At 37.7% G+C, this 144,179-nt stretch overlaps 3 protein-coding genes and 1 non-coding gene across 8 annotated transcripts in view; 2 read left to right on the top strand and 2 right to left on the bottom strand.

The window, feature by feature from the left end:
• Positions 1-39,674, bottom strand: part of CCDC171 (coiled-coil domain containing 171) — a 322,272-nt gene extending 282,598 nt beyond the window's left edge. The window contains 6 exon segments of the mRNA XM_043486967.1: positions 12,946-13,077; positions 15,449-15,639; positions 20,492-20,666; positions 24,608-24,743; positions 32,581-32,738; positions 39,592-39,674. Coding sequence (XP_043342902.1) covers positions 12,946-13,077; positions 15,449-15,639; positions 20,492-20,666; positions 24,608-24,743; positions 32,581-32,624 — 678 coding nt within the window. The 5' untranslated portion in view covers positions 32,625-32,738; positions 39,592-39,674.
• A 24,002-nt stretch (positions 39,675-63,676) lies between these two features.
• Positions 63,677-103,223, top strand: LOC122452816 (PC4 and SFRS1-interacting protein). 4 transcript variants are annotated; one of them, XM_043486484.1, is made up of 15 exons: positions 63,683-63,890; positions 67,083-67,159; positions 80,055-80,193; positions 82,363-82,467; positions 83,371-83,433; positions 89,126-89,222; positions 90,254-90,329; positions 94,056-94,284; positions 95,155-95,273; positions 97,968-98,023; positions 98,602-98,672; positions 98,881-98,982; positions 99,096-99,309; positions 100,729-100,840; positions 101,622-103,223. In XM_043486484.1, the coding sequence occupies exons 1-15, from the start codon at positions 63,819-63,821 to the stop codon at positions 101,680-101,682; spliced, it is 1,593 nt and encodes a 530-aa protein (XP_043342419.1). In that variant the 5' UTR covers positions 63,683-63,818; the 3' UTR covers positions 101,683-103,223. The 4 variants fall into 4 exon arrangements, with proteins under 4 accessions (XP_043342421.1, XP_043342419.1, XP_043342420.1 ...); XM_043486486.1 differs by lacking the exons at positions 97,968-98,023; positions 98,602-98,672; positions 98,881-98,982; ... (1 more) ...; positions 100,729-100,840; positions 101,622-103,223 and adding an exon at positions 96,663-97,256 and having other exon boundaries at positions 63,677-63,890; XM_043486485.1 differs by lacking the exons at positions 97,968-98,023; positions 98,602-98,672; positions 98,881-98,982; ... (1 more) ...; positions 100,729-100,840; positions 101,622-103,223 and adding an exon at positions 96,718-97,256.
• LOC122453438 lies at positions 87,752-87,858 on the top strand. Its single transcript, XR_006273061.1, has one exon. It is a non-coding gene; the product is annotated as a U6 spliceosomal RNA (small nuclear RNA).
• Positions 103,224-106,395: 3,172 nt separating the features above from the next.
• On the bottom strand, positions 106,396-143,280 carry SNAPC3 (small nuclear RNA activating complex polypeptide 3). 2 transcript variants are annotated; one of them, XM_043486489.1, is made up of 9 exons: positions 142,926-143,280; positions 142,200-142,277; positions 133,347-133,431; positions 127,525-127,596; positions 124,087-124,236; positions 112,912-112,994; positions 111,150-111,314; positions 107,820-107,927; positions 106,396-106,737 (listed from the first exon to the last, which is right to left on the bottom strand). In XM_043486489.1, the coding sequence occupies exons 1-9, from the start codon at positions 143,240-143,242 to the stop codon at positions 106,590-106,592; spliced, it is 1,206 nt and encodes a 401-aa protein (XP_043342424.1). In that variant the 5' UTR covers positions 143,243-143,280; the 3' UTR covers positions 106,396-106,589. The 2 variants fall into 2 exon arrangements, with proteins under 2 accessions (XP_043342424.1, XP_043342423.1); XM_043486488.1 differs by having other exon boundaries at positions 127,492-127,596; positions 142,926-143,277.
• Between the last annotated feature and the right edge of the window lie 899 nt (positions 143,281-144,179).

The following is a 144,179-nucleotide window of genomic DNA, read 5'->3' as shown; positions in this document are numbered from 1 at the left end:
GAAGACCTAGAAGACCTCCTAGAACTAACACTTAAAAAAGATGTTATAATCATCACTGGGGATTGGAATGCAAAAGTAGGAAGTCAAGAGATACCTGGAGTAACAGGCCAGTTTGGCCTTGGTGTAAAAAATGAAGCAGGGCAAAGGTTAACTGAATTCTGCCAAGAGAATGTACTGTTCATAGCAAACACCCTTTTTCAACAACACAAGAGATGACTTTATACACAGACATTGACCAAATGGTCAATACTGAAATCAAACTGATTGAATTCTTTGTAGCCAAAGATGGAACAGCTGTACACAGTCAACAAAAACAAGACCTGGAGCTAACTGTAGCTCAGATAATCAGTTTCTCATAGCAAAATTCAGGCTTAAACTAAAGAAAGTGGGAAAACCACTAAGCTAGCCAGGTACGACTTAAATCAAATCCCCTATGAATATGCAGTGGAGGTGATGAACAGATTCAAGGGATGAGAGCTAGTAAACAGTGTGCCTGAGAAATATGGACAGAGGTTGGTAATATTGTACAGGAGGCAGTGAACAAACCATCCAAAGAAAAAGAAAAGCAAGAAGGAAAAGTGGTTATCCAAGGAGGCTTTACAAATAGTTGAAGAATGAAGACAAGAGAAAAGCAAGGGGGAAAGGGAAACATACACCCAACTAAACACAGAGTTCCAGAGAATAGCAAGGGGAGAAAAGAAGGCCCTCTTCAATGAACAGTGCATAAAAATAGAGGAAAACAACAGAAGGGGAAAGACTAGAGATCTCTTCAGGAAAAACGGAAATCTCAAGGGAACATTCCATCCAAAGATCGGTACAATAAAAGATAGAAACAGTAGAGACATAGAAGTAGAAGAGATCAAGAAGAGATGGAAAAAATACACAGAAGAACTATACAAAAAAGATCTTAATGATCGAGATAACCACGATGGTGTGGTCAGTCACCCAGAGCCAGACATTCTGGAGTGTGAAGTCAAGCGGGCCTTAGGAAGCACTGCTGTCAATAAAGCTAGTGGATGCGATGGAATTCCAGCAGAGCTATTCAAAACCCTGAAGAATGATGAATCAAAGTGTTACACTCAATATGTCAGAAAATCTGGAAGACCCAGCAGGGGCCACAGGGAAAGGTCAATCTTCATCTCAATTCCCAAGAAGGGTAGTACTAAAGAATGTTCTAACAATCAGACAGTTGCACTCATCGCCCATGCTAGTAAGGTCAAGCTGAAAATCTTGCATTCTAGGCTTCAGCATTAACGTAAACCAAGAACTTCCAGATGTTGAAGCTGGGTTTAGAAAAGGCAGAGGAACCAGAGATCAAATTGCCAACATTTGGTGGATCATAGAGAAAGCAAGGGAATTCCAGAAAAACATATAGTTTCATCAACTACACCAAAATTTTTGACCGTGTGGATCATAACAAAATGTGAAAGCTCTTAAAGAGATGGGAATACCAGACCACCTTACCTGTTTCCTGGGAAATCTGTGTGTGGATCAAGAAGCAACAGTTAGAACCCTATATGGAACAACTGAGTGGCTCATGATTGAGAAAGGAGTATGACAGGACTGTCTGTTGTCACCCCGTTTATTTAATCTATATGCTGAGCACATCATGAGAAATTCCAGGTTGGATGAGTTACAAGCTGGAATCAAGATTGGCAGGAGAAACATCAACTTCAGATATGCAAATGATACCACTCTAGTGGCAGAAAGCAAAGAGGAACTAAAAAACCTCCTGCTGAGAGTTAAGGAAGAAACTGAAAAAGTCTGCTTAAAACTAAATATTAAAAAAACTACAATCATGGCATCAGGCCCCATTACATCATGGCAAATAGAAGGGGAAAAGATGGAAGTAGTGAAAGATCGCCTCTTCTTGGGAAAAATCAGTGCAGATGGTGACTGCAGCCATGAAATCAGAAGACAACTGCTTCTTAGCAGGAAAGCTATGACAAACCTAGACAGTGTGTTTGAAAGCAGAGACATTCTGCCAACAAAGGTCCGTATAGTCAAGGCTATGGTCTTTCCATGGTCATGTACGGTTGTGAGAGCTGGACCATAAAGAAGGCAGAACGCCAAGAATTGATACCTTTGAACTGTGATGCTGGAGAAGACTCCGGAGAGTCCCTTGGACAGCAAAGAGATCAAACCAGTCAATCTTAAAAGAAATCAACCCTGAATACTCATTAAAAGGACTAATGCTGAAGCTGAAGCTCCAATATTTTGATCACCTGATGTGAACAGCTGACTCATTAGAAAAGTCCCTGATGCTGGACAGATAGAGGGGAGAAGGAAAAGAGGGAATCAGAGGATTAGATGGTTGGATGTCATGACCAACGCAATGGACATGAACTTGGGCAAACTCCGGGAGATGATGACAGACAGAGAGGGCTGGCAGGCTGCAATCCATGGGGTGGCAAAGAGTCAGACACGACTGGGTGACTGAACAACACCACACACGGTACTCTATAAAAAGGGTGGTTAGTGCTATGGAAGAGAGTCCTGATAGAGACAACATCATAAAAGCCTGGAAGGATTACAGCATCGAAAAATGCCATTGTTATAGAAAAAGATGTGCAAGCCATCAAATCTGAAATAATAAATCCCTGCTAGAAAAAACTATGTCCAGATGTTATCCATGACTTCACAGAATTTATGACCAAGTCAATCAAGGAAATCATGAAAGAGATTACAGATACAGAAAAAGAAAGACTGGGGGGAGTGAAGGATTTCAAGATATAAATCTTGGAGAAATTCAAGATAAACAGCACACTAGAGAAATTAACAGAAGATGACTTGATGGAGATGAGTATTTCCAAACCAGTGTCAGATGATGAGGAAGAAGACACACTGACGTTAGACAATGGGATAAAAGGGTGCTGGTTCTAAGACTGCTTTTGACTTCTGTGAGGGACAGGGAGGCCTGGCGGGCTGCAGTCCATGGGGTGGCAAAGAGTTGAACACGAATTAGTGACTGAACAACAACAAAAGACTTCTTTCACAACATGGAACCTTCTATGACATGGGTACTGAAACTAAACCAAACAATGAAAGATAGTTTGGTATCATATAGAAACATTTTCAGAAAAATGAAAAAGCAAAAATGGCAGTCAGAAATGACAATGTATTTCTGTAAAGTTACACCAAGTACGCCTGCCTCTCTTGCCTCCCCTTTCATGTTCTCCATCTCCCCCACCTCTGCCACCTCTGAGACAGCAACACCAACCTCTCCTCCTCAGCCTACTCAACATGAAGATGACAAGGATGAAGACCATTATGATGACTCACTTCCACCTAATCATCATCATCATCATGCATACAGTAAATAATCAACATGCACACAGTTAATAAACTTATCTATTGTGTATATGTGTTTTCATGTGACAATCTAATATCTGTAGAGCTAGAACTGTATGAGATGCTTTTGGGTTATCATCAACCAAGTATCCATGTTAAACATCACGTGCAAGATCTGTACCAAAGTAGATAGCCTATCCTGAAATAGATAAGAGGTGAGCGATAAGTCACTCAGTCATATCCGACTCTTTGCAACCACATGGACTAAACAGTCCATGGAATTCTCCAGGTCAGAACACTGGAGTAGGCAGCTGATCCCTTCTCCAAAGGAATCTTTCCAACCCAGGGATCGAACCCAGGTCTCCCACATTTGCAGGTGGATTCTTTACCAGCTGAGCCACCAGGGAAGCCCAAGGTGAGTGATGTTTAATATAAAATTAATAATGAGCTAGTTTTCTCACTGTTTTGTGACTCTGCTTTCAAAGAATTACATTACGGTACCATATGTCTCTGTCTTATAAATGGAGAAAATGAGTATCAGTCCATCATCACAAGCTAACTGCTTTTTTTTAATTCAATAATGTTTCCAATACAGAATAATGGAAATACTGTAATACTGTATGCCATAAAAAATTTATAAAAATTTTATAAACTGAATATTAAGATATGATGTATGCATGATGAATACAGTTAACAATACCATATTGTATTGGGCTTCCCAGATGGTGCAGTGGTCAAGAATCTGTCTGCCAATTAAGGAGATACAGGAAACATGGGTTCAATCCCTGGGTCTAGAAGATCCCCTGGAGTAGCAAATGGCTACCCACTCCAGTATTCTTGCCTGGAAAATTTCATGGACAGAGGAGCCTAGCAGGCTACAGCCCATGGTGTCATAAAGAATAGGACAGGACTGAGCACGCATGTAGGAGGAGGAGGAGAATCAATTATGTTTCAATAAAACTGGAGAGAAAAAAGGAACTATAGCTATGAAACCCAACACGCTGGCTGCTTTTCATACCAGAAACATTCTGTAAAACCAGAACTCAAATATGAAATGAAAAGTGAAATTATAAGGTCTCAAAAAATCATAAGTAGAAAGAGGATATCACCAGTTAAGTTGACTGGATCAAACCTATCCAATCATCTCTGCTTGCTCCTGAAACCCCACTTAAATGAAGACAGAATAAAAATGAGTGACAGAGGAGATGACAGCCAACAAGAGATGTCAAAAGCGAATTTGGAAGATGGAAAATAAGTGGACAAGTGATTAAGTGATAGGTTTCAGTTTTCTCAACTTTGCTAAATACTCAAAAAAGGCAGGGCCTAATAGCAAGTTGAATTCACATCTGTAAAAAAAAAAAATCAGAAACTGGAAGCAGCAATTACCCCTGAAGCCAAGCCATGGAGTGGCAGTGAGCACAGAACACTGCCCTGTGGAACAGTGGAAGCCTCCGTAAGCAGCAGTTAGCACTGTTCTCAGATCTCCTCTGCCACCTCCCTCCCGGACAAAGGGCCCTCTCCATTCTGGAAAAGAGAGAGTTTATTTGCAAACCAATAAGGCTGATCCAAAAAGGTTCTGAGGTCATGAAAACCAGACCCAACTGAAGGACAGGATAAGACACTTGATTAAAAATTAGAGGAGACTGGGAAATTGTGGGGGGTGAGACCTCACAGTTCTGTTTCTCTCTTCAGCTCCTGGAACACTGACTCCTACACTTAAGGTACTATAAGGACAAGCAAGAGACTAGAAGGCTCCTTCGTGGGGAAATAACCAGGCCAAGGGGAAAAAGCTACAGATTCTGGCCTTTTAAAGGCTCTCCAATTAAATGGAAGGGCTCCACACACACAAGAGTTTCCTCCCAGCTTTTTAGTGCCTCTTTCTTAAACATGAACACACAGACCAAGGATCACCAGACATTTGAGGAAAGCTTTTCATGTGAAATTCAGACAAATGGGATCAAATACTCAGAGGAAACAAAGACAATCTAGGGAGGAAGGGGGGAGGGGAACCACCTTCAGAACAAGTATGACTTTCATCCACAGAGAGTTAAAATAAGGTATTACAAACATGAAACAAGAAGAGTCTACTATATAAAAGTATAGTCAAAGAACAAGAAGCAACTCTTGGAAATTAAAAAATTTAAAAGCAGAAAGGGAATTCAATAGAAAAGTTGCAATATAAAACTGAAGAAACCTCTTCAAAAACAGAAAAATAAAAAAGAGTGGAAAGCAGAAGAAATTAAGGATGTCAATTTATGGCAAACTGACCTATAAATCCAATTCAATTCCAATAAAATTACAACAAGGTTTCTTGGTGGAATATAAACAACATGTCAATTCTCAAACTCACATGGAAGATTAAAAGGCTAAGAATAACTATCCTCCCCACTCCCTAAGAAAATGTATTAAGAATATGGAGAAGGGAGTTTGCTCTATCTGATATCAAGATTTACTCTAAAGCCATGGCAAATAAAACAATTTAGTATTGATTTAGAAACAGATCAACATGTAAGTGAAACAGAACACAGCACCAGGAACCAAACTGTAGATTTTATAAAGGAACTTGATATATGACAGAGATGACATTTTAAATCAATAAGTGGTAACAGCATAGACAGGTAAATAGCTAGTACAGAGACATTTGGTTATCCATTTGGAAAAAAATAAAATTAAACCTCCCTTCATACTCTATACAGAAAAATATTTTTTCTTTATGACTTTAGGTTATATGAGACATTAAAAAGTACTATCAATAAAAGAAAATACTGATACATTCAACTACATTAAAATTTAAAACTGCACACAATGTAAATTGTTTCCATGCCTCCACAAAGAGGAAAAGATGTTTGCCATGGGATTTAAGCAACCAAGTTATCAAATGTATTTGAAACCCCTATAAATCAAAAAGAATACACAAACAAAAAGGATAAAGGGAAAAAAATAAAATTGCAGTTCACAAAAGAAGACACATCAATGACCAATAAACATAACATGAGCAATGTCAGGGAAACAGAAATTAAAGCAAGAGAAATTTCACACACATTCTAACACAAAAGAAATCAAATCTGAAAAATACCAAGCGTTCAAGAGACTTCAAGAAAAGAGAAAGTCTTCTCTTAAATTGATACAACCAATTGGGAGAATAACTTAGCATATATTTTATCTAATAATTGCATATACACTAAATACATCCCAAATAAAAATATTTGATGTTTATGGAAGCATTGCCTGAAATAACTGAAACTTAGAAAGAGATTAAGTCTCTATCAACCCAGTAATGGATAAATTATGATTATGCATATGATAAAACACTATAAAACACTTCAGACTCTACTACAAAGCCACAGTCATCAAGACAGTATGGTACTGGCACAAAGACAGAAATACAGATCAATGGAACAAAATAGAAAGCCCAGAGATAAATCCACGAACCTATGGACATCTTATCTTCGACAAAGGAGGCAAGGATATACAATGGAAAAAAGACAACCTCTTTAACAAATGGTGCTGGGAAAACTGGTCAACCACTTGTAAAAGAATGAAACTAGAACACTTTCTAACACCATACACAAAAATAAACTCAAAATGGATTAAAGATCTAAATGTAAGACCAGAAACTATAAAACTCCTAGAGGAGAACATAGGCAAAACCCTCTCCGACATAAACCACAGCAGGATCCTCTATGACCCACCTCCCAGAATATTGGAAATAAAAGCAAAAATAAACAAATGGGACCTAATGAAACTTAAAAGCTTTTGCACAACAAAAGAAAAGACAGCCCTCAGATTGAGAGAAAATAATAGCAAATGAAGCAACAGACAAAGGATTAATCTCAAAAATATACAAGCAACTCCTGAAGCTCAATTCCAGAAAAATAAATGACCCAATCAAAAAATGGGCCAAAGAACTAAACAGACATTTCTCCAAGAAGACATACAGATGGCTAACAAACACATGAAAAGATGCTCAACATCACTCATTATTAGAGAAATGCAAATCAAAACCACAATGAGGTACCATTACACGCCAGTCAGGATGGCTGCTATCCAAAAGTCTACAAGCAATAAATGCTGGAGAGGGTGTGGAGGAAAGGGAACCCTCTTACACTGTTGGTGGGAATGCAAACTAGTACAGCCGCTATGGAGAACAGTGTGGAGATTTCTTAAAAAACTGGAAATAGAACTGCCATATGACCCAGCAATCCCACTTCTGGGCATACACACTGAGGAAACCAGATCTGAAAGAGACACGTGCACCCCAATGTTCATCGCAGCACTGTTTATAATAGCCAGGACATGGAAGCAACCTAGATGCCCATCAGCAGATGAATGGATAAGGAAGCTGTGGTACATATACACCATGGAATATTACTCAGCTGTTAAAAAGAATTCATTTGAATCAGTTCTAATGAGATGGATGAAACTGGAGCCCATTATACAGAGTGAAGTAAGCCAGAAAGATAAAGAACATTACAGCATACTAACACATATATATGGAATTTAGAAAGATGGTAACGATAACCCTATATGCAAAACAGAAAAAGAGACACAGAAGTACAGAACAGACTTTTGAACTCTGTGGGAGAAGCAAGGGTGGGATGTTTCGAAGAACAGCATGTATATTATCTATGGTGAAACAGATCACCAGCCCAGGTGGGATGCATGAGACAAGTGCTCAGGCCTGGTGCACTGGGAAGACCCAGAGGAATCGGGTGGAGAGGGAGGTGGGAGGGGGGATCGGGATGGGGAATACGTGTAACTCTATGGCTGATTCATATTAATGTATGACAAAACCCACTGAAATGTTGTGAAGTAATTAGCCTCCAACTAATAAAAAAATATATATATATATATATACAAAAAAAAATTTTGTATGTTCAGATACTTGTTATAGGTGTATGGTTTAGTCAATATAATCAATGTCTTGGGTGATTTATAATATATAAGAAAATTACAAAAGAACTATAAAATACCTCATGCAGTTATACATCCAAATTAACTTGCCTCCTCCCAAATAAATTTTTTAATTTTTTTGTCACAGAATTTATTTTCTAATCAAACCAAAGCTACCTGGATCCCTATAGTAAGTGAGTGTGCGTCTGTGTGTGTAAAAAATTAAATCACATTAGTTTAGTTCAGTCGCTCAGTCGTGTCCGACTCTTTCAGAACTCATGGACTGCAATACCCCAGGCTTCCCTGTCTATCACCAACTCCCACAGCTTGCTCAAACTCATGTCCTTCGAGTTGGTGATCCCAACCTAATTAAATCACATGAAGGGTAGAACTGTGGTGTTGGAGAAGACTCTTGAGAGTCCCTTGGACTGCAAGGAAATCGAACTAGTCAATCCTAAAGGAAATCAGTCCTGAATATTCATTGGAAGGACTGATGCTGAAGCTGAAACTCCAATACTTTGGCCACCTGATGTGAAGAATTGACTCATTGGAAAAGACCCTGATGCTGGGAAAGACTGAAGGTGGGAGGAGAAGGGGACGACATGGGATGAGATGGTTGGATGGCATCACTGACGCGATGGACATGATTTTGAGTAGGCTCCGGAAGTTGGTGATGGACCGGGAAGCCTGGGTTGCTGCAGTCCATGGGGTGGCAAAGAATAGGACAGAACTGAGCAACTGAACTGACTGACTGAAAGGGTAGGGGAAATTGAGTGAGTTTCTTTTTTCCCACTAGAGGGAGGTGTTGAACTTAAAATATTTTAAAATGGAGTTTGTTTTTGAACTGACTTTTAACATCAAAGTAAACCACACTGTGCTGTTAGAAAATAAACTTCCTTTCTTTCCACATCTTCTAGAAACACAGCCCCAAAAGTATAATTCTTTATATGCACTTATATAAACAACATTTCTTGAACTCCAAAATAAGGTCTCAAGTCTGAAGGATTAAAATAGTTAGAAACATGTCAGAGTTAAAGTACTCCTCCTTCCTAACCTATGAAATAAAACAACATAGATATAGTTACATCCTTAGTCCAGTACATGGTTATCTCTCTAAATCCCCAGTCAGCACAGTTCTACAATCAAAAATAGTGTTCACTGGTAACTTTATGTAATACCTATCACAGTTATAAAACTTGAAGATTCAGCAATTATACCTCTAGGCATTTACAGAGCTGAATCACTTTTATGACAGCCCAAAGACACAGACAAGGATGTTGGTGAATCATTTTAAAGTAAAGCAAAAAATTTTGAAGGAAATAAAATGTAGATCAATAAGGGATTTGTTAAACGTATTAGGAATTCCCACATAACAGAAAAGCTCACAAGCACTACAAGAATAATGCAAGAATTAAAAGATGGACACCAAATATTACTGAGGCATATTTATGTAATTATATATGATTATATATCCTTAGATGAGGGGTAGGACTGGAGTGGGCAGAGTAACAGGGCAGACCTCTACTTTCTGTTTTTAAAGTTCCCTATATTAGGGGCATTTTTACAATAAGAACAATATATTTTAATTCTATAAATTGACTATTAAGATATTTCCTGTTTGGAAATAACAGGCAGTACCAGTGCCAGACTCACTTTCTGCATCATTTGCTTACACAGGGCACCAGTGGACAGTTTCCCAGGAAACTACAAAGAAAAGCTCCTTGCTACCCGAGATCATTTAAGACAAAATTCTGAAATACTTCCTTTCCATGCAACAAACTCCAAGTTGTCCCTGGATCACAGCTGAGCTTACCTGGTCGATCACTGACACGCTGATACCCCATCCCTAACTGCTATCTTAGCACATATCCCACTGATGCCGAATCTGATCCCACACCGAGTCTGACATCTTCCGTTACCACCACCCCCAACTCTTCCTCTTCCTCCTTCAGTCTGTGGTATTCTTTTCTTTTTTTTGGAATTTTTTTTTTCATTTATTTTTATTAGTTGGAGGCTAATTACTTTACAATATTGTAGTGGTTTTTGTCATACATTGACGTGAATCAGCCACGTGGTATTATTTTCAATGCACATTTCCCACGCTCCTTTGCCATCACAAGCTCTCACCTCACTTGATCACTAGATATATAAATCAAATCTAGTCAGTGAATGAGCAAAGGGTCACTTTATTCCCTGGCTTAGTTACAGAATTTTGGAAGTAAAACAAACATGAAAACATACATGCATCTTCTAAATGCTTTCAATCCTACTGATGAGTTATACATTGAAATGAACTATAACAATGACAAAGGACAGAACTTGGCGATTTACCACTGCAAGTCCCACGCTGCCTACAGTAGTAAAGCTCATGGCTAATAAGCATCCTCAAAGTTTCCACTGCTAGTGCAGAAACAAACAAATAAATAATTTAAGTAAATAGAACCAAAACCTATTTTCCCAAGATCAACAATATATATGTCATTCTAAAATTACTATGACTTTGCTTTGTTTTGAAATTTCAAAGAATGCCAAGAGAAGCATGGAATTTTTATGTTTATCAAAGAGGACATGCATTTTAAAAAAATGAAAAACACTTTTTTTAAATGCGATAACTCCACTAAGAATCCCCATTAATATTCCAGAGAAGTACACCTCTATTTATCACTTCAATTACTGGGAAAGAAAGGAGACATGGCATAAAATTAAGATTTTCCTTTTATACAAGCCTGAATTCTAAAGCCCAGATGAGAGAAATACTATACCAGCTTTGTCTGTTTAAGATGGGGCTTCACTGAGGTTTTTTTTAAATTTATTTTAAAAACAGAATTCCCTTAGAGAGTTACACAAAAGAACACTATGTGATACTAACACCTAAATACAGGATGGAAACCTAAACCCATCAACAGCCAATAGAGAGAGGAGAGAATTTTCATCTACCCCTCAAGACTTTTTTAAAATCGAAAAGGTTTCTAAGCTTGCTTTATAAAAGGAAAAGCAGTTTTCTTTTGTTAAAAAGGACAAGGAATTAAGAGACAGTTCTGAACATTTCAGTTATGGAATACAATAAAATCTATTTCACAGAAGGTGGCAGTAACTAAGGAATATATTCCTATTCTTCCCACGCATAACAATTAAAGATTGACAAAGAATTCCAAATTCCGTTAATACTTCATAATATAAAGTCTGATTTAACCACATACGTTTCATGTGAGGTTTAGAGGATTGATCAGGAAACTGTATTAAAATCGTATCATCTACACATTTAACTATAGATCTCTGCAATATATTTTATAAATTTGGGGCTTCTGATTGGTAGTAGTGGAAATTTCTGAGTATTCAAAAATAAAGAGGTTATTTTCATTTACTTATGTATACTTGCTTGTTTTAGGTAACCGTGAAGACAATTATCGATAACAGCTCAAATGCCCTCTGCCCCAAACTCCCAGGCAATTCATTTCTCTTTTATGACCCCATAGCATTTTCTTTAAAATTGTATTATTATATTACAATATTTTCTCCTCTCTTTACATGCCTCTCCATGTTGAAAGATCTTTTAGGATAGAAATCATATCTTAATCAATTTTATATCCTCAGGACCCACAGCAGGAACTCAGCAAGTACTTAGGGAATGAAAAAAGGAACAAGTGACTGAATGAGTGAGAGGACTAACTAACTAAAAAATTACAAGCAGACTCTAAAAATACCAAGAGGTCTAAAGAGTAACTTATCTTTACAGATTTCACAGAGGGAGTGACTAGGAAGAAAAGCATTGCCCAAGGAACAAAGGTTTGGGAAATCTGTGATATTGCTGGTATTCTGAACACTTACATATGCAATAAATTCAGTACTTCCACTGTTTACTGCCAGATTTCACTCTTAAAGAAATAGGTGCCTCCTATTCTCTGCAGGTTTGGGGCCACCTTCATCTTACAAAACTGTTCCTAACACAAAAAGCAACTGTAAAATTTATTTTAGGTGAACCTTTTTCATTCTGTAAAGAACACATACCTTTGACATCTATATAAAGACTACATTTCAATGTCATTTTGTGTAGAAAAACTGTCTTATCACAAATTAACAGAAGAAATGATGGAAATTTATTTGAAATTTTAAGTTAGTTGATTAGTGAATGAACAGTTTTAATTTCTCCTAACTCTCCTTCAAAGTAATTTATAGAATGTCCTAAAGAAATGCAATATACACAGAAGTAAGAATCTGGAGCCTCATAATCTTTTCCCACACTAATTGCTCAGTCTATGATATGACTAAATCACAAACTGCAGTCTGCTCATCTATAACAGAAATTATTAGATGAAATCAGTGGTTTTCAAACTGCACTGTGTGTTGGCAGTGAAAGGGTTAAAAAACATGATTAAGAATTTGCACTTCTTAAAAAGAGTTCAAAAGAAAGTATTACTATACTATATGATTTGTAAGCATCTTTTAATATCCAAAATCTAATTATTCTATTTATGTTATTAAAGACTGCTAATAGTCTCCCATTTTAAACTGGAACACTAAATGCCAAGTGTATATGTGTCCTTTAAAAATCAAATAATTTATGCAATGGAAGTCACCTGACTCTAATAGTATCTTTTGGAAACAGTTGCCCATATTTTCATGTAACTACAAATGAAACATGGCCTTCTACGAATTATTTTCTCCTTGAGTAGGTGAGTCAATTATCTCACTAATGTAAATTTTAATATCATAAGCATTAAAAAGACATATTGAAGGATCTGAATTATTATTTTTAAATACCTGTACTATAAATTGTAACTCTCTTCTCTCTGCTTCCCATTGTTCTGCTTGTAATCTAAGTTCCTCCAATGTTGTCTCTCTGATATGAGACTCCATCTCATTCTTCTCCTCCTGATGTTTTTCCAACGCTTCCTTTACACGAATAAAATCTTGCTTTACTATTAGATCAATAAAAGTTATCTTTCTTCCTTCATCCCCAATTTAAATATACAAAGGGCTTTCCTTACCCATAGGCTGTTAAAACTCACTATAATTTATGTTAAAAGAATTAATAGAATGATTATATTTTGGCAATCAGAATAATATCTGAATAAGAAGCTATGGTTACCCATTTAATTCAAGCAACATTTCATATATGTAATCCATATAATGATAGATACAGGTAGATATAGATACAGATATTGATAGATACAGGTAGATATAGATACAGTATAGACAGATACAGGTAGATATTAAATATAGATATTTAAACCAATCTTTCCAAAAAACTTAACTGCAGGGGACTGAACAAAATGCATCCTGATAAAAAGACAAAAACAAAGTAGACTGTTGGGCATATATGTAATCTCTATGTAAATCTGTATGTAAAGGAGATAATATGGAAAGCTCTAATTACCTATAAACAAACTAACTGGATTGTCCCTGATAACTCATATATAAACCTGACAAAGAACATGGTATTTACAAAAGGGGAGAAGAAGTTTCGTGCAACAAATCAATATTAAGAAAACTCTAAAATGTTAAAAATTTGAAAAATGAAATAAAACATTTCAATGAAATAGGTCTGGAGTATTAACTAATTTCTTGTTCTACAGATACGCAGTATTTGCAAGATGCTTTTCTTCAGGGATTTTCTTAGTTGCACTACATTTACATTTACTAATTTGGTTCAACCTTAGAAGTATAAAATGCAGGTTTCCTCAGAAGCCCAATTTTCTAAACTGTAGGGTTTAAAACTCAATCTGCATTAACACAAGGGGAAAGATTCTGCGGTTTATATGAGAGAGAGGGAAAACCTCCCCTGTCCTTTGTAGCATGGATCTGCAAAGTAAAGACTGTCCTCCTCCCAACACTACTGGAAAGCCAACAGGGAGAGCCTTGAGGCTTTTTCCCCTCAGGAGAAAACAGTGACTCCTCTTTACTCCCAAACGTCTCCATGCAGATTAGTTCAAAGCCAATCATGTAAAATCAAAGTTCTCCTACCAAACAGATGACCAAGATCACATCAAGATCTGTAAGAGATCTGAGATGCAGGCTGACCGGCTCCAAGGAAAGCTGCACCACTCCTCTCCTTTCCCCGTAACCCTAAGACATTTTACGTGGGGCAGTTTACATAGAGCAGCCCAGGGACTTGTCGCTCCAGTTGTCACTAAACTCCCCCCACTCAAATACTAATGGAGCCCTTGTACATGTCTGGCACTGTTTCAGGGTCTAAGAACATTACAGTAAATAGAAGAGACAACTGTGACTGTTAGCAAGCAGGAAATCAAAAGTAGACATGCTGACAATGTAAGGGAACCATTGTGCTAAAACTTTTACATTTGGCAAATGCATTTGTAAAATTATTTTTAGTGAAGATTTATTTCCAGTATTCTGAAAAGTCATTTACACCCTTGGTAAAGGGAAAGCACTTTTACCACATATTTTTTTAATTTAAATTGGTACTTGGAAAAAAATGGCAAACTCAAACAATTCAAAATCTATCTTTTACATGAGTGGCAACTTCAACTTTAAACCACACTTTTACTTTAGAAACTAAAAAAGAACAAAAAAATGGGAGGATAAATAGCTCACAATAATTTCAGTAAGAGGTCATCATATATTTCACCTACCATGCCAATATACAATGTACTCTACATATATAATGAAGTTTATATCAGATATATAAAAATTTTTCTATATTTATTGTATATTCAGGTCAAAATCTAGGGCCCACATTTCTAACATTTCTAAAATTCCAACTTTTCATGCTGCTAGACCAAAAGGATTGTGGGTTATCTTCTTACAATATTCCCATATAAGTGGGTTTTTTTTTTTACTTTGATCAGAGAACTCAAACTGTTTTTCACAAAAGAAATAGTATATATACTCACATATTGCTAAAGTGTATTACAAAACAGACCTGCAAATATGACCCCCCAAAAAAAAGAAGAAAGGGAGAGAGGAAAGGAGTTGGGAGGAGTGAGGAGGAAATCAGATTTGCTTGCTTTCTGGCATTTTCCTTTCCAAAGAGAACTTCAAATAATGTATAATACATATAAGTTGTGTTCGACTCTTGCAACCCCATGGACTGTAGCCTGCCAGGCTCTTCTGTCAATGGGATTCTCCAAGAAAGAATACTGGAGTAGGTTGCCATTTCCTTCTCCAGGGGATCTTCCTGACCCAGGAATCAAACCCGGGTCTCCTGCATTGCAGACAGATTCTTTACTGAGTTACAAGGGAAGCCCATAATACATATCAATGAACATTAAATACAGAAAAATTTCTTCATGAAATATTTTACCTGTAGAGTTTTCTCTAGTCTGCTTTTTTCTTTCGTAAGTAAATCATATTCCTGATGGCAATTTTGAATTATATTGTCTCTTTCTTCCAAATCATGTTCAAATCTTCTGCACTCTTCTTTCCATTTCTGCTGGGAAATCTGGAATGCTTTCTCGATCTCATTTGCCTTTCCCTGAAGTTCTACATTCTGAGCTATTAAAAATATAAAAGAATAACAGGTATATTTACAACTACAAATTAAAACATAGGAGCTCAAAAACCTAGGCACTAGAGTTGATTTACAATGTAATCTTAAAACAAAACATTTAACCACTTCATATCAGTCAACATTGACAAGTTCCTGTCCCAGAACCTATCTATTTTATGATTTCTCAATCTCATCTTCCCCTCCAGATAGGTGATTTTACCATGAATTGGTTATGACATATTCCTAGAGCACATCCAAGTTTAGGTGCACCAGCTGCAACTCAAATGCTTTTTCTCCTATTCAAGAAAATAAATGTTTAAAAAAAAAAGAGAGAGAGTTTAAAAAAAAAACTGGATAGTCCTTTTTAAAAGACTTGATAGGTTACAAATTTTGATTTTTGACTTGGCAAACAATATTTGTGGCACATCTCATACTTAAGACCATCACAAAATTGAGGTTGTGAACCTTAAAACTAGAACTCTTTGCTCCCTTAAAGTTAGGCTCAACTAACCTACCATCCTAGTATTAACTCAACAATAACTATCACTTCCCAACTCACTATGGCTGCTGTTCTGTTTCAGCACCTAGAAAAGAAGTAATGAAAGGCTTCCAGGTCTGTCTTCACCACCTACCACCTGATTAAACCTCTCTGACTCTCTAACACTCAGTGGGAATAAAGTGCCTCCTAGTTAAGTTGCTGTAAAGATAACATGGGAGTACTGGTGATGGACAGGGAAGCCTGGCGTGCTGCGGTCCATGGGGTTGCAAAGAGTGGGACACAAATGAGTGACTGAACTGACTATAATCGTTAAACAAACCAAAAAAAAAAATAAACCACACTATTTGTAGTATTATTTCTAATTATATTTGTGTTTTAAATGGATCATGTATTCAAAGGGTTCAAAATACAAAAGTTATTTAAAAGATTCAAGAAGTCTTCCTCCCATTCAGTTACAAGATAATATTGTATCATTTAGCATCCTGTATTGCAAGTAAATTTAAGGCCATTTTGATTCCTGTTCCTCTGCAAATGGCTTTTTCTTTTTTTCTTTCCTTTCTTTTTCTTTTCTCTCTGAAACCTTTAGGATCTTTACTTTGTCTCTATTTTCTGGAATTTCATAATGCTATGTCTTCACGTGGGCTATTTTCTTCCGCTGTGGTAAATATTCAGTGGGCCCTTTCAATCTGGCAACTCATATCTTTCAGTTCTGAGGTGTTTTCTTTTTAAGTAATTTCATTGATCATTTATCCCTTTCTGCTTTCTCTCTCATCTCTTTCAAGATCATCCACTATTCAGACTGGTCCTCAAAGTTTCTTGCCTTTTCTCTTTTATCTTTCGACCTTTGTCTCCTCCATCTTCATCTTCATCTTCCAGTGCTTTTGTTGCCATTTTTCATTTCTGACTTCATATTTTTAATTTCTAAGAGGCTTTTATTTTCTTTGTATCCCCCAGTTCTTATACCATGGATGGAACATATTCTTTTTCAGCTGTGAGGATATTAATAATGCTCATTTGTTAAATCTTCTCCTTGCAGAGTTTTTGATTCTTCCAGATTAATTCTTTTCACTCCATTTTAGAGGATTTCCCCAAGTATCTGCTAATTCTTGGTTGAAAGTGAAAGTGAAGTTGCTCAGTCATGTCCGACTCTGTGCGACCCCATGGACTGCAGCCTACCAGGCTCCTCTGTCCATGGGATTTTCCAGGCAAAAGTACTGGAGTGGGTTGCCATTTCCTTCTCCAGGGGATCTTCCGGACCCAGGGATCGAACCCAGGTCTCCCACATTGTAGGCAGACACTTTACCATCTGAGCCACCAGGGAGATCCTAATTCTTGGTTATCTGCTTCCAATTAAGATTAACTATAAGGGTGGCACATCTTTTATACACCCACATAACTACTACCCAGATTCTGAGCTTGAGGACAGAAGTTGATAACTGTGGTCTGATAAATGTGGGCCATTTATAAGGAAACTCGCTACATCACTATCATTAGGTTTTTCTCCTGGCTTGGTCAGATGACCCATGGAAGAGTCTTCCAAGTTCCCACACGGAGTGTAGTAATCTCAAGGCTCACTTTTGGGAAAGTCAATAGAAAAAGGAATCTAGAACCAATAGATCCTCAGTATTCAGTAGTAGTGTGTTATCTTCCTGGTTTTGCCAGTCTGGAAACCCTGTATTTTATCATCTCCAGATATTAAGCCCCTGATTTACACTAGGAAGTGGGAGCAATCCCAGAACAGCAGGCTCTTAGAAAGGGAATCTAAGAACATATGTGCTTCTAGAGCAAACAGCTTTTAACTAACCTCCTTTATTTTACTGCAGCTATTCCAATTCCTAATTCAAAGGAATTCCAAGCTTCAAGTTCATAAGCCTTTGACCATCTAACAAGTTGTCTGCCAGCTTTTCCTATTTCTTGGCTTTGGATTCTGACATCTTAAGTCTGCTAAGTCAGTTATCCCTCATCCATTTGTTTTCCAACTTCCAATATTTTCTGTCTTGTCTCCTCTCTCAATCATTATGAGATTATCTCTTTTAATATCCCATAAATCCACTGGGTTTTTTTCTACTCCACTCTCAATATTTTATCACAAAAATTTTTTTAAATAAAGTTTAGGGTAATAGAGTATTGTACAATGAACACCTATAAACTTCAGACTAGATTCTATATGGTTATTAACATTTTGCCATATGTATATTCTTTTTTTTTTTTTTTAATTTTTTTAGATATGTATATTCTTTACACATTCATCCATACATCTATCCATGCATGCATTCATCTTCTCCATCCATCAGACCATCATAGTTTTTATACATTTCAAAACAAGGTGCAAATAAAAGTACATTTCACTCCTGAATAACTGAGCATTCATATCAATAATTAGAATTAAAATATATACTTCAATTATTTTGCAGGTAAAATTTACATATAGTGAAATTGATAAATCTTAAGTGTACCATTCAAAGAGATTTGATAAGTGCATACACTAATGTAACTCTTTCCCTTATCAAAATAAAGAACACTTCCTTCAATCTGAAAATTTCCCCCTCCTTTTCGAATCAGTCCCCCCCTCCAACCCATCCTAGAGGTAAACATTGTTCTGATTTTTTTCACCAACAAATAGTTTTTTCTGTCCTATGATTTCATATAAGGGAACCATATAGGAAGTCGTCTTCTATGTAAAATTTCACTCAGCATAATATTCTTGAGATTCATTCATGTTATTGAATGTATCAGGAGTTAGTTCATTTTTATTGCTGAGTAGTATTTTGTCCAATGAATATACAAAAATGTTTTCTTCTTTTGTCAATGGACATTTAAGGTTTTTCTCCAATTTGGGGCTGTCATAAATAGAGCTGCTATGAAATTCTTATACAAGTCTTTTGTGGACAAATGTTTCTCAGAGAAAATACCAAAGAGTGAAATTTCTGGGTCATTGGAGAAAATAATATGCTTATTTTAAAAGAAATTGCAAAGTTTTTTTCTAAAGTAGTTGTACCATTTTACTTTCTCACTAACAAAATACAAGAAAGACTCCCAGTTGCTCTATATTTGAACATATTTGGTACTGACAGTCATTTCAATTGAAGTCATCTGATGTCTATGCAGTGACAGTATGATTTTAATGTGCATTTCCCTGATGACAAGTGAAGGGAAGCATTTTTCATGTGATTACTGGAATTCTATCTTCCTCTGCAAAATGTCTGTTGAAATCATCTGACTTTGGGCAAGTAACATTCCATCTTTCCTGGACTTCAATTTCTTCATAATTAAATATAAGTCATTAACTTGTACATCTGGTGCCTTTCAAGCCTTATAATCCTAAGTTTCAGACAGTAGTGTAGTAATTAAATATCAAAGGTAATCAAAACCATTTTTGACCAATGGCCAGACTAAGCTTTATAATATTATAACTTTGACAATTGTTGAGTCCATGCAATTAACAAAGCATTTTTGTTTTCTCATTTCATTTTTAAAACAATTTAGTCTCAAGTATCAGTATGTGGCAGAATCAGGACCTAAATCTAAACCTTCTGAATTCATGTTCAGTGTTCTCTTCATTAAAATCAACTGAGTACAAGAATGTTCAGGGAAACACTATTCTTAATAACCAAAAACTAAACACTACCCACTACCACTGTCAACAGAAATGGATGAATATAAGTGTGGTATGTTCACACTATATAGTATTAAACATCAACATTAAGTTCATATGACAATAGGGATGAACTCATGAACACAGTGTCAAGGGAAAGCAGCCAGACACAAAAGAGTACATACTATGTGATTCTTTTCATTTAAAGTACAAAAAGGAGGCAAAAATTAATTAATATCCTGCTATTAAAAATCGGGATAGCAGTCATCTATGTGGAAGACTTTGATAATCTTCCATTCCACGACCCAGGTGCTAGTTATAAGTCATACACATAGCTAGGCACAATTCTTTATATATATTAAACTCTGTGGTTCCCAAACCTGGCTAATCAACAAATCAGCTGTAATGCTTCTTGAACATATAGATTCTCTGAGGCTAGAGATTCTGTTTCAGATTACCTGGGACAGGAAGCCCATAATTCTTTTTTAAATCTCTATTTGATTCTACTGATTATTCACGGAACAAGTGCTCTACAAAGTGATTAACAGAATTTTTAACCTCTTTCTATACATATACAAAAAGCATTAATGTCAAGTAAATGAGTGTTCACATAATTGCCAGAAAGCATACACACAGCAGCAAAGTCTGTCTATCCAGAGCCGGTCATACCTCTGCTCTTACATGGAATCCATACACAACAGGGAGCAATGAGAGACAACGACGTCACAACCCTAAAGATGGAAAGAAACAGAAACAGTCTTACCACAGAGCTTTTCTTGGATCCTGTGAGCCTCAGCTAGCCTTTCTTCAGCAGCCCGTCTTCCGAGTCCAGCTTCCTTTCTAGCAACAGCCAGGTCATACTCCAGACTTTGTCGCAATGCCTCTCCTTTCTCAACCTCGGATCGTAGCTTGGCAATCTGGCTCTCATAGCTTGCCAGCTAAAAGCAGATTTCTGATATCATGATCCAATATTAAAACATGTCTCCAAGATTACGAGACCATGTACTCAAACACTTAAATTAACACAGAAATTTGTTTCTGTAATATTTGTAAGACAAGAATTTACACATTGATACTCCCTAAAAGACTGGAAAAGAAGCAGTAACCTTACTACCAAATAACACTGATTAATTTTCTTATTCTAGAGAATCCACTAGAGTACAAAAATTAAAATGAAAAAAATTCTTACATGAAATTCTTATCCAAAATAAAGAGAAATCAACAGGTTTTAATCAGAAAGTCATATGTAAAAAAGGCATGACATATATTAAGCCTTTAAAAATTCATTCTCTCCTTCCCTTCTAATCCACAATTGCAATCAAGAAGGTAAATATTTTATAAATATTTACTGATAAATATTGATAAATATCATTTATATTATTTCTCTTGATTATGATATTACTGATAGAGCATAAAGTAATAAAAGCACCAATTCTGCAGGGGTTTTAATAAACAAATATCTAATTTATCTACTATTTGCAAGAGTTTGAACCAGATGATTTATAAAGTCCCTTCCCACTCTTAAATTCTGTGATCTAAAAAAGATTCATTAAATGATATTAAATACTTGCTATATTTCAAGTACAGTGAAAGTATAAAAACAAACATTATAGAGCTCTTGATCACAAGTAATGAAATGCTATAGAAAGGCATAAGGGATCAGTTTTACAAAAGAAGTAAAAATATTATGATAGTTCAAAGAAAATAAAAATTACTTATTGCTGGAGGGAGAGAAAGAGATGGCAGATGAGAGAGAATGCTATCATGAAGGAAAGCACAGAGCTACTACATCAGGCTAGAAATAATGGTTCGATTACCAAGAAAGAAGAAAAGACAAAAAGAATTTCTAAAGGGCAACATCAGAAATTACCGTTAAGTAGCTGTGTAGCTGTTAATATGTAGAACACAGAAGGAGTTACACTCTTTCTAACATATAAAAAATAATTTTCATTTTAAAAATGTTATAAAAGTAACAACTTCAGCACACTTACACTCACAAAATAAGAATCTAAAATTATCTTTTAATATAGTAAGGTTTAATGAAAAAAACCTTAATTACACATTCAAGATAATTCCATTAACTTCAGCATCACTCCATCCCTCCCTGCACAGGAATAAAGCTGTTAACATCTGGGCATTCCCAGTTATGCCAGTCATTTACCTGTCTGTCCTCAGACCCACTCCACCCCCTATCCTTCTCCACACTGCTCTGTATTCCAGGAACTACACGTGCCATGATGACTTGACCATGGCTTCTCAGGAGTGAGTCAATAAGAGGCACTGCGCTGTACCTGAGGACAGGAAAGGAGACGCCAGGGTATTTGTCCCTCTCTCAATCTGCCCTGAGTAGCATCTCTTCCTTGTGCTTGCAAATACTTCTGGATAGGCCCTCCATCCATGGCCCTAATTTTTTCAACCGTAGAAGTGGCTTCCTAATGTTACTACCCTCTGGGTCACCTTAACATCTCCCATTTGTCCTTTTACCTCTTCTGGTACTTGTGTAATCAATTCCATTTGGACATCAAGTAGTATTACTCTTAATACCAGAAAACAGTTTCGAGATGGGGTCTCTGTTCTGTGAGCTTGGGGTTTTTTTAATTTTTAAATTCTACCTGTAAATGATATTGAGCTTCCCAGGCAGCTCTAGTGGTAAAGAATACGCCTGCCGACGCAGGAGACTCAGGAGATGCAGGTTCAATCCTTGTCTTGGGAGGATCCCCTGGAGGAGGAAATGGCAACCTACTCCAGTATTCTTTTTTTTTCTTCCACTCCAGTATTCTTGCCTAGAGAATCTCATGGACAGAGAAGCTTGGCAGGCTACAGTCCATAGGACTGTACAAAGAGTCAGACTCTACAAAGAGTCAGACACGACTGAAGCTACCTAGCACGCATGCATAAATGATATCATTCAGTATTTGCCTTGCTCTGTCTGACTTATTTCACTTACCATAATGCCCCCAAGGTCCATCTATGTTGTCACAAATGGCAAGATGTCACTCTTTTTATGGCTGAGTAATATTCCATTAAATATGTATATTGTGTGTGTGTATATACAAACATTTTCTTTATCCATTCAGCTACTGATGGACACTTAGATTTTAAAGATATTTTATGCCAATCACCCAGTGTGTTAATATTAGGAGTACCTGATAAGGCAAATATCTGGCCTTAGTTTTTAGATGGTTTCATTCTTCTCTGCCTTGCTTTAAAATGGACACATTTAGAAATCATATGGCTAAAAAATTAATATATATGTAAAATCATCTAAACAAATAATTGAAATAAGAATGTACAGCAATTGGAGCTGAACCAATCATAATTACCTATTTTGAGAAAGTTCCCTTTCTTCCATAAGATAATTTTCTATCTTTTTAATTTGAACACATAATTCAAAATATTTTGATCATATAAAAGATAGTAAATGCATGTTCTGCCAAGAGAAATGTGATAACTATAAATGTATGTGAAAGAACATATTTAATAGATGAATGATTATCACAATGCTAATATTCTCAAGTAAAATGTATGTTTGGTTTTAAAAAATAAGTTTTGGAGACTGAATAATTAGCACCCATTTAACAAATACAACCTGATATTCAGTATGCAATAATACAACATAAATAAAAGCAATTACTACTTCAATTATTTAAAATTATCTCAACTGCCATTAAAAATACAAATAAAACAGTTACATACTGATCACTTGTCATTTTAATCATAAACCATCATTTCTTAGATAAGCTAAAAAAACATTTATTCAACACACAATAACTGAGGACCTACTATGTGCCAATAAGCAACTCAGGAGGTACAGAGACAAAACATGGTCACTGCATTCAGCTCTCAGGAAGCTTAAAGACTAGGTAAGTGTGAAATAAATGTTCCAGCTCTAAAATATCTGTAACAACATATTATGGAAGAGCAGAGAAAAAAATGATTATTTTCACCTTTAAAAGGTGTCCCGACAGAACAGCATTGGAATTTAACAAAAACAGAAGGAAAATACAGTTTACGCTTGACTGTCAATAAATTACAACTAGTATTACTGTCCACAGGCACTTCACAAGCTCTATTTCACCTAATTACCTCAACAACCCTTTAGGACCAGTGTTTCACAAGGAGAAACCAATGATGTACAAGATAAATAATTTGCTGAAGGCCACATACCTTGTAAATGGAAGGACCAAGAATGAGTCCAGGTCTCTGTAATTTGATATTTTTTTCACTACATCAGGCTACCCAAGCTGAGCTTTAAGGATGAGTAAGATTTAAACAGAGAAAAAGAAGAAAACAGAGAAAAAAGACAACAGACAGAAAAGACATATACATATAATTCATGAATTATCCTAGAGTAAAAAGTAACTAGTGTCTTTGGAAATATATGCATATACATATGAAATTCATATATTTATATAAACACATGCTAATAAAATAAAAGATATAATGATATAATTTAAAAAGAAACATGATAATTCATGAATTACACTATTATTAAAAAGTCCATGCTCAAATTTGTTTAAGAAACTTCTATGACTGAGACCATAAGGAACGTACATTACAATTTCCAAAATGTCTAATTTATAAATATCCCTTAGTCATCAAACACATACATCAATTAACACTTTTGATCAAATGTGTTGATTGTTAATTAAAATAAAATTAAGACAACATACAAATAAACACAAAAGTTCATTAAATTTCTACTTTAACACTCCAAAACAATTCCACTATATTTAAAAAATCACATTAATTTCCTTTTTAAATAAGCATGAGAATGTTATAGTGAGAAATGTCAAAACAAGGAGTTTCTAATATGCGAAATGAATCTAAAACAATCAAACTCTACTTTAACATTACATAAGAAGAAAATAAATTCTACCTCTGCATTGTGCTTAGTTGTTATTTCTAATTTTTCTTTCTTAGCCCTATGGAGTTTCTTTCTGAGATCAGCAGTAATATCCAAGTCTGTTTCACTTTTAACCATTTGTTTTATATCAGATGAGGCATTCTTCAACCTATCAAAAGAAAATATAATTCTTATTAAGTAAATTTCAGGCACTTCTGATATATCTGATAACTTACTTCTCAAAAAACAGGGAACATGTTATGGTCCTTGCCCAAAAGAAATGTGCCAGTAAAAGATATCGACTGCAAAAGCTAAGATAGAAATGCAAAGCAGTATATAAATAAATCACTGTCCACTGGGAAACCACCACACTGTTTAAGATAGGTAATTAAAAGTTATCTCATCCTACCACAAGCTGACAAGTTTTGGAGAAGACTGAATTCTTTCCTTACTACTCTTTTTAAATAACATGTTTAAATTATGCAAATAAAACACATACTACAAAAAGTATAAAAGAATACAGATTCATGCTTTAAAATGAAAGACTAAAGCACTCTACTCTTTCTCCAAAATTAAAGTTTTAACCAAAATAACAGCAAAGAGAATTTAGAGATATAAACTCACAAGGAGAATGAAAATAGGAGATGAGACAGTAGCTATAAAATATTGGAAGTTGGAATGCAGGTGGCTAAGTGGTGACTGATTGACATAAGCAACCTGAATTCAAAGCCAAGGAAGGCAACTGGATTTATACCAGTCACCAAAAAGCTCACTTCATTGGCAACATCTTTTAAAATGGGGGTAAAAGTAGAGCAGAAAACAGAAGAATTGGTTGAAAGTCTGCCAAAGAAGTAATGAGCTCCTCAGATCCTCTACCCTATACACCACACACTGGGTATTGATTTCTTCCCCACTCTGGAAGAACACTAGGGGTTTATTCCCTGGAGAGGATAAAACAGAATATCTCAGGATATCAGATACAAATGTGGTTAAGTGTTCCACACCAAAAACAAGACATTCAAGTAAAAGATATATAATAAATTAACATCCTTTATCTTCTAATATTTATTGTCTACCAGAACACTGGCAACCAAAACAGTGACTGGAAGGATCTTCCCTGGAGAATCTAACTAGCAGGCAAGAAAGACCTAAAGAGAATAATGCTAGAGGTTTTCCAGCCAAACAGCTTAACCAGATCAGCTGACAGAGAATACCTCGCACACAGAGCTTCCTATCATCTTTTGAGGCCTCTGCCTCTAAATAGGAACAGACAGCCAAGGATCACCAGAAATTAAGCATCCTTTAACAAGAAAGACAGAGACCACAAGGGGCAGGGAAGAAGTCAGAGATTATTCCAGGGAAAAAGAACTTTAAACCGAGAGAAAGGAAAAACCCCTAACATTAAAATGCTCAGAAAAATAGGAAGAGATAAAAAATCCATAAAACAAAAACTAGATGCAATTTTAAGTGAAATATTCATAGAACAAAAAAAAAGAGCTCTTGGAAATCAACAACACAAGGTGAGAAACGAAAAACTAACTAAATAAAAGAAAAATATCCAAGATGCCTGAAAAAATTCCAAGCAAAAATAATTTCCACTTTAGAATTTTGTGCTCAACAAGTACCATTCAAAGTCAAGAGTATGAGAAAGACTATTTCAGTTCTGTAAGACATCAAACCATTTACCTACAATTAATTTCTCAAGGGGATATTGGAGACTTGCTTCACCAAAATAAAACCCACACTGAAAAAAGACATGGGATTCCAGCAGTAGGGTACTCAAGACAAGAAAACAGCAAAGGGATGTCTAAGATAGGACTCTTGAGAGTCCCTTGGACAGGAAGGACATCAAACCAGTCAATCCTAAAGGAAATCAACCCTGAATACCCACTGGAAGGACTGATGCTAAAGCTGAAGCTCCAATAATTTAGCCACCCGATGCAAAGAGCCAACTCATTGGAAAAGACCCTGATGCTGGGAAAGATTGAGGGCAAAAGTAGAAGGGAGCAGCAGAGGATAAGATGGTTGGATAGCACCACTGACTCAATGGACATGAATCTGAGCAAACTCTGGGAGACTGTGAAGGACAGGGAAGCCTGGCGTGCTGCAGTTAATGGGGTAACAAAGAGATGGACATAACTTAGCAACTGAATAAGAAGACAGGAGGATGGAAGGAGGCACCCAGTAAGAACTGTGGGATAATGTCCCAACTGAACTGGCCAACACCTCCAGGAGTGATTTCTTTAAGAACATGAAAACAGAAAATAACAGACTATATCAACTATGTGAATAATATAATGAGAGATTTATCAAACTTGGCAGGAGAATGAAGTTGAATTCATAAGTATGTGGCAATTAAGTCAAATAAACAATAAATGAAAAAACTATTAAATTCCAGGAAAACAAGATGTATAAGAGAGAAAAATTGCCACAAAACACTACTACATGGCTCAACTGGAAATTTTTCATAATTAAATAATAATATAAACATTGAATAATCTAATCCAAATTCTATCACTAAATGAAGAGAGAATGAAAGAGGCAAACATGAAAACTAAATTATAAACTTCTATAGCAGAAAGTCAGTTCAGTTCAGTCGCTCAGTCGTGTCCAACTCTTTGCGACCACATCAATCGCAGCATGCCAGGCCTCCCTGTCCATCACAAACTCCCGGAGTTTACTCAAACCCATGCCCATCGAGTCAGCGATGCCATCCAGCCATCTCATCTTCTGTTGTCCCCTTCTCCTCCTGCCCCCAATCCCTCCCAGCATCAGGGTCTTTTCCAATGAGTCAACTCTTTACATCAGGTGGCCAAAGTATTGGAGATTCAGCTTCAGCATCACTCCTTCCAATGAACACCCAGGACTGATCTCCTTCAGGATGGACTGGTTGGATCTCCTTGTAGTCCAAGGGACTCTCAAGAGTCTTCTCCAACACCACAGTTCAAAAGCATCAATTTTTCGGTACTCAGCTTTCTTCACGGTCCAACTCTCACATCCATACATGACCACTGGAAAAACCATAGCCTTGACCAGACGGACCTTTGTTGGCAAAGTAATGTCTCTGCTTTTTAATATGCTGTCTAGGTTGGTCATAACTTTCCTTCCAAGGAATAAGCGTCTTTTAATTTCATGGCTGCAGTCACCATCTGCAGTGATTTTGGAGCCCAAAAAAATAGTTTGATACTGTGTGAGATGAGTACAATCGTGCGGTAGTTTGAGCATTCTTTGTCATTGCCTTTCTTTGGGACTGGAATGAAAACTGAGCTTCTCCAGTCCTGTGGCCACTGCTGAGTTTTCCAAATTTGCTGGCATATTGAGTGCAACACTTTCACAGCATCAGTTTTTAGGATTTGAAATAGCGCCACTGGAATTCCATCACCTCCACAGCTTTGTTCGTAATGATCCTTCCTTAGGCCCGCTTGACTTCACATTCCAGGATGTCTGGCTGGTGAGTGATCACACCATTGTGATTATCTGGGTCATGAAGATCTTTTTTGTACAGTTCTTCTGTGTATTCTTGCCACCTCGTCTTAATATCTGCTTCTGTTAGGTCCATACCATTTCTGTCCTTTATTGAGCCCATCTTTGCATGAAATGTTTCCTTGGTATCTCTCATTTTCTTAAAGAGATCTCTTGTCTTTCCCATTCTATTGTTTTCCTCTCTTTCTTTGCACTGATCACTGAAGAAGCCTTTCTTATCTCTCCTTGCTATTCTTTGGAACTCTGCATTCAAATGGGTACGCTGTTGCTGCTGCTGCTAAGTTGCTTCAGTCATGTCCAACTCTGCGCGACCCCATAGATGGCAGCCCAGCAGGCTCCGCAGTCCCTGGGATTCTCCAGGCAAGAATACTGGAGTGGGTTGCCATTTCCTTCTCCAATGCATGAAAGTGAAAAGTGAAAGTGAAGTCGCTCAGTTGTGTCCGACTCTTCGCGACCCCATGGACTGCAGCCTACCAGGATCCTCTGCCCATGGGATTTTCCAGGCTAGAGTACTGGAGTGGGTTGCCATTGCCTTCTCCATCAAATGGGTGTATCTTTCCTTTTCCCCTTTGCTTTTGCTTCTCTTCTTTTCACAGCTATTTGTAACGCCTCCTCAGACAGTCATTTTGCTTTTTTGCATTTCTTTTTTTGGGGAAAAGAAAAGAAGAGTTTGCCATTCCCTTCTCCAGTGGGCCACATTTTGTCAGAACTCTCCACCATGACCCAACCATCTTGGGTGGCCCTACACAGCATGGCTCATAGTTTCACTGAGTTAGACAAGGCTGTTGGTCCATGTGATTAGGTGAGTTGGTTTTCTGTGATTGTGGTTTTCAGTCGGTCTGCCCTCTGATGGAGAAGGATAAGAGGCTTATAGAAGCTTCCTGATGGGAGAGACAAATGGTACTGAAACAACTGATATCCACAGGCAAAATGATAAATTTAGACCCTTACCCCACACCATACATTAAAAAATAACTTCAGGGACTTCACTGGTAGTCCAGCAGTTAAGAATCCAGCTGGCAATGTAGGGGATAAAGGTCCTGTCCCTTGTCAGGGAACTAAAGATACCATCTGCCACTGAGCAACTAAGCCTGCACACAACTACCGAGCCTGCAGGCCACAACTAGGGAGTCCATGCATCGCAGGGAAAAATTTGCACATAACTCGATGAAGATCCCAAATGCCGCAACTAAAGCCTCACGCAGTCAAATAAATAAATATCTTTTTTTTTCTTTAAGTAACTTAAAATGGAGCCCAGACTTACGTGTAAGAACTAAAGTTATAAAAATTCTAGAAAACAGGAGAAAAATCTTCATGACCTTAAGTTGGGCAAAGAATTCTTAGATATGAAGCCAAAAGCACAATCCATAAAGAAAAAGAATTGAACTTTATAAAAATTAGTAACTCTTACACTTCAAAATACATTATTAAGAAAATGAATTCATCATTTGAATCAGTCCTAATGAGATGGATGAAACTGGAGCCCCTTATACAGAGTGAAGTAAGCCAGAAAGATAAAGAACATTACAGCATACTAACACATATATATGGAATTTAGAAAGATGGTAACGATAACCCTATATGCAAAACAGAAAAAGAGACACAGAAATACAGAACAGACTTTTGAACTCTGTGGAGAAGGTGAGGGTGGGATGTTTCAAAAGAACAGCATGTATACTATCTATGGTGAAACAGATCACCAGCCCAGGTGGGATGCATGAGACAAGTGCTCGGGCCTGGTACACTGGGAAGACCCAGAGGAATCGGGTGGAGAGGGAGGTGGGAGGGGGGATCGGGATGGGGGAATAAGTGTAAATCTATGGCTGATTCATATCAATGTATGACAAAACCCACTGAAATGTTGTGAAGTAATTAGCCTCCAACTAATAAAAAAATTAAAAAAAAAAAAAGAAAGAAAAAAAAAAGAAAATGAATTCAAGCCAACAATGGGAAAAAAATATTAGCAAAGTATATACCTGAAAAAAGACTTGTATCCAGAATGTGTAAAGAACTATTAAAGCTCGGTAACAAAAAGACAAATAAAAATTTAAAATTGGGCAAACAATCTCAATAGGCTTTTCACCAATGAAGATACACAAATGGCCAAAAAAATGCATGTGCAAAGATGTTCAACATCATTGCCCTTTAGGAAAATAAAAATAAAATCAGCATGACATATCACTTTCACTAGATTGGCTATAATCAAAAAGTCAGCATATAACAAGTGCTGGTGAGGATGTGGAGAAACTAAAACCCTTATACATTACTGGTAGAAATGTATGATTCAGGCACTTCAGAATGCAATTTGGCAGTTTCTTAAAAATGTTAACATAAATTTACTATATGATGGAAGTAATAGTGTTCCTAAGAATCTACCCAAGAGAAAGGAAATAGTATCTCCACGCAAAGACCTGTACACAAGTGCTCACAGCAGCATTATTTATAATATGCAAAATATGGAAACAATCTAAATGTCCATCAACTGATGGATGGTTAAACAACATGTACATATCCAGAAAATGGAATATTCAACAATAAGAAGAAACAAAGTACTGACACATGTTACGGCATGATAAATCCAAAGAACATGCCTAATGAAAGAAGACAGACATAAATGATCTCATATTGTATGATCCCCTTTATATGAATTATTCAAAAAATGCAAATCTACAGAAACAGAAAGTAGATCAGTGGTAAACAGCAGAGTTTAAATAACTTCATTGGTCCAAGTTCTAGAATTCTGAACAGTAATGTACTTATTAAAAATTATGATACATATATATTAATTTGGCAAGCTGGTCCCCCAAATATCGAAAAAGCAAGATATTAAAAATTGTAAATATTAATCTAATTTTTAAAATATGTATTTATAAATACATGTGTATGTTCAAAAGAAAAATTCTGTGCAGATATAAACCAAAATACTATCAGTGTTAACTCTTAAGTGGTAAGATTATAAGCAGTTTCATTGTTTCATTCACTTGTTTTTTTAAATAATTCTAAAAACACATGCATTACCAGCATTAAAGTATGTATTAAAATATACATATCTATGTGCCTATATAAAATCAGCTATTAGAGCAAGAAGGAACCTTGAAGATACCCTGTTTAGCAGTATCTGAACCATCTTCACTAAAGTGGTGGAGAACTAACTGATGAGACCTCACTCTTAACCCTTGAAACATTTGGTAAAAGAAAGAATTCTTGAGATAAAATTTGAAAAAGAAAAATCTTAATATTTTACTCATTTATTTTCTATCTTGCTCAAGAAAGAATTTAAGGTAGCTCCTGAAGACAAGACATTTATATAGCAAAACCTATTTATAAAGCAAAGTACATGTTAGCCACCATACTTGCCCCACCCACACATTCCTGCTGAAAAGGTGGGCAAAATGAGTTCTTCTCTAAATGTGAGCCATTACTATCCCTACACCATGCTCATTGCTTCTGTAAAATATATTTAAAAGGGAAAACTAAAAAAGAAAATTTAAAAACAGATAAAATTCAACCTTAAGGCATTTATTATCAGATTCAACAAACAGAAAATTACTCTGTAATGTGCTTATAAAAGTTTCTAAACACTTATTTTCAATTTCTGTACTTATTTCTTTGTAAATCGGGTTTCGAGTTGCACTCTCCAGAATGGCTCCATTTTATATTACAGACTTAACGAGTTTTTATACTATACACATGAGAAATGAATAAACCAAAGACAGGCACCTCACTCAAAGGCAGATATGAACGGTACAAAAAAAGATGAGCAACAGCAATTCTTAGAATGTAAACTCCAAGTAAATGAGCATTTAGCAACCGGAGCTAAAACTAACAAAATGCTTAACTAGAGGGATGAATCAGTCGAGACGATGAGGAAGTAAGAGAAAAACAGAGCAACACATATTATGGCAAGCCAAGTAATAATGAATAAGCAGAAGAAAAGATTTAGAGAAGTGGAAAAGAATAAGCAAGTCTCTAGGGACCAGAGAAAGTACAGACACTGACCTTTGTGCACTGAATTAACAAAGGAGCACAAAGAACCACATCAAGTCTTCAGACCTAGGTCTGATTTTTTTCTTTTTCTCTTTCTTTTTTTTTAATTTTTAATTTTTTTCCCATTTATTTTTATTAGTTGGAGGCTAATTACTTTACAATATTGTAGTGGTTTTTGCCATACATTGACATGAATCAGCCATGGATTTACATGTGTTCCCCAGCCCGATCCCTGCTCCCGCCTCCCTCTCCATCCCATCCCTCTGGGTCTTCCCAGTGCACCAGCCCTGAGCACTTGTCTCATGCATCCAACCTGGGCTGGTGATCTGTTTCACCCTTGATAGTATACTTGTTTCAATGCTGTTCTCTCTGAACATCCCACCAGGCATCACCCCTGCTCCTCCAGTCCCGTGAAATTTCCATTTCCCTTACCATCTCATGAGAATTCTTACAATCAGCCACTCCAATCACTTACTTCTCCATGGTCCCTGCAACCAAAAGCATTCCTCAACTAGTAGAAGATACTGCAGGCTTACCTCTGGATATCACCAGGGGTATTACTTGAAGTGTTCGAATTCATGACAAGTCTTCCAACTCTTTCAAAATACCCCACTGTTGCTTAATGATATACTTCGTTATTGATGATTTAAACTGTCCAAGATGTCTGTGGTTTACAGGTTACATGGACTGAAGTCTGTTGAAGTAAACCATATAATAGTAGTTACTTATGTGAGTCCTGAGACGATGAGTGATTTTTCTTTTATGTGTGTGTGTGTGTATATATATATAAAAAACACTTTCTTTATCCATTCATCTATTGATGGACACTTAAAAAGATGTTTTGTACCAATAACCCACTGTGTTAGCATTAGGAGTGCCTGATAAGGCAAAAATCTGGCCTTAAGCTTCATTCCTCTCTGTTTTGCTTTATAATGGACATATTTAAAATTATTTGGCTAAAAAATTAATACAAGAGGCCAAGGCATTGAATGATAATTACTTGAATGATAAATGATCCACCAAGGCACACACACCATCATGAAGGAAAAATAGAAGAATTATTTAGTAAAAGTGTAGGTGTCCAAGGATAGCTAGAAGACCTCCCCCTACCAAAATCTAACCTGATCTGTCCCTGCTCGTAAAAAACCACCCTGAGAGAGATCACTGAAAGAAGGACTCAAATAAGTCAACTGAGATGTGGACCCAAACACAGTACTAAGAAATGGACTAATGGTTCCTAGAACCAAACTCTAGGGGATCTTCAAAACACTGATTCACACAGCCGATGCAGAATAGCTTGACCTAGAATAAAGAAGATGGAACATTTACTAAGAAGAGGGGGAAAATCCCATTTTATTTTACTCCTCCTAAATACTATGTTTGGGAACAGTGGTAGACAAACACCACTATCATTGGTTTACTGAACACTTAGTGCAATAAGCACTGTCCTTGGTACTTTATACACAGAGCTATAGAACTCTGATCCTTACAACACCACAATAAAAAGATTATCCCATTTTTTAAAAGAGAAATCTAAGACAGATATTAGAAGTAATTTGTCAAAAGTCACATAGTTACAGGACCAAAATTCCAACTCCCTACTATCTATTTTCTAAGCCCAATCTCATTCTACAAAGTCACTGTTGATACAAACTATAATTATCTTACCTGAGGTTTATTATCCTCATTTCAATTACAGAAATGCATCTGATTCAGAGAGGCTTAAATGACTTGCCTAAAGTCAGTCAGCTACTCAGTAGAGGACACTGAAGAATCAAGCTCTTCTGATACTGAGTCTCAAAATCCTTTCATCTTACCACCATGCCCTCAAAGTTCAGACTCCAAAGAATCTGCCTTCAGAATGAAGTAAAAGAGTTAGAACTTAGAAGGAAGGGACTCTTTCATACTTAAGAGTAATGTCCAAGGCTCAAAAGTACATATATATAATGTTTTCTATTTTTGTGAAAAGAATTAAATACACACACCACATGTACAAACTTCTGTGACACAAACAGAACCTCTATTTACCTCACAGGAAAAGAATTTACATACTTAGAGCCTTCATAATGTCTGTGTTTTTGACTTTGTTGTGATCTTGGGCAGAGAAATGTGGGGAAAGGTAGTTAATCAAACTTTAATATAATTGTTTCAATAAAGCTAAGCTGACGAGAACCACCATTTTTCAGTGCATTATTTTAGTATCTAACATCTTCAAACTTGAACGGTCATCTAGAAAAGGTCTTCCCTAGCTCAGATGCAAGTTTCATTGATTTCCAGATCACTGATACAGACAGCATAACAGGCAGATGGTTTCCCATGATCTCTGTCCCAAGGTGCTTCTCTCTAGTATAATACCCTCCCCTTTACTGGGCAGAACCTGAGACTTGCTTCTAACCAAGAGAACACGGCGAAGGTGACAGGCTGCACTCCCATGATTACTTTATGTTATATATGACTCTGTCCTAGCTGATGAAGTGACAGATAACCCCCAGCACACTGTCACACTGTGAACTGCTGATGTAGAGGGCCAGTTGACAGGGAACTGCAGGCACCCTCCCCAAAGGCATTAAGAAGCCAGATCCCTCAGTCATACAGATGCCAACAGGAAACACATTCTGGGCAATTCCCTGGAGATCCAGTGGTCAGGACCCTGCGCTCTCACTGTAGGAAGCACAGGTTTGACCCCTGGGCAGGGAACCAAGATTCTGCAAGCCGATTCTGCAAGCCACATGGCATAGCCAAAAAAAAGACATTCTGCCAACAACTTGAATGAACAGGGTAGCGATTCTTTCAAGTCAAGGTTCCACATGAGAATACTGCCAGCAGCACCTTGATTGCAACTTAGTGAAATTCTGAACAGAGGGCCCACCTAGGCAGTGCCCAGACTCCCAACCTACAGAAACTGAGAAATAATAAATCAGGGCTGTTTTAAGCCCCTAAGTTTGTGGTAACTTGTTATACAATAGAAAATGAATAGAGATAACAAGCTTGAAAACACATTTGCAGAGTTAAAAAGAAAAGAGAAAGAGTTAATATGTAAAGTACAAAATGGATTGTGACATCGACCCCGCCTATGTGTGTATGTCTCTTTGCTTTTCCATAGGTTAATTTCCTAATGAATTTACATAGCAAAGTTTGTAAAAATCCTATCTAAGGTAACAAGATAGAAAAACTAGAAAAGCATGGACAATGTTTACAGCAAAAAGAATTAGAAAATACAAATGAATAAGGACAAACCAGCACCAACCACAAAACCCACATGGAGGTGGAGGTGTCCACACAGAAGCAGGGAGATAGCAGGACTCCCCTGAAAGAACCCCCAAGGACCAACAGATAGTCAATGGAAAGCATGGCAGGAAAACCTGAGCGCAAGGGCTGAAACAGACACATGAAACAGACACATGGTAAGAGAGTCTTGAAGGGCTGGTACCATTCAGCCTCACAGACTTTCACTACTGACCTGCCAAGGTGCCCTTCCTGAACAGGGGCCCACACTAATGAGAATCAGTAGACAATGGAATCAGGAGAAATAAAGACAAATTAAAGAGATAGCTCAGTCCAAACTGTGGGAGGAAACAGGGCCAGGAAATGTCAGTACCAAGCATACACAACAACAACAAAAAAGACAGGGTTTTGTGAATACTGAAAAGCTTTCCTTTACCTTGCTCAAAATTCAGGAAGACTAACCTTTCATAAAAATCAGCAACAGAAAAGCAAGGTGTTCAAATTTCATACAGATATGAGGAGAAAGAGAGTAAGGAACTGAATGGACTCCTGAAAATGAAAGAATGACGGAAAGACAAGTCCACAAATCAGATTAAAATCATAACTTACTATTTCAAAACGAGCTACAAGGGGGACTTCCCCGGTGGTCCAGTGGCAAAGACTCCATGTTCCCAATGCAGGGGGCCTGGGTTGGATCCCTGATCAGGAACTAGATCCCACAAATCGCAATTAAGGTCTCAACTGCCGCAACTAAGATTCCACATGCTGCTACAACAAAGATCAAAGATCTCATGGGCCCAAACTAAGACCGGGCACAGTCAAATAAATAAAAGTAAATATTGAAAAAGACAAGCTACAAGACATTAACAAAATGGTATAAGGCATGAAAGAATAGGAATCAGAATTAGAAAACATGACATAAGATCAGACGAAGACTAGCAAGATTAAAAAAAAAATTTCTGCAGTGAAGACTAAAGTAGAGGGAACAAGAGTAAATAGACATGATCAAAAAAAAAAAAACCTCTTAAAGGACATACAAAATGAAATAGAAGTAAAATTTTTAAACAAAAATTTAAGAAAAAGACCAAAATGATTCAAATGAATGTGAAAATATACTGAAAACAGGCAAAGAATAACCAACATGGAAATAACAGAAGTCCCTGAATAAGCAATAAAGCAAGGGAAACAGAACAAACACTAAAAACTGTAATTCAAGAAAAGTTTTCTTAAATATAAAAATACTCTAATCCACAGTTCCAAAAAACAAGCCACATATCTGAGAACACGAACCCAGCACAAGCAATACCAAGACATATTCTAAAATAACTACTGGACTTCTGTAAAAAGATGTACACAGATGTTCATGCAGCATTGTTCACAGACAGCCAAGAAGTAAAAACCCAAATATCCATCAATTTGCCAATATATAAACAAACATGAAATATTATTCAACCATAAAAAGGAATGAAGTACCAATATATGCCACAACATGGATGAATGTTGAAAACATTATGCTAAATGAAAGAAGCCAGACACAAAAGGACACATATTGTATAATTCCATTATCTATGAACAAGTTGATACCCCAAAGCCATACCCTTCCCTCATCATTCCTACTGTGCACATACAAACATCCCTTCTCCAGGTATCACACTTAGATTATCTCATTTCACTCTACACCAACCCCAAGGGGAAGATACTGTTAATATCCCCATTTTATACCCTGGGGAACTGGGGCTTAAAGATACTCAATCACTTGTCCAAAGTCACATCTCTAGTAAGTGACAGAGTAAGGATTCAAATCCAAATTCGCTATCTCCGGAGCTTTGCTATGTACCTTTGCCATTAACCTTCAACACACGGCTCACCCCATGGCTTCCCTCACAAGTCAGGGAAGCACTTCTGCTCCGTACTGCCGAGTTCTTAAACGCAGATCATTTTTCCACACATCCAAACTACAAGTCAGGGTCTTAATAAAAGATGACCCAGACGTCCAGTGAATTTCTCAATCCAGAAGGGATTTCCACAGAGTTGGGCCAAAAGCAGGGCACCCATTGGGCAGTGATGGATAAAGGCAAAGTTTAAATCAGTTTCTTACGTTAATGTGTTACTATCTTTATGTTCTCTTGGTAGTGAAGTTGGTCTATTCTCACCATTCCCACTAAAACAGATGAAAGAAAGTAAAAGTCGCTCAGCCATGTCCATGCAAAACATGGACTATACAGTCCACGGAATTCTCTAAGCCAGAATACTGGAGTGGGCAGCCTTTCCCTTCTCCAGGGGATCTTCCCAACCCAGGGATTGAACCCAGGTCTCCCGCATTGCAGGCTGAGTCACAAGAGAAGACCCAAAATAGATGAGGGGATGTTTAGTACATCATTTGTCAAGAAGTTTTTTAGAAATAGTTAATGGGGCAATTGAGGACAAGGGATCAATGGTCTGGACATCCTAAGAATAAGTACCAGCCAAGAAGACAATTCTGCTTTAGATTTCAGAGCTACTACTGGTAAGAAGTTTTCCTGTCTCACATCTGAGTCCTTCTGTAGGTCATCCAGAATGCAATGATCTCTCTTAGTGTGTCTGCACAGATCAGGGGCAAGGGGAGGGGCAGGGAGAATGAAAAGATGAAGACTGTTATTGAGCACTTCCTGCATACCAGACACTACATTAAGCATATCTGAGCTCAGTGAATCTTCCCAATACCTAAAGATTATTATGCATGTTTCACAGATGAGAACACTGAGGCTTGGAGAGGCTGAGTAACTTGTGTATAAAGATATCCCGTGGGAGGGTTAGAATTCAAGTTCATATTGTGGCTGACTCCTAAATTCATTCTCTTTCATAACACAGTGCTGTCTTCAATACTAACCACATCTGTAGTGTGGGTGTCTATTAGCAAACGTGTATTTCACCTTTAAAAAAGATGTTTGGTTCTTTCATCAAAACAAAACCAAGACAAGTGGGCTGAGGCAATCAAAGTATTTTAGGATTAAATGAGACTTCAGAGATCCAGTCTATCCTTCTTATCTGACAGATAAGGCATTTTAATGCCCAGGGAGCTTAGGTGATTTGCCTGAGGTCATACAGCTAATAAAAGTCTCCACTAGGACTGATACAGAAAGCTCCAAGCTAAAATAACTGCTTTCATCTTTCCTTGTGAAGGTTGCACTGCCTTTGTTTCCTCATTTCATGGGAAACCAAGTTCCTTTCCTGCTCTCTGCTTGTTTTGTTACTAGACACTAACTGTTCAATAAAACAAGTGACAAAAAATGTTAGGTTCTCTCCTTCAAGATTATGAAAACAACTAAATAAAACACCAATGTGTAATGTGTTCAAAAGACTTGGACACCAACTGAAATTGGTTCTCAAATAAATTTAAGTGGTTATCATTGGCGATCTGCTTAAAACGGGGGGAGGGGGGTGGAACTGCCTAGGAAAAATATCACCTGGAATAAAGAATAGTCAAAAGGAGACTCCACTTCAGCAGAAATTGTACAGCCACGGAGCAACTCAGCTCTCTTTTCTCTTAAGAGTCATGAAGTAGAAGCTACAGAAGACAGCCTAGCACAACTCATTCTTTCATTTATCAAACATTTATAGAGTGTCTAGTGTGTGGCTGGCATTTTTATTAAAAGGGATGAAAATGATCTGGTTCTTGTCCTCGAAGGACTTACTGATTGAGAGGGAAAGAGCCCGGCAATCCGGAGTTGTAAACTTAAGAAGCTCCAAGTCCAGGCTCTGAGTCCTGCCCTCTGGACCCTACCCTGTCCTCTGTGTACTGAGGCAGCGGTCTTTGGCTAGGATGATCCAGAAGCATCTTCCTCCAGGTGGGCGGAAAGGCCCAGCCCAGGGAACTGGAGGCGAGCCCCCATTGACAGAACAGCCTCAAACTAACTCAGGGTCCCTCATAACCTTAACTGCAGCCCCCCTATAACCGTTCCTCTCAACACCTCCCAGCCCGTCTTTCTCCTCCAAACACCCACATCTGATGGTTACCTCAGGGGGCTCCCGCGATCCAAACTGCACAGCCGCGGCCCCTGGGGCAGCTTCAAATCTCAAAGGCAGAAAGAGGCCCGGGCCGACCAAGGGGTCAGAGCAAAAACTGTTGGAACCCGACGGACTCTAGGACCCGGGGAAGGGAAACGAATAGCACAGCGGGGAACGAAGGGAGACCAGCCCCCGAGAGACTGTGTTTACAACGGCCACTTCCGGAGACTAGACTTCTCTAGCAGACCTCCGCAGACTTTCGGGGGGCCCCTAGCCCCGCCCCGGCCAGCCCCTTTCCTCCCGCCTCCCGCAGCCCGCAGCTCCAGGATACGCACTCGGAGAACGCCGGGCTCGGATTGGAGGACCCGGGCCCGCGGAGCTGCGCGGCCTATCTGGAAGGCAACCGGCGCATGCGCTGTTGCTGGGGAGCGGCGCGCTAGCGATCGCGCGCGGCCCCGCTCCTGGCGCGTCTTTTCCGCGCGTGAGGACGCCAGGTCCCGCGCCCTAGACAGTCTCGGCGTGAGGTTTCCGAGTCACAGTCCTAGAATCCCCAGAGAGCTGGCTGAACAGGCCAGTTTCTAAGCCCTAGCTCAGAAACCCGCCTACTGAATAAAAATCTTAAGAAGTTGAATCCCAGGTGCTCCATATTTAAGCTAGCTTCCCTGCTGACCCTTAATATCACTGCCCTCCTTCGGGGTCCATAGTCTGGAGCCTGGGGGAAATTCTCTGGGCTCGGCTTCTGCACCAGTGGCTGGTTTCCCGCTGTTTAGACAGCTCCCAACTGCCGACGCTTCTAGTCCCCTCCTCCCGTCCCCATTGTATCCCAGCTTGTGCTTGTAAACGGAGCCGGAAAGTGCGGGTCAGTGCGCTGATGCCGTTGCAGCGCCTCTAACTATAAATACTGCATAAACAGGTACCTCGCGAAAAAGTCCTCGGAACCTTAGCGTGTGCTCCTGCTTGCTTTCCTGCCCTCCTCCTCTTCCTACGCCCCCACCCAGCCCCGCAACACACACACAACACACGCTTTCCTCGTTGATAATTTACACTTAAGATTTCTCCTGGAAGCCGCTAACGCCTCAGGGAGATTGGAAAACCAAATGCTCTTTTGTTCCTTGGCTATTGAAAGCCTATTCCCCAAAGAACAGTGCAAACTGGCAGGATTTTGATAAAGGATTTTATCTTCAGCACCACTACCTCCTCTTCCCAAAAAGGTGTTTAATACAAATCGAGCCTTTTATGCTAAAATAGTCCCGTGTCGATTGTAATCAACCTGAAACCAGGTGTAACAGGGGCCGTCTTCCCCAGGAGAACCAACGGTCATAAATGCAAATACAAATTGAGATTAAGCCCTCCCTGATTCGTGTAGCACTGAAACTTTAATTGGCTTGAGTTTAGTCATTTAGATTAAGAAAGGAGGCACATCTCACTTCTTAATAGTCTAGGCAGAAAGAAGATAATTGCTTCAAAGAGTTTATGGAAAGGAAAAAATAGCCCACTGTAACATGGAGAAAGGAAATTGGAAGTTACAGCAAACTAACGATATTAGGGCCAATTTTTTTTACAAGTTTTAAATATTTATAATTTTTTTGTTGTTTTAGCAAAATCACAGAAGTGAATATTGTACAGCAAGAAATACCAAAGGTACCACTGTGATTGTTGTTCAGTCCAGAAGTCGTGTCTCTCTGTGACCCCATGGACTGCAGCATGCCAGGATTCCCTGTCCTTCATCAACTCTTAGAGTTTGCTCAGACTCATGTCCATTGAGTTGGTGATGCCATCCAACCATCTCATCCTCTGTCGCCCCCTTCTCCTCCTGCCCTCAATTATTTCCAGCATCAAGGTCTTTTCCACTGTTAATGTCAACCCTGGACAACCAGAAAAGCTTTATAGAAAGCTTTAAGTTCAGTCTGGGGAGATGGTTATAGATTCACCAAGTTAGAAGGAATTGGAAAACATGGAAGTTAAAAACATCAGGATAAGGAAACAGCATGAGGCATTTGAAAAACTGAACAAAGCTGTGTGTGTGTGATCTTGGGGTTGGGGATGTGTTGGGAGTAAGATGACAGGGTGGAGATCACAGAGGGCCTTCTAGGTCATACTTGGTTTACCAAGCAACAGAGCTAATGAAGGATGCTGAGCAGAAAGGTCTAATAATTACACAGTAAATCAGACTGTTGGGGCTTCCCAGGTGTCTCAGTCATAAAGAATCCACCTCCCAGTGAAGGAGATGCAGGAGACTTGGATTCGATCCCTGGGTCAGGAAGATCCCCTGGAGGAGGAAATGGCAGCCCACCCCAGTATTTTTGCCTGGAAAATCCCATGGACAGAGGAGCCTGGTGGGCTACAGTCCACGGGGTCACATAAGAGTTGGACACAACCAAGCACACATGCACGCAAATCAGACTGTTACCAAATACTTGGAGATTTTCCATGTGTTTCTAGTAATTACAAGGTCAATTCCGTGTTGTCTCTTGTTTACCTAACATGCTGCTACTTAGGAAAGGTGTAGGGAAAGTTGCTATCTAGCCCACTTTTCTTTTAGCCTCGAGTCACAATAGTCATCTCAGTCTGTCTTTTGAGATATCATTTGATCCATCACCCCTACTCTACCAAAACAGCTTCTATAGTCAATAATGACATCATTACTAGATGCCAGGCTCCATGATTTCCTTGCCACTTTGATCGCTCAGATTTCTCTCTAGCATAGGTGAGGGTTTAAGCAGCCTTCTGGCCCTTTTGCTGATGCACAGGAAACAGTTATCCCTTTCTTGCCCCTTAAGAGGATACTTTCTCAGTTTCTGCTCTCAACCTTCATGGTTTACGATATTAGCTTCCTTGGTGATATCATCCATTCCTGCAAGTGTGAACTCTGGCTCCACAACTTTCAGTTTTTTATGTCCACCTCACATATCATCATATCATAATCTGAACTCTGGTCTTGAATTTTTAACTCTCATTTGAACAGTGCCACTTTAATGTCTGTCAATATCAAATTTAGTATATCTAAAACTGAATTCTCTTTCTCACTGGAGCCTCACAAACTGCTCTTCTACCTATTTATGGAACTTCTCATCTCTTAGGTGGGCTTCCCAGGTGGTTCAGTGGTAAAGAATTCATCTAACAATGCAGGAGACACAGGTTCCATTCATGGGTCAGGAAGATCCCCTGGAGAAGAAAATGGCAACCCACTCCAGTATTCTTGCCTGGAGAATTCCATGGAAGAGGAGCCTGGCGGGCTACAGTCTATAGGGTCTCAAAGAGTCAGACACTTGAGCTACTGAGCACTTAGGCACACAATCTCTTAGACACCCAAATGAAAAAAGTTTAGAGAATCTTTCTTCTCTCTCAGGCTCTCGATCCCTTCATCTGAGAATTACTAAATCCTACTTACTTTTTTTCTGTCTCCTGCGGTCTTTCTATGCCTCCTACTAATCATCTTCATTTATTTGTTTTTTTATTGTTTCATATCCAGACACTCGTAAGTCAGGACATTTCTGTGGCTAACACAAATCATCCCCATCCTTCTGTGCAAATTCTCAACATTTTTACAAGTTGACAGCTAGCATCTAGGGCATTTTTGAACCTGGAAACTTGAGAGGAGAGGACCAAAAAATAAAAAAATCAAAAGTAGGCCTAAGGGCTCATATGCACCTTTCTGACACTAAGGAATGTTAGGAGCCAATTGTGTGCATGTGAGCCTCGGGAGTTTTTTAAGCACTAGATAGGCCACATCCTTTTGACCCTTCAGTAACCTCTCCCAGAAGGTTCAGACCCCAGGTGCTTGATTATCATGCTGCTTTAGTGTCAGTTCTTAGAACTGCAAGGCCTGACATAATTGTCACCCTTGGTAGCTCCAGTTCTTCGCTCTTTCAATCCCCATACTGTGTGCCACAATAGAAATGGTCCTTCCGAAGCATAACACTGACTATGTTACTTACCCTCTTCATTAATTCTTTCAATGGCTCCTCAATCCTTACTGGATAAAACCCAGACTTTTCCTCCATCAATCAAGGGACATTATTCTTGTCCCTACCTGCCTTTCCAACTTTGCCTTCTACTTCACTATAAATCTTCCCTCTCATTCACATTAGCAATAGAAAACACAAATAAATGGAGTAAGAGGTAGACATGGACTTATATTAAGTTTGAAAATGTATAGGCTAATGTAAAAGGTTTAAACCCTGATCACATTATTTATTAAACATGTGCCAAGCACTATGCTAAGGGGTTTCACATGTATTTTAATTTTTTTCAAAAAAGCACCCATCTTTATCCTTTGTTCTTTATAATAAGTACATGGTCACTTAAATCATGGCAATTTTAAAAGTAAAAGTTTCAGGGACTTCCCTGGCAGTCCAGCGTTAAACCTCCGAGCTTCCAACGCAAGAGGCATTGGTTTGATGTTTGATTGGGGAACTAAGATCCAACATGCTGCGGGCATGGCCAAAAATAAATTTTTTAAAAAGTCTCCCCAAAGTCCTACCTTCCCACTCTAGATTTAAAAACTGTTAGCAATGTATTATATTTCTATAAAGAAATATAACATTTTGATGCATAAATGTGTGTGTGTGTGTGTGTGCGCGCGCGCGCGCTCAGTCACACAGTCGTGGCTGACTTTTTGCAACCCCATGGGCTATAGCCCACCAGGCTCCTCTGTCCGTGGAATTTTCCAGGCAAGAATACTGGAGTGGGTTGCCATTTCTTCCTTCAGGGGATCATCCCGAGCCAGGGATCAAACTCAAGTCTCTTGCATCTCCTGAATTGACAGGCGGATTCTTTACCACTGGTACCACCTGGGAAGCCCTTTGATGCATAAACAAATACATCTTAAAAGAAGGCACATTTATTTGTTTATTAATTTATTTTTATATTCACACAGGGTGCACACACACACACTAGTAGCAGACACTATTAGCTGCTTTTCCCTATCCTACCCCATTCTTGCTGAAAACCTCAATCTGTTTGCAGCAGTAATAGGGAGAACTGCAAGAGATGGATGCTCTGATCACAGCATCCTCGTTCCTCTTGCCAGCTACTGGCTCTCCAAAGCTCACTGGTCTCTAGGGTTGGCTGTGTGACCAGTTCTGTGTGATGAAATGTAAATGCACACCTACTGAGGTGAGAATATAAAGAGCCTTGATACTCCATGACACTACTTAAGTGCTGACCTCTTCCTGGACTTTCTTCTGACCTAAACGATTAATGGTCTGAGAATTCAAGTCGGTGCTAGTCATGTTTTCTGAAGCCAGTGGTGTGCTGATTTCCTTGATGGATGTACTCTAAATACTGCCACTGTGTCTAATTTCAAGCAACTAACATGCAGTATCTGACTACAGAGTTCAGAAGAAATACGTACGTTCGGCTCTCAAATGTCCTGTGGGAGGCAGCTCTAGCACATCACTGCTCTTGATTGGTCAATAGATGATTTTTTTTTAATTTAACAATATAGCTTTGACACAGGCATGCATGCTAAGTCACTTGAGGTGTGTCGGACTCTTTGTGACCCCATGGACTATAGCCCACCAGGCTCCTCTGTCCATAGGATTTCTCCAGGTAAGAATACTGAAGTTGCTGTGCCCTCCTCCAGGGGATCTTCCTGACCCAGTGAGCTTTGATAAATTTCTATGTTAATATAAAAAATATACCTTTTTAATGGCTGTATTATAATCCATTTTATTAAGGGCCATAATTTATTTGTTCTATCATTTAGGTTGTTTCTGCTTTGTTTCTTTATTTAAAAAATAAAACACTGTCTCCATACATATACTTTGCCTATTTGTCTTTTTAAAGTCATAGTATAAACTAGAATAGCAATTGATGGATGAAAAGATAAGCATTGAAAACCAAAACCAACATAATTACCTGTCCCTATGTTAAATAATAGTTGAACTAGACATACTTTTCCTGTACTTTTGTTAGACAATTCTGAGACCAAACAAAAATAACGTGGTTGCTTGGTCTAGCTAATAATTTTTCCTGGAAGATAAAACTGTGAACTTCCTAAACTGATTGCTTACAAAGGCTAACAGTTTATTTACCAAGAATTGCTTCAAAACCATTGCTTTGTGTGCCCACCAATATAAGACTTTATATCATAAACTCTGCCCAATCCCAAACATTTCCCTGACTTGCATCTCTCCCAAAAAGCATTCAGCCCAAGCCCTGAAACCCTAAAAATAACTGGCCCTAATTTTTCGAGTCACTACTAAGGCTCAGTCAAGGTAGTGTTCTACCTCAGTCAAGGTAGATTTACTGCAGTAACTCTAATAAACATCACATTTTTTTAACTGTTTTATTTACTGGACACACAGCGTGTGGGATCTTAGTTCCCCAACCAGGGATAGAACCCATGCTCCCTCCATTGGGAGCTCAGAGTTTAACCACTGGACCACGAGGGAATCCCCAAACATTACATTTTTTATGATGAGCTTTTAAGGAGTCAACATTTGATAGCTGTACTTTAATTTTTTATGCGTAGTAACATTATTTTTCAGGAAGATTATCAATTTAGAGAAATATCAACAGTGTGTGAGAGTATCTACTTCTTTTTGCCCTCGCCAGCAGTAGATATTTTTGCAGTATTGAAACTTTTCCAATCTGATAAGTGAAAAGTGATATGCCATTGTTCTAATGTTCTTTGAATTCACTTTCATCTGATTATTGATGAAGTTTATGAACATCCAGAAATTCTACTTTTATCTTATGTAACTAGATGCATTAACTCACTAATATACCACTCTTGTCATCTCTCAGCCTATAAAAAGAATAGTAAAAATAATTAAGCCTGTTTGACAATCTCTAAATTTTAATCAACTTAAAACTGTCATGAGAAGTCTTAAATTTAGGATAAAAATAAAGTATAAAAAATGTTCAGCATCTGAAAACTTTTCATTATATCAGTTAGCACTTTGCTATTACTGCCCTGCTCCAAATCTATACTTTTTTGCCCTGATTTATGACGTTAGTGCTGGCCCCCACCATCATTTCTCTGTCACAAGCAAATGAGATGTCTTGGTGGTTCAATGGAGTGACACTGCATGGCCACAACTGCACAAGACATTTTTCCTTTAGGCTGTAGATCTCCATTATCATTTTCCAGCACAGGAACCCAACAGAGGAGCTCCATCTTTATTCTCAGGCTATGCTTTCTCTTCTTGAGGCTACTTTAGATCAGGTCCAACCAATTGACATCCTTTGGCAAGAGCTGGCCACGTCTACAGATTGACCCAGGCTGCCCATACTCTCCAGCACTGGTGGACCACTTCTACAGACCCCTCTACTGAGTTTCTTCACCCCTGGCAGCCTGACTGGCTGTGTATGTGGTAGTTGTGGTTCAGTCACTCAGTCGTGTCTTACTCTTTGCAACCCCATGGACTGCAGAACGACAGGCTTCCCTGTCCTTCACCATCTTCCTGAGCTTACTCAAGCTTGTGTCCATTAAGTCGATGATGCTGTCCAACCATCTCATCCTCTGTCGTCCCCTTCTCCTGCCTTCAGTTTTTCCCAGCATCAGGGTGTTTTCCAATGAGTCGGTTCTTTGCATCAGGTGGCCAAGGTATCAGACTCAGCATCAATCTCTCCAATGAATATTCAGGATTATTTCCTTTGTCAGCAAAGTAGTGTTTCTGCTTTTTAATACACTGTCTAGGTTTGTCATAACTTTCCTTCCAAGGAGCAAGAATCTGAAGAGATCTAAATCTCAATCTTGGGGAAGTAATTGGTGGGAGAAGGCTCTTCTTCTAGTCTCCAGTTCTTGCATTGCTCGTACCTCCTCGGCCTAGAGGTTGTTGCTCAGTTGCTAAGTTATGTCTAATTCCTTGTGACCCCATGGACTGCAGCACGCCAGGCTTCCCTGTCCTTCACAATCTCCGGGAGTTGGCTCAAACTGAGTTCTCTGAGTCTTTTTAGTGAGTTATCAAACTTAACAGTGGTCATGGAAACCTCTGAATTTGCAGGCAACTGGTCAGAAGTGAGGGTCACCCTGGGGACCACCACACTTAGAGGCTGAAGTGAGGCCAATTATGGAGGACTGTGTTCTGAGAATTTTCAGCTTGAAAAACCTGTTAAAGGAGGAAATTTAAAAAAAAAAAAAAAAAAGGAAGAAATGTTTGTAGGAGCTAGCCTTTGTAACCAATAGAAATAGAGCTTGGAAAGGATTTGATTTTATTTTATGTTTTTAGAGCTTGGAAAGGATTTTAAAGCAGATGTAATATGTTCAAAGACTCTGTTATCTTTATTGATCTTGTAAGAAAGGAACACTAGTGTACTTAACCCCAAGCTCTTTCACTTTAGAACTAACTAGTGATCTCTTTATTACAAATATATTTTCCTGACACCAACACTTATATAATGTTGAAAAACATCACCATACCATTTGACAACTCCATAGAGATATTATCACAAAAAATATAACATTGATTGTTCCCTTTAAACTGGTACTAAATTTGTGGCACAGTAACTGACCGCTACCAGCAGGTTGAACAGAGATAAGTTATCTTGGTTAATTGATACTTGCTTTCAAGATAGATTTCAATGTCACTCAAGTTTCATTTTAGCCCTCAAAATTATCTTCACAGAAAAAAAAAATCTTTAAACAATTTAATTTAACAAAGGAAACCTTGGATTTGATCTGCATTTAAAAGTTGAAGATTTGAGGAACTGTATTCTTCTATACTCAAGACTTCATTTTATGCTTTCTAAGAGGCTTGAAAAGTAGGAGTAATCCTACATGCTTATGGTTCAGAAAATATTTAAACTAGATAAGATGTCTCAGACTGTGGAACTCGTCATCCAAAAAATTTCATGAGACAGACAAACAATGGTTCACAACAGAGTCATCAGATACTGTACTGGCTTCCTGAAGGAAAGTGTGTGCTGCCTAAGGAAAATAATGATGTACTTAGATTTCTGCAGATTTCTCTGAGATCTTTACTACCACTAGGAAGATCTGGAAAAATAAGTATCATGAGACTAAGTAATCTGGCTAATACCCAAATCTCTGGTTCTGTGAGCTCTTCACACTTGAAATGGAATCTACTCTATTAGTTTCATCTGGACACTTTACTCAAAGTAGGTTAGCATTTGTTTGTGTCACCCTGCTCAAATTAGAACTCCAGAATCTTAAGGCAGTTGAGCAGTCACTATGCCTACTGATGATCTTCTACCAAAAAACAAACAAAAACAAAACAAGAAAAGTTGACACTTGGAGTAGTTGGAACAACTACTATCAAAAATTATACGCAACCAGAATATCTCCAACATTGTGTAGATCTGAGTTGATTACCTCCCCAAATGATAATGCTCCTCCAGATTAGCCTAAAGAATGATAAAAGAGGAGACTGGGAATTTGAACCAACACAATTCTTGAGTCCCTGTGTTAAACAGTAACAAAAGAAAAACATTAGCTTCTCTTTGGGGAATATAATGTGAACTAACTAAACAACTTATTTATCACAACTGCTAGCTCATCAAGATTCACTTCAAAATTCTTCCTTCATTGAGTCCTCTAATCCAAAACTATTAAATTATAAACTCTGCTCAATCTCAACTAGTTCCCCACCTTGCAAGACCTGCCTTAAAACCACCCAGCCCAGGTCCTAAATCTCTACTAATGCCTCTCCCTAATTTCCTCATTTTGAGGCACCCCTTAGACCCTGTCACAGTGGTGTTTTCCCTTAAACAAAAGTAAAGTGAAATAAATGTAGCTTTTCTGATCAATCCCTGGAGAAGGGGAAGGCTACTCACTCCAGTATTCTGGCCTGGAAAATTCCATGGACTGTATAGTCCATGGGGTCACAAACAGCTGGACACAACTGAGTGACTTTCACTTTCTGATCAAGGGGTTTTCTGTGTGCACATGTGTTTTCTGTTAGAAGGGGTCAACAGTTGATACAAGCAATAAACAAATATTTAGCCTTCCAGATGAGGATAAGTGCTACGAAAAAAAATAGACAAAGAAGTAGGGAAGAAAACGCATGTGGGTGGTGGTGGGTAGGTTGGGTGTTCCAATTTTAGATCAGGTAATCAGGGAAGGCCCCCCTAAGTGGGTAACATTTGAGCAAAGACCTGTAGGTGGTGAAGGAGCAAGCATGCAGCTATTTAGAGAAAGAGCATTTCAGAAAGAGGGACTAGCAACTGCAAAGGATTTGAGATAGGAACTTGCCTGGCATGTTGGAGAAGTAACAAGGAGGCTAGTTTCACTAGAGAAGAGAGCAAATGGTAGATATTGGATATAAGGAATAAAAGCTAACGGGAGGGAAACTCCCCTAGCAGTCCAGTGGTGAAAAGCTAAGATCCCATGTGCCTCGTGGCCAAAAATTCGAAACATAAAACAGAAACAATGTCGTAATAAATTCAATAAAGACTTAAAAAATGGCCCTCATTCAAAAAAAAAAAAAAAAAAAAAACACCCAGTGGGAGGTAAATGGTTTGTATAGGCCTTTTCTCTAAATGACATGGGTAACCATTCAAGTGAACTTTACAATCAGTTTATCAAGGAATAATTTTCTAGATCAATAAATTTCTAGATCACTTGGGGGATAATTGACATTTTTATGGTATTAAATCCACCCAGCCAGGAATATATTTCTCCATTCTAGATTTTCTTTTATTTCCTTCAGTAAAACTTACATATGTTTTTGCCCCATAATTTTGTAAATTCTTATTTATTACTAACTTTAAAAAGTTTGTTTTTGTTTGGATTAGTTTTGGCTTTGGGGATTTTCCCTCCAGTACATTCTCTAACTGGACCACATCTCAGTTACAACTGCTACTCTAAACTCAACCACTATTCTGACCGCTATCATGGCAGGTTAGTTAGTTTTGCCTATTTTCACCTTTATATAATTATTAGGATTTTTTTAAAAAATTATTAATTTTGAATGTATTCCTCTTATAGGCAGTTATGACAGTTCAGAATTAACTCTGATAGCCATTTTCTTGGGATATTTTGGTAATAATTATCTCTAAATAATCATCATTTGTTCTCTTTGGTCTTGGTGAGTGAGTTGAGTGAACGTTGCTCAGTTGTGTCCAACTCTGCGACTCCACGGACTGTAGCCTGCCAGGCTCCTCTGTCCATGGAATTCTCTAGGCTAGAATACTGGACTGGTAGCCTTTCCCTTATCCAGGGGATCTTCCCAACCCAAGAATCAAACCCAGGTCTCCTACATTGCAGGCAGATTCTTTTTTTTTTTTTTTTTTCATTTATTTTTATTAGTTGGAGGCTAATTACTTTACAATATTGTAGTGGGTTTTGTCATACATTGACATGAATCAGCCATGGAGTTACACGTATTCCCCATCCCGATCCCCCCTCCCACCTCCTTCTCCACCTGATTCCTCTGGGTCTTCCCAGTGCACCAGGCCAGAGCACTTGTCTCATGCATCCAACCTGGGCTGGTGATCTGTTTCACCATAGATAATATACATGTTTCGATGCTGTTCTCTCGAAACATCCCACCCTCACCTTCTCCCACAGGGTCCAAAAGTCTGTTCTGTACATCTGTGTTTCTTTTTCTGTTTTGCATATAGGGTTATCATTACCATCTTTCTAAATTCCATATATATGTGTTAGTATGCTGTAATGTTCTTTATCTTTCTGGCTTACTTCACTCTGTATAATGGGCTCCAGTTTCATCCATCTCATTAGAACTGATTCAAATGAATTCTTTTTAACGGCTGAGTAATATTCCATGGTGTATATGTACCACAGCTTCCTTATCCATTCGTCTGCTGATGGGCATCTAGGTTGCTTCCATGTCCTGGCTATTATAAACAGTTTGCAGGCAGATTTTTTACCATCTGAACCACCAGGGAAGCTCTTGGTCTTGGTAGTTACAGATTACTTCTGTCCCCTAGCTTACTGCATTGGATAGAATTCTCAGAACAATTTGAATAAAAGAGGTGGTAGGGCTTCCCTGGTGGTCCAGTGGCTGAAAGTTTGCCTTGCAATGCAGAGGTTGCCAGTTCAATCCCTGGTGTGGGAAAATCCCATATGCTGCTGGGCAACTAAGCCTGCACACAGTAGCTGGGGAGTATCGCCTGCTGCAACTAGAGAAAAGCCCACACAGCAGTGAAGACTTAGCACAGTGAAAAGCAAATTAATAAATAAATATTTTTTAAAAAGATAAAAAGCTTTTATTCATGGCACTAATGTGAACTGATTCTTACATTTAATCTCTTTAATTTTGACTGATTAGAAATTAGTTTTATATTAAGAAGGTATCTTTTTCTAATTTCCTATTTTTTTAACCAAAATTCTATTTTTGCATCTTTAGTGAGCACTGTAAGTGGTATACTGAACAAGAAAACCAGCAGAAAAAAAAAAGAAAACCAGCAGAATGTAATTAAAATGTACCTATGTATTATTTCCCATTGTCCCTTTAACTTGTGTTCAAGGGACAATGTTTATTGCTTCCCCCTGGGTGAAACTCAGTTTTGACTATTCTGACTACTCTTTGGTGACTGGAAGTCCAGACATCACTGTAGAAGGCAAAATCTGTAAGTTTTTTAAATGCTTTTATACGTTTTAGTGTCAGCATTATACTGGATTTGTATAATGAATCAGGGATATTTTTATACTCATCTTTAAATATTAAAAGAATAACCTTTCTTTGAAAGGTTGATAAAACTCAACTTTAGTCTTGCTGCTTGGTGGTCTTTTAGGAAGGAAGTATCTGATCTGAAAAAACCACAAGGGCTCCTAAAAATAACTGTGGAAAAACTACAGGGATTATGTTGGAATTTGAATAATTACATGAAGGGGTAAGAAGAAGAGAAACTTGCTACTGTTAATGGGGTTCTTTTTCTTTAATCATAGAGAAAATATTTGCATTTGGAATTGCATAAGGCAGAGATCTTTGTTATAGTATACAGGATATTACACTAGGTATTTCAAGCAGAAAAGTATTTGTTATATTTAATGCAAGAGTTTACTGAATAATTGGAAGAGCTGGAGGAAAACGCTTTAAGTTGAGTGTAGTAAATTGTTAACATTGGTGGCCTGTAATGAACCATGCCTCTTGGTTGTGGAAGTCCTGTCCCTTGAATCTGGAATAGCCTTGTATCTTATTGTGACTTCTTTTAACAACAACAACAAAAAAATGCATCATTAGGTGACACTGTGCCAGTTCTGGGTGTAAGTTTTTGGAAGGTGTGGTAGATTTTTGGAAGATCTTATGCTCTGGGTAAAGAGCGTATAAGAGGTCCAGCCACTCTAAGGGAGAAACCAGATGCAGAAACTACATGGAGAGGTGAGGGCACAAGACTAGATAGTGAAGACCTGAGGAACCCACCCAAACGCAAGAACCAAGGTCCCCTGTTTTCTGTGACCTAAGTTGAGCTCTTCCAGCCAGCCTCTAGCAATCTGAAGTAACCTAGCTGAGGCATCAGATGTTTAAGTTTCACTTATATCTTGGATGGCTCAGCCATCCACATGGAATAGATACGAACTCTCTGTGCTTCCAAGGTGGCTTCAGTTCAGTTCAGTTCAGTTGCTTAGTCATGTCTGACTCTTTGCAACCCCATGGACTGCAGCATGCCAGGCTTCCCTGTCCATCACTAACTCGCAGAGCTTGCTCAAACTCACGTCCATTGAGTCAGTGATGCCATCCAGCCATCTCATCCTTTGTCGTCCCCTTCTCTTCCTACCTTCAATCTTTCTCAGCATCAGGGTCTTTTCCAATGAGTCAGTTCTTCACATCAGGTGGCCTAAGTATTGGAGTTTCAGCTTCAGTATCAGTCCTTCCAATATTCAGTACTGATTTCCAGTGGTAAAGAATCCACCTGCCAAATGGGAGACGCAGGTTTGATCCCTGAGTCGGGAAGATCACTTGGAAGAGGAAATAGCAACCCACTCCAGTATTCTTGCCTGGAAAATCCCATGGACAGAGGAGCCTGGCAGGCTACAAAGAGCTGCAAAGAGTCAGACACGACTTACCAAGTCAACAGCAGCAGCAGCTCTACACATCTATTCATGACTTCTGGTGGCAAATTGTTAACCATGGTCAACATCCTTCTGCTCACATTCTCTTTCTATTAGGGCCATAGAATATACTAGAATATAGAATATACTTTCTTTCTAATTTCCTTTCTACTTCAACAACCCCACTCTCCTACTAGTAATTTCTGACAAGAGGTGTTCATTTTAGGATGAAGAAAGAGATCTGTGGATGCAGAATAGTGATAGTTGCACAATAACATAAATTTACTTAATGTTATTGAATTGTATACTTTAAAATAGCTAAAATGGTCAACTTTATGTTATATTTTACCAGAATAAAAGAAAAAGTCTTATCTTAAATACAGCTTCTTTAGCTTTTGTTAAGTAGCATGAAACAGGAAAAAAAAAACTTGAAAAATGTATGGTGCTATGTGCTCCATTGTATACAACTCTTTATGACCCTATGGACTGTAGCCCGCCAGGCTCCTCTGTCCATGGGATTCTCCAGGCAAAAATACTGGAGTGAGTTGCCATTTCCATCTCCCAGGAATCTTCCTGGCCCAGGGATGGAACCCACATCTCCTCTATTGGCAGGTGAATTCTTTACCACTGAGGCACCAGGAAAGCCCCAGGAGGCGAGACACAGGAGCCAGTGAAAAGATACTGAATTGAACTTGAGAAGCTTTACCAGTGTAAGCAGAAGTGAAGTGACCACACTGAACGATAAGCTGAGTTTTGCATCTTTCACAACCAATTCTACATCTTAGTTTTCTCTTTACCTGAAAGGTCAGTGAAGAAAACATATGACAGCTTCTTAACATCAGTCCTGCACAACTTTTTTGACCATTTCCTCAGCCTTGCCATTGTTTGGACAACTGTTATAACCAACCTAGATAGCACATTAAAAAGCAGAGACATTACTTTGCCAACAAAGGTCCATCTGGTCAAGGCTATGGTTTTTCCAGTGGTCATGCATGGACCTGAGAGTTGGACTGTGAAGAAAGCTGAGCGCCGAAAAATTGATGCTTTTGAACTATGGTGTTGGAGAAGACTCTTGAGAGTCCCTTGGACTGCAAGGAGATCCAACCAGTCCATCCTAAAGGAGATCAGTCCTGGGTGTTCATTGGAAGGACTGTGTTGAAGCTGAACTCCAGTACTTTGGCCACCTCATGCGAAGAGTTGACTCATTGGAAAAGACCCTGATGCTGGAGGGATTGTGGGCAGGAGGAGAAGGGGGTGACAGAGGATGAGATGGCTGGATGGCATCACCAACTCGATGGGCATGAGTTTGAGTAAACTCCAGGAGTTGGTGATGGACAGGGAGGCCTGGCGTGCTGCGATTCATGGGGTTGCGAAGAGTAGGACACAACTGAGCAACTGAACTAAACTGAACTGAACTGAACCTATCCACACTTGACCTTTATAATGAGCATGGTCATATTTCCTTTCTCAATTCATATATACTAAGGTGAAATTATAACTGCGGTCTAAGTAGTTTATGGTATTTAATATTTACACAAAGAGGAAATGTATAACTGCAATTTTACAGGGAGTTCCTTGGTGGTCAAGTGCTTAGGACTCCATGCTCCCAATGCAGGGGCCATAGGTTCGAGCCCTAGTCGGGAATTAGGATACCACATGCTTCACAGATGTGACAATAAATAAATAAATAAATATTTTTTTTAAAAGATGAAATTTTATATACCTGCATAGTCCTCAAAAGTTGTTACGGCATTCATCAGGGATCATGTTGCATAAGGACAAAATGCTCTAAAACCACTATCAACGTATTGCTTGCTCACGATTTTGTTAAATTATAGATATTATGATGAGAAAAGCAAGCTCAAGTAAATGCATGCAAAACTAATTAATTCTTAATCCCAGAAGTCCTTGTCAATGAAACATTGCAAAAAGGAAAATAATTTCTAAATACAGTTAGTAGAAATAAAATTACAGTCTGGTTTTCTAAGTTCTGAATTTATATTTTCACAACCATCTCCTATTTTTATGTAGTTTAAAATTATTAATTTATTTTCCTTTACAAATATGTTTATATAGCTTTCCCCAACACTATTTGATATTGCTTAAATCCTGTGTACTAAAACAACTACTTTTACTGTTCCTAGCTGTTATACAGAAGGTCCCCAACTTACAATGGTTCCACTTACAATTTTTGACTTTATGATGGTGCGAAAGTGATCCATATTCAATAGAAATGGTACTTCAAATTTTGAATTTTTTTCCTGGGTCAGTAATACATGGTTTGGATGTTCTTGTGATCCTGAGTAGCAGTATTGAGCTTCTGATGACCAGGGTAAACAACCAATACTCTTAGAAGCATTCTATGGCCATACAACCAGTCTGTTTTTCACTTTCATTAGAGTAGTCCATGGATCACATGAGATATTCAAAGCTTTATTATAAAATAGGCTATGTGTTAGATGGCTTTACACAACTGTAGGTGATGTAAGCGTTCTGAGCCTGGTTAAGGCAGGCTAGGCTAAGCTATGATGTTCAATAGGTTACATGTATCACATGCATTTCTGACAAGGTATTTTCAACTTACAATGGATCTGTCAGGGTGTCACCCCTTTGTAAGTCTAACTATGTTTGGAGACTTCATCTCTCTCTCAACAGTTGTTAAGACAAACAGACAGAAAATAATGAAGTACTTATAAGAACTCAACAATGCCTTCATCTAATAGGGTATAAGGCTAATAAAACTAAATGTGTGTATGCTCAGTCATGTCCAACTCTTTGTGACCCCATGAACTGTAGCCCATTAGGCTCCTCTGTCCGCCGGATTTCCCAAGCAAGATTATTGGAGTGGGTTGCCATTCCCTCCTCCAGGGGATCTTCCCAACCCAAGAAATTGAACCTGTGTCTCCTGCAGCTTCCTGCACTGGTAGGTGGATTCTTTACCATTTGAGCCACCTGGAAAGCTTCACATATAATTGACACTTATTGAATATTTACCTAACAAAAGCAGAATACACAGTCTTTTCAAGTACCCTTGGAACATATATATTAGACTGTATCCTGGACCATAATATAATCCTCAACAATGTAAAAGAATTGAGACTTCCCTGGTGGTCCAGTGGTTAAGATTCTATGCTTCCACTGCAGAGGGCACAGGTTCCATTCTTGGTCAGAGAAATAAGATCCTGCATGCAGCACTGCCAAAAAATAAAAAAATAGTAAAAGGACTGAAACCATATATAAAGTATATTCTTTGTTCCTATTTACAGATAACATAATTGTCTATGTAGAAAATCGCATGAAATCTCACAACATTTTTTTCTAAAACTAATAAACAAGCTCAAGAAGGTCTCAGAATACATGATAAGCATACAAGTATTAGTTCTGTATACTGGCAGTGAACACTGAAATTAAAACTACAACAGTTCCAAAAAATTACCTACTTAATTGTAAATCTAACAAACCATATATGGGGTTTGTGGGCTGAAAGCGACAAATGATAATGAAAAAAATTAAAGATGATCTAAATTAGTGGAGAGACATACTGTGTTCATGAGTTAGAAGATTAAACCTAGTGAAGATATCAAATCACCCCAAACTGATGTGTAAGTTTAATTCTTACCAAAATACAAATTTTAAAATAGATAGAGACAGGCTTAGGGCTTCCCTGATAGCTCAGTTGATAAAGAATCAACTTGCAATGCGGGAGACCTGGGTTCGATCCCTGGGTTGAGAAGATCCCCTGGAGAAGGGAAAGGCTACCCACTCCAGTAGTCCAGCCTAGAGAAATCGCTGGACTGTATAGTCCATGGGGTCGCAAAGAGTCGGACATGACTGAGCAACTTTCACTTTCAGACAAGCTTATTCTAAAAATTTTATGGAAAAGAAAGAAAATATAATTGCCAGAAAAGAACTTAAGAAATAAGAATAAAGTAGAAGGAATCATTCTACCTGATTTTATGATTAATTACAAAGCTTCAGTAATAAAGACAGTGTTTTAGTACTTCAGTCATCAAGACGGTGGCTCAGTCAGAAACACACAATGATCAGTTAAAGGAAATAGAGAAATAATCCCACAGTGGTAGGACAATGTGATTATCAACAGAGTATAAAAGCAGTTAAATGACAAAAGGTTTGTTTTTTCAGCAAAGGTGCTGAAATATTTGGATATCCATAGGGAAAAAAAAAATAAACCTCCATCTAAACTTCAAACCTTAGCCAAAAATTAACTCAAATGGTTCATAAATTAAAATGTAAGATGTTAAGTTATAAAATTTTCAGAAGAAAACATAGGAGAAAAATCTTTGGGACCTGGGGCATGGTAGCAAAAGCATCATCCTTGAAAGAAAAAAAATGATAAATTGGACTTCGTTAAAATTAACAACTTTTAGTTGGTGAAAGAACTGGTAAAGATGAAAAGACAAGCTACCGACTGGAAGAAAATATTTGCAAATCACATCTGACAAAGGATTCTTATCTGAAATATATAAAGAATGCCAAAATTCAACAGTGAAAAAACAATCCAATTTGAAAATGGGCAAAGGACATGAAGAGGCATTTCACCAAAGAGATTACACAGATGGTAAACAAGCACATGAAAAGATGTTACTGCCTTACTAACACTAATTATTAGAGAAGTGGAAATTAAGACCACACTGTTAGAAGAGTGAAAAGAAAAAAATACAATTCCAAATGGTAGTAAAGGTGTCTAAAAGCTACATCTCTGATAGATTAATTGTTGGTGGGAATATAAAATAATATATCCTCCCTGGAAAACAGTTTCATAAAAAACTGAATATGCAACTACATACAACCCAGTAATTGCACTCCTGGGCATGGATCTCAGAGGAATGAAAAGTTATACCTGCACAAAAACTACACACAAATGTTCATAGCAGTTTTTTTTTTTAATAGCAGTTTTATTTGTAATGGCAACTATCTGGACAACCAAAATATCTTTCAATAGGTGAATGTCTAAAAAGAAACTGTACAAAAACAAACAAACAAACAAACTGTACATTTATACCACAGAATCTACTCAGATATAAAAAGCAGCAGCTGGGTTTCCCTGGTGGTCTAGTGTTTGAGAACCCACCTGCCGATGCTGGGGACGTAGGTTTGATCCATATGTCAAAACTCCACGTGCCACAGAGTAACTAAGCCTGTGCTCACAATTACTGAGTCTGTGCTCTAGAGCCCATGAGCCCCAGCTACTGAGCCCATGCACCGCAGTGAATGAAGCTTGAGTGCCTACAGCCTGTGGTCTGTTACAAGAGTCTCCACTACAATGAGAAGCCCTAGCACCTTGCTGCAACTAGAGAAAGCCCACAGACAGCAAGACCAAATACAGCTAAAAATAAATAAATAAAATTTTTTACAAAGCAATGACCATTGGTCATTGGAACAACTTAGATGGATTTCAAAAACAGGAAGATGAGCGGAAAAAGTTCTTTTGAAAAGGTCTCATACTGTATGATTCCACATATACAATGGAAAGAAATGACAAAATTCTTTCTTCCCAGTTGTTCTCATGACCACCTAGATTCATTAACGCCTCTTTTATCCTCTGTGTCTGAGAATGACTCTTCTCATTGATAAATCTAGTTACTGCCTCACCAACTAGTACAACTGTAACCATTTTAATGGAAATCATTTTAAGGTAGAGTTGATATGTACCCCCAGAATCAAGCAATGATAATCCCTTCCTTCACATCTTTTACATATAATGTGCACAAGTTCCCACACTAACACACACTATTAGTAACACAAACTTATTGCTATGAACAGCAATTAATGGTCCAGTGCTGCAGTCCATGGGTTTGCAAAGAGTTGGACACAACTGAGCGACTGAACATAACTGAACTAGTACATCCTGGTTTTCCCTCTTAAGGACCAAAGTTCCAAATACTTTTGATTTCCAGAGGAAGCTAGGCCTAGACCAGGTTTATTACATCTCTGACAACTCTTTAAAAAAAAAAAAAAAATTTCTTTGTGCTGAGTCTTAGCTGCAGCATGTGGGATCTAGTTCCCTGACCAGGGATCGAACCCAAGCCCCCTGCATTGGAAGCATGGAGTCTTAGCCACTGGACCACCAGGGAAGTCCCTGAACTAACTATTTGATTAATGTTCTTTATCTTCCCCATATTCTTGCTTGCTTCCCCACCACGAGGCTTAAAATATCACATATAAGAAAACAGTTCAGTACCAATTGCTGTTCACACCAATAAGTTTGTATTACTAATACTGTGTGTTATTGTGGGGACTTGTGTACATTATACATAAAAGAAGTGAAGGAAGGGATTATCATTGCTTAACTCTGGGGATACATATCAACTCTTACGTAGAATGACTTCCATTAAAGTGGTTACAATGAATGTACTTGTAGTCTATGAATAATGTCAGTGCTTTTAAAGGGTTAACCTTTAAGCACATGAAATATTCACAAAGTCAAAACAAATATAAGTAACCTTGAGTGTCTTATCTGCTTTCTCAGCTTAAAGGATAAGAGAGACTCTCAGAGTTTTTCACCCTTCCTCTCATTTATTCAACAAATATTTATTGAGACAAATTTTATTGACTGCCTGTGAATGCCAGGCACTGATCATCAAGCTAGTGCCTTTCTCCAGGTAAAGATGAGTCAGAAAAATTGTAATGAAGAAATTATGTCACAGTAAGATGAGGTCAGGCAGTCTTTCATGGGGAGATTTTGGGGTTGAGTCCTTCACAGCTAGAGGGAGTTAAACAGAATGGGCTGGTGGTAGGGACAAGCTGCGAATGGGGTGGGGCAGATGGAGGCTGTGAGGAAATTTGAAGCTGGAAATACTTTCAAGTCCAAAGACAGAAGGTGGAAGAGTGCTGGCCTGGTTTTACTTCCAGCATCTTTTTCTAATTACACAGTGCTGCTGGCCCCCTGCTCCACCTAGAGGAGGTGTGGGATCACACAAAGGCGTGGACTTAAGAGCTGAAGGGCTGGACTGTAGCCTTGGCCACTTGAGTAGATGTTTGATTTTGGGTAAATTGCTGGACTTCTATGTGCCTGTTTGCTCATCTGTAAAATGGGGATAGTAACACCTTGATTAAATGAGAGACTGTAAGTCAAGCTCCTCCCTCAGTTCATTCAGATCTCCTTTCCCCCTCTCCTTGGCTTTAGTTGGTTTGAATATTCTATTTTCTTCTTGCAACTTCCCATTGCTCCTCTAATCTCTATCTTGCTCTACTTTTTCTGGCATCCACTCTAAGAGGGCTGACTATGGGGGAGGGGTGCATCAAGCATGGCTGGAGAGGAGCATAAGCTAACAGTAGTTTAGAAAATCTCTCCAAGTGGCTCTCTCCCCAACACTCCCGCCTCCCTCTCCCCTCTCCTCCCCTCCCCTCCCCTCCCCCTCCTCTCTGGAACTGCGGCTCCCAGGGATCCTGGGCTTTTGTTCTCTAGAGGCTTAAACTACCACCTGTTTTGCCCTGACTTATTGTTTAAAGAGAACCATTCCTTGTCTACAGACTATCAAAAATCAAAATTGCCAGAAGTTACAGACAGCAAGAGCTAAGTTTGTACTTTCTCTCTCTTTTCAATACTGACACTAAAACATCAATGCTTTCCTATTTTCCCTCTATTTTCCATTTCTTTTCTGAGAATCTCCTGGCTCCCAATAACCACTCCCTCTTTACTTATTGATACTATCATAAAGGGTTAATATAAATTATCTTTTAATATTAATTGTAATTTATCTATTAATATATATCTGTCTTCCCTACTCGATATTAAGTACCAATGGTCTGTAGTGTCTTCTACAGCAGTAGTTTCTCAAACTTGAATATGCCTAAGAATCTTGTTAAACACAAATTCTGATTTAGCAGGACTGGGGAGGGGCTGAGTTTCTTCTAACAACTTCCAGGTGAAAACCCCTGGACCACACACTTGAAGTTGCAAAGCCTCACTGGATTTAGAACAAAGGGGGTGCACATGAAATGGTTGCTGGAGGATGCCTTGGTCTCCCCTACTCAGTGCTTGGAATTTTTCTTCAATACATCTTTCTCCACTTTTTCCGGTGCACTATTTATGACTAACTGACAATTATTTCTTTGTGTACTTAGCTGTGCCCTTCCTTCCCTTTTTCATAGTCAACAGTCTCATCCAGAAACCAGTCACTTAGGGAATACAACAGAAATCTTCAGCCTTTTTCTACTGTCATCTGCTTTGTAGCAAGCAAGGTTAACTTTTTAAGGAATCATTTTTACCTTTGTTGCTGAGTAAACCATAGCAGCTCCCTGGTATGTATGTATCATATCAAACTCAAATTTAGAATGAGAAGCTTCAAAACATGCCTCCAACCCTTCCCTCTCCTTTGCCACTCAGGTTTCTCTTTTGCAGCACATGGAGCCCTCTGCATATTGCTGAGGTATGAGTCAGTCTCCTGCAAGACATTTTGCATTGGGAATGTCTTCTTTCTTTCTTTTTAAAGGTCAATGCATATCTCTTAAAAATTCTCAATTTTTACCTACTTAATATGAAGCATTATTTGATTTATTCCCAATTGTGAGTTCTTTGTTTAAAGGAGTATGAACTATTATTTATATATTTTAATATTTTTATGCTTTTTTCATATTTTCATTTAGTTGTAAATGAGAACTGTCCGTACTTTTCGTTCATTGTTATATCCTTAGCATCTAAGAGTGCTTGAGACTCAGTAGGCACTTTGGGTAGGGGGGCCCTCAATGAAGGATGCAACAAAATTTAAGATCAGTTTGTACTAGTTTTCAAAATGCTTTCATTGCTACATTTATTGGGAAACTGGGTGAATGTTAGTGGTTAAATAAGAAAGTTCTGGTGTAGTTCTGATACAGTAAAAATATTAAAATATCAACTTACATCAGAAGGCTGGACTTAATTATAACCAACTTATTAAAAATGTATTGGCTAAAGGATAAAAAAAAATTTAGAAATCCTTTGAAGAGTATTTTGAGAGAGAAACATTTGAGGTTTAGTACCACCTACCAGCTACCATTTTACTAGGAAAATAAAATTTAGATGCAGCCAAAATATAGTAATGCCCAAACCCACATCCTATCTAAATGGCTTATGCTTTCCTGTCATTGTTTTCTAGCCTGCAGGTTTTGCATTTGTTAGGATTTCATATTTCTTAATAGTTCTTGGTGCTTTAAATTTAAAAGAAATGGGGCTTTCTCATATTACAATTTCAAGGAAAAGGAGACTGCAGGGCCCCTTCAGCGAGGTTTAAGAGGCCTGCAAGCTGCACACCGTGCAACTGCCTCATGCTCCGATTTCATCTATGGGTTTTTGTACAGTTCTTTTTTGGATGGTGCAAACAGCGCAAGTGCAGCATTAAAAACCTCTCCACCCTGGGAAACGACGCAAGAACACGCAGCTTTCGGCTGCCAGGCTCTCTCTAACACACAGCCAAGGGCTGGAGGCCCGGACACCCGCCCCCAAAGCCTGTCCACAACAATCGTTTCCTCCCTCCCCGCCTTTTACATACAGTACACATACAAATACACACACGCAGAGCAGCCAGCAGGGGCGGGCCGGGCCCGACCACTCCGCAAACCGCAGGGGGGAGCCACAGCGGGCCGAACTGTTTGCCTCCACTTCTTTGTTCCTCCGCACCCGTCTCTCTCTCCATCAGGCTGCAAACGGTAGGAAAAAGCGAACTTGAGGATATAGGGTCTCCTGAAGCTCCGCGTCTGGGCAACACACCTTTGGCGGGTGCTGCGTTATCCCCCCCTCCTTCGGCGAGCAGTTGGTCCCGCCCCAGTGCTAGCGGGCGCCGAGCGGGAGCCGCGCGGGAGCAGCGCAGCGACGGCGGCGGCGGCGGTTGTTATTCGGGGCCGTTGGGACGCCTCTGCGGCAGCTGGTGGCGCAGGTGGCTTGCGTGGACGCGGACAGAGGCGGCCGGCCCGCCACCGCAGCCTCGCCGCCCGCGGCCCCAGCAGGTGAGCGGGCGGCGGGGACTCTCCCCGCCCCCCCTCGGTGGCCTCACTCCTGGCTCTAGCTGGGAAGTGGCCGCGGCCCGCCGGGGAGTCGAGGTTCGGCCCGGGGCTGCGACCGTCGGGAAGGAGGCTGTGGGAGAGGCCGTGTGTGGATGGAAGGGCAACGTTCCCCTGCCTTTTGCCATCTTTTTTCTCCCCCCTCCTTCTCTCGCCGACCTCCCACCCTCTTGGGGCTTCAGCTTCGAGGGGAAAAAGACGGAGGAACGATGGGGCGGGAGGAAGGGGAATGGGGGACTGAGAAGCATCTCTGCCTCAGGTGGTGGCGTCTTTTCGGCCGTCGAGCGGTGGACCTTGCGAAGCCTGGAGGGGCAGCTCTCGGGCTGCGGAGGCCGCGCACTCGCGGGGGAGGAGCGGGAGGCGGCTCTCCCCCTCCCCCTCCCGCCCCCCACCCTTACCCCTCCTCAGGCCTCCCCTCCCCCTCCCCCGGCGTTCTCCGTACAGCCCCTCCCTTCGGGTTTCTGAGCTTTAACCGCCTTCGGTGCTCTCCCTCGCAGGCGCGTCGGGGCACCCCGAGGCATCCTCCCCCTCCCGCCACCGCGGGAGCCGCGGCCCCGGTCCGCCCTCCCGCATCCTCTCGCAGTCCGCACCGCCGCACCTCCTCCCTGGGCTTCGGACCCTCGGCCTCGCCCCTGAAACATGACTCGCGACTTCAAACCTGGGGACCTCATCTTCGCCAAGATGAAAGGTTATCCTCATTGGCCAGCTCGAGTAAGTGATTTTTAGCCTTCGCGTTTAGCGGTGCTACCTTCCTCAGAGGCCTACTTCCTACCCTTTTCTCTCACCTCCCCACTCCGCCTCGTATCCTTTCTCTCTCTCACTTTCCTCTGGTCTCATTTGTAACCTGATCTTTTTAGTTTTTTGCCCATTAATCTTCCATGTAATTTAAAAATCCAGGTGTTTTGGCATACTTAGGTGTTTTCCTATGGTTGTTTATTTGGCAGGTTTTCTTAATAGGAAATATTTAAAGATGATGCCATTAATGTTCCACTGTAGGTGAAAACAAATACGGATTTTGTGTTTTAAAAAAAATTGGGGGCTTTCCTGTTGGCTCAGATGGTAAAGAATCTGCGACATTTTCTTAATTTTGAGTAAAATCCAAAGTAGCAATGGAATCTATGCAAACTATTGGGTGTCAAAAGGTTGTATGGGATTAAATTGAATTCATAGGTATTCTTTCCTGTTTTATAGTTAATGAGGCCTGGATTGACTGGTTCAATGAAAGCTAGGACTGGGTATTCTGGAAATTTTTACAGTAAGGTAGCATCAGAGAAAGTCTAGAAAATTCATTTTCAAGTTCTTATTGGTGAAGTTTGCCTTATGACCTTGAAGAAGTTGTTTCACCTCTGATTGTCTCCCATAGGTGAAAGAGTAAACCCACATTCCTTGGTTCACATGTAGTACAGAGAAGTGATTCAGAACTCAGGGTTTTTTGTGACATTTGGGAATTGAGACTGTCTTTTAAAAAAGCACCATTTTCAGGAAAAGATCTTTTAGTTTATGGTAGGACTCAGGTTCTAATATAGTGATAGAACCTGAAAAAGGTTGAATTCAGTAAGTTCAAGAGCCTTTTTAAACATACACATGATGTTCTAAAGCTGTAATTTCCACTAATTTACTCTTTCTTGAGGAGTGTGTTTCTTAAAGATAATTAAATCCTATAGTTTTAATTATGTCAGCTGGGAGGAAAAATAAGCCATTGGTTACAGAGAATCATGGAGTTGCTGAGTGCTGTCCAAGTGTAAAATGTTCACCATTTCTAATTTTTCCCATCCAGCTGTTAAGTCAGGTTTATAGATTTCGTTCCAACCTGGAAAGAACTTTTCCCTCCTAGTCTATTAAGTCTACCTTTTCAGTTGGAGTCTTAGTGGAAAAATTCTAAATCATAATTCTTATCTGTATATGTGACACTTTATTTCCTTTGTGATTATCTTATTTTAACTCTATGTGCATTCTTTGACTTCCAAATGGATTGTAAAGTTCTCAGAGCAATAGATGTAAACTGAATATCCTTATCGTATCCCCCCATCCTTAGTATGTAAGTCATGCACTAAAAAATTATCTCATGTTTAAGTGGAGGATAGGCAAACTGAGAAGGTTTAAGGCCCCCCCAAGATAACATTTTTTGCGGTTTGAGCATGATTATTTTGAGACGTTAGAAAATCTGAGGTTATGGGATACATCTTCATTCAAATTTTTGTGTAGCAGTGTAGTTTAAAACCAAGTGGAAATGTTTTAAAAATTACTCTTCTAAATCATTTTCCCCACATGGTTCAGTCTGTTAGGTGACTAAAAGTGCTAACAAAAGCAAAATAAAGTAGCGTTAAGAGGGCCAGAGTGTTTCATTTAATAGATGCTGTATATACCAATTTAATTTGTATTGAAATGGAAAATTTTAGTCTCTTTTACCTTTTTTTTTTTTTCTTAGAAACAGTTGCATTTAGATTTGATATTGTCTGTGTCTAAGAATTGTATTCATTTTTCTATCTTCTCTCCAATCTTATGAATTCTAAGTCTTTGCTTTAGAGAGTTTAGAGTATATATTTAAGGTCTCAGCTGGGAAAGTGACAACCAGTGTTCCAGTTTTGATTTTAACATTTTCTGTTTATCCCAAGCTTCATTACTTTTTAAATCTTGTGCTTTCTTGTAATCCTGTACCAGTAATAATAATTTTTAAAGTCCATTTTTGAAAAATTGCCTTGCGTTTATTAAACTCTGTAGGTGCTAGACATTTGCATTAACTTTTAAAGCTGTTTGCTGGCAGAAAGCATATGATCTGAGATGACAGGAGTATCCCTTATCTTAAGGCCCCTAAGGATTTTTCACAATTTGTGACAAAGCTGAAAAGTCAGTACAGTCTTATTCGTATAGGTGAGGAAATTAAGTTCCTAAAGGTGTTGGGTGCTAATTTTTCTTATTGATGGCTGAAACCTTCAGACTGCCAACCAGTGAAATCACCCTCATGGTCTTTTCTTAAACCATTTCTTTATGCTCATACATAAGGAGCATAGTAGGTCTTCTGTTGGTCGTACCCTTCTTAACAAAGTCAACAGATATTTTTTAAATTGACATGTCTTTGAAATTTTGAAAGGAATGAAATAGAAATTGTATTATGAAATTTAAGTAAATAATGAAGTAGAAATGTTAAATTCTGGCTAAATACTTCTGTCTGATGGCCTTAACTCTGGTAAGAAAGTAACAGCTATTATAGATGTGTTTGACATAGCAGTACCTGTTACCGTCTTCCTTCCTTAATTAGAAGCATTAAAATATTAAAAGAAAAATGAAAAAGAATAGGTAATCTCCTGTTACTCAGCCACGTAGGTCTAAGATGTTTTCATAAGTATATGTTTCAGACTTGGAAAAGTACTGCTTTAACCTTTTTAATGTCTGGTTTTACATTACTCCGGTATTTGGATAGCCTGTCTGTGGAAATAGCATTTAAAATTTTTGAACAGATTCAGAGTTCCTTATCTGGAGTACTTAGGCCAGGTTTATGTGAACATTCAGAATTTTGGGGTTTTAGAATGGTAGTGATGGTCCACATACAATACATCTTTCTGCTGATAAGGTCTAGGATGGCAAATGATAATCTAACACTACATTTCTGCAGAGAAGCATCAGTAGAATGCTAGATGGATAAAAGAAATGATGGAATAGCTTCAGTTTCTATGCAGGTTTTGCTATCACATGAGTTTTGAGAAATATATTGGATTTCAGAGCCTTTTTTTTCCAGAGCTTCTTGAGTTTCAGAACTAGAGATAAAGGATTGTGGACCTGTAGAACTGGTCCATTTCATAGCAGATACCCTTTTGGATGTCTTGTTTTCAGTTTACTCTGGTATGTTTACGTGTGTATGATTTAAAAGATTTTAATTTTTCTGATCTTTTTTTTTTTTTTTAGGTAGATGAAGTTCCTGATGGAGCTGTAAAACCACCCACAAACAAACTACCGATTTTCTTTTTTGGAACTCATGAGACGTAAGTCCTTTTAGCTTTAAAGGCAAATCAGAGTTAATTTAGCAGATTCATTGGGTATATAACGAAAAGCAAGTAGAGGTTAATTAAGAGAGAAAATAATAAAGTAACAGAAAATATTAAAATCATCTTTGAACTTGGAAAGAAGTCTTCAAGTTTCCCTTTTAAATTTATTTTTATGTTAAATTAGACACTGCAGGTTTAACTTTTACTGGCGCAGATGTCCTTAATCATAAAAAATGTAAATTGATCCTCAGCAGTCAGAAAATAACCGATGGATGAGAAAGTGTGTAAGGAAAGTTTTAACAAGGTGTTCAGTATTCATGTTTAGTGTAATTAGTGCTTTTTGTAATGATAACCTGACACCGTATTTTAGACTTTGTGATTTTAGCCACACTAATGGTATGTTGTGGGAAAGGTGAAAGGAAATCTGAATAGTTCCTTCCGTATGTATTTGTATGATTCTGGGAGCCACTGTTACTGTTCTGCTGCCCCGGGTGGATTTCTGGGCAGAAACTGATTTGGAGAAGCAAATTAATTTCTCAGAAATTATAGCTGAATACTGAACTGTTACTTCTATGTGCGGAGGATTACTCCAGGGGCTATCTCATTAATTCTGAAAAAGAATACTACTACATACCTATATTTTAATAGCCTTACAAGTAGCATATAACCTCACCAGTTTTAATCTTTAGGTTTAGAATTTGTAATAATTTTGGTAGACTTGTTTACCTGGGTTCAGGTTAAACAAAACTGGTGCCACTCGAGTTAAAATTACATGTTCCTTAAGAGTGTCTACAATGACATTTGTTTAACATTGCTTACTACTGTATGAACTTCAAAAAATTTTTAAAAATAGCTTTTTATGTACTTTACATCATACAGTTGTGTAAAGCGTAAAATTCAGTGGATGTTAGTATATTTACTTCCCATAACCATTAGCAGTCACTCTTCATTTCCTGTCCCCTAGGCCTAGATACCCACTAGTTTACTGTCTGTCTAAACTTGCCAGTTCTTGACATTTCATATTAATGACATCATGCAGTGCCACATAATTGTCTTCTTTAAAATCCAGTTTTGAAAAAAAAAAATCCAGTTTTGAGTTGAGAATTGTGTTGGCCTTCACCATAATTACTTTGAGTATAAAAATTTGAATATACTTTGAAAATAAAAATTTAATTTTTAAAAAATTTTTTAAAAATGAGTTTCTGATTATCTGGGTTAATCTACCATTTAAAACTTCCATAAATTTAATAGGGAAGGTATCTTTTAATGAAAAATTGTGTAGTCTCTATTGGAATAAGGGTTTTCAAAGTGTGGTCCCAGGTCAAGCTGCTCCCTACATGGGAACAACACATGGGAACTTTAGATAGGCATGCAAATTCCCGGACCTCACCCACTTAAGATTCACTGAATCAGAAATGGAGGAGTGGAGCCCAGCAGTCTGTTTTAAGTAGCCTTCCAGATAATTCAAAGGCATGCGAAGATTGAATACTAACTATATCAGAGTAATGTGAGTTAGACATTCCCTAGAATTTCTATATATCCTTATAGTATAGACCTGGAGAAGGAGATGGCAAGGAGGATTCTGTGGACATAGAAGCCTGGCAGGCTACAGTCCATTTAGTTGCAAAGAGTTTGACACGACTGAGTGACTAACACATAGTCATTCTTATGTTAAATTTAGAAGAATGATCATCCCTTCCTCAACATTTAAAAATGAGGATTTTTATGTTGTAAATATCTGCAGATTATAAATCAAAACAGACTGTGCCAAAGAACTAAATTTTCACAAGCATCATTTGGTTAATAACATAACAGTGGTATTATTAAGTGGGAAATGAAGATGGTGAATTACTAATACTCAAAAATTAGAATATATTCAGGAAATTAAAATTAAGCTAATGATACTAAATTTTCATTTCAAAATGCATTTGTAGTTTTTGTGCCTCAGTGATCTCATAAGTACACTGTCACCTTTGGAAAGGCAGTGCTCTTGTATCTATTAGTCTGGTGACTTAATGTTTTGGTATGTAAGGTTAATTTTTTAGAAACTGAATTTCAGTGAGTGTTTGCCTTTTTCCCCCTCAGAATTTGGGAGGGCGGTTATTTGAACCTTTCTGTTTGGAATTTGCATAATTTGGAGTTTAATCCAGGAGCCTGTAGTTAGGAAGATGGGAAAGGAAGAACATGGAAAAAGAAATGACAATTAGAAGACTAGATATTCATAAAAGTGAAAAGTAGCATTAGTCTCTCACTCATGTCCAGCTCTTTGTGACCCCACAGAGCCTGGCAGGCTCTCCTGTCCATGGAATTCTCTGAGACACCAGGGAAGCACAGTTATTTGTAACTGATTTGTAAATTAGATTTTTTTTTTTTATTGTGAAGTTAGAGCAGAATCCGTTTGTAACTGCATTTGTTTCCTGAGCTACAAACATTTGATTTTTCATAATTTTTTACGCCTTTCATAGTTAATTTATCTGCAGTGGCACCCCACTCCACTACTCTTGCCTGGAAAATCCCATGGATGGAAGAGCCTGGTAGGCTGCGGTCCAAGCACAGTCGGACACCACTGAGCGACTTCACTTTCACTTTTCACTTTCATGCATTGGAGAAGGAAATGGCAACCCACTCCAGTGTTCTTGCCTGGAGAATCCCAGGGACGGGGGAGGCTGGTGGGCTGTCCTCTGTGGGGTTGCACAGAGTCGGACACGACTGAAGCGACTTAGCAGCAGCAGTTAATTTATCCACCGAAGTTGTGAACACTATATAACAGTAAACTCTTATGTATACCAAACATGATGGTCTACTAGATGTCTTAAAACTAATATATTGAAAACAGATTCTTAGTAAATGAGACTGACGAAGATGCTGGAGCCAAAAATCTTAGTGTTATCCTTGATTTCTTATTATAGTGTTTTTCCTCCCCACATCTAGTCAGTCAGCAAGTCTTAATTCTTTTCCTTTAACATGTATTCTGATCTGCTTTTTTCCATCTCCTCTATGGCAAAAGTTCGTATCACAGTTACTCTTAGAAATAGTGTCCTGTCCCTATCTTGGGCTCAGCTTTCACTCTTCATATATAGTCAGAGTGATCTTGATATTTCAGTCAGATCATGTCATTTTCTCTGTCCATAGCCTTTCAGTGACCTCCTTGTTAACATTACCAACAGATAAAACCCCCCAAATTCTGTCTATAAATGCTGTTGTTAAAAAATTCTTACTTTTTGGCTGTGCTGCAAGGCATGTTGGAATCTCAGTTCCCTGACCACAAATCAAACCTGTGCCCCCTGCATTGGAAGCAGTCTTTTTTTTATTTTTTATTTTAGTTGGAAGCTAATTACTTTACGGTATTGTTGTGGGTTTTGCCATACACTGACATGAATCAGCCACAGGTGTGTATGTGTCCCCCATCCTGAACTCCCCTCCCACCTCCCTCCCCATCCCATCCCTCTAGGTTGTCCCAGTGCACTGACTTTGAGTGCCCTGTTTCATGCATCAAACTTGGACTGGACATCTGTTTCTTTTCACTTTCATGCATTGGAGAAGGAAATGGCAACCCACTCCAGTGTTCTTGCCTGGAGAATCCCAGGGATGGGGGAGCCTGGTGGGCTGCCGTCTATGGGGTCGCACAGAGTTGGACACTACTGAAGCGACTTAGCAGCAGCAGCAATATATATGTTTCAGTGCTATTCTCTCAAATCATCCCACCCTTGTCTTCTCCCACAGAGTCCAAAAGTCTTTTCTTTCTATCTGTGTATCTTGCTGTTTCGTGTATAGGGTTGTCGTTACCATCTTTCTAAATTCCATATATATGCGTTAATATACTGTATTGGTGTTTTTCTTTCTGACTTACTTCACTCTGTATAATAGGCTGCAGTTTCATCCATTAGAACTGATTCATATGTATTCTTTGTAATAGCTGAGTAATAGTCCATTATGTATATGTACCACAACTTTCTTATCCATAGCCATTCATCTGTTGATGGACATCTAGGTTGCTATCATGTCCTAGCTATTGTTAACAGTGCTGAGTGAACGCTGGGGTACATGTGTCTCTTTCAATTCTCGTTTCCTTGGTGTATGTGCCCTGTAGTGGGATTGCTGGGTCGTATGGCAGTTCTATTTCCAGTTTTTTAAGGAATCTCCACACTGTTCTCCATAGTGGCCGTACTAGTTTGCATTCCCACCAGCAGTGTAAGAGGGTTCCATTTTCTCCACACTCTCTCCAGCATTTATTGTTTGTAGACTTTTTGATGGCAGCCATTCTGACCAGCATGAGATGGTACCTCATTGTGGTTTTGATTTGTATTTCTCTGATAATGAGTGATGTTGAGCATCCTTTCATGTGTTTGTTAGCCATCTGTATGTCTTCCTTGGAGAAATGTCTGTTTAGTACTTTGGCCCATTTTTTGATTGGGTTGCTTGTTTTTCTGGAATTGAGCTACATGAGCTCTTTGTATATTTTTAAGATTAATTCTTTGTCAGCTTTGTTTCCTGTTATTTTCTCCCATTCTGAAGGCTGTCTTTTCACCTTCCGTATAGTTCCCTTTGTTGTGCAAAAGCTTCTAAGTTTAATTAGGTCCCATTTGTTTATTTTTGCTTTTTATTTCCATTACTCTGGGAGGTGGGTCATAGAGGACCTTGCTGTGATTTATGCCAGAGAGTGTTCTGCCTATGTTTTCCTCTAGGAGTTTTATAGTTTCTGGTCTTACATTTAGATCTTTAATCCATTTTGAGTTTATTTTTGTGTATGGTGTTAAAAGGTGTTCTAGTTTCATTCTTTTACAGGTGGTTGACCAATTTTCCCAGCACCGCTTGTTAAAGAGATTGTCTTTTCTCCATTGTATATTCTTGCCTCCTTTGTCAAAGATAAGATGTCCATAGGTGCGTGGATTTATCTCTGGGCTTTCTATTTTGTTCCATTGATCTATATTTCTGTCTTTGTGCCAGTACCATATTGTCTTGATGACTGTAGAAACTCAAGAGTCTTAACCACTGAACCACCAGGCAAGTCCCTACAGGTGCTGTTTTATAACACCCTCTGTGGACTAGTCTATTCTTATGTCTCCAACCTCATCACCTTTTCTTTTTCACTGTTACACAGATGTAACTTGTCTCAGGTCCTTTCTGATTGAAGACCTATCTTTCCCAACAAAGAGAAAACAGATTTTCAGTCATTTAGCTCTTAGCTCATATCCTCTTTTTATGCTTATTTTTCCATTGCGGTGATGACTAAAGGTTTTTTTTTCTTTTCCTTCACCAACAAGTGAAAAGCTTGGAGAGCAGGGACCTTGTCTGTCTTGTTTATCATTATTTACTTAAGTGCCTGGCACTTCAATTCAGTTCAGTCGCTCAGTCGTGTCCAACTCTTTGTCACCCCGTGAATCGCAGCACGCCAGGCCTCCCTGTCCATCACTAACTCCCAGAGTTTACTCAAACCCATGTCCATCAAGTCGGTGATGCCATCCCGCCATCTCATCCTCTGTCATCCCCTTCTCCTCCTGCCCCCAATCCCTCCCAGCATCAGGGTCTTTTCCAGTGAGTTAGCTCTTTGCATGAGGTGGCCACAAGTATTGGAGTTTCAGCTTCAGCATCAGTCCTTCCAATGAATACCCAGAACTGATCTTCTTTAGGATGGACGGGTTGGATCTCCTTGCAGTCCAAGGGACTCTCAAGAGTTTTCTCCAACAAAAGCATCAATTTTTCGGTGCTCAGCTTTCTTCACAGTCCAACTCTCACATTCATACATGACCACTGAAAAAACCATAGCCTTGACCAGATGGACCTTTGTTGGCAAAGTAATGTCTCTGCTTTTTAATATGCTGTCTAGGTTTGTCATAACTTTCCTTCCAAAGAGTAAGCGTCTTTTAATTTCATGGCTGCAGTCACCATCTGCAGTGATTTTGGAGCCCAAAAAAATAGAGTGACACTGTTTCCGCTGTTTCCCCATCTATTTCCCATGAAGTGATGGGACCAGATGCCATGATCTTAGTTTTCTGAATGTTGAGCTTTAAGCCAACTTTTTCACTCTCCTCTTTCTTTCATCTAGAGGCTTTTTAGTTCCTCTTCACTTTCTGCCATAAGGGTAGTGTCATCTGCATATCTGAGGTTATTGATATTTCTCCCGGCAGTCTTGATTCCAGCTTGAGCTTCTTCCAGCCCAGCGTTTCTCATGATATACTCTGCATATAAGTTAAATAAGCAGGGTGACAATATACAGCCTTGACGTACTCCTTTTCCTATTTGGAACCAGTCTGTTGTTCCATGTCCAGTTATAACTGTTTCTTCCTGACCTGCATACAGGTTTCTCAAGAAGCAGGTCAGGTGGTCTGGTATTCCCATCTCTTTCAGAATTTTCCACAGTTTATTTTGATTCACACAGTCGAAGGCTTTGGCATAGTCAATAAAGCAGAAACAGATGTTTTTCTGGAACTCTCTTGCTTTTTTGATAACCCAGTGGATGTTGGCAATTTGATCTCTGGTTCCTCTGCCTTTTCTAAAACCAGCTTGAACATCTGGAAGTTCACAGTTCACGTATTGCTGAAGCCTGGCTTGGAGAATTTTCATCATTACTTTGCTAGCGTGTGAGATGAGTGCAGTTGTGCAGTAGTTTGAGCGTTCTTTGGGATTGCCTTTCTTTGGGATTGGAATGAAAGCTGACCTTTTAAACTCAGCAGTGGCCGGGCACATAGTAACTGTTAAATAAATGTTTGGTAATAGACTGAAAGCTCTATGACCTAGGTAAAATCGATTTGTTGATGATGATTTTGCTGTCCATTAGCTAGCATTTCCACAGTGTTTAGGACAGCTGGGTCAGAAGAGTGTCTTTGAATCCTGCCTTTTATCTATCTGCTCTGTGACCTTGAGCAGGTTTATTTAGCCTTGTCTTTCTCTTCCTTATAAAATGGGAGCAATAAAATACTCTACCTTAGAATTGGAGGTGCAAATAATATATTACATGAAAGATGCTAAAAACAGTGCCTGGCACGTATTAAATGTGAAATGTCAACTATTAGTAATTAAAAATAATGTTGCATATTATTTTTCCACAACTAGTAAGTATGCTTATTAGGTTGCTTGCAATGCATTTTTTTTTTTTTTTTTTTTTTTGCTGACTAATTGTCATTGTTAATTGAGGGAATACTCTCATCCAGGTCTACTTATTTCTCTAAAGTCTAGAAATTTTTAAATGAAGATAGTGTTTTTGCCACTTTATCTCTTTACTGCTCTTACTTGTCTTAATTCAAAGATGTTAGATGCTCAATTCTAGGAACTTTGAAAATACCCATCATAGGTTGTTTCAATATGTTTCAATAACCTGCCTAATATGCAGTTATTAGGAGTGAAGGTGAATGGGAAAGTTGTGCTGGTTGGTTAGTTTTTTGTATCACCTGTCCACAAGAAAGGAATGAGAAAAGAAATCATAGGATAGGATTTCATTTTCTTCTACACTGAGTTCTATACAGTTTCAGTACTACAGACATAGCTGTATGTGTTGGTGTGGAGTTTGTATGATTTCTTATGAGAGGAACTGTTTCTTCATCTCTGTATTGTCAGGTTCCTGATACACATGGTAGGTGTATCAATTGTCTATTGAGTCATTTTCTGTTATAAAGTAGTGTGTGCTGTTATAAAATGTAGTTTAAAACAGTATGTTTCATATTTTGTGATTTAATAATAATAGGGAAATGCAACATCAAGTTATAGTCAGTGTTTTAAAAGGTATAAGTCTCTGTATTATTAATTGACAGCAGTTAAATGAGTTTTGAGCTTCAAGTCTTCAGCCGTGATAAACTTGCCTATCCCATTTTTTTATATGCAACTTCTGGTTTGCTTTAAAGGACGCTTTTAGGTGTGTGGTAATTGAGTTTTTGTGAGGCATGTATGTGTATGTTATTGTAGGTATATACATTGTTTCCAGAAAAGTGACTTTAGAGAGATGACTGCTTTTCTGTATGCTTGGATTCTGAAAAATTGGGATACACCGGAACACACTTTAGGCATATGCTATGTAAGAAACACACTTGCAGGCTTTGGAATTATTTAAGTTGCTTCAGAATTATAAAATTAATGCTGTAGTTAGTGATTTGCTTTTTCTTAAGACATTTTCCATTAGCTTTAATTCTTGTGGGCTTTGACAATTGGTATTTGAACTGAGTTCATATGTATAGGGATATTTTATTAATATATAAATCAGTGTTTCAGAGACTGTATTACAGTGGTTAAACAGAACCTGTTTAAGGGAACATTGTACAGAGTGAAGGCTCTGCTATTGAGTAGCTCAATAACCTTGCTTGCATCAGTTAATCTTTCTGGCTTTCAGTTTTCTAATCTTTAACAAGGAGGATCTTGGTGATCCCTAAGTTTGCTTTCAGCTCTGGAATATGGTGGGTGATGTGCTTTCAATTAATGTATATCTTTATTAAAAAATTTTTTTAAACAACATTGAAAGTTCTCCACAAAGGAAGCACATCATTTTTACTGTTTTTTAGGGTAAAAAAACCCCTAAACCTATTACTGTTTTTAGTGTATTTTCTTTGAGATTTATATGTCATTTAAAAATTGAAAGCTTTGAAGGATGAATCAAAGCTACAGCTACAGAAGGTTGTGCCCTTGGGGACTAGTGATGGCTGCTTAAAAATTAATCTGATCCCTGTTCACCAAACCTATGGGATTGCATCCCTGGGGAGGATTCTTTGTGTGTGCCTGTGTTTTCTTCTTCTTCTTTTTTTTTTTTTTTTCTTCTTCTTTTTTAAAATTGAAATGTAATTGATGCATACTGCACAAGCTGAAGGTATGTTGATTTTGATACATTTATATATTGCATCATGCTTACCTACCACCATAGTGATAGCTAACACCTCCAACCTCCATCAGGTCCTATAATTAGTCATTTCTTTTTTGTGGTGACAACATGGGAGGATTCTTTTTTCATCCACCATAATTTTTTGAATCTCATTAAGGAGCTCTGTAGTCTTGAATATACCATTTGAGGCAGCAGTTCTACTTAGAATTTATTAGGAAAATATGTGAAAAGATGGAGCAATACATTATTTATTATAGCTACATTTTATAATAGAAAATTTGATACAGGAAATGGTCTGACAGTAGACAAATTAATTTGGGGAAATTTATTCAGTGAAATAGTATTTAGCTGTTAAGTAACTGTTGATGTGAAAAGATGTTCGTTATAATTTGAAAAAGTATATATGGATCAGTAGCATATACATAAACACTCCAGTACTCTTGCCTGGCAAATCCCATGGATGGAGGAGCCTTGTAGGCTGCCGTCCTTGGGGTCGCACAGAGTTGGACACGACTGAAGTGACTTAGCAGCAGCAGCAGCATATACATTAAAATTACATGTTTATATAGATACATATACTACAAACAAATGGTGAAAACAGTGGCTATCTGTAGTTGGTAAAGTTCTGGATCATTTTTTTTTCCTTTGGAATGTGGTATTCACTGAAAAATATTTTAACAACTTTATTAAGATGTCAATTCATATCCCAAACAATTCAGTTAAAACATATAATAGATCTTAGTATATCCAGAATCATGTAGCTGTTAGTACAATTTTAGAACATCGTCATCTCAAAAAGAAATCTTGTACCCATTAGCAGTTACTTCTTGTTTCTCCTGTCTCTCCCCTGTATTGCCATAGGGAACCATTAATCATTTTTTAAAAATATTTATTTGACTGTGCTGGGTGTTAGTTACAGCACGTGGGTTCTTTACTTGTGGCATGCAAACTCTTAGTTGCAGTATATGGGATGTAGTTCCCTGACTAGAGGTAGAACCCGGGCTCCCTGCTTTGGGACCGTGGGGTCTTAACCGCTGAACCGCCAGGGAGTCCTGGGAATCAATAATCATTTTGCCTATTCTGGGCATTTCATATAAATTGAACTATACAATATGTGGTCTTTAATGACTTTTGCTGCTATGCTGCTGTAAACACTTGTGTACAAGTTTTTGTGTAGATGTATCAGAAAAGGCAGGAGAGGTATAGGTTCAATCCCTGGGTTGGGAAGATCCCCTGGAGGAGGGCATGGCAACGCAGTTTCCTTACACACTATCAGTAATAGTGCATGTAATATTTTGACAACTTCTGAAGGTTATGGAACAATTTTAAGTTTTCCTATTTTTCAATAAGATTGCCTTTCATGGTCAGTTTTGTGGTCTCTTGTTGTCAGGCAAAGTAGGGACTACCTGTTTTGGGAAAAGAAAAATAATCCATATAAATTTGACTGAAACCTTTATACACTAGATAATATCATGGTGGGATCAGTTTTTATTGAGAGCAGAAGGAGAAGCGGGTGTCAGAAGATGAGACAGCTGGATGGCATCCCTGATGCAGTGGACATGAGCTTGGGCAAACTTTGGGAGATGGTGAAGGACAGGGAGGCAGGCCTGGTGTGCTGCAAGAGTCGGATACGACTGGACAACTAAACAACAAGAAAGAATCAGTTTTCCCTTTTGAATAGCGTTTCGGTTTAGAATCATTTAAAAATGCCCCATGTTTGAGGTTTTAAGACATTTTTCTGTAATTTTATTAAGTATTTAATGTTTTAAGGTCCCTTCCACTTCTTGAAGTTCCTGGTATCACCAGTTTTGAACCCTTTGGGGATTTCAAACTATAAATTAGTCTCACTTTCCGCATTGCTGTTTAGTACCCAACTTTCTCATTCTTTACAGCTTCTAAATCTGATAACATCTCTTAGCCTTATAGAAGTTGTGAGGTTTTAGGAGGGAGAATCACTTTGTTCTTACCAGGAGGTATATATTGTATTTTTGGTGGAGTTTTAATTCAGATCATTTTCTTGGAATTTGGAGATGATTATGCTGGAGGAATTGCTTTACTGTTTTAACTAAATATGTTAAAATTTTCTAAGCTTAGATTGCAGGTAGGAGTGAATAATGCTTAGTAAAAATCTGAATTTCTAGATCAGATGAAATCATGATAATTTGTGTTCCTTAACTGATGTGCAATTAAAATACATGGATACTTTGAGTATTTGTAAACTGAAAAATTTAAATAATAATTAAAGCTAACTTATATAATTGATCATATTTAAGTAGAGCTCTTAGTCTCTTGTTGAAATTTTATTCTAAAGCCTTTTAAAATACTCTAAACTAGAATGTTAACTATAGTCATAGGTCCCTAATTCTTAAAAAATTGCAGCGGATACGGAATTTGTGATACATAATTAGTAATTAATAATCTTAAATTATAGCATATTTTAGAGGAAATGAGTAGTAATTTGATTCTCTTGCTTTGGAGAATACATATATATCAACTATTATGACAAAAACCTTACATATTCTCTGAATCTACCTTTATAGGATTGACAAACTTCTGCAGAACTGACTGATTTAGGGAGATAAACAAGGGGTTTGTTCTGGGGATTATATGTAAAGACATATATATATATACACACACACACACACACACACACAAATAATTGTCATCATTCACAGGTTCCACATTTATGAATTTGCCTGCTTACTGAAGTTTACTTGTAATCCTAAGTCTTTAACTGTGGGGTCTTCATGGTACTGTGTGCAGTGGCAGAAACTGGAGTGACGTGATGCACGCATTCCTCGCTGAGGCTGGAGGAAGGCTATGCTTTACCGTGTTTCAGCTGTCATACTGTAAACAGGTGTCCTTTTTGCAGTCTGTGTAGTGTCATGGATTTTGCATTTTTGTACCTTTTCCTTGGTCATTTTGTTGTTTACCAGTCAGTTCAGTCACTCAGTCGTGTCCAACTCTGCGACCCCATAGACTGCAGCATGCCACCTCTCCCTGTCCATCACCAACTCCTGGAGTTTACTCAAACTCATGTCCATTGAGTAGGTGATGCCATCCAACCATCTCCTCCACTGCCATCCCCTTCTCCGCCTGCCTTCAATCTTTCCCAGCATCAGGGTCTTTTCAAAATGAGTCAGTTCTTCGCGTCAGGTGGCCAAGAACCTGTTGTTTATAACAGCACCCTAAAGTGGTGCCAGTGTTCCTCAGTGCCGGGAGACTGCTATGCCTTACGGGGAAAGTGAGGGGTACACAAGCTGTTGGCTATAAGTTCAGTGTTCGTGAATTACCAATGTATACTAAAGGTGTCTTTAAACAGAAAACTGCATAAAACATTATTATATATTGATTGGTTGACAAAATATGACCAGAGGAACCTACCCTGTATTTCTCCTGCAGCAGTGGTATAGTATTTCCTTAATTGAGTGTTCATGATGACATTTTAGAATATAATTATCATGAATAAAAAGAATTGACTATAATATATATGTGTATACATGCCCATGTGTATATATGTGTATACACACATAAATGAACAAACTAGCCATAACGTCTGATTCCCTCATTGAATACAAAAACATTCTGAACATTTATTCCAAAAAATCTACACACATAAATAAACAAATATTAAAACATACATATACCTTATTGACAGTGTTTTGAGTTGTATAATACTCCAAATTACTTTGAAGTAAAACTATAGTTGGAATTCATTTAAATGTATTGATTAATGCAATCTTGTCACATTTTTTTTATTTTTATGCATTTTTATAGAAAAATTTGTAAACTTACACAAAATTTACCATTTTAATCATTTTCAAATGTACTGTTTAGTGGCATTCAGTACATTATTGTGCAACTTGTGTTTTTTTTTAAATAGAATTATGGATCTAGGATTAAATTTCTGACTGAATTTAATAAAGGTGTTTGGAATTAAACAGTTATTTGTGGCTACCCTTTAACTTATGTATGATGTTTAATGCATTTAGATTAAGAATTTTTGATAATTGTGTTCATAGGGTAGTAGTATTTAATCACTTATATTTGAGATTGCGTTACACTCACATTTCCCCCCTCCTTTTTTAGTGCTTTTTTAGGCCCAAAGGACATATTTCCTTACTCAGAAAATAAGGAAAAGTACGGCAAACCAAATAAGCGAAAAGGCTTTAATGAAGGTTTATGGGAGATAGATAACAATCCGAAAGTGAAATTTTCAAGTCAACAGGTGCGTCACATTGCATAAAACATAGTTTAGTATTGCTTACTCAGTTTGGGTGAAGAATCACTACTCTAGCTATAGGAAAATAATTGAAGAGCCTTGTAAATTTCAGATTAAGTTTTTGTGAGGTTGAACCTTGGACTTTTATATCTAAATAACTGAAAATATTGCCTTTGTGGTCAAACAGATCTCAGAAAGCTAGGAAATATTCAGTTATTTAAACCTGATTGGAAGTTTATTTAATGTACTGAATTTAAAGCCATATGTACTGTTTTCTTAAATTTAGGTTTAATAACAAAGGATGTGTTTTTTCTTATTTTAATTTCTAAATCTATAAAATTAGAATATGAACTTCATGTGGGTTAAATTAAATATGTGACAAAAATACTTATAGCACTGTGCACATTATATTTGTTTTTGGTTTCTATAAGAGCAACCTTTAAACCTTTTTATTCTGGGTTTGTGTGTGTGTGTGTGTGTGTATGTATTCAGACTTGAATTTTTAAAAACTGGATGAGTGTGAGTAAACCTGAAGGAAATAGCAACACATTGAAAATTTTGCAAGTTTGTATCTTTAAATCTATATGTTTTTTAGTTCTTTGTCTGTGCCAGGCTTTTTTCTCTTGTTGAAACCTTCAAATGCTGTTGTGTCTCGAATATTTAAATCTTTGATTGATGTTACTGGGCTGCATTAGATGAGTGCATAAGTGCCTTCATTAGCCACCCACAAGTTATTTGTTACAGTACATATATCATAATTGCTTCTGTACTAGTCTTAACTGCCACAGGCTTATTCTATAAACAAAGAAGTTGTATGTGTCCTATGTGCCTGGCATTGTTATATATGTGTGGAGAGAATAGTTATCCACTAAATGTTTGTTGCACCAATGTAAGAATTGATGAATGATTTCCTGTCCTTATTGCCTTGACTGTGTAATGGGAGTCCCAAGAGACTGAGTTGATTATTTCCTGAAAATAGCTTTTTGTGATTTAACTTGGATTATGCATCCTATGATTGTGCCTTCAAAGTCATTTTCATTCTCCAGATTGTCTTGCATAGTCACTCTATTCTCTGTTCCCATCTACCTACTTAATCTCCAGGTAATTTTCATGATACATGTTGATACTTGGAATTTGCTATTTCACAATGAAATATTTTGTTGGTTGTGTGCATGAAACCCAACAGTTTTCTGTTCTTAAAATAAGTGTGAATGATGATGCTGGTGTGATGTACTCTGTGTTCCTAGCCCAGACATCCTCAATGGCACATTCCTGGGGTTTGGTGCAAGCATTCAAGCCCAAACTTACATAAAAGAAACACCAAAAATTTGCCATCATTAATTTATAAATATCTCTATAGTGCTATAAGTAATTTTGGACACATTTGTACATTTTTTTAATATACCTGTATAAAATTTGTGGATTATCAGCATTGCCTTTTTTACAAAAAAGGAAAAGGGCTAACAGTGTAGACGACTATCCAAAGGAAAAAGCTAGAAAGGCGCACAGTTTGGATTACATTGCCATCATCTTGTAAACACGTGCCTTACCCTCATCTCTGGTTGTCATCATTTGGTTGGTATTTTGAAACTCTAGGGACTCTAAGTCACCTGCTTACAAGTATTTTCTCATCTGGGGGTACTTTTAAAAATTAATGATTATTGACTCCCATTCAGTGTCTGTTAAATCAGAATCACTTAAGTTTGGGTTTCAGGAATCTGCATTTTAAATAAACTAAGTTTGAAATATAGATCAGTCAAGGTCCTTAAATAAAGTTATGATATATGTATCTGTATAGATACATATATCCTTTTTTAGATTAGCTTATCCAGAATATTACAGTAGTTGAATATAGTGTAGGTCTGTGCTGTTCTAAATCACCTTACATTGTATCTTGTTGGGTGTTGGTTAGAACATCAGGGTGGTATTCTTTGTAATTGTACTTTTAATTTCTGCTTCATCATTTTATCTGCTGAGCTTGTATGCATCAGTTGAAGGAATAATAGCATTTAAAACTGTTTATAAATTGTGCATATTAGAAAGAAGTATCCTGTGCAACAGAAATAAGAGTACTTTCCTAGCTTTCTTACAAACAGGCTTTGATTTTTTATGGGCACAAATTTTAAAGTTCAGATAAAATTATTTTGTGAAACTAATAGATTTGATTGTTCATAGGCATCAGCTAAACAGTCAAATGCGTCATCTGATGTTGAAGTTGAAGAAAAAGAAACAAGTGTTTCAAAGGAAGATACTGACCATGAAGAAAAAGCCAGCAATGAGGTGTGTTTAATTTCTCTTGCATTCTGAATCCATCTTGTTGCAAGGAAGAATTGTAAAATGAGTTGATTGTGGCAAAGTAGAAAGTAATCTTCAAAGTAGTCAAGTAATGAATGGGAAAATATTGAAGACTTATTTCCTTGTGTGAATATTAAATATAATATTATAAAGTATTTTTTTCATCTTTATACTTTCTGGCTGCTCCAGGTCTTAGTTGCAGCCTGGGAAAGGAATCTTTAGTTGCAGCACATGGAATCTAGTTTCCTGATCAGGGATCCATCCCAGGCTCCCTGTATTGGGAGTGCGGAGTCTTAGCTACTGGACTACCAGGGAGGTCCTTGGATGTTGTAAAGTTATTTTGCTGTGCAAAATATGAGGTATAGCTAAAAGACTGGCTTACTGTTTGTTAGGAATATTTTTAAAGTGAGGTGTTTAATTTTCTAGATGGATGGATGTATGGGAAAGGACATTGAACCAAATTTTTATAAACCTACATTTATTTCCAGCTCTGTATTTGATTATCTGAATGGGAATACTTACTCAGCCCTTCTAGGCGTCATAAAATTGTTATACGATCAAGTCCTGACCACCTCTTAACGTTAACAGACCTAAAACTGAAGATTCTGCTGTAGAAAGATTCGTGTTTTGTAAATTTAAATAGACAAACCTCCCAGTGTACTAGCAAGTGTGACTTTAATATTTGATCTGACAAATTTTTTTTTTTTTTGGACAGAGATACCAGTAATTCCTCTTATTTTGTAATGATAATATTAAGACTTTGAAAGTTTATAATTTCAAGCAAGTCCCCTAGTTCTTTCAGTGAAACATGTTTGTGATTTTTAATTTAAGAAACTTTCTTTCAGTTGTGGCATAATTTATCAGTTTCATCTTTTTTTCTTTTTATAGGATGTGACTAAAGCAATTGACATAACCACTCCAAAAGCTGCCAGAAGAGGGAGGAAGAGAAAGGTAATTCTACAGCTTAACCACAGAGATCTTAAAAGAGTTTTTATTTTAGCTGGATTGAGGAACTATAGAGAGTGAAAAAACTGTGCTGTTTAAACTTAGTGTTTCACTCTTAAGTCTTTATTGTAAAGGGTAGGTTATGTTTACATATCAAAACTGTTCCTTTCTTAGTGATACAACATCCTTAAGTTGTTGCTGCTGCTGCCAAGTCGCTTTAGTCGTGTTCGACTCTGTGTGACGCTATAGACGGCAGCCCACCAGGCTCACCTGTCCCTGGGATTCTCCAGGCAAGAATACTGGAGTGGGTTGCCATTTCCTTCTCCAATGCATGCATGCATGCTAAGTCACTTCAGTCATGTCCAACTTTGTGTGACCCTATGGACAGCAGCCCTCCAGGCTCCTCTGCCCACAGGATTCTCCAAGCAAGAATACTGGAGTGGGTTGCCATTTCCTTCTCCCTCCTTAAGTTGAATGGTAAACAAAATAAAATGCACTAATTTTCATTCCTTTTTATGTTGCTGCCTTAAGTTTTCTCTATAAAATGGACAATATATATACTTTATATTATTGAGAGGATTAAATCAGTTAAGACATAAAATATCTATAATAAATCCTTATACATGGTAAGTGCTTTATAAATGTCCACTATTATGCTGTTGTTACTACTTTACAACATTGTTGCATGAAATGAGAGGACGTGACAGTTTGGGATGAAGTACATCTTAGGATTTTAATTAATGTTTTCTTCTTTCCTATGTGAAGTTTTGTTCATCACACCTATTTATGAATAGGTCAGAAAAACTATTATTATATGACAAAGCTACAAAGAAAACTTGGGTTCAGTTTGTTTTTTTTTAATGGCAAATTATGATATTAGTTTATTGTTTTGGCCAAGCCACACAGCACATGGGATCTTAGTATGCAGCACATGGGATTTTAGTTCCCTCACCTGGGATTGAACTCATGCCCCCTGCAGTGGAAGCACAGATTCTCACAATTCTCAACTGCTTCACTACCAGGGAACTCCCAAGGGTTCAGCCTTTTAAAAAGGGTTGTTTTTTTCCTCTCGTAGTACTGTAGTGTGAGTTCAGCGTCTTTAATTAAAGCCACTGTAATTATTTGTTTTCATATTTTACTTCCAGTGGCTTTTTATCCCCTGTGGGGGATGTGTGTATGAAGGGGCTATGATAACTTGAACAAGATTTTAAAAGATAGGCAGAATTTTGACAGGCAGATGGAGAAGTAGAGGAGGACAGAGGCATAAGAGAAAACTTCGCTTCAAGCATTTCTAGTACGCATTTCAGTATTATCAGACCATAATGTTTGAGGGAAACAAGTATGAAAAACACCAATGTGTTATCCTGAAGAACTTCAACTTAAGAGAACTGGTGGATGGATAGCCATTGAATCATTTTAAATTTCAGATACTTCTCCTTTTAAAGCAGTGTAAATGATGGGAATTGAAGCAGAGTGAGACTATTTTCCTGATAAATTGATTCAGAATTTTGGTACTCACTTCACTGGCCCAGGCAGAAAATCATTAGTGAATAAGGAAGATAATGTCTTTGTTCTTGTTGAATTACATTTTTGTTGAGACAGACAGTAAATACATAAGACAATTAAAATGGGGAATTACGATTGTGACTTGGTAACTAAATTATGAAACCCTTTCTAAAGAGTTAGCCTAACATTTTTAGCGGTATAGGTGAAAGATGGGACGCTAAGAGCCCCGTATGGGGTAACGTTAACAGCTGACTGAAAGTGGGTGTGAAGGGAGAAGGAGGAAGCCAGGATGACTCGGGGCGCTGGCTTGGATGACTGGGTATATACTGAGATGCGGAAGATGTCTTGGGAATAGACGCTGAGAAGGTGAAACACCTTTGAAAATTAGACTGAAAATATGTATTTTTCTGACACCAAAAGGGGTAAAGGTAGGAGTTACAGATGTGGTCTCATATAAATACAGGTTATTAGATGGTTAGTCAAGGGGGAAAGTTTACCAAGAACCACACAGAAACCAGAATCCTGAGGGTAATATATAGTAGCCGTGAAAGGTTGCCTTGTAAAATTGTGGTGGAGAATGAACTGTCAGGAGAAAATCTAAGAGAAGCTATCAAGATAAACAAGGAAGGAGAGAATTTTAAGAATGAGGGAGTGGTTAGTAGTGTCCTGATGCAGAGGGGGTCCAGTAAGTTTTGACAGTTAGGATCTGCCAGGATACTTTAAGGTCAAATGATAAGAACAGGTGAAGTAGACTAAAGAATAAAATGTTTAATGTTAAAATTACACTGTGGTTTTGAAATATTTGAAGTGAGGAGAGAGAATGCAACAAGGATTTGCCATGGTTAAGGGAGGGTGTTAAAGTAAAAAAAATATAATAGAGGCTTTAACACTTTTTCTTTGTGAAAGCAGGAAATAGCAAAGATATTGAAAGAGTTTAAATTATTGAAAGTTAAGAATAATGCTGAGTGAGAGAAAAGGGAGAACACATTTAAAGAAACTGACTTAATGGGAAAGAGACATTTTTCATCTTTTTTAACATTGAAGGGAATGGACTATTAAAAGTTTCTAGGGAGACTTGGAAATTAAGGGAATCCCTTCCTGCTGGCCTCAGTCTCTCCCTTCTCCCTCACTGAATTCAAAGCAAGACTGGATATATGGTATAAGGCAAGAAGAAAGGATTGAAAGTTTATGCTAGAGGGAGGAGAAGGAAAGGGAATGACAAAAGATAGGGTAAAGGATTAATGGATAACTTTGACCACAAATGAAGCTGCATAAAATGAATGCATGTTTGTAGATTCCCCCCCACCCCCAGCAGGGCTCAGATCAGTAGGGAATAATAAAACAAGGAAGGTAGTGTTTTATGGTAATCCTCTGTTGGAGATTTGTGGGACAGGTGGAGCAAAACAAGAATGCAGATGAGTAACAGTCCCATGAGATTTTTGTAGGGTTGGGAGGCCTTGGAGTAGAGCTAGCAAATGGGGTAATAAATGGGGAGAAAATTTGTTAAAAGGATTCAGTTCAGTCCAGTTCAGTCACTCACTTGTGTCCGACTCTTTGCGACCCCATGAACTGCAGCACGCCAGGCCTCCCTGTTCACCAACTCCCGGAGTCCACCCAAACCCATGTCCATTGAGTCGGTGATACCATCCAACCATCTCATCCTCTGTTGTCCCCTTCTCCTCCTGCCCTCAATCTTTCCCAGCATCAGGGTCTTTTCCAATGAGTCAGCTCTTCGCATCAGGTGGCCAAAGTATTGGAGTTTCAGCTTCAACATCAGTCCTTCCAGTAAACACCCAGGACTGATTTCCTTTAGGATGGACTGGTTGGATGTCCTTGTAGTCCAAGGGACTCTCAAGAGTTCTCCAACACCACAGTTCAAAAGCATCAATTCTTCGGTGCTCAGCTTTCTTCACAGTCCAACTCTCACATCCATACATGACCACTGGAAAAACCATAACCTTGACTAGACGGACCTTTGTTGGCAAAGTAATGTCTCTGCTTTTTTAATAAGCTGTCTAGGTTGGTCATAACTTTCCTTCCAAGGAGTAAGCGTCTTTTAATTTCATGAGATCTCATTTGAAAAAACCTGGATGCTGGGAAGGATGGAAGACAAAAAGGAGAAGAGGGCGGCAGAGAATGGGATGGTTAGATAGTATCACCAACTCAATGGCCATGAATTTGAGTAAACTACAGGAGATAGTGGAGGACAGAGGAGCCTGGTGTGCTGCAGTCCATGGGGTCACAGACTCAGACTCCACTTAGCAACTGAACAGTAGAGGTCCCAGTGAGATAAAACGTGGAAGAAATTAATCTAGTTAGAATATTTGCATTTAAGATATTTAGATATATGTTTGAAATAATAGTCCTTTCTCTAGATAAAATATTTCTTATTCTTTGAGTTTATTAATAGTTTCATGAGGAGTGGTTTTGACTTACATGATTTTGCTGTAATAGTCAAGAATATATATCTGTGGAGGGGGGCTGTACTTCTGCTTATTAAAGTGTTTATTTGTGGTATTAGTTATAGATGAACTTGCTATCTCTAACTGGTATCTCCTCAAGAAGATTCATACCTCTAATTCTTAATGCAGTGTCATGAGTTATTTCCAAAAGTTGAAAGTGTAATTGAAGAGAGGTTTTTCTTTTGGCACTGAAAGAGCTTATCAGTTTGAACTGAATTTTGGAGAACTTTGGCCCTCCTAACCCCTCACCCTCCTAACTCCTTAAAAGGAGCTTTCATACAGTCTTGGGTTCTCAACCTTTGTTATGAAAACAGATGCCCGGCTTCTTACTCCAGAGCTATCAAATTAGGAGTGGGGTGCTCGCTTCGGCAGCACATATACTGGAATTGGAACGATACAGAGAAGATTAGCATGGCCCCTGTGCAAGGATGACACGCAAATTCGTGAAGCGTTCCATATTAAAAAAAAAAAAAAAAATAGGAGTGGGGCAGAGATGGTCTCTAAGTTCTTAAAATTAACTATTTATAATGAAAAACTGGATAAATTCTTAAGTGGGATTCCTGAGTCAGATTTGCATATTTTGTATTGTTGATATTCATAATGATCAGTAATGTTTCGCCAGTTTATTGATTTGATCACTGTTAATCAACATATGAATAATTCTCCATATCCTTACCAGTATTTGTCATTATCTCAAGTGTTTGCAAATCAGATAGTTGATTAAAAGATTAAGACTTTTTATCAGTAAGATTGGATTATGCAAGTTTTTGCAAGTGATGCTTTATTGCCTTTATTTTGTTAGATCGGGCTGAATTCTAAGTAGTTGAAGGTGAGGAAGCAGCTCATAGTGTAATCCTCATTGCTCTTTTTGATCTCTTCACTGTTTCTTTTCTCTCTTCCATTATGATGTTATGCTTGCGTTTCCTTTCTAATTGTGATTATTAACCTTGATTCTGCTCTAATGCTTGAATCTAATGCTTGACTTGATTAAATGGATTCTCATTTGGGGCTGTTGTCTCATTACCTTTAGGGCATTATAGTTTGCAAAGGTTTGTTGGGATTTCTTTACAGTAAGTCCTTCATGGAATATAATAACTCCTAGGGAAGAACAGCAGATCTGTCTCATTTCAAAAATAACATGTGTATATTAACAAAAGTTAAAAAATGGAAATATCAGCAACTTAATTTATTGCCTTTTTTAACATTAATTTAGGTTGTATATCATAAGTACACAGTGTAAAGTGTTAGCATTTTGAGATATTCAGTGAAAGTACATTTATAAGCAATGTGTGGGCTATTCAGTGTAATACTTTATTCAACACTTTGCATCAAGAATATTCAACTTATTTTTGCAAATGACTCTTTTTAGATTGAGAAGATCTAAAAAGTGAAGTTTTATTGTTTGTTTCCTAGAATCATAGCTAAGTTTGAGGATATCACTGAGTCAACTGTTGAAAAGTGAAAATCATACAGAAGTAACGCTTAGGGACTTCCCTGGTGGTGGTCCAGTGGCTAAAACCGCTACAATGCAGGGGGCCCAGGTTCAACCCCTGGCCAGGGAACTAGATTCCACGTGCCAAAACTAAGATGTGGCACAGCCAAATAAATGAATTTTTTTTTCCCTAAGTTATGCTTATATTTGAACTTATTTTACAGTGCATGTTTTTGCCATTAAACTAATAAACTTAGTATGCCTACCATGCTAAATAATTTAAATCTTTGTTATTCAGGCAGAAAAACAAGTAGAAACTGAGGAGGCTGGAATAGTGACTACGGCAACAGCATCTGCTAATCTAAAAGTGAGTCCTAAAAGAGGACGACCTGCAGGTAGGATTGTTAATGTTTAAATATCTGGCTTGTGATCAGTATTCTAATCCATTTAAGTGCTGTACCTTAGCTACTTTGGTATAGGTGAATAGACATTTGGTTATGTGTAACATATACATTTTAAAGAAGATAAACATTAAGGTTTCTGCTCTCTGATAAGGTATTTAAATTTGAAATAATTGCTTGAGACTTTTTCATTTTCTTTTTATCCCCATTTTCTGTTAATAGCAGCAAATGAGGCTGTGGTGAGATATATATTCCATGACTAATGGGTTTATTTTACCTGTTAACTTTAGAAAACTTAAGCTTTCCAAATGGAATTGTAATTAAAGCAAGAGAAAACATTTGAGTTATCAAAGTTACTAATTTTAAAATTTTTGCATTCTTTATTAGGACCTATACAATATGCAGATGTCTTCAGCCTATTTAAAATATTTTCCTAATTTGACAAATAGGAAATAGTTTGGAAGGATCTGTCTCTAATACAAAGTAAAACAAAGAAAGTTAGCCAGGATAGAGACAATTTTTTTTCCTACTTCATAATACAGGATTCTTAATGAAACAGATTTAAACTGAGTAACACCCCCCCCCCCCCAATTTGTTTACCTTTTTCTTTGGATTTTAATATTGTAATGGATCAAATTAATGGTATTGTTAGAAAATCTAGTGAATTCTGATAAAGAATTTTCAAAGTCATGAACACAGATTTACAAATGACATTGTGGTATGTATATGAATGTTGAATATAAGGACTATTATCTACTATAAAGTTGAATTTTGTTGTCATTCATGTTAAAACAACAGTGAAGGATGTTCTTTTAAGTCTTCAGCCATACTAAGGGTAAATTGAAAATAACTTTGATTTACTTCTCTAAATTGTTGTTACTCATTTGAATGAGGATATGATTTTTAAAACCTAGAGTAAAAAAAAAACCCAAAGTAATTATATCTGTAATAACTACTAATTAATATTCTTAGTATGTATATTTATAACTTTGTAGTTATAAAAATTCTTTTCCTGTGCATGTTAGCTACAGAGGTCAAGATTCCAAAACCAAGAGGCAGACCCAAAATGGTAAAACAGCCTTGTCCTTCAGAGAGTGACATGTGAGTATTATAATCAGTCATGCAATAAATGAGATATTTCGCTTTAAGTATGTATGAACTTATTTGCATTTCTACAAGTTTTTATTTACAGATGATTGTTATTCTGTTTTGTATTGCTTAGAATTACAAGAGAAATTCTTTAAAACCATTTTATTATATAAAAAAGTTACAGTTGATAGGGAATCAAGAAAAATCTGATATCATTTCATTAATCTAAGACATTTTCTTATATAGCAGGATGTAAGATACTCTCACATACTGCAGGATAAAATTTATAATAGTTCTCTTTAAAGAAATTTTTTTAAAAAATTAAAGAAATTTTTAGACAAAGTGTTTTTTACCCCACCCCCCAGACAAAGTATTTTTGAAACAATTTCCACAAATATTGCTCTTCTAGAATAGCCTTTATTTCAAAATAACACTTAAAATTATTTTTGTAAATGTAAAATTGTAAAGTCTTTTGGAATGATAACTGCTTTTCGTTAGCAACAAAACAATCAGTATTTTCTGTTATTCTTCTTTGCCACCTTTCTTTTCTATGTGGATCTTATTTGTGTCAGCTTTCTGGGTAGAAACTTCACCAATAGGAATGTATGTCTAGACAAACAAGGCAAAACTTTGTAGCTATTGTCTTTGAAGATTTTATAGGAAAAGGCTCAGGTATGTCATTTAAGAATGGATTTACAATGTTTTGAATGAAAACAGTTTATTGGAAATTTCAGTTACAGAACAATTTAAGATTGTTGGTACTTTTTAACCAATACATGTTGAAAGAGTTTTATTTTATTTCCAAGGCAGCTGTTTAAATATTCTTAAAAATAGTGGCAAAAAATTACAACATGGCTTTAATTACTATAGTGAAATTAAAATATTAAAGTACATGCAGGTGAGTTTGTTGTTAAAACATTTCAGATGAATCTCTCTCATCCCCTCTGTAAGATGTCTTCTCTAATCAAGGCATCAAGTCTAGGATTTCATGATCAACTTAAGGCCTTGATGTAGAGACGTAGGAACTAAAACACAGGTCATCTGCTCCCTTCTCCCCTTTATATATGCACATTGATCTAGAATAGGGAACCATAAATAATCCCAAGGACAAGATTATGAGGCATATAGCAGTCATTGCTCCCTAGGAAATAAATTCTGTTGGGAAAATACTGTGAGATCCCCATTTTATATATAAGCATATTTCCTTGATTAGGTCCATCCCACTTTTTCCTGACAGTATCTTCCTAGTCCATTTCTCTCTTTGAATTTTGGCCCTTTCTTCGGAGAGTTCTCTACTTTCTCAGTATCATCATTAGTTATCTTTTTCAGTATCCATAGTTGCACTGGAAAGTGCTACCCTCCTTACTAGCTGAGTAGCTTTCTTAGTCTCCTTTCATGCTTTTAGGGAGTTTGACTCAAGATTCCTTTTTAAATCTCCATTACTTTCCCTTAATGCAGATTGGTATCACTTTTGGTAGTGTAACAATACTTTATTGTTAGTGTGTGTGTCCATTTCATTCTAGTCAGCTTCATGTGCAGTGGTCTAACTCATAAGACTTCACCAGACATGCTTATCTTTTTACACTTAAGTAAAAGTACTTTGAGTTTATATGTTTTCTTGAAAATCCACTTCCTGGTTTCTTTTTCCTACAATCATTTGCTTATCAGAAGGATCAAGGTATCTCAGTTTGAATTCTTAAGGAAAGGCTGGCAACTTAATACATTACCTTGACTGTGTCTTTGACTCCTGTCTTTGTCTGAATTTAAAAATCTTTTTTAGGCTGGAAACGACTTTCAACACTGAGATGCATGGTTATTTTTTTCTCCTTCCTTTGCTGTCCTATTATTTTTTGAACTTACTTTTTCTTGAAGTTCCTGATCAAATTTATGTTGATAACAATCAACTGAAGATGCCAGTATTTTGTCTTGAAACCTCTTCCCTCAAAGCCAAAAATTCACTGAATAAATTTTCTTTCCAGTTGTCACAAATGATAGTTTTGTGTGTTGTATGGTAGGGTTTCAAATGCAAAGCAAGTGTCACACGTTCTAGGTTTCCATGATGGACAACTCCAGTAGGTTACAATATTTATTTCTCGTTTGTGCTGTATATAGGCTAGGCATTGGCTGTTACAGCTACTCTTAGCTCTGTATCTCGACAAAAACTCAGTGGAGTGCAGAGCAAAACTATATAAACCCTTTTAAATTGTAAGCTGTCCACCATAAGAACAATGGGTATCTCTCGTGGTGACAGCTTCTTTGCAGTGGGTCCTGAAATAAGACGATAGAATGGAGTCCAGAGAAGCTGAAACCATCTCCTAATCCTCATGTAAAGATCTGTTACAAGTCATTGAGATATTTGGGGTTGTTTTTTTATTAAACTGTATTTATAATTTCCTTTAGTATAATTTTCCTCCCATACCTTGACCTGTTAATAGAGAACTTATCCCCAAGAGGTCTATTTTTCATGGAGGATGGTAAGGAGGGAACTACGGTGAAAAGACTTAATTGTAGTTATGTTTATGGGAATTCTCTGCTTTAATACTGTTTTTTAAAACTTAGAAATAATCCATTTCTTAAGAGCACATGATACACGTTTTAAGTCTACTTTTAAAAAAGAAAAGTAGTCGTCACATGTTTCTCCAGTGTGTGTGTGTCATAATTCTTAAAATGTTTATTCCTTGTTATGTAGAATATGTTGCTAGAAGCAGATCTGTGGGGTTAAAAGGATATTTTTATTTTTAATACCTGCCTCTTTGCACAGGGAGTAACATTTTGGGGGAGGCAATTGGTCAGTAACTTTTAAGAGCCATGAAAATGCCTTTTATATTTGATCCTGTATTCTGCGTCTCCACGAAATGATCATTATCAAAATATTTTATTTGTGGAGATACTAAAGTTAAGTGATTTTGCTTGCCTGCTTTATCTTCCATTGATTAGAAGGGTGAAACCCATATAACATTTGAAAATAAACATAGCCAATGACAGTTACGTGACCAAAAATTTCTAAAGAAATGTGATTTTTTTTTTTCTTTGGCAAGTTAATAATCCTAAGGGTTCAAGGAAGCAGTTGTCTGGAAAGTCAGTTGATTTGGAATTGAGATATTGGGCTAACTGACCTTTTTGCAATATTTTCTCATCTGTTAAATGGAATGGGTTGGACTAAATGATCCTGGGGTTCCTTGCAGCTTTTAAATAACATGTGAAATTCTCAATAAAATTCCTTGAACACTGCATAATATTAATTGACCATATATCTAACCATTATATGCATGAATTGAGCCTTTTAAATTGCAAGGAATATTTCTTCAAATTTTAAAATGACTGTATTTCACCATACTAGTTTGATTCTGCAATTGTATTTTTGCCAGTGTGGCTAAAATCTAGGGATCTCACACACCTCATACAGTGCTGTTCCCCAGAGTCAAGAATAGTACCATGGCATCTAAGATGGTACCCAGTATTATTTTTAAGTGAATGAGTTACAAAGAACTTAGAAAATGGGGGGGAAAATCACTCTTCTGTTACCCTAATGCCACTGTAATTTTTCTATCTTCTAACTTATATTGAAAGGATGTTCTTTTTTGTGATAGGCTGATAATGACCCTTCCTTGAAGATATTATAAAAAACTATGTATAGCTTATTGTTATCCAAAATAGCTATTAACTTGGAGATTGTGGTTGAATGACAAGATCTATAGATACACAGTTTTATTTTTCATTGTTTTACCTGTAAAATAGGATAACTGAAGACGACAAAAGCAAGAAAAAGGGGCAAGAGGAAAAACAACCTAAAAAACAGCTTAAAAAGGATGAAGAGGGCCAGAAGGAAGAAGAAAAGCCAAGAAAAGAGCCAGATAAAAAAGAGGGGAAAAAGGAAGTTGAATCAAAAAGGAAAAATTTAGCCAAAACAGGGGTTACATCAACCTCTGATTCTGAAGAAGAAGGAGATGATCAAGAAGGTGAAAAGGTAGAATGTTTGCATATCAGATAAAACCTTTGTTTTATTTTTAGTTTCTTATGTAGTTCTTTAGATCAAGATTTCAGTATCTTTAAGTCTATAAATATGATTAAAAGTTAAAATGAATTTCTTTACCTTTCTGAATAAACTTCAGTTAGCTGTGTTAAAAAGCAAATTTGAAGCCTTATTGTACATCGTTAAGTTTATCTTACCTCTTCATAATTAAATGGGAGTTAAATGTTGCATGATAAACTTCCAATAACCCCATCTACCTAGAAAAGGTAGGAAAGTAAAGAATTAAGCCAAGTAAGTTGTGACCAGTGACAACAGATGTAAAAAAGTAAATTTGTACATAGATTTATATTATTGACCTCAATGAGCACTTCAGACCTACTTAGTGTACATTTTATTAGTGGTACTTTATTTGGATGCAACAAAAGTTTTGTGTATAGCCTTGGAAATCTACAGACCCAGGTTGTGTAGGTCTTTAATTTATGTTTATCTAACTTATTAATACCCTCAGAAGCCCCGGACCTAAAATTCCATAGGTTGAGCAGGCACTTATCAGTAAACAGGTACTGAAGTCAGTGTAGAGGCAAACAGCCTAATGTACTTCATTTTAATCCATATTAACCAAAGCATGTCATTCCTATAGCAATGCAGTAAATAGATTATGAATCCCAAATTCATCAAGGGGAAAGTTAAATTTAGATAGCAACAACGTGTAATTCTAAGATTTTTTAAAATTAGTAATTTAAGTATTTGTCCCTTTAAGAAAACTAGTTGCTGCTTTTCTCCCACAACTGTAACCGTAGAATTTCTGCATTAGTCACTGACTTGATAGTTAACTAAAACCATCCTAATTCTCAAATACAACAGAAGAGAAAAGGTGGAAGAAACTTTCAGACTGCTCATAGAAGGAATATGCTCAAAGGACAACATGAGAAAGAAGCTGCAGATAGAAAACGCAAGCAAGAAGAACAAATGGAAACTGAGCAGTAAGTATTTTCTTATTCTAAATTTCAATTTCTTTTTTAAGCCAGCATGAAAATTTTACACAATAGAATCTCATTTTCAAGACTTTCTGAAGCCTTCTAAAGAAGTGACTTTGCCCGTGTGTTAGAAAAATGTCTTCAGTATATGATAATCATATTTCAGGCTTCATTCTTTTCTGAGTAAAGAGGATGACATTCACTGAGATAATCACCCTATGAATTATTTTGAATTTAAACTGAAAGTGCAGATAGGGTTTAACTGCTTCAAGGCTTTGTAGAAAATGTCCTCATCCTCTGCTGTTTTCTTGTATGATATTAAATACAGAAAGATGATAAATTAGTGGACAAAGAATGAAAGAAATATCTATCTTTGTCATACCACCAGCAGGCCTCCCCCAGAAGACCAGCAAAAATAACAAAAGCACAGTTGGAAACCCATGAAGCCAGTACAAGTAAATTTAAAAGGCTGACAGGGTTTGCATTAGATGTGTGCAATATAAATCAAGATAATAAGTTTTGATACTTGGAGATAATATATACTTACCATGGGGAATTTCTTCCCCCTTTAAGTTTATTCTATAAAATAATTTTATAAGGAAAAGAGCAATGACAATGAAAATTAGGCTTCATGTGTTTATTACATTTGTTTTCTTAGTTATCTTTAGACTGTCTCTTCTGAGGTCTTTCTCTGAAAAACGTTTCTTTCTTTGTGAAACGTCTTGCATTATTCTGACTAAACTGTTTTTTTGTTGTTTTAGTGAGGAGGTGGTTTTAAAAACATGCTGTAGGTCACTAAGACAAACTTATTAAGCAGTGAAATTCTTAAAAAAAACTATTCTTAAATAATTTTGTACCTTTTCTTTATATAATAAATCTGTAAGCTGAAAGTCTTGTTAAGTATAGCATTTGACCATCTCCTTTCTTAGTTTTTTGGAGGATATATAAGCAGTTTTAGCTATAAGAGGGAGTAATTTAAAAATTGATTTAAAGCTCAGAAATGTTACTCCCTTTAATCTGTTAGACTTGGACCATTTATGTAAATATTAGTTATTTTTTTGTTACCTATCCTTTTCTGTCCTTTCACTGAAAAGTTGTTGGACTGTTTGTTGCTTTTAACTTCATTGTGCTCCCCAAATTAAGATATAAAATTAGTTGTTGCTTAGTAAATCTAGCCCAACCCTTTAGTATCTCAAGTTAATCTTTGTGTGTTTCAATTTCTTTTTGAATGTCCTCCGAATGTAACTTTCTCAAATTCTAATATTTGTGTTTTCTTTCCTTCTTCTGTTATTACAAAACTTTGTACTTGGACAGTTTTGCTCTGTAAAGCATTTCAGATGCAGCTTGTATGAAATGCATTATGCAAAAATAAAGTTTATTGTATTGTATTCCCAGCCAAACAACATGTAATCTACAGTAATAAAAAATATATCTCATTTTGGGCTCAAAGCATTAATCCAGTTACTGAAAAGAGAATACAAGTGGAGCAAACAAGAGATGAAGATCTTGAGACAGACTCATTGGACTGAATTTGCCCCTCCCCCCCTTTGATGGAAGAATGTTCCAGATTCTAAATTGAGGACTTCATTAATGGCATTATATTACTGTGTTACGATTGTTAAAAAAAACATTTCCTGTAAGGTACACACTACATACTAAGGTCGGCCATCATTCCTGTTAAGTTTTTTACCAAGCTTAAAATGAAGCTTTGTGTTTGAAAGTTACAAGCTCAGATGAAGATGGTGGTTGTACATTATTTCATTTAGAAAATATAAAAATTCATTTTGTTTTGAAGCTAGGTGTTAAACTGGAGTAGCTATATTATACCCCTAGAGAATGGGGCAGTTGTGCCCTTCCCTTGACATACCTTTGTTGTTTAATTCTTTAGAATATTAATAATTGTTTTTTTAATCCTGAGAGATTAAACAGTAGACTTGTTAAGAAAACAAAAATGAAACTGTAACCAAAATTTTAAAATAAAGTTTTTTTTAAAAAAAAACCTGATTTTTAGATATTTTTTGTTCTTGTCTATTTCAATTGGTTTATTATAGTAGGGCCCGAACTCTTAAGGTACTAGAAATTATTAAGAATTCATTTTTAAATGGTTATTTTTGTGATTTACAGTAAAATGGTACCTTTTCATTTGTGAAATGGTATGTAAACACTAGTGAATGTCATTTAAGTTTGATTTAGTGGCAAAATAAATCCCACTTTATTGTAATATAGTAGCATTATAGTCTATTTAAATCTTGTAACTAACTTTGAACCCCTCAAATTACCTACCTTTTGGAGATGTGGGAACAATTAAATCAGTCTAATTTGACATGCTATTTTAGAATTCATGAAACACAGGCATTCTCTTCCCACTATGGCCTATTTATCCATTGACCCTGCAGTTGGTCTTTTAACACACTACTGTTGGAATAAAATTGCACAAAAGCAGCTGTTAAAATCTGTAATGCCACTGAAAAATTAGATTGTTAGATTATTTTACTATGTTAATTTTTATGTTTTGTTTATATTTATACTAATTAATACTAATGTGGCATTGCAAAGGTCTAAAAATTATAGTCAATTCCTTGTGATCTAGGTCACTTAACTATTTTAAAGAAGAAAACTTTTACAAAAGGGATTGTGGGCATTTGGTAATCAGTCACAGAGTTCCAATGTTTTTGAAATATTTGTGTTAACATTTGATAGGCAGAATAAAGATGAAGGAAAGAAGCCAGAAGTTAAGAAAGTGGAGAAGAAGCGAGGTTAGTTATTTCACTTTCTAAGATGTATAATGTTACACACAGAAAGGAAGTTTTACAGACACTTAATTGTATACATTTTGGAATCAGTCATTTGATATTCTTATTGTACAAGTACACATTTTAAATCCCTAGTGGATTCTGTTATTATCAGGTGAACTTGCAAAGGTGGTCATGTTTTTTATTTTACTGCTCCTTATATGATGAAGTCAGATTTATTTTATTGTAACAGTACCTAAAGCAAGATGTTTCCCCATTTCTGACAAATTTGGTTTCAGATGGATATTTTAGTTTTGGTTAAATATGTAAGGGAAAGGCAGGTGCTAAAGGATTGAGAAGGAGTTAGTGGATGCAGACCACCTATTTTAGAGACAATGCAGCTAGTCAGTGATTCTTTGCTTATATGATGAATGTTGGTTTCCTAAAGACTAAAAATGGCAGATAATTTCTTAATGATGTAAGCAGATTACTAAGAACATTTTAAAAAAATTACCACTTCTTTCCATTATACTTTGTTTAGATTATACAAAAACACTGGTTTTGGAAAACCTATTTACTGTGTTTCACATTTTAATTTATAGAAACATCAATGGATTCTCGACTTCAAAGGATACATGCTGAAATTAAAAATTCTCTCAAAATTGATAATCTTGTAAGTGTTTAATATCTCATTTAAAAATACAGTGCTTTTGTAGCTTCATGTTTTTTTCTAACATGGTTTGATAAGTATGTGTAAATATGAGATAACAGAATGTTACTGGCTATTTTGTATGCCTTGTTATTTGAGATTTTTAAAGTAATCTTTGGATTCTATGAGTTGTGGTAATTAACAGTTACGAAATTACTGTTTTGTCATGAAGGATGTCAACAGATGTATTGAAGCCTTGGATGAACTGGCTTCACTTCAGGTCACAATGCAACAAGCTCAAAAACACACAGAGATGATTACAACACTGAAAAAAGTAAGTGATCTTTAGTTATGCAGATTTTAAAAATTTCCTCATTATCACCACTTCATTAAATAACATTCAGAAACCAATTAGGAAAATTCTGAGCTTATCTTTTGTTTTCCCAGATACGGCGATTCAAAGTTAGTCAGGTTATCATGGAAAAGTCTACAATGTTGTATAACAAGTTTAAGAACATGTTTTTGGTTGGTGAAGGAGATTCTGTGATCACACAAGTGCTGAACAAATCTCTTGCCGAACAAAGACAACATGAGGAAGCAAATAAAACCAAAGATCAAGGGAAGAAAGGGCCAAACAAAAAGCTAGAAAAGGAACAAACAGGTATGTGGTAACAATTTGTTGGAATTACTTTTTAAAAATGGCTTTGATATTTAATCTTATTAATGCCTTAACCTACAGTAGTTGATGGGAGTTCCAGAAGAACTTAGCAGAGTCTGCTCAATCTAAGCTTCTGAGTTTTTTTTTTCATCCTTAAGTTTACATCAAGTAGTATTTACTAGTAGTAGTGGTTGCTATTGTTTTCATTTAAATTAGGGAAAATTTCCAAGCTACACAAAAGTCACGAGGAATGAACTTCCTGTGTCAGCTTCAGCAGCTATCAACACATGATCACTGGTCTTTTATATATCTCCCAAGTTTTTCACTGACACTCCTGAAGATTATTTTGAAGCAAATTCCTATGCTATTTCAGTCATAAACATTTTAAACTGTATATAGGAGCAAAGTTTAAAACAGAACATATAATACAGGTATGCTTATACTCCAGGAATACTGTGGATTCAGTTTCAGACTGCTATAATAAAGTCAGTCACACGGCATACAGATTTATTTACCCTATACTAAAGTCTGTTAGTCTGTCTAAAGTGTGCAGGAGGGTTATGGCTATAGAAATGACATACCTTATTTTTAGAATGTTGCCAAAAAAATGTTATATCAAGTGAGCCTTTCATGAGTTATAGTAACATCAAAGACAAATCACTATATGAATATAATAAAAGTGTGAAATCCTGTGAGAATTACCAAAATGTGACGCAGAAACAGAGTGAGCGAATACTGTTGGGAAAACGGTGCTGATAAACATGCTTGATGCAGGCTTGCTATAAATACTGAGTTTGTAAAATACAAATGCAGGATCTACGAAGCACCATAAAGTGAAGCACAAAAAACTGAAGTGTGTGACTGCACCATTGGGAGCTTCCCCGATTCCATAGTACTAAACATGTTAGCAGCAGCTCCCTAACATAGAAAAAGTGTTCAAAAGGAGTTGGATTTTCTTAACTCATTTACTAGGGAGTGATAATGATAACAAACCAGAGGTTTGATAATGAAATAATATTTACAGGGAAACCCTCATCATTTTCTAAGTAAGAAGACAAAATCATGTTAACTATTTTGCCACCTTCTGTTCTTAAATACAAAATTTTACTGTGATTTACATTGCTTTTTCTAACAACTGGGATAAATCATGATGCTCTAAAGAATTGTACCACCCTTTAGTAACTTCTTGACAACAGTAACAATTGGAATAATCAGATTAGTAGTCTACTTTTTTGTGAATAGATATAGGTAGTAACCCTGTTTCTTACTGTGCCTTGTCTACCCAAAGGATTACAATGCAATGTCACATAAAATACAGTGTTAGGAACTTCGGGGCTATGTTCAGTTCTAGAATTTGGGTCTTCCTGATACTTAAGATGTCCTCAAAGCTCTAACAGTTTTCCTACTGGTATCTTTCTAAAGGTTCAAAGACTCTAAATGGAGGATCGGATGCTCAAGACAGTAATCAACCACAACACAATGGAGACAGCAATGAAGAAAGCAAAGACAACCACGAGGCCAGCAGTAAGAAAAAGTGAGGACATACTTTAGTGTGTTGTTTTAATTTTTAATTAATTTAATGTTTTAATTTTTAAATCACATTGCTGATCCCAGATCGTTTGTGTAGGGATTATATTTTCATGACTCACTTCCTAAATTAAGGATTCAAGACATATCAAAATGGCCAAACTCTAAAGAAACTACTTAAAACTAATGTGTCATTGTATTCAAGGGAATAGAGCTAAGCAGGAATCCTGTTTAAAAAAAAAATTACTATTCCTTGAACTTGTTCCATTGATAACACCTGTACTAATGACTCATGTTCACACTTTTCTTGACTTTTGACAGAATAATGCAGAAATTAGATCTAGAATCATAGGCTATGTTATAATACCCATGCTAAAATAACTAGGTATGAAACTATAGTTACCCAAATCTTGATTTGTCCACTGTACATTTCCAGGATTTGGAACCAAGCATCCTTTCTAATTTTGATATCAGGGAAATCTTTCTCTTCTGAAGATTTATAATAGGTTGGTACCATAGATATATTTTCATGTTCTTTAAAGAGAACTCCTTTTAAAGCTAGAAATGACTGAAAACGGCCTGGGCCATGATGCTTCCCTTTAGTTATTTTGTTTTATCTGCATATTACTTTGGGAAGAAAACACAACATAGTAAAATAAAATTTACAACAAAAAATAATTAACATTTTAAAAAACATAATGCACAGATATAGTATCTTTTTTTTTCTCCTGAGGAACAAAAGCCCCCTAATCCCAGTTGTCACACCTTTTTTTCCCCTTTTTCTTTAGGCCATCCAGTGAAGAGAGAGAGACTGAAATATCTCTGAAGGATTCTACACTAGATAACTAGGTTGACATACCTGGAATATAAAGAACATTTGAGAAGTTTGTAATGGTTTTCATTTGAAATATTTAGACTGCTGAAGTTTTAAATTTTTATAAACATAGGTTTTGATGTTTAAAACTTGTTTTGAGGGACAAATCTCCTGATCTTTGTTTAAAAGTGACTAAACATTGCTAATTGTACTTGTGCAGTATTAACAGCTACATTATATGGTAAATGTGAGGGGAGGTTCACTTAGGGAATGTTCAACTGCTTTTCCAGACATCGGTTGTAGCATATTTTCAGTTAGTATGTGTATGTTAATGTGTAATTGATAGTAGAAAAAAGTTACATTTTTAAAACTGCTACTTGTATAAAACTTTTCCTCTTTTCCCCTTTTCCCAGATACTGTGGGTTTTGTGCATAGTTTTTACAAAAATTGGATTTACCAGACTGTCTTTTCACTGTTGTGGGTTTTGTAGAAGTTAAGCATTTTTATGGTTGATAAAATGTTACTTCTATACAAGTACTCACTCCTTCCTTTCTCTAATCAAAAGTTGACTTTAATCTCAATCTACCTTGTGCTACATGATCCTGCTGCTTTGTAGTAATGTGCAGTCTGTATGCCTTTTTGTATGACGACTAGATACCCAACTGACATTGAACTGACAATTCTACGAGGTGCAAAACTCATGTTAACTTCTGAAGGTAATTTAGTTTTGTGGCTGAGAATTCAGTGAAAGTCACATGAGTTTCCTGCAGTAAGCAGGAGTGTATGTAGGAATAAATCTGGCTTTTAGGGTTCAACCATTTAAGATCCTTTACAGGCAGTAGTAGCTCAAACTGAAAACTAAATGATAAAAGTTTATTTTTGAGAAATGTCTCGAGTTTCTGAATTTTTTAAAAAGTCCCACTCATTAAAGAAGTCATTAAGTATTTTTTTAATTGGAAAAAATGCAATCCATAATGCTTTTTGCAGTAAATAAAAATAAATACTATATAAGGAAACAAACCTATTTGAAAACATGACTATATGAGAAGGGAATTTTTATTTCTAATGCATACATGTGAAAGGATTGCAAAAAGTTACTCCGAGGCAGTAGACAAAAAAGTAAAGGAGCTGTCTGTATTTTCATGTATATGGACTAAATCAGAACAAAGGTTAACACAAAATTTTAAGAACAACCTTAACAAACATCATTTCTAAGATATTTTGAATACTAGGTCAGTTGGTGGTTTGCAGTAGCTTAAAATATGCTTCTCATGTTTGGAAACTAGGAATACGGGGAAAAGGCTTAAATACCAGTGTTTGCATGTGACATGCATTGTATGCTTTGACCTCTCGGGTAATTTTTTTCATCTTTAGATGAAAACTTGGAATCATTTCAGTAATTGGAGTTTTGCTTTTGAGAGGCCTTACAATGGAACTAGGACCCACTGTTCTGACGGAACTCTGGATATTACATCTGTTTGGTCCTTACACAATTTAAACTTGGACAAATTTATTCTAGTTAAGCCATAAGTGTCAACATGTAAACTTGTTTTGATTAAAGAATTTTTCTATCAAACTTCACTAGTAAATTACTTCTTTGCCATATAAAAAAGTGGGATGGAATTCTGGATTTGCTTCCAAGAGAGTATAACGTGGTCATAGAAACTGTATTATTTGGGGACACAGGTTACTAAAACATAAGCTCAAAATGACAAAAATTCAGGAAATGCCCTTTAGTGACCCAAGAGATCTATACACTTTTACCAGGAAACCATAGACGATTGAAATTCTGGAGATAACAGTATCATTCTGAAAGTTTATGTCTGATACTTTGCTCTAGGCAGTTGATTTATGTAGCGTTAAAAACACAGTTGCCTTCTCTTTAGTCTCTAAGAAAATTTTTTCATAGGCTGATTGACAGATAAACCATTCTCAAGAACTCTTTAAGGAAAAGTCCTATGAACAATTACCAATCTTTAGGAGCACTGGTTCAATTTAAATTTGTATTTGGTCAAAACTCCACAGCTGAATAAGTCTGGAAGAGATATTTTAAATGAGATCGCTAGTGCCCCCAACCAAGCATGTTTTTTTAAATGTATAAGCAGTATGTATTTTGTGCTTTTTTTTTTTTTTTTTTTTTAACCACCAGGTAACATTTAAAAATAAGTTTACAAAGAGTAAGTTATGCAGTGACCCAGAAGAACCCATTGTTGCAGGTTTTCTCAGGTGCTTTGGAAAAATTTCAGATGTATCATCCAGACTGGAGATGCTGAACACTCTCTATGTGTAAACAGCTTGACTAGAATACCTTAAGCCTCATATTTGCTAGAATACCTTAAGCCTCATATTTGCTAGTATATCCTGTGACTTCCAAATAGGATGATAGATTTTACCCAGTTTGCTGATGCATTGATCATAGCATACCCACACACACTTACCTGGTTAAAGATGTCCGGTCAAGATGAGGTGTGCCATCTAATTCTGTACAAAGGCTTTCACAAGGCTCTGAAGCCTTCACTAACACAACTTATTTTGTCCAATTGGCCAGAGAAAGGATCTACTGGAAATAACAAAGCCATAGTTACATTAGGCAGAAATGTGTTTATAATTTGTTTATAATTATTTATAATCTGCTGTGTAATTTTCTAACTTTAGAGATGATAAAAACACTGCAGTTTGATCAGAAGGGTCAAATAATCTTTAAAGGCTACTGAGCATAAAATAATTCAGTATCTAGAATTCTGGATAATAATTTTGTGCATGTCCATCCACTACTGTATCAAAATTGATTCATTTCTAACATAGGATATTAGTAAGTTCATGACATTTCATATCTGCCCTCTTCATTAGATAGTGTTATATGTAGTTTAACAGTTATGTGTTTAATACTGAATTTTACAGCTACAAAATCCCTGATTCGAGGCATCTTTTATACCTGCTTCAAAATTAGGCGTTTCAACATGAACTTAGGTGGGAGACATGTATAACTGATTTGCAGCACATTGGCAAGTTTTGTGCACATTGGCAAGTTTTAAGACAATACAGCTACTTTCCCTCTAGATCTCATTAGGAAATGAAGATAGGTATCTAAGCCTCTGTAACTTTGACGGAAACGTTAGCTTTAAGAACCACAGAGTAATAATCTCAAATAACAAAACAGGAATTTTAATAGCAGTATAATGTTTTAACTGACATTCTAATTTCTCTGCCAGTAAAATGAGTTGATTGGTCAACACATACATTGATGCTGCTTTAAGACAATACACTTCCTGGAATTTGCTGTTTTGAGAATATGAAATGATGAAAACAGAAGTAAAGAGACCCTTGTAGAATGCAGTTTAAAAATAAAGGAAGCAAAAATTCATTTTTACCTGTGGAACTTTTAAGGAATTAGATAAATTTCAGGTTTTCCAGCAGGATTTTCAATTGGTTTAAATTGAACATCATTGGAGACATGAAAGTAAACATTTAGGCAATAACAGCCAGCCAGCCATGAAGGGACCTCTTAGTTTCTTATGCTGATTCTCTGGTGTACTGACTGAACCAGTGAGTACAGCCACTAGAGAAACAGGTGACAGGTGATTGTCTTCTACATACCACAGTTGACTTAACTGATTTAAGTGGCATATAAGTCCATAAAACATTTTATTGTCAACTTTTTAAACACACATCTTCCAGGCTTCATCAGTTTTTGATTTATATGGTAAATGTTCTCAGCCATCCAGGGAAAGTGGAATTCAGCTGAATATAAATATAACCTAGAAGAGAGAAGGTGAAATTTAAGTACATTTTTAAACATTTGAAATGTTTAAAAATTTAATTCTGCTTAATACTTTTCCAGCCAAGTATTAATTAAATATTTTCCACCAAAAAAGATTTCAAGAGTATTTCAATAAAATAATGTAAGTAGCTATAATTTTCTCTGATGGATCTAGACCTTCCTCAAAATTATCAACGTTGTCATCTGGCCCCAAATGAGAATTGGATAACTAGATTATCATAACAAAGGTACCAGAAGAATGAAGAGCTGGGCTAGAAAAACAATTGTTTTCTTTTTGCATAGAACGCTGGGTATTATTGCCAAACAGTAGTGATGCAGAGCCAGCAATCCATGGGATCTTGATTTCCCATCTCCACTCAGTGGTTATGTTAGATAAAATCTATTTTTTTAAATTATAAAAATATTAAAATCATCATACATTTTAAATAGCATTTGTGATTCCAAAAAGTTCTGGTCAAGAAATAAAGCTTCAATTTAAGTGTTACTTCTATGAAGTTATGAGTATATACCCAAGCTCTTTATACATTCATTATTCATGTAGTAAGTCTTGAAATGTTTAGTGTTCCTAGTTTTTACCAAAATAAAACCTAACATTACAAAGAGTTCAGTGTAAAATTACACAATAGCTCTTCTGAATACTGTATTTATTAAGTACTTTTATTCTTAACCTCTCCATTTTTATTACAGATATTTGAAGGATATTTACCTTGGAAGCCTCATGGTACAAGGTGTAGCTCTCATATTCTTCAAAGAATTTTCAAAACACTTCCATCACTTGATGTATCGTTAGGAGAATTTTGCTAATGGTAGAGGAGCAAAAACCCCTCTGGACAAAGCAAATAGGCAAAGTACAGACTGGGAGAAAACCAGAATACTTAATGTCTGACAAAGGATTTGTATTCAGAATACATAAAGCACTCCTACAATTCAATAGACAACTCACTTAAAAGTGGGCAAGAAACTATACTTTGGAATAAATATTAAAATAATTTAATTCGAACATTTAAATACATTCAGACTGCTTAAGAAGACCTGTGATTTGAACTTCTCTTTGCGGGGATGACAACTTTAGCCGATTTGTTTCTGGTGGATCCTGTTCCTCGTTGGCATTTCTTGGAAGTAAAGTAACCAAGTTATTTCACAAGGGTACACTTTTGGATATTAATTAAAGGTTCCAGGATCAACATAGGGATAAGCGAGGAATTCCCCCAGTTTGTTGCCTTCTGCATCATAGTGGAGCATTCGGAAGCAAACATCACAAAAGAAACATGGATCCTGTGGTGCAAAACTGTCATTGTTCGTCACCCATCTGTAGTTAAAAAAGATGTATATCATTACAATCAACTTTTTCATGCTTTAATGTGCTGTAGTAATATGTATAGGTAACATTCCCACTATTGCCTTATTCTATCTTTATACAGTATGATCCTTTATATAATACTGTATACACATATATAGGTACAGACATAACACTACCAGTATTCTACAAGGCAAAAGGACAACTTTTCTCTGAAAGATTTCTCCTTAAAGGTAAGTAGAAAAGAATATAAATCCATATTTGAAAGTATCATCGCTTGAATGACACTGAGCCTTCAAACATAACCTAGAGTTTAGGATAAAATGTTAAATACAGAGGGTATGCAAATGGAATATGGGTAACTATTAGTCAACTGAGATTTTGTTTTTTAACCAGGATGTCACATTAAGTGAAAATGCTATTTTTCAGTCTATCTGAATTGTGCATCTCATGGAATATGCATCTCATCTCATTCCCTGATTGCCATTTTGATCTGATAACTGATTTATCGTGTTTTTCTATTGATCATTTAGAAAAGCATGTTGTGGTGGGGAACCCAAAACACACTAATGACATTACATTCTTCCCTTTTCCTCTAGATGGTTTGATGAGTGATTCATAGTTAAACATAACCTAAACATGCAAAACCACAGACTTGTATAAAACCATATTGTGACTTTATTAAAATAAAAATAAGACCAAGTGTTATTTTTATCATGGAGAGGCTGTGGATGAGGCCATTTTGGGAACTGCTGACAAGAGGCAGAAAGAGAACCTGGCTCCCTGATGACATCATCCAGCATAAGCTATCAACCAAACTATAAAGTCTGACAGCATAAGCTATCAACCAAACTATAAAGTCTGACCTAGTCCCTAGACTTCTATTATATCGAATTCAATTGCTTTTTGTTTAAAAACACAGCTGTAGCTTAAACTGATCTGTACTATTTGTAGTGCTTTCTAACTAGATAAAATTCTTTATATTATTTATATACCAAAGTACAAGTCCTCAATTCAAAACAGAAAAAAACAAATACCAAAGATTTCACTATTGAAAACCAATACTTCCCAAGGAAAAAAGTAGAATCACTTACCGAGCTGTGAACATTTTACAAACAAAACATTTTCTGGTCCAGAGCCAATGCTTCTTGATAAGAAGGGGATAAAGTGTCTTATCCAGGCAGTCGTCATGATGCACAAGCCTTTTGTACATGAAAAAGTAAATAAATGATGTGCAAATTTTTGTGAGCTGTAATGAAATACATCCTTACCTCAAAATGAAGAACACAGTAGGTATATTTTCAATTTGTTATATTCCATAAAACACTTTCTCCAAAAGACATTTGGGATTAAACACTTTTCTGTGAAATTTCACAAATCTCTTTAGGGCCATGTACACTGTGACTCTTGAGAGGGAAATGTAGGCAGCATTACCTGGGTGAATTTCTTAAAATCCGTGCTTTGTTTACTAAGTACTTTTTTTATGGAACACAGTTTGAGAAAATGTACTCAGTGCTACAGATTAAGTGGTTTTGAATTACAAACATGGCTCTTTTTAATTAAACTTTTACTAAAAATCCAAATCTGGCTTTGGTATAATGTGAATTGGTAGGATTTTAGTTTTAGGTGTCAGAATTAAGAAATTTTAAAAATGGAAAGTCAGTTTACACCACTAATCAGCTTAGTGGGTTTGGATAAATCCTTACCCACGCTGGACCCCCCAATTCTTCATTTGAAAAATGAAGGGCATGCACAATAGTATTCTAAAAACCCCTTAAGAAGTATAAAATCTGATTTTTCTTTTTTTAAGTAACAAAGGGTAGCACTATATTAACTTCACCATCAGAAAATGATTTGTTGTTCAGTCGCTAAGTCACGTCTGACTCTGCGACCCCATGGACTGCAGCATGTCCTTCCAAGATGAAGGCTTCCATGTTCTTCATCAGAAAATGATTAATAAACTTGATAGCTTACCAACTATTAAACTATGGGATAGCAATGAGTGATTAAATCCTCCTGTAAGATAAAAATTACTTGTGAAAGTCACGCAGTTGTGTCCAACTCTTTGCAACCCCATGGACTTTACAGTCCATGGAATTCACCGTGCCAGAATACTGGAGTGGGTAGCCTTTCCCTTCTCCAGGGAATCTTCCCGGCCCAGGAATCAAATCAGGGTCTCCTGCATTGCAGGTGGATTCTTTACCAACTGAGGGAAGAGTTCAGTTCAGTCGCTCAGTCATGTCTGACCCTTTGCGACCCCATGAATCACAGCACGCCACGCCTGTACATCACAAACTTCCGGAGTTTACTCAAACTCCTGTCCATTGAGTCGGTGATGACATCCAGCCATCTCATCCTCTGTCATCCCCTTCTCCTCCTGCCCCCAATCCCTTCCAGCATCAGGGTCTTTTCCAATACTTGTAGTCAATTACATTAAAAAACTCCTTAGGAAAGTCCTACATAGCAAATGCTTAGTAAGTGAAAATTGCTCTTCTAAGTTGCCTTGAATTTTAGGAATGATGCTGTACAGCCTACACTATGAGAAATGTAAGGACACTTAGATCATCAGAGAAAAGTGGATTGTCTTCCATCTCATGCTTATTCTGAGGCACATTCCCCCTCATCTGAGTAAAGAGCAAGCAGAACAGCTTATATAAAACTTAGAAAAGAAATACATTATCAAACAAATATATAATGTTAAGTCCTTTAAATCTATGAGGTTTATGAGCGCTTCTGGCTCTTGCTTCAGCAATTGTTCCTGAGAGGCAACTGTTTTCCATTCATTTAACTGCCTCTTTTTAACACAGCTTTTCAACATCCCTCTACAGAACTACTAAACTTTGGTTAAATAGATATTTAATGTTTACATTATGACTAATGAATTAAACATGTCCCTAAACCACACAACTGACTATAGGTTCATTCTCTCATGTAACACTTGTTTTCTAGCTACTAATTATCTCATGTTTGCATTCCTTATTAGGTTTCAGTGTACCTGTCACTAATTCAGTTCCCTATTTGCTGACAGAATGGGATCGTGCTCTTCACATGGGCCACACACCAGTGGGAGGTCTAGCAGCCTTGGGACGTGTTTCCTGAGTCCTCGGGTCCAGTCTCTGGACTAAGCTGTTCTCTAGGTCTGCTCTACAGCTATCATTCTGAGAGTTCCTTTTACGTCTTATCTGTCCTGCTTTGCATTCCATGTGTTCCTTTTTCAAGGTATACTCTTTGTGTAAAGTACTTTACACAAAGTACGTTCCTGAGAATAAGGACATGGGAAGTAAATTTTTGGAGACTGGTCACTAAAACCAAAAAAAAAAGTAGAGGCAGGGAAAGCCATCAGCATGAGTCATTGCTCCATAAGAACATCTTCACTGTCTCTCAGAAGAAATCAAACCAAGACCAAGGATCAAGCAAAGCTTATTCCTATACTATGGTAGTCTTTCATAAACAAAGATTTCCTAATAAGGAAATGAAAAGCTTTATTCACTAGAGATACCAGCTACACAAACTTGATAATCCCTAACTCTCATTTAAGACTACTTAAGTCCTTCCCACTCTAAATCTTTATCAAAGCACTAAGTCTTCATATTTGTCAAACATTAGGATTATTCTTCTCTTCCTCCAGTTACCTTTTATTTCCTTCAAATTCTGGCAAAAAGAAAAGAAACCCAGAAATACACGTGCAGGTTTGCAAAGCAAAGGGTCTATATAAAATACAAAATGGATGATTACTACTTGAATAACAGCTGTCCAATACACAAATGAAGATACTTTAATAGAGTATTTACAAATTTCTAACCCCTAAATAAATATTTTTATAGCAAAAATCTAGCCTGTATTATATCTGCCTTAATACTGGCACTGTGATAAAATATAATTTTTAGTATTTTTTAATGGAGGAGGGGGCCCATGGAGACTCACAGAAGTCATACACTGTCTTTGGGCAGAGGAGAAGCTTCAGTTATTTTTCTTGATTTTTGGCATATTCTACCATTTCAAATAGGGTTTCGCTGGTAGCTCAGATGGTAAAGAATTTGCCTGCAATGCAGGAGACCTGGGTTTGATCCCTGGGTCAAGAATATCCCCTGAAGAAGGGATCTTCTTCAGAAATACAATATGGGGGTTCTCCAGAGAACCCACTCTAATATTCTTGCTTGGAGAATTCCATGGACAGACTGTGGCATTACAAAGAGTTGGACCATTTCAAATGGCTCACACTGGTTAAACAGTATTTATTATAGATTTTCTAAAAGACAAGATGCAGATGCAGAGTTGGTCATTGTAGAAAAAGCAAACATTTTTGCTGCTCCTGAGTCAAGCTGCAGTGATCATTTCTTTTATTCCTCTATTTCAAACAAATCTACACATGGTTTTCTACTGTGAAATAAAACAGGACAAATGTTCTGAGTGCTACCACTTACCTTATGTCAGTAATGACAACAACATGTTCACAGTCTCCCTGGTGACAGTATAAGTAAGGAAAACCCACTTTAATATACAAATCATTGAAGGTGAAGTCTTCCATCTTAGCAGTCTGAAACTTTCCATAGCCTCTATCATGGGACTCTGACCACTCAATGATGGTTCTGAGGAGGAAAAAGGCAAGGACGTATCATTGCTCCAAACAGTTTGCAACTGCAGTATTTCACATAAGCTGGCTCACCCAATTAATTGGACAATTATCATCTTGAGGTGAAAATCAGAGTGGTTGATACATGTTGCCAAGTAGGAAAGAACTCTGAATTTTTTTGTATCCACCTCTGAATTTTTCTGTATCCATGAGAGCAGCATTTCACAAGGTAAGATCCTGAAACACCCCCCAGAGGTTGATGAGGTCAAAAATATCTTTGCAGTAATCCTAAAATGTTATTTGCCCTTTCAACCGGTTTTTCTCTCATAAACACCAGTTTTCAGGAGGCTAACTGATGTGTAATCACTTAAGATTGAATGGAAAATGTATAACATCACTCTTCTATTTGTTTGGGAAAGTTATTTTTCACAAAAATGTCATTAATGGTAACTGTAATTGGACTATTTTTTTTTTGTTTGTTAATTTTTGGCTGCACTGGGTCCTCATTGCTACACAGGCTTTCTCTAGTTGGAGAGAGCAGGGGCTGCTCTGGTTGTGGTGGGTGGGCTTCTCGTTCTGGTGGCTTCTCGTGTTGCAGAGCATGGGTTCCAGGGCACGTGCGCTCAGCAGGTGCAGCCCTTGGACTCCAGAGCGCAGGTTCACTAGCCGTGGCACACGGGCTTAGTTGCCCTGCGGCATCTGGGATCTTCCCAGACCAGGGATTGAACTGGTGTCCCCTGCACTGCAAGGCAGATTCTTAGCCACTGGAACACCAGGGAAGCCCAGATTATTTAAATTAGTTAGTATTTTTCTTAGTTTTGATTTCTAGTATGGTGAATATTTACAGCTATAACCCACATAAAAGCTCTCTGGAGTCAATTATTTACAATACGAAGGAGTGTGAAGACAAAGTTTGAGAACTGCTGCATTAGAATATATACACAAGTGGTTATAATGAAAGAGAATGAAAGAGTTTATATAAACACTCAGAAAAACTATACATGTATACATACTCCAGTTGTCATGACACCAGTGATTAAAGTATGGTAAACTTTTATGTAGATAGCATGATGTCAGACATAGATTTTTCATGTTACATACATAAACAACTTATATATATCCACTCACCTAGGACAAATAGTACACACCTGACAAGTCAAAAAGTGAATTAATTTACTACCACCTAAATATGAAGAACAGAGATTAATAAAGTGTTGAAGTAGAATTTACTTTTTTTTTTCCAGATGTTATCTATAAGACTCAACACAAGATTAACTATAATTTCTGAAACAGTAGATAATATGTTTTTTTTAAAGAAGTTTAGATAGCTGGCAAAGATCTTTAAATGATCTATGTATGTCTTTGGTAAAAAAAATTTTCTCACAGCAGTAAAAATTTGATTAACTTACTATAACCTAGGCCAACTGGATGAAATAACTTTGAAAATATTTTAAAAATTTGAGAGAGACTTTTTAGTCTGAAAACTAATAAAACAATCTAACAAAATAATTCCTCGGCAAAGATCCTTAACACACCAATAACAGGACTTGTGGAAATAACACTATTTTTATGAGAAAGAGCAAAGACTTTGAGAAGATTTTTGCAAACTATACCTGCTCAAATCTCTGCACTCAGGGTATCTTTTATCGTTATAAAATGTTCCTTCAAAATAAAAGAAGGCTGATTTGTACAGGTCCTAAAAGAAAACAGATGGTATTTAGAAAAAATTCAGTATTAACCATTATAAAATTGCTCTAAGTATTAATTCCAAATTTGTATGTCATAAAATCACACTAGTACGTTTTACAGTAATTTCATGCACCTTCACAGAATATGCTTAGCTCATTAATATTTAACAGGAACCTCCTATGTGATAAAGTATTACCTTGGTTACCAGGGATAAAGACACAGATGCAATCCTTGCTACTATTTTCAATTCTTTCCTATTGCTGTTTTAATCTCTAGGTTTGATTTAAATTTGTATGTTGTCCTGAGATTCATGAAAGGAACCCAATTAGAAATAAGTGTCAATATTATTTTATGATATGCATACACAGCAGTGACAATTACTTTAGATACCAGAACTGAAAACTAAACAAAAGTCACCTCGCTGATGTTTCCCCAGTGATAATGACAATGATCATGGAGTTATGTTTTTTATTTTCAGTGGGCTTTTATAAAAATTCTCTCCTTATATTTTCAAATAACTTGTAGGCAAGCAGAATGTGAATATCTATTCTTACTGAAGCAACCTTGAGCAAAGTACCATCGAACCCTCAGGTTTCAACTTTCACACTACCACACTTTGTATCAGGGCAGTGGTCTCAATTCTGACCTCCTCACAGAATCACAAAAATACCAAAGACCAAGTCTCACCTCAGATCCATCCAGTGAAAATTTCTGAGGATTTGGCTCAGGCACCAGTATTTTTCTAACCCCCTCAGGAGAGTCAGATGTGCAGGCAACACGGGGAACCACTGTTAGCCTTGTCCTTCACCATTTGCTTGGAATTACACGCCTGGGTGAGGGTCAGAAGAGGTCTTTTCCCTTAACCTACACTTACTGCTCAGACCTTAGTTTCCTCACCTGTACAATGAGCATATTTGTCACGCACACTATCTTATAGGACTGTGGTGAGAATCAAAAGCAGTTTAGGAACTTTATAAAAGTTATGTAAGCTTCAGGCATTAAAAAATATTCTCCTAAGATGGCCTAATTTCTCTCCTACTTCTTTGAGGATTTGATTTTTCTCTCTTATTTTTCTTCATTCCCCTATTTATAGCTCACCTGGCACTGGCGCCAGATACCCTTCTAAGACTGGCTGCACTGTTTCTTCTCAGACTACTCAAACTCCTGACTTTCCGTTCCTCCTGTAAAACCCGAATAAAGCCAACACCTTCTCCCCATGTGGTTGCAGAGATAAAAGGATATACTACAATGCCATGCATGCCTGCCTACTATAACACAAAATCCACCAATTACCATACTTCTAAACCCTCAAAAAGGTAAGTAAGCTACGATCCAAAATAAAGATTCTGAAAGAATCACTGCTGCCTCATTTCGGAAATAACAAAATTTAGTATACAGAACATACAGAACTTCACATTAAGTGATTCAGGCAACTTAAAACCTTTGGTCTAATTATTAATTAGAAGGGGAAGTCTAAAAGAACAAAAATCTTTTCCTTATATTATTACATAAATGGATAGGTGGGAGTAATCTCAATAACAGTTAACTTTCATTTCTAATGGTAACCAGAGATCCTAACTAGTTTCCCTATTTTGTCAGCTAGTTTAAGCCAAACAAGTTCCAAGCGAGGGAAATTACCAATATGGAAAAATTAGTGCAAGAAGTCACTTTCACTAATAATCTAAGGTAACCTAAAGATCTATCAAAGTAACTATGGATAACCAGTATGATCATTTAAGTCATTATTTATATGTCATTTTAGGTATCTAACAGTCATTTATCCTCTTGCTGACATTCAAGTCTGGAACATCGGAACCTCAGGAACATTCCTAAGATCTGCTAAGAGGAAAATGGTAATGGGTGAAAGAAATGTCAGATAAGCTTGGGTAGGAAAGATTTTACAACTTAAATTTATGTTGCCATTCTTCCTATACCAAAGCTTTACTTATAATAAAGAACAATAATATATGCATAAATTATTGTCTTAAAGTTCCTCTTTGTTGTTGTTCAGTCACTAAGTTATGTCCGACTCTTTGCAACCCCACAGACTGTAGCCTGCCAGGCTCCTCTCTCCATGGGATTTCCCAGCCAAGAATACTGGAGTGGGTGCCATTTCCTTCTCCAGTGGCTCTCCCTGACCAGGGATTGAACTCGCATCTCCTGCACTGGCAAGTGGATTCTTTACCATTGAGTCACTAGGGAAGCCTGAGAGTTCTTTTAAGGGATTACTGACAAAAAGAGACCTTCTAATCTGAGCAATATTAAAAAGATCAATAGATCAACATTAAAACCTGAAAAACCATTAAAAGACAAATAAAAATAACCCCAAACTAGCTATCTGAAGAAAAAAAAAACCTGAGCAGAAAATGACTCTGATTTTATACACATATTTTACTATTTTAAAATTTTAAAATTTAAAATACTATTTTACTATTTAAAATTTTACTATTTATTTACTCTTAAAGTCTTTATTAATAGGATTAAGTGAGTAAAAGGAATACTTTGTTTCTTTTATTTTTAATAATTTATTTAATTGGAGGCTAATTACAATATTGTAGTGGTTTTTGCCATACATTGACATAAATCAGCCAAGGGTGCACATGTGTTCCCCATCCTGAACCACGCTCCCACCTCCCTTCACATCCCATCCCTCAGGGTCATCCCAGTGCACCAGCCCTGAGCACCCTGTCTCATCCATCAGACCTGGCCTGGAGATCTGGTTCACATATGATAATATGCATGTTTCAATGCTATTCCCTCAAATCATCCCACCCTCCCCTTCTCCTAGAGTTCAAAAGACTGTTCTATACATCTGTGTCTCTTTTGCTGTCTCGCATATAGGGTCATCATTACCATCTTTCTAAATTTCACATATATGCACTAGTATGCTGTATTGGTGTTCTTCTTTCTGACTTACTTCATTCTGCATAATAGGCTCTGGTTTCATCCATCTCATTAGAACTGATCCAAATGCATTCTTTTTAATGGCTGAGTAATATTCCATTGTGTACATGTACTAACACAGCTTTCTTATCCATTTATCTGCCGATGGACATCTAGGTTGCTCCCATGTCCTGACTATTGTAAACAGTGTTGTGATGAACATTAGGGTACACGTGTCTCTTTCAATTCTGGTTTCATTGGTGTGTATGCCCAGCAGTGGGATACACTGCAGTTCTATTTCCAGTTTTTTAAGGGATCTCCACGCTGTTCTCCATAGTGGCGGTACTAGTTTGCATTCCCACCAACAGTGTAAGAGGGTTCCCTTTTCTCCACACCCTCTCCAGCATTTATTGTTTGTAGACTTTTTGATAGCAGCCATTCTGACTGGCATGAGATGGTACCTCACTGTGGTTTTGATTTGCATTTCTCTGATAATGAGTGATGTTGAGCATCTTTTCATGTGTTTGTTAGCCATCTGTAAGTCTTCTTTGGAGAAATGTCCGTTTAGTACTTTGGCCCATTTTTTGATTTGGTCAGTTATTTTCTGGAATTGAGCTGCATGAGCTGCTTGTATATTTTTGAGATTAATTCTTTGTCAGTTGCTTCATTTGCTGTTATTTTCTCCCATTCTGAAGGCTGTTTTTTCACCTTGTTTATAGTTTCCTTCCTTGTGCAAAAGCTTTTAAGTTTCATTAGGTCCCATTTGTTTATTTTTGCTTTTTATTTCCATTACTCTGGGAGGTGGGTCATAGAGGATCCTGCTGTGATTTATGTCAGAAAGTGTTTTGCCTATGTTTTCCTCTAGGAGTTTTATAGTTTCTGGTCTTATTCAGATCTTTAATCCATTTTGAGTTTATTTTTGTGTATGGTGTTAGAAAGTGTTCTAGTTTCATTCTTTTACAAGTGGTTGACCAGTTTTCCCAGCACCCCTTGTTAAAGAGATCGTCTTTTCTCCATTGTATATTCTTGCCTCCTTTGTCAAAGGTAAGGTGTCCATAGGTGCGTGGATTTATCTCTGGGCTTTCTATTTTGTTCCATTGATCTATATTTCTGTCTTTGTGCCAGGACCACACTGTCTTGATGACTGTAGCTTTGTGCTATAGCCTGAAGTCAGGCAGGTTGATTTCTCCAGTTCCATTCTTCTTTCTCAAGATTGCTTTGGCTATTAGAGGTCTTTTGTATTTCCATACAAATTGTGAAATTATTTGTTCTAGTTCTGTGAAAAAATACTGTTGGTAGCTTGATAGGGATTGCATTGAATCTATAGATTGCTTTGGGTAGTATACTCATTTTCACTATATTGATTCTTCCGATCCACGAGCATGGTATATTTCTCCATCTATTTGTGTCATCTTTGATTTCTTTCATCAGTGTTTTATAGTTTTATATATATGTGTGTGTGTATATGTCTTTTGTTTCTTTTTTAAAAATATTTATATATTTACTTAATACTTATTTATTTATTTATTTGCAGCTCATAGGATCTTTAGTTGTGGCATGTGGGATCTAGTTCCCTGACAGGGATTGAACCTGGGCCCCTCGGCATTGGGAGCATGGAGTCTTAGCCACTGGGCCATCAGGGAAGTCCCTCTTTTGTTTCTTTAGTTACATTTATTCCTAAGTATTTTATTCTTTTCATTGCAATGGTGAATGGAATTGTTTCCTTAATTTCTCTTTCTGTTTTCTCATCGTTAGTGTATAGGAATGCAAGGGATTTCTGTGTGTTAATTCTATATGCTGCAACTTTACTATATTCATTGATGAGCTCTAATAATTTTCTGGTGGTGTCTTCAGGGTTTTCTATGTAGATGATCATGTCATCTGCAAACAGCGAGAGTTTTACTTCTTCTTTTACAATCTGGATTCCTTTTATTTCCTTTTCTTCTCTGATTGCTGTGGCTAAACCTTCCAAAACTATGTTGAATAGTAGTGGTGAGAGTGGGCACCCTTGTCTTGTTCCTGATTTTAGGGGAAATGCTTTCAATTTTTCACCATTGAGGATAATGTTTGCTGTGGGTTTGTCATGTATGGCTTTTATTATGTTGAGGTATGTTCCCTCTATGCCTGCTTTCTGGAGGGTTTTATCATAAACGGATGTTCAATTTTGTCAAAGGCTTTCTCTGCATCTATTGAGATAATCATATGGTTTTTATCTTTCAATTTGTTAATGTGGTGTATCACACTGATTGATTTGTGGATATTAAAGAATCCTTGCATACTTGGGATAAAGCCCACTTGGTCATGGTGTATGAACTTTTTAATATGTTGTTGGATTCTGTTTTGCTAGAATTTTGTTAAGGATTTTTGTATACGTTCATCAGTGATATTGGCCTGTAGTTTTCTTTTTTTGTGGCATCTTTGTCTGGTTTTAATATTAGGGTGATGGTGGCCTCACAGAATGAGTTTGGAAGTTTAGCTTCTTCTGCAATTTTCTGGAAGAGTCTGAGTAGGGTAGGTGTTAGCTCTTCTCTAAATTTTTGGTAGAATTCAGCTGTGAAGCCGTCCGGTCCTGGGGTTGTTTGCTGGAAGATTTCTGATTACAGTTTCGATTTCTGTGCTTGTGATGGGTCTGTTAAGATTTTCTATTTCTTCCTGGTTGAGTTTTGGAAAGCTATACTTATCTAAGAATTTGTCCATTTCTTCCAAGTTGTCCATTTTATTGGCATATAGTTGCTGATATTAGTCTCTTATGATCCTTTGTATTTCAGTGTTGTCTGTTGTGATTTCTCCATTTTCATTTCTAATTATGTTGATCTGATTCCTCTCCCTTTGTTTCTTGATGAGTATGGCTAATGGTTTATCTATTTTATTTATCTTCTCAAAGAACCAGCTTTTAGCTTTGTTGATTTTTGCTATGGTCTTTTTTGTTTCTTTTGCATTTATTTCTCCCCTAATTTTTATGATTTCTTTCCTTCTACTAACCCTGGGGTTCTTCATTTCTTCCTTTTCTAGTTGCTTTAGGTATACACATATTTTTAAAATGTACTTCATTCCTGAAGTGCTAGCGTCTAAAACAAACATTAGCAGGACACATTACATTTCAGACATGGCTTTTAAAAAGTTTTAAATACCGTGGCCCAGCTCTCCTAGTCCTCTCACACACCAAATTACTCAAGGAAAGTATTTTATTTAAGTCCTGCTTATTGACTGGAATAAAGATTCTTATTTTCTCAGCTATGAGACCTGCAAGTAAATAATTTATTCCATGATTACCAGTAGAATACATGCCAAACATCTCCCTGTTAAAAAAAATCATTATAATGTAAGGACTTATTTTCAGTTTGTTAGGTGTGACAATGGCATGGGGTAAACAGATGAAATAATTCTGGCAAAATGCTGAGAACTGTCGAAGGTGGATAATGAGTACATAAGGACTCATTATACTATTCTCTCTCTCTCTTTTTTTAAACTTTTTATTTTATATGAGGGTATAGCCAATTAACAATATTGTGAGTTTCAGGTGAACTGCAAATGGACTTGGCTATGCATATATGCATGTCTTTTTTGTGTGTGTATTTAGAATTTTCCAAGGTAAAACTTAAAAAGAAAAAATCATGAAATACAAATGTTAATCGATGAAATAAAAATTTTCCCACAGACCAAACAACTGTTAGCATCAGGAAAATTTCACTTAATTATGAGTTCACCTTTCTAAAAACAGTTGGAGAACAAGGCAATGAAACAGGTCCCTGAACAGGCAAAGAGTCCACAAACTATATGTACTAGAATCTTGCCCTTAACCAGCACAGCTCAAGTTTTCACGTAGTGCTTGTTCACCAAATAAACAAAAGGGTAGGGGAGAGATGTCTAAGGCCAGGCATAGTGCCAACATGGCCAAGGACAAACATGGGGCTTTGAAGGCAAGTTGACAATGGTCTGAATCTAGCCTCCACCACTGCTTTACTGAACAGGGTTAACTTATGACAATGCTCTGACCACCTTTTTCTTACCTGTAAAATGGTGATATTCTTTCCAAAGATACTGAACTATCAACTAGTGTATTATACAAATGGCACATGATAAGTGCTAAATAATAAGAGGGTATTATTTTAATACATGGAAGAGGGAGAAACAATGTAAAAGCAGATGTGTAAATAGTCAAAAATAGGACTATGGGTCATTTAGTTCTGTGGTTAGAAAGCTGCTGAAGGTATGAGCGCTGATGTACAAACACAATAAACTAAACAAGTCTGGTTAAAAACTCTCTCCAGGGTTCCTGGAGCTAAGCCAGATTCCCAGATCTGACTCACTGCTTCGAGCAGTTATCACACGGATGAAATAAGGAGGGTGAATTCATATTTTTATTAAACTGATCTTGTAAACTTATAGCTATACCTTGTTCTTTTTTTCTCATAGGCTAAAGAAACTTTGCAAAAGATTGCTTCTCCTTTAAAAGAAACAATAAACCTTCTATTTCCTAGTGTGCATACAGCCTTGAGATTCCACTTGTTTCTCTTCAGTGTTTACCTTCAAAAGCAGCAAGCTGACAAACCTGAAGAACCCCAGTATCTTATAACCATTTTGAATGTAACTCAGAAAGTATGCTGCTCTCCATGCCAATCACCAAAAAGACTGGAACACAGCCAGTCTTATGGGGCAGACAAACATATCAAATAGTATCCTATATGACTATAAAGCATTAGAATCGACACATGAAACATGGCAGAGTCACAAACAGAGGACTGTCAAGAAGAATCTCATATAAGTGAGAGCAAGGGCTTCCCACCCATGTTCAAACACTCAGAGGCATAAAACACTATGGTATGCTTGAGGAAGATAAATTCACTGTGGCTGAAGCCTAAGGTGTAAAAGGAGCGGGGTGAATAGTATAGAAGGTTAACTTGAGAAACATCTTCACAAAAGGCCTTATTGGTCAGCCTAAGGAGCCTCACTACGTACAATGGAGAACCACTAAGATGTTTAGATTGGAGAATCACAGGATCAAATTTTTAAACATTTTATTCTTTTAGAGCAGTTTTAGGTTTACAATAAAATAGGAAGGCAGGGGTTTCCTATACAGCCCTTGCCCCGACACACATGCATGGCCTGCCTGTATTATCAACATCACTCAACAGATGGTACATTTGTTACCAAGGATAAACCTGCACCAGCACATCACAGTCACCCAATGTTCAGAGAGTTCCCTCTTGGTGTCCGATTTGTTTTTAAAAGACATCTTGAGTGGCATGTATAGGACACTCTTAAGGTGGGAAAACCAGTTAAGAAGTCTCTATAATAGTTCCTGGAGAAGATGCTGAGGGCCTAACTAAAGCACACAGCAGTGGAAAAAAACAGAGTCTGGAGCTATACAGGCAGAATAAAGAGGAATGGAAAAGGAGAGTTTCATCTGAAGAAAAAGGGAGATTGTAGAGTAATGAGTTCAAGACTAAACGTTGAGCTTGAGGTATTCTGGTTCGTTTATTTATTCAACAAGGACTTGACCACTTCCTTTGTGCCACACATCATCACAGAAACACACCTCTGTATTCCTATATTCCTAAAACAAAGTCCCTATCCTCATGGTTCAACAGAAGACAGACAAACATATAACTTAACATTAGTGAGTATTATTAGCAAGTCTGGGGAAGAGAGGGAAAGATCTCTTTGCCAAGGCAACATCAGAAACATGAAGAAATGAGGGAGTGAGCCGTCAGAATAACTGGGTGAATAACAACACCTAAGGTGAGGAAACAAGAGAAACAAAGGCTCTGAGCAGGACCCTGCTTAGCATATATGAGAAACAGCAAGAATGGCACGTGGTGTGCAGGCAACAGGGACAAAGAGGGTGTTAGGGTATAAGTCCAGAGGCAGACGGGGCCACAGAAAGGACTTTGTATTTTATTCTAGATATAAGAGGAAGCCTCTATAGACTTTCAAGTTGAAAAGCAGTAGGGTCTGCCTGATACTTTAGAGTATCATTCTGGCTTGGTGTAAAGGATAAACAGAAGGTGAAAGGGAGCAGTGGGAATGGTCACTAGGCTACTCCACAGTTCAGGCAAGAGATGATGGTGGTTCTTCAGGCTGCTACCTGTGAAGCAGATACACGGGCAGATACTGAACATAATTTGAAAGTAGAGCCAAAGCACTTGCTGACGCCTTCCATGTGGGATGAAAAGGGGGCAAAGATGATTCCAAGGTTGTTGGTTTAAGTAACCAGGTGTAGAAGGAGCATATTTACTGAGATGGAAACACTGGGGAAGGTATAGATTTGAGGAGGAAGAGAGAACTAGAGTCTGTTTCTGAACATACTAGGTTTAAAGTGGCTCTTAGACGTTCAGTAATGGTCAAGGAGGCAGTTGGAAAAAATAAATCTGGAGTTTGGAGATACTGAGATTGGAGATACAAATTTGGACTAGGAATCTGGACAAGTTCACCTTGATTCAGAGGGCTTAGTAACATTCACCAGTTAGGAGGATCAGAAGCATCCAGCAGAGGAGTAAAAAGTCAGTCGGATACGAAGAAAATGAGGCGGGTGTAAAGTCTTAAAAGCCAAGTTAAGAAAGTGGTTCAAGGAAGAAGGAATATTCACTTGTGTCATGTGCTGATGAGAGATCAAGTAAGATGAGAAATGAATCTGTGGCGACAACAATGAAGTGATTTTGGTGGAGTGGTGATGAACAAGAGTGTGTGTAAGACAAAGGGGAGAGAAAAAGAGAAACAATGAGCTGAGGCACTATTATTAATTCATAATTCTTGGGTCAGTTTAATGCGAAGAAAATAGAAAAATGAGATGGTAGCCAGAGGAAAATACATGGTAAGAGAAGGTTTTAGGATAGGAGATATTACAGCCTATTTGTGTACTGATGGGATAGGCAACAGAAGGGAAAAAGCTGATGAGGCAGGGAAAAAAGGGGATAGTACAAGAACAAAGTCCTTGGTTATACAGTGGGGTTGGAATCTAGCAGACACCTAGACTGGCCTTTGATAGCAACAGTTTTAATCCATCCAATGTAACAGGTGGGAAGGCAGAATGCATGGGCAGATAGGTAAGTGTGGGTGAGAGATGATGGAAAATTCTTTTCTGATAACTTATTTGCTCAGTGAAATGAACAGCAGCTGAAGGGAAGTGATGAGGGAACGATGTTGGTAGTTTCAGAAGGAACAAATCAGTTACCTTGAAAAGTGGAAGGGTGTAAAAATGCCACACAGCACTGAGGCTAAGTGAGAATGTCCAGTAGACACTTAAAAAGAACAAGTTTGGAAACCAAGAGAGAAAGAGATTCATAAAGACTGGAGTATACTTAAAACCACGAAAATTAAAATGGGGGGAAAGCCCAGGAGATGAACTCAGAATAAGAATTAAGACGAGACCTAAGTTATAACGGCATTTATATGGCTGATGATAAAGGAATGAGCAAAAAGAGATTCTGATGGTTCATGTCCAGACTCTATTGCCATTCTAATCGTTCCAAACAGCTTTTTAGTGACCTACAGGAGATGCTTTCCCTCTTAAATATGCCAGTAAATCTGAGGTCCTCTGCCAGAGTTGTATAAGCTAATAGAATTGGGTCAAGCTTGCTCTGTAATGAAATTCAAAGGATCCAGGCCCTACTACACTATTGAGTAAGCAATCCCTTCTGAAAATTGTGGGTGGCCAGTCTGCCTTTCTGTCCTGTCTCAGTGAGTATGGAAGGTTTCACTGTCCTTTTGAGAGCAGCACCCTGGGAAGTACCAGCAAGGCCCAGTGTCACAGGGTATGTCCCTGTTTGCTTCTGTCCTTGTGTTGAAAGGTTCTTCTGTGGGCAGTGATGCTCTTGCGTGGTCTCCAACCCTCTGCTAGGGTCAGTTATGGCAGACAAACTCACACAGAGTTTGAAAGAAGAGAGAGTGAACAGCAAATTCCAGTGCTACAGTGAGGTCAAGTTGTATGCACATGGAAGAGAGACCTATTGGTTAGATAATCAGGTGGTACTGTGCCCTTAGAAAGAAGAGCGTACAAAGAATGGTTGAGAAATAAATGGGAGACGAAATCAAAACCAAATATAGCCTCATCTTTGAAAAGGTCTTGATGATCAAAAGAAGGGATAAGCTTGATGGAATGGCACAGAAGAAAGCATTTACTGGAATGCTTATGAGCCTGTAATCCTATTTCCTTAGCTTATGATTATTATTTCCTCCTGTTCTATGATGGTTAGAAATTTTAAAAATCACCTTACCTTGCTGATGTTCTCAGGAGCCTGGTCAGGAGTGTTGCTGAATTCCCCACCAATCTGGAGGTCACTGACACAGCAAATGGAATCCCTCAGTTCCGTGAGCTTTTGACTGCCTAATACCAGCATCGTTTGGTAGGGCTTATGTTCTTTGTGCTACAAGTCAGACAGTAAATAAATCAGTGTTCACTTAGAGACAAAGCAATTCAACTATAAATCCTGTCATGGCCAGATCTAAATTAAGTTACTGGTTATCTTAAGTTATACCCATAATACGCTGTCCTCAGTTTCCTTAGATTCTGCATTTGTCTACTCAGCACTGATCTTTTAAAAACATTTATTCATTTTATTTATTTATTTGGCTGTGTCGGGTCTTAGCTGCGACATGGAGGATCCTCCCTGTGACTGACATGTGGGATCGTTCATTGTGACACAAGGGCTTCTCTCTAGTTGCAGCATGTGGGCTAAGTTGCCTCACAGCATGTGGGATCCTAGCTACCTGACCAGGGACTGAACCCATGTCCCCCTGCACTGGAAGGCAGCTTCTTTACCACTGGGAAGTCCCAGCATCGATTAATTATAGGTCCAAACTAATTGTCAGTTATTTACCTCTTCCCTGTATCCAGAGCCCATACTCTGAAACTATCTCTAACTCTCATTATACCAAGTCAGTATTTCTCCTCTGTCCTAGGTCAAACCACAGCCAGGTACCAGACAACTACGACAGCCCCACAGCCCAGAGCCGCCAGGAATTATTCAAGCTAGTCAATCCCAAACTGTGTACTCTGCTTTGCCTTGCCTTTCCTGTGGAAACCAATAAGGGCTGTGGCCTGTGCTTTCCCCTTGCCTCCTGACTGATCCTGGTACTTCCCCTTTGGTCCTGCATGACATGGCATACTCTCCCCCCAGGAAACATAAATAATGAAAATCTTTCAGTGACACTGGTCTCCATAAATTAAAATCCTATGAGTACAACAGACACTTGGTGCTGTGCTGCTTACACTTGCCCAAAATTCACATCATGCTGGAATCCTAAGGCCCAATGTGCTGATGTTAGGAGGTGGGGCCTTTAAGGGTCATTAGGTCATGAGGGTGTACCCCCTCATGAATGGGATTAGTGCCTTTATAAAAAGGATGTGACTTGGGAGAGGGTGCTCACCAGATGCTGGCACCATGATCTTAGACTTCCAGCCTCCAGAACTGTGAGAAACAAGTTTCTGTTGCCTATAAGCCACCCAGTTTGTGCTATTTTGTTATAGCAGCCAGAATGGACTAATACACCTGGCAATAAAACTTTTTTTAGTGTAAGTGAAAATTTATAAACAAATTGCTACTAAAGTGACATTAATATGAAGAGTCTTAGGAATATAAGTTCACTGACTTTTAAACTGTCCTGAAAGCTACCTCACTGAAATCAAGGAATCTATACACTACCCACGTTTGGTTTTATTAGTTTTGTTTTGCTTTGTTTTCTTTGATTGATAATTTAGGATCTTAATCAAACAGGGTATTAGATTGGTGCAAAAGTAACTGCAGTCTTTACACTGTTGAAATTTGTTGTTTGATACTTGAATATATTTGTAAATAAATGTGGTTATGTTATACATCACTTTATTGCACATTTCTTACTTTTCTTTTTTTAGCTAATGACTTATTACCTGCTGTTTATTTTATATTTGTTTTAGACTATGGAAATGATGTTAGACAAAAAGCAAATTTGAGTGATTCTCTAATTCGAGTTCAAAATGGGTTGTAAAGCAACACAAACAACTTGAAACATCAACAATGCATTTGGCCCAGGAACTGCTAACAAACTTACAGTACAGTGCAAAACTTCAAAAAGTTTTGCAAAGGAGACGAGAACCACGAAGATGAGGAACGTAGTGGACAGCCACCAAAGTTGACAAAAACCAGTTGAGAGTTATCATCAAAGCTGATCCTCTTACAACTAACAAGTTTCCTAAGAACTCAACGTCAACCATTCTACAGCTATTTCTCATTTGAAGCAAACTGGAAAGGTGAAAAAGGTGAAAAAGTAAGTGGGTGCCTCATAGGCTGACTGAAAATCAAAAAAACCTTTCTTTCTGAAGTGTTGTCATCCTTATTCTATACAGCAACAACAAACCATTTCTCGATTGAATTGTGATTTATGACAAAAAGTGGATTTTATATGAGAACTGGTGACAACCAGCTAAGTGGTTGGACTGAGAAAAAACCCCAAAGAACTTCCCGAAGCAAATGTGCACCAAAAAAAAAACGTCATGGTCACTGGTATTCTGCTGCTGGTCTGACCACACAGCTTTCTGAATCCCAGTGAAACCATTTCATCTGAGAAGTATGCTCAGCAAATAGATGAGATGCAACTGCAACACTGGCAGCCAGCACTGGTCAACAGAAAGGGCCCAATTTTTATGCACGACAATGCCTGACTATACATCATACAACCAATGCTTCAAAAGTTGAATGAATTGGGCCACAAGGTTTTGTCTCACCTGCCATATTCACCTGACTACCACTTCTTCAAGCATCTTGACAACTTCTTAAAGGCAAAACGCTTCCACAACCAGCAAGAGGGAGAAAATGCTTTCCAAGAGTTCATCAAATCCTAAAGCGTGGATTTCTATGCTACAGGAATAAAAAAACTTATTTCTCATTGGCAAGATGGGTTGATTGTAATGTTTCCTATTTTGATTAATAAAGATATGTTTGAGCCTAATTATAACAATGTAAAATTCAGTCTGAAACCACAATTATTTTTGTACCAATCTAATAATTAGTGCTAACTGTACCACAGATGATATGAATCATCTGTGGTGTATATATATAGTTATTTATTCACAAGTGCAATTTATGTGCAGTAATATTTCAATGAAATCTTATTAAAGTTTATGATACATCTATTTGGGAAATTGAGAATATATTCACTGCAATAGAGCTCTTTTTACTAGAGATGCCTAAGAAATTCCTGGATACCCTTGACCTGCTAACTTCCTGCATTTTCATCGAAGAAGAGCTGTCCTTAGCTAGTTCAATAACTTTCCAAGAATTCTGAAATGGTAAAAACAAAACAAAACCCTCCTTAACCAGTTTTTCTACAAAAAAAAAAAAAACAAACCCTCAAGAAATAATACTATCCGAATCACTGCGGATTTACACACTTTCAGTGGCTACTAGTACAGAAATCAGGTATACATTCCAACGTTGTAACTGTAATCCTATTACTCAAGAGATTATATGAAAATTGACTTTATGATATTCCTTGTAAAACAAAGAACTCAAGAATATAAACAGAATGTCATATAAAACAGCATATGCTTGTGTTTATTTTGGTTCAAATAAGGTTTAAATAAATAAACTCTCTGGCAAAAGTCACTCATATAATCTGTAAAGTCCAAAGGTTTTACTACTGACCTTATGAAAAATCACAGGGTAAAAGATATTTATAGATAGGATAAGCTCTCCTTCTTCAATCATGTCTGCTGAATTTTCAGGCTTTTTCCCTATAGCATGTGACTCCTGAAGAAGAAAAGCAATAAGGGACATTAAAATCAGACACTGTGAACCAGATCAGAGGCAGTATAGAATAAGGGCTATAAGCAAGGGCTTGAATCAGCCCTGGATTTAGCTCCTAATTCTACTTCAAGAAAATTGTTTAAAAAACTTCACTAAGTTTTAGTTTCATCATCTGTAAAAAAAGAGAAAATATTTATTTTACAGACTAGTTGCTGGGAATGTAAAATAAAGCACCTAATAAGATGCTTGGCACTAAGTGCTTAGCAACTGATGATAAAATAGGAGTATCCACTAACATATAACTGACATTTATAGTCATTAACACTTTTATGTATCTCCTTCCATATTATCACAGGCTTCCCTTGTGGCTCAGACAATGAAGAATATGCCTGCAAAACAGGAGACCCAGGTTCGATCCCTGGGACGGGAAGATCCCCTGGAGAAGGAAATGGCAACCCACTCCAGTATTCTTGCCTAGAGAATTCCATGGACAGAGGAGCCTGGTGGACTGCAATCCATGAGGTCACAAACAGCCGGATACAACTGAGCAATTTCACTTCCATATTATCAAGAAAGTTATTTGACAGATGAAACTCAGCTTTACCAATTTACCCAGGGTAAATCAGACAGTTTGAGTACAAATACAGATATGTTTCACTCTAAAACCCTGTTTTTACTACATATCATATCTTTCAGTCACTTCAGTTCAGTTGCTCAGTCATGCCCAACTCTTGGCAATCCCATGGACTGCAGCACGCCAGGCCTCCCTGTCCATCACTAACTCCCAGAGTTTACAAAAACTCACGTCCACTGAGTCGGTGATGCCATCCAACCATCTCATCCTCTGTCGTCCCCCTTTTCCTCCTACCCTCAATCTTTCCCAGCACCAGGATGTTTTCAAATGAGTCAGCTCTTCACATCAGGTGGCCAAAGTATTGGAGTTTCAGTTTCAACATCAGTCCTTCCAATGAGCACCCAGGACTGATCTCCTTTAAGATGGACTGGTTGGATCTCCTTGCAGTCCAAGAGACTCTCAAGAGTCTTCTCCAACACCACAGTTCGAAAGTATCAATTCTTCAGGGCTCAGCTTTCTTTATAGTCCAACTCTCATATCCATACATGACTATTGGAAAAACCACAGCCTTGACTAGACGGACCTCTGTTGGCAAAGTAATGTCTCTGCTTTTTAATATGCTGTTTAGGTTGGTCATAAATTTCCTTCAAAGAGTAAGCGTCTTTTAATTTCATGGCTGCAGTCACCAACTGCACTGATTTTGGAGCCCAAGAAAATAAAGTCTCTCACTGTTTCCACTGTTTCCCCATCTATTTGCCATGAAGTGATGGGACCAGATGCCATGATCTTAGTTTTCTGAATGTTGAGCTTTAAGCCAACTTTTTCACTCCCCTCTTTCACGTTCATCAAGAGGCTCTTTAGTTCTTCACTTTCTGCCATATGGGTGGTATCATCTGCATATCTGAGCTTATTGATATTTCTCCTGGCAATCTTGATTCCAGCTTGTGCTTCCTCCAGCCCAGCATTTCTCATGATTCACTCTGCATATAAGTTAAATAAGCAGGGTGACAATATACAGCCCTGACGCACTCCTTTTCCTATTTGGAACCAGTCTGTTGTTCCATGTCCAGTTCTAACTGTGTGTTCCTGACCTGCATACAGGTTTCTCAAGAGGCAGGTCATGTGGTCTGGTATTCCCATCTCTTTCAGAAGTTTCCACAGTTTATTGTGATCCACACAGTCAAAGGCTTTGGCATAGTCAATAAAGCAGAAATAGATGTTTTTCTGGAACTCTCTTGCTTTTTTGATGATCCAGCTCATGTTGGCAATTTGATCTCTGTTTCCTCTGTCTTTTCTAAAACCAACCTGAACATCTGGAAGTTCACGGTTCACGTACTGCTGAAGCCTGCTTGGAGAATTTTGAGCATTACTTTACTAGCGTGTGAGATGAGTGCAATTGTGTGGTAGTTTGAGCATTCTTTGGCATTGCCTTTCTTTGGGATTGGAATGAAAACTGACCTTTTCCAGTCCCGTGGCCACTGCTGAGTTTTCCAAATTTGCTATCACATTTAATCCATCACAACATCACACTTTCCTTTATATTTGCTTAGCCCACCAGGCTCCCCTTTCCATGGAGTTCTCAAGGCAAGCATACTGCAGTGGGTGGCCCATTCCCTTCTCCAGGGTTTCTCTCCAACCCAGGGATCAAACCCATCTACTGCATTGTAGGAAGATTCTTTACCGTTTGAGCCACCAGGGAAGCCCCAATAACTATAAAATAGAGGCCACCAGAGTGGACTGGTTAAGAAGGTGCAAAAGATGTTTTAAAAATAGGTGGGAGTGACATCATGCAAAATGGCACAGTAGGAAACAGAGGCACAGTAGGATAAGTCCCTCCAGCACAGCAACCATTAAGATGGAAAGAGATTGGAATTCACTATCTTGGCACACTGAACTCTGATTGACCAAGTGAGGCCCAGTGAAGAAACACGCTGCTGATGTTCCCAGATAAGCAGAGGGTTATAAACCAAACCATGCCCCACTCTCGGCCCCACTGCGGATGTAGAGAGCAGGCTGTGGTCCTGGAAAAGGGAGCTGATGCCATGATGAGCAGTGTGGGATCATGTTCTCCAAAAAATAGGGGTAACCATGCTGTGGTTGGTCTGGCAATGCTCTGAGGCCCTGACGCAGAAGCTTGCCTTGGTTATGGCCCTCTTGTCATGGAGTCCAAGCTCGCTCTGCTCACCCCATGACAAGCCAATGAATCTGAGAGCTGAGGTGTTGAGACAAGGAAAATGACTTTATTCAGAAAGCTAGCAGACTGAGAAGAGGGCAGGCTAGTGCCTCAAAATAACCATCTTATTGGGGTCCAAATGCCAGGTTCTTTTATAGATCAGAGATGGGGCAAGGTGAGGAAGCAAAGAAAAAGGCCATTAATCTTGCAAACATCTCCTAGAACGGCAAGCCTCAGGCAGGGGATGTGTTCATTTCTTCCTTCCTGCCATCTACAGGAGGACAGGGTTCTGAAAAAAGGCACTTTAACAGTCAGACTGAGGGACAGGGTCCTTTTAAGCATCCATTACATATGATTATAATAACAAAAGCAATGAAAAGCAAGTCAAAGAAACAGTTTCAACATGGAGTCAGAATTGGCTGCTTCTCTCCAAAGCTCTTACCAGCAGTGGCTTCCCCCAGCAGCACCAACTGGAAAAATTTAAAGACACAGGACCTTTTGTAGAGTCAGACATTTAAGGAAATCTTGATCAGGTCACTGGTTGACTAAAGATAATGAATCAGAAACATCAGCAACCATATAGGTAGACCTTAAACTACTGTGGGTCCAGCTCCAGACCACCACAAAAACAATCACAATAAAGTGAGTCATATGAATTTTTTGGTTTCCCAATGCACGTAAGTTATATTTACACTATGCTGTAGTCTGTTTAGTGTGTAGTAATAGCATCATGTCCCAAAAAACAATGTACAGACTGGAACCATAATTAAAAACACTTTATTGATTAAAAAACACTACCTTCTTTGCCTTCAATGAGCTGTAGTAGTAATGTTAATGATCAGAGATCACCATAATAAATATGATAATAATGAAGTAGTTTGAAATATTGTGGGAATAATCAAAATGTGACAGAGACATTAAGAGAGCAAATGCTGTTGGAAAGACAGTGCCAAACAGACTTACTCAATACAGGGTTGCCACAAACCTTCATAATTTTCAAAAAAAACCACCACCACACTACCTGCAAAGCATAATAAAGTGCAGTAAAATGAGATATGCCTGTACACAACAAGGGACTACACACCGGAAAAATAGTTTAGAAAATTCAAAACAGCTCTAGCCCTCAACAAGGAAAAAAACACACTCAGAATGTCCAGTTCTCAACAAAAACTTATAAAACAAACAAAGAAACAGGAAACTATGCCCCATTCACAAGAAAAAAAGAATTTGACAGAAACTACCACTGAGGAACCCCAAACGTTGAGATGGAAAACTGAACATTTCCATGTGGAAGTTAAACAATACATTCTTAGATAACCAATAGGTCAAAAAAGAAACCACAAGGGAAATAACAAAATACTTTGAGACAAATGAAAACAAAAACACAACATCAGAAACTTAACAAGATGCAGCAAAAGCAGTAGAAAGAGGAAAACTTTCAGCTCTAAACATCTACACTGGAAAAGAACAATCTCAAACCAATAACCCAAGTGCATAACCTAAGGAACCAGAAAAAGAAAACTTAGCCCAACGCTAGCTGCTGCTGCTGCTGCATCATTTCAGTCGTGTCTGACTCTGCGACCCCAGGGACTGCAGCCCACCAGGCTCCCCCGTCCCTGGGATTCTCCAGGCAAGAACACTGGAGTGGGTTGCTATTGCCTGTTCCACCCAACACTAGCAGAAGGAAATAATAAAAACTGACTTAAGAAAAAATATAAAGTATGAATAGAACTGTAACAAGTAAGAAAACGGAATCAAAAATTAAAAACCTCCTAACAAAGAAAAGCCTAGGACTAGATGGCTTCATGTGAATTTATCAATCCTTCCTAAAGTCCTCCAAAAAATCTGAAAAGGAGAAAATAATTCCTAACTTATTCTATGAGATCAGCACACTCTGATACCCAAGTCAGACAAAGACACTGTGAGAAAACTACAGGTCAACATCCCTTATGAATATAAAGATAAAACTTAACAAAATACTAGCAAATCAAGTTCAGCAGCATATAAAAGGGACTGCATGTCACAACGCCAAGGGTGATTCATTCTGAGGATGCAAGGGTATTTCAACATAACAAATCACCACACTAACAGAATGATGGAAAAAAACACATCATCCCAACTGATGCAAAAAAAAAAAAAATTTTCTACAAAAGTCAATACCCTTTCTTGATAAATAATAAATAAATAAATAAATAAAATAGGAACTGAAGGGAACTTACTCAACATGATAAAGGCCATATATGAAAAACCCACAGCTAAACTAATAAAATGGTTAAAATGTTAAATTTCATGCTACGTAAATTCCTCGGTAGTCATCATCTTAAGTCATTCTGAGGGTTTTACCTAAGAAATAATGGATTAGAAAAGAATGGGTGGCGCAGTGGTAAAGAACCCACCTGCCAGTGCAGGAGATGTAAGAGACATGGGTTCGGTCCCTGGGTTGGGAAGATCCCCTGGAAGAGGAAATGGCAACCCACTCCAGCATTCTTGCCTGGAAAATTCCATGGACAGAGGAGTCTGGGGGGCCACAGTCTATGGGGTTGCAAAGAGTCAGACACCACTGAGCATACACTACAGACCAAAACCAGGAGCAGAACAAAAACATCAGAAATAGAGTGGTGAAAGGCATGAAATCAGCCTAATAGAGAGCAAGACCAAAGTAAAAACAAAAATAAAGGCAGAGCACTGAGAGGACAATGTGCCATCATGGGAAGTTTCTTTTTTTTGCCTGTGCTGCACGACTTGCAGGATCTCAGTCTGCCAACAGGGGATCAAACCCACACCCCAGGGAGTGAATGTGTGGAGTCCTAACTACTGGACTATCAGGGAATCCCCGTCACCTGAATTTTATGGGTCTTTTTCTCCTATTAGCTCCCAGTCCCAGCGAAGGTTCTCTCATTTGTTTCCAGCTAAGCATGTCCAATATAAACTACCATACAGTTATGGGTAACAGCCAATAAACAGGTTTTGTTCCATGGGAAAAGGTGGAAAAGAGAGGACTTTTACCATCTCATAAGCAAATGTCTCTTGTCTGCAGGCTCGATCTATCGTTAAGGTTTCTTCCCGGTGTTTCAGAAGCCTCCTCCTAACCCTGTTACAAGAAAAATCAGACTTCAACATTTTGGGGGTCTTCAAAAATATCTTTAATACTTAGTTTTTTATTCTGAACTAATTTTAGACTTAAAGAAAGGCTGCAAAAATATTACAGAGTTCCCTTATATCTCTTACCCAGTTTTCCCTGTTAACATCTTACCTGTTCAGAGATTATCAAGACCAGGAAATTAACATTAATACAGTATTACTGACTACAAAACATTTTCAAATTTCACTAATTATTAAGTTTAGTGCTTCTTTTATCAGTCTCAGGATCCTATGCAAACACTTTTTTATTTCTCCTTTACCCTCCAGTCTTTTAAACTTCCTCAGTCTGTCTTTCATCATCTTGACACTTTCAAAAAGTCCTAATCAGTGCTTTTGTAGACTGTCCTTAATCGCTGTTTCCTCGTAATTGGAGTAAGCTTATATCCTTTGGGCAAGAATGCCACAAGATGATGTCCTCAGTGTATCATCATGAGGTTAACAATGTTATTCATTTATATCTTATTCCTGGAGATACTTCTCTTGTTTAAGTTCCTATCTGCCAGGTTCCCACACTAGAAAGATATTTTCTTTTCCTTTGTACCTGGTAAGTGTTTGGGGCGGGGCGGGGCGGGGGTGGGGGGGCGGGCGCGGGGGAGATACTTTGAGACTATGCAAGTCTTGTTTCTCTTGAAACTTTCATCCAGTAATTTATCATTCACTAGTAGATTTTGTCTGCAACATGTATTACTGTGGTTTATGCCTCACACTGATTATCTATTTTTCTCCTTTAACATTCATTCATTGGTATTATGAGGAAAACCTACCTCCTTCTTCCCATTTATTTATTTGGTTACTTGTATTAGTACAAATTCATAAATACTTACCTTATTCTACAGGTTAAAATCTAACAGTATTGTTATTCTGTTGCTCAAATTATTCAAGCTTTGGCCATTAGGAGCTCCTGTTGTATCAACAAATTCTCATAATTTTTGTTTTTCCTATTTAACCATTTCCTTACTTTATGGAACCATAAAATGCTCAAAGCTTACCCTGTATTTTCATGTCTCAGCCCTAAATCAGCCACTCCTCCTAGGAGACCTAGTTCCTTCACTGGAAAGAGGCTTAGAGACCTACTGTATCTGAGCATGAGGCATTCTCATTGTTCCTGCAGTCACTGCTTCCAGGACTCTCAGCAGAGGTAGGAAACATACTGTGTGTATGTTCAGTCAAGTTTGACTCTTTGTGACCCCATGGACTGCCGTCTGCCAGGCTCTTCTGTCCACGAGATTTTTCAGGCAAGAATACTGGAGTGGGTTGCCATTTCCTCCTCCACAAAATCTTCCCAACCCAGGGATCGAACCTGCATCTTCTGCATTGGCAGGTGGATTCTTTACGACTGACCCACCAAGAAAGCCTCAAAGGAAAAATACACTAAACCACACATGTACACACATCTGTGTTTCTGTATTTTTCTGTTATGTATTTTTAAATCCATGGTTTAAACTAATACTTCTAATCCCAAGAATCACAGGATTCATTGTAGCCTTCAACCTTTCCGTGTTTACAACTTTTCTCCACAAGTGAGAAACTCAGCTCCCTGTATCTAAATCTGTTTGCTTAAATGTTTGGTTCTTTAAAATACCTGGCTTCAGAACTGCTAACCTGCTAACACCCCTGTGAAAACCACTAATCATTAACAGTTCTTCTTGTCTTCAGCCTTACAACACTGAATCAAAGTATGCTTTTGTACAGAATCAGATTAGATCTTTCTTCCTAATTCTCTTCAGTGTTGTTACGCTATTCACTTGTAACACAATTAGACTAACTACTTCAGTCTCCCCTCAACATCCGGGCTGGTTTTAATTGTCTAATTACTTTTGAGGTGTGTAAAAGATATGTGAACCACAACTATGGTTCTAAGAGAGTTACAAAAGAGTTATAGAAAGTATATGTATTTAGAGAAGCATCATTCCTTCTTTGTCTGGATCACTAGCCTGTACCTATTCCCTTCTTTCTTTCCAACCCTCTCCCATCTACCCACTGTGGGCCACAAACCTCTATAGTTATGATTTATCCTCTACATTGTTTTTGTTCAAATACATAGATACCTACAAATTTTCTTAGATTACTTTTTCTATCAGTCTGAGTTCAATTAGGAGAAAAAAATTAAACAGTAACTAAGTGAAAGTGAAAGTCACTCAGTTGTGTCCGACTCTTTTCGATCCCATGGACTAAAAAGTTCATGGAATTCTCCAGGTCAGAATACGGGAGTGGGTAGCCATTCCCTTCTCCAGGGGATCTTCCCAACCCAGGGATCAAACCCAGGTCTCCACCACTGTGGGCGGATTCCCTGCCCTCTGAACCACCAGGGAAGCCCAAACAGGAACCAGACAAAGCTTTATCTAATTAATTATTAACTTAGGACTGGAGGGATGAGGGAATGGCAAGTAAGAAGTAGGGAAATCTAGAGAATACAGGAAGAGCAGACACAAGCCGTATCCTTCCTTGTGCTAAGAAAGAAAAGCCAAAGGCGGCTCCCTTTTCTTCCCCCAGGACTCAGATCCAGGCCTTGTGGGAGAGGGAATGGCTGTGACTTGCTGAATGTCAGAGAAGTTGCTAGGGTACATCAGTGAAAACTGCTGGAAATCTGCCAGCAAGGGTGCCAGGAAAAGCTTTTTTTTTTTTTTTTTAGGAAAAGCTTTTATAGGGAGGTTTCAAGCAGAGTGGAGTGGGGGAGAAAGCTGCTGTGATACATGCCACCTGGTAATGCAAGGAGCTGGGTGCTTGGGAAGCGCAGCAGGTCCCTGATAAACACTGGACCAAGAAGCAAAACTGTTCTCATTAAAGTCTCGCCTGTGCCCTTTACTGACAAAGCTTACTTAATACTGCGCCAGCTGGGAAAGGAAAAATATTTAAAGAGCTGAGACTCATTTTTACAGAGCAGGCAAAAAGGGTACATTTTTAGATGAGAGCCAATAAATTGATACCCAGTAATACTTCTTACATAACAGAGAGCATATGCTTTAGGGCTTTACTTTTTTTTCACAAATCAGTACTGCCTAGAAATCTATTGGTTCATCTTTCCTCATCTTTTAGCACAGCTGTCCCATACTCCACTGTGTGGATGTCCAATATAATTTCTTCGACGTTCTCCTACATATGTGTATTTAGAATATTTCAAATATTTGCAGTTACAAACAATGCTGTAATGAATAACTTTGTGCATAATATATTTTCATATTGTTGGAGGTGTCTCTTCAGCAGAGAATGCTAGAAGTTGGACTGCTGAGTCAGAAGTTAAGTGCCTAGGTAATTTTGTGTTGGGCATTACCAGATTTCCCTAGAGGAGTGTTGTTATCAATTTACGTTTCCATCAGGAATGTATGAAAATGCCTGCTTCCCCTCAGCCTCCTCAAAAGAATGTATATTTTAAAATTTGTGCCAGTCTAATAGGAGAAAGGGCTTCCTTCATGGCTCAGTAATAAAGAACGCACCTACCAATGCAGACCTGGGTTGGGATGATCCCCTGGAATAGGAAATGGCAACCCACTTCAGTATTCTTGCCTGGAGAATCTCACGGACAGAGGAGCCTGGTGGCTATAGTCCGTGGGGTCACAAAGAGTCAGACACAACTTAGCAAATAACAACAATAAAGAGAAAAAAGTTCATTTTAACTTTCATTTTTCTAACAATGAACATGCATGAACATTTTTTCATGTTTGTGAATCATTTTGATCCTTTTGTATGTGTGAATTATTAGTTCATATCTTTTTCCCATTTTCCCTTTCGGCTTTTGGTATTTGTCCCTTAACTTTTAAGGGCTTATGTGTTAGGGTTATTGGCTCTCTGGGCATATATTTTCTCCAAGTTTGGCAGCATTTTGACTTTATGGTGCTTTTTTTTGTCATGTAAAAAAGTTACATGTTAATGTAGTCAATTTTATCAGTCTTTCCCTTTTATTATCTCTGGGTTTAAATCACAGTTAAAAAGCCTTTCACTATACCGAGGTAGGTATGTTTCATTCTCTACATTTTGATCCCAATCCCTTTGAAGTTTATTCTTGTGTATAGTGTCACACTAAACTTCCATATGCATCTGAATCTAACTGGACTTTCTCTTTTATTCTAAATGTCTATTTGTCTGCTCATGAGCTAGTAACTATTTTAATTATAAAGACTTTGTAGTATATTTTAATACATAGCAAAATTACTAGGAAGTCACAATTTTCTTCCCCCCACCCAATTTTTCCTAGTTATTCTTGCAAATATTCCATATGAAGTTTATTATCAACTGTCTAACTTCATGAAGGAACCAATACTTTTGGCATTTTTATTGGGATTGTACTTAATTTGTAAATTAACTTAGAAAGAACTGACAACATCAAAAAGCTGAGTATTTCTATCTAAGAACAGAGGATATCTTTCAATTTTTTCCAAGACTTGTTCTGAGTCTTTCAGGAAGGTTTACAATTTCTGTTTCCCTCAGCTTTATACATTTCTTGTTAAATTTAATCTTTCTGACTATTGTAAATAGGAACTTTCTCCACCATTATGTCCTCTAGTTGTCTATTGTTTATATGAAGGCTATTATTTTTTATATATCAATTTTGTATCCTGCTCTTACACTAAATTCTTTTGTTTTTGGTCTGTTTTAGCACTTATTTCTTTTCCAGGTAATACCATTTTATCATTCACAAATAGAGCTAATTTTTCTTCTTCATCTACTCTTATGCTTCTAACTGATTTCTTTTGTGAAACTGCATGGCTAATCCTATAGTACAATGCTGCAAAGTAAGTGGCAATACTAGGCATGCTTGCCTTACTCCAGATCTTGGTAAAAATACCTGTACGGCTTTAATGTTTCTCTATTAAATAAGATACTAGCTTTACAACTAAGGCATACATATTTTACCATGTTGGAACAGTAGCCCTGTTAGAACAGTTCCATGTTGGAATGGCCCGTTTTTTGTTCTGAGTAAATTTTAGCTTTATTTTGTTGTAATCAGAGTGTTGTTTATATTATTTCTACTCTATGTATGGAACTGACGTTTCCTCTGTGACCTAATACAGAGCCAGTTTTTCTAAATGAGCCAGGTAGTCTCTAATATAGGCTATAAATTTTATGTATATATTATATATATATAGATATATATACCCATATCCATAAGACATATCCTACTGATTAGAGCTCTCAGATGATGTCTTGTGCTGAAATTAGTATATTAAGGTGCCCTATTGTTAATGCATTTCTAGCTAATTTCTTATATCCCCTATAGTTTGTTTTATAAAGCTTCTATCCCCTATGGTTGTTTTATATTATTTGGTGTATATATAAGTATTTTCTCTTAACTGTGGTTTGTGGTTTTTAGCATTAAAATGTGTCTTTTGTCAGATGTAATGTTTTGAGGCTTGAACTTTATTATTCTGATATCAAGACTATTGTGTGCATGTGCTAAGTTGCTTTAGTCATGTCTGACTCTGTGTGACCCTATGGACTGCAGCCCGCCAGGCTCCTCTGTCCATGGGATTCTCCAGGCAAGAATACTGGAGTGGGTTGCCATGCCCTTCTCCAGGGGATCTTCCCGGCCCGATCCAGGAATTGAACCCACATCTCTATGTCTCCTGCATTGGCAGGCGGTTTCTTTACCACTGGTGCCACCTGGGAAGTCCATCAAGGCCGTTAATTACATCTGCTCAATTTCTTTCCATTTGTCTGATGTACATTTGTCCCACCATTTATTTCTAGTCTCTCTGGATTACTTTATTTTAGATGTGTTTTTGTTTTGGAAGCCTAATCTAAACTACTTTTATTAAGGCTGTAGAAAAACTGATGCCTATGGCCTCAATTCTATTACATTTCATAATTGTACATATTTTGTTATATTAGCTGTTTTTTTCATTATGAGATGTGTCTTTTTGCTTGTTTGTTTTTTAGAAATTGGGAAGTAAGTCCTGGTATTTGCATTTTTGTTATGGAGTTGATAATTCTGAGTTAATTTTCCTAGGTAACCAGTGAAACCTTTTAATTTGTAGATTTGGGTTTTCTTCCAAATTCTGGAAATTTTTCTTAGATTATATTTTTAAATATTCTATTTACAAGCTATTGAATTAAAAACAATGTTGCTTAACCTTCTGGGGTGACAAAGAAGTCTCAGTAGCACCCATGTAGTAACAACTCTCTTATTCCTAGGAATTAAAATCTCTTTACATAATAATAAAAATTTCAAAAATGCTGAAGATAAGCTTGCTATGGATCAGGGAGAGCAGCAGTCTATCAACTGCCTTTTTCCTCTTAACATACATAAAAAGGAGTCCAGTAGCTCCTTTGGGGAAAAGAAGTGCTAGAAATTTATTTCATGCCATAATAAAGGGGTCATGTATTTAGGTGCTGTTTTTCCTTTTATGTATTTAAGTTATTGGTAGGGAGAAGAAAGGAAGGTTTAGCAGGGGAAGAGAACCTAGATACAGATTTTTGGCTTTTCAAGTAAGTCTAATTTGCTTGTGGTACCGTTTAGATTAATATTAGTCCTATTTTAAATACGTTTTAAAGTACATCAAAATAAACCCAGCTAAGAAATGCTGCACTAACTCCTTTTGCATTAGATTATACATATAATTCTACTCAAATTTCCTATGGAAGGGACTAGAAGACAACTAAGGAGATTCAGGTGAATCTAATAACAGGAAATAGCCAGGGGAAGCACTGTGTAAAACTGTCTGAAAAACCATTTCATATAGCTTAATAAAGTCATTATAAGCCAATGAGCATGTCATTATAGCAAAAAAAAAAACCTGCTTCATAATTACCATCAACTTTCTTCTTTTAGTCAATCTTGGGAAAAAATCACTTCCTTAGGTTTATGCAAGTTTCATTTATCCCACTCATTCTACAAATATCTTCTGACTCCCTATTATATGCCAAAATTCTAGGTATGGGGGACACGGCAGTGCATGTGACAGACATTGTTTATGGAACTTTTAAGCCTAGCTAGAAGACAGAAAATTAAATAAGTGTGATGAGTATTTCGATAGAGAAGAACTGGGGACCACATGAACATAACAGGGGAGCTAGATGGAGTCCATAGTCCTTCAGCTAAGACTTGAAAAATAAGCAGAAGTTAGCAAGACCAGGGGATAAGGAATCATGAGTGTTCCAGGCAAAGATCTAGGACGAGAGAGCACATTCTAAGAACATAAAAAGTGTAACATGGCTGGAGCACATAGGGCTGAAAAGGTCAGCAAGATCCATTCTATAGAGGCCTCTGTGATCCATTTAAGGACAAAGGTTTTAAAAAAGAGAGTGACACAATCAGATGTGCATCATAAAAAAAAAAAATCCAACTAATCAATCAACAACAGTTTAAGGGCACCAAATGGAGCAAAGCAGTACAACAGGCTTAAGGGCAATTCAAAGATGAAGGAGCTGGACTCTCAATGAGTACTCAAATATTTTAGAAATGTTAGAAGTGCTCTAGACATTACAAGAGCATCTACTCCCTAAGGGAGAGAGATGGGTTGCAGAGATGTGGAAATGAATCTTAGGGACTCAAAGAAAGAGTAGGGTTCCGCTGGGAGAGGGGCCATGTGCATCCTGAGCCACTGAAAGAGAAAATGGTTGAAAATGTATCAAGAAAGGCATATTTGGGCTATGTGGAAGGTTTCAAATGAGGAATCTGAGTGAGGAGTCTGAAATTTGTCCATAGAGGAGGCTGAGCCATTGACAGTTTCTCAGCAAATGAGCATACTTAGGTGATAACATGATGGGTAAGTCAGAAGAAAAGACAGGACCTAGGGAAGACAGGAACCTTTTACAGTGCTCCAAGTGTTGCTAATGTCAGCAATAGGCATAAAAGAAACAGATTTGGCAATTACAAATAAAAAAACAAGATAGAGTCAAATCACCTGCCTAAATTTTTGAGGGTGACAACAGAAAGGATAGGATAAAGGATGAAAACATAGCTGAGATGGTGTGAAGTAAGCAGGTTACAAACTGGAAATTACAAATTTCACTATTACATGCAGTTTCCCTATAACAGTATTATCATAGAGCAGCGTTTCTCAAGATATGGCGGGCAGACCAGAACTGATCTCTGAACCATCTGTTATCCAATTAGTACAATAAGAGGAAGCATTTAGAAATGATCACACTTAAAGGACAGTAATTTTACTGTTGAATTTCGTAATAAAAAATTTGGAGTTCTACTGTGCTTATCTTTTAATTTCATTTTTTTAGTAATTCATTTTTATCCTATTTTACAAAAGTATAGATCTGACATAAAATTTTTAAAAAACTTAGTCCTTTTACCACAGCATCAGAGTATTTAGCTTGCACCCAAAAATCTAAGTGGATTAACTGTACTTTTGTAAACATTTAAAAATAAACACAAATTTGAATATGGAGTAGATATTAGAGGGAATGCATTAACTGTTAATTTTCTTAAGTATAATAATACTTCTCTGATTTAGTAGGAGAATGACACTTTTTGGAGTTAACACTGATGTATTTAGCCATGAATTATGTCTGCAACTTACTGTAACAGTTCAGCAATAGATAAAGACACACAGCAGCTACCTCAAACACATACAACTAAATCAAATAGGGCCAAATGTCAACAGTGGTTGAATTTAGGGGGTGGGGAAGAGGGTCGAAATGTGTAGGCCATGACTGAGCGACTAGGCACACACATGATAACAATACCATACTGTCAACTTCTGAATAATATAATGTTGAAAAAAAATTTAAATAAGTATCTTGTAATAAAAGTTAAGTCCTCCATACCCCAAAGTCACTAGGTCAGTATTTTCTGGGATGACTTCTGGATCCTCCCCTTCCTCAAGGCACTTCAGTTTATCAAGGCTAAAACAAAAACAAAAAAAGCAATCATGCAACCATTTGGATTGTGTCCCAAATACTTCACTGAATAATCACAGAGCGAGAATTAAAGGCAAATTATGCGCCGATACTCAACTAATGAAAAGGATACATGGCTGACTTAAGTCGGCCAATATTGTTTAAAGGAGAAAGAGATCCTTACTGATTTTTATATTTTCATCCAAAATAAGACACTTTGAAGAAAATCTTAGTAACGGCATACTCAGAAGATCCCCAAGAGACCACAGACAATCAAGGTTTTAACCCTGTTCTGGTTAAATCTCCTTTCAGTCTCATTACTAAGGTTCCTCCGTCGTCAAAGTCTGTCAATGACAGATACACGTCGCTGTTACTCTGACTACTTTCTTATATTAATAAGCACTTTAAAAACTAGTGAATAGAAAAATTAATCTTTCTTGCAGCTGCCTCGTCCCTTCTCTCCAACTAGACGAAATCGTGCATTCCCCTCGCGGGACTTCTCCCGTTGTTCCGGGAAAGCTTTGATAGGGCGGCCCTTCTACCCCGGAGAGTAAACCACAGGCCTGCCCAAGGATGAGTCCCTGGGGAGCGTAGGAGCAAGGCTGCACCCCGGATGACTCCAAGCTGCAAGAGCCCCCTCGGCCCCGCACTCACCCGCACACCGCCCTCAGCTCGGCTGCCGTTTCCAGGCTGCAGCCCAGATCGCGGGCCACGGCGGCATCCTCGCTGCCGGAGTCGGTGACTCCTCCGGCCCCGGGCAGCGCCGGTGCCGGCGGCTCCTTCAGCGACAGGTCCCCTTCCCCGCGCAGCCGGCCACGCCACAGCTCCCCGAAGGCGGCCACATGGAAAGCGTGCGTGTTTAGCTCAGGAAGCTCGTACTCTGGAAAGTTGAAGCCGCCACTGCTGGGGACCGGATCCTGCCTGCCATCCATCCCACCGCACGCTGGGTCGCCTCGGCTGTCTTCAGCCATGTTCGCCCCACTCCCTTCCCTGCGAACAGCGGCTGATCAAGGCCTCGCGGGGCATGCTGGGACCTGTAGTTGCGCGTGACTCGGGCTGGCAAGCAGCCGCGCTGCACTGGCGCAGCTTTAGACACTACATTTCCCGGCAGGCTCTGAGTCGGACCCGCCCTGGGCGGGGCACCGCAAGCCGCCGCGTGCAGGGTTTGAGCGCATTGTTCTCCGCTTCATCCGCACAGCTGAGCGGTTGCGGCTCTGTTCGCTGCGCGCAGTGGCTGTGTTCTCAGCCCCCACGGTTATGCAGCATCGCTCTCCTACGGAGCAGGGCGGCCCTGACATGCCCTTTGGTCTCGCTCTTGGCTTCTTTCTCGGCCCTAGGGTTCAGGACTTTTCCTTGACTCCAAGGTTCATGAGCTGCGCTGCTGCCTCAGTGCCCCAGAGTCTGAGAGACTTGGGGGTTGAGGGCTGAGACCCGGGACACAACCCGCTCTCCAGATCCAGTTCCTTTAGAAACTCACCAACGGCCCCATGAGCTTCCCAGCTGGCTCAGTGGTAAAGAATCCGCCTGCCTGACAAAGAACAGACTTGTGGACGGGGGAGGAGAGGATGGGACAAATTGGGAGAGTACCATTGAAACATATATATTACCATATGCAAAATAGCCAGTGGGAATTTGCTGACACCGGGAGCTCAAACCCCCTGTTCTGTGACAGCCTGGAGCAGTGGGATGAAGGGGGAAGTGGGAGGGAGGTTCAGGACGGGACATTTGTATACTACCACTGAGTCATGTTGATGTATGGCAGAAATCAACACAACACTGTAAAGCAATTATCCTCCAATTAAAAATAAAAAGAATACAGATAGCTGTTGGAAAAAAAAAAAATCCACTTGCCAATGTAGGGGAGAAATCCAACAACACCCTTTTCAGGCAGATATTTATCATCCCCAT

Source organism: Cervus canadensis, chromosome 14 (assembly GCF_019320065.1).
Source record: "Cervus canadensis isolate Bull #8, Minnesota chromosome 14, ASM1932006v1, whole genome shotgun sequence".
NCBI lineage: Eukaryota > Metazoa > Chordata > Mammalia > Artiodactyla > Cervidae > Cervus > Cervus canadensis.
The sequence above is the reverse complement of the archived record's forward strand: the minus strand, read 5'-3'. Positions and strand labels throughout refer to the sequence as shown.

Bases quoted from the DNA above. Each gene is read 5' to 3' on its own strand.
- LOC122452816 (XM_043486484.1), top strand. From the start codon at position 63,819: ATGACTCGCGACTTCAAACCTGGGGACCTCATCTTCGCCAAGATGAAA. The intron at 80,194-82,362 runs GTGCGTCACATT...GATTGTTCATAG, and splicing joins TGAAATTTTCAAGTCAACAG to GCATCAGCTAAACAGTCAAA. The intron at 82,468-83,370 runs GTGTGTTTAATT...TTCTTTTTATAG, and splicing joins AAGAAAAAGCCAGCAATGAG to GATGTGACTAAAGCAATTGA.
- SNAPC3 (XM_043486488.1), bottom strand. From the start codon at position 143,242: ATGGCTGAAGACAGCCGAGGCGACCCAGCGTGCGGTGGGATGGATGGC. The intron at 127,597-133,346 runs GTAAAAGTCCTC...TTTCTTCTTCAG, and splicing joins AGACATTTGCTTATGAGATG to GAGTCACATGCTATAGGGAA. The intron at 106,738-107,819 runs GTAAGTGATTCT...TTTTAACTACAG, and splicing joins TGTAAAATGTTCACAGCTCG to ATGGGTGACGAACAATGACA.